The sequence below is a fragment of the Tasmannia lanceolata genome, unplaced genomic scaffold (assembly GCF_043159265.1).
Source record: "Tasmannia lanceolata isolate RefF3 unplaced genomic scaffold, GAP_Taslan_0.1 ptg000037l, whole genome shotgun sequence".
In the NCBI taxonomy this organism is placed as follows: domain Eukaryota; kingdom Viridiplantae; phylum Streptophyta; class Magnoliopsida; order Canellales; family Winteraceae; genus Tasmannia; species Tasmannia lanceolata.
Window position 1 is genome coordinate 27,415,635 of NW_027518714.1, and position 123,808 is coordinate 27,539,442.

General features: G+C 39.0%; 2 protein-coding genes and 1 pseudogene across 3 annotated transcripts; 1 reads left to right on the plus strand and 2 right to left on the minus strand.

The window, feature by feature from the left end:
* Positions 1–14,155: 14,155 nt before the first annotated feature.
* On the minus strand, positions 14,156–16,982 carry LOC143861363 (uncharacterized). Its single transcript, XM_077372290.1, has 7 exons — positions 16,873–16,982; positions 16,479–16,824; positions 15,245–16,378; positions 15,058–15,157; positions 14,392–14,430; positions 14,267–14,320; positions 14,156–14,181 (listed from the first exon to the last, which is right to left on the minus strand). Exons 1-7 carry the CDS (start codon positions 16,980–16,982, stop codon positions 14,156–14,158), a joined length of 1,809 nt encoding a protein of 602 aa, XP_077228405.1.
* A 3,049-nt stretch (positions 16,983–20,031) lies between these two features.
* LOC143861364 (growth-regulating factor 4 pseudogene) lies at positions 20,032–21,058 on the plus strand (annotated as a pseudogene).
* A 493-nt stretch (positions 21,059–21,551) lies between these two features.
* LOC143860646 (FAD-dependent oxidoreductase family protein) lies at positions 21,552–107,428 on the minus strand. Of its 2 annotated transcripts, none has more exons than XM_077371392.1 (9): positions 107,025–107,428; positions 74,371–74,520; positions 62,087–62,301; positions 61,908–61,978; positions 61,634–61,796; positions 32,831–33,023; positions 31,121–31,279; positions 30,884–30,972; positions 21,552–22,076 (listed from the first exon to the last, which is right to left on the minus strand). In XM_077371392.1, the coding sequence occupies exons 1-9, from the start codon at positions 107,386–107,388 to the stop codon at positions 21,978–21,980; spliced, it is 1,503 nt and encodes a 500-aa protein (XP_077227507.1). In that variant the 5' UTR covers positions 107,389–107,428; the 3' UTR covers positions 21,552–21,977. The 2 variants fall into 2 exon arrangements, with proteins under 2 accessions (XP_077227507.1, XP_077227508.1); XM_077371393.1 differs by having other exon boundaries at positions 107,020–107,140.
* Positions 107,429–123,808: the final 16,380 nt, after the last annotated feature.

Genomic DNA, 123,808 nt, shown 5'->3' on the forward strand with positions numbered 1-123,808 from the left:
TCTCTTCTTTTGGAACTTGTCCCTCTCTTTTTTTTTTGAAAGGATTGAATTTCTTTTCCTTTTTGAATCGACCGAACTCGGTTCAACCGAGTTGCCTACGTACCCCAGTATAGGGATCAGGTCTCGCGTAGTTCGGGGGCGAATGCCCCGAGTTTGATGGGTTTTCAAGAAAATTTTACTCAGGCTCGAAGGGTTTGCAATCGGTATTCTTTTGACGTTGGGTTCTGATTTTGGGATTTATTCGGCCAAAGGAGGCCTTCTGATGTTCAAATTGGGAATCGATCCAGGTTACTAGAGTCCCTCTGGTACTGATTATTTATTTATTATTATTTTTCTCTTTTGTTTTTTTTTTTTTTTCGCGGAGTTTGACGGCATTTCCAGGTAAGAGATAATGGATCTTCTTCTTTCAAGATTCTAATACGTGCTTTTGACTTTCATAGAGCGAAACTTGTTCTTTGACATCCTCCATCTATGGATTCGTACTCTCGATATCTGATGATCACTTTTCATTGTTTGCTCTTGAACTTTTCATCTTGAATTTGTTGGCTTTATGTTATGAATTTGAGAACCAAGGTCATTGATTAGAAATATGAAAGTTGTTTCCACTCTATGCCCCTTGTATAGCATATATCTTCTCACTTTCTTCATTTTCTTTGAGCTTTCCATCTATGTCTTGCCCCTGGTATCGGTTGTAGCTTTTCTAGACAATCTTCTTATTCTTGAAATAATTTTATCAATTCTTCACACTCTTTAGAGGGTAATGTATTTTCAATCGGCATTCACTGAATCAAAGTTTCAGTGCCAGTGTTTATCATTTCAATTTCATCTTTGAAAGGTTGGGATTGGCGCTCCTCCTCTCGTTCAAGTAATTGCTGTGACTCAAGTGGAGTTTCGTCAATTTTGTCCTCATTTGAGGAGGGAGTCTTATTTTAAGATCAGAAGCACACTTAAGAAACAGACACAAGTGAACTTTTTGGAACTGACTGAAATTTTATTTAAAGAAAAGCTATTACATCAGACGACCTATCCTGAACATGCTCAGGATTCACAACTCTAAATAAGAAAGGGAAACAGAAGATAACTTGCCTGGACTAGGCATTGACCTTTAACTGTAAGACCGGACTCAACAATTATACTGACCATGATGACTGACTCAACATAAAATAGTAAGTGACTAAAACTTTAACTGCTGCAACTGTTTGGCGTTGAAGGCTCGGCGAAGGCTGGTTCGTTCTGAACATCATCATGGCTGATACTTTCAATTTTGGACAATGATGACTGATTCGCATAGGGGAATGCCCCTAGCTCAAGGATTCTGAGAGTGAACTCTGAAGGACTTAGCAAAATAATCTTGAAAAGGTAGCCCCTAGAGGAGGAAGAGACCAGGGGTACAAGCAAGATTGGATTATCTGGACCAGGCATGATCAGATCATGAGAATGCATAATAGAAAGATTGTGAGATTCTGCATCTGCCAGTTAGGGGATGGCATGAAGATACGATCGAATCGTATGACAGAAGAACGAAAGACGCACGATCAAAAGATTAGATGAGATAGCATAAGATTGCTTTCAACGGATAGATCATGAATGACTAATCCTATGAGATCTTTGGAAATGATGGGATTTATATCCTAACTCAAAGGGAATTTTTTTTTTTTCACATTTTATCAGTGTTACCTGAAGGCATCAACCTTAATCCTAATCTATCGGAGTGGAGAGAGAATCTCGACTCATGACTTTGTTCGTGTATATAAGGACCGATCGTGACCATTGGAAGATGGACCACGGCCTAATCTAAACACCAATGGGTAGGATATCCTAAACTAGGCTCACACACGTGATGCACATGTGTTCGTATACTACATGCATGTGTGGGTTAATCTAGGGGTAAGGCCAAGAGTTCCCTTAGCGCGAATCCCTGCTCGATATACTGTACCAGTGTCCGGCGTATCAGTACGTGAACAAGAGATCCGTTTACGTACCATAAAGGTACCAGGCTAAGGGTGGAATGCTTCTCTAGCACAGAGGCACCAGGTGATGAAATCCCAGTCAACCATGCTAGATAACACTCCGGGTTCCTAAAATAGGACGTGTGTGCACGTGAGATGCAAGGGTTTAGATGCAAGTGATGTAATTGTGTGCAATAAGTTCGCGCGATCTATGATGCCTTCAGGTTTTGTTAGATTAAGTTTGAGTAAAATGTGATGAGAAAATAAAACAAGACAAACTAATCTGACAAGTATACAAGAGATAGAGTTCTTATGAGCCAGTTAAATTAAATTCAAATGAATTATCTTTTGGAATTTTAATGAAGTTAGGTGATCCCCAGCAGAGTCGCCAGACTGTGGGACCCGATCCCGCGAGAGGGGTGGGGCGCGAGCCGCCGCGCTCTCTCTCTTGGTCTCTCGTACCCACGCGATTGGCGTGTGCCTTTTAATGTTGATTTGAATTAATCTTTCCTGTGAACTTGGGATCACTAAGGCAATCCGAATTCCACACGAAAGAGACGGACAGAGTCGCCACCTAGATGTGGGATCTAGGACCCATAATTAACCAGAAATCTAGACTCGCTACCTGGTTACGAGAATGGAAGGTATGGGGAGTTATCCACCACATGCACCATTCTTGTCCGATAATCGGTCTTCGATTCCAAAAGCTAACTCTTTTAAATTTATTTTAAATGGCTCATTCAACTCTATGTTAATGTGCGAACTAAGTGACATGCATCCTAGAATCTAATTTCAATGTGAATCCTAGATGTGTATCTTGATTTATTAATTTGTCTGGATTCATTCTAAGTGAAAGTTCTCCTAGAATTCTAATTTCATGGAAAATCCTAAGTGATTTGATTAAGCATTTACAAGAAAATTAATATACAAAACACCACAATTTGTTTGTGGTGCCGACTCGCGGGTGGTATGCCATCAGACATCCAAGCTGCCTACGTACCCAAGCCTCACTGGGATCAGAGTCGACGTAGTTCGGTGCATTTAAGCTAAGCTACATATGCCTAACTCAACTAGGACACCGATCTAGACGGGATTGACTGTTTCAACAGTTTTAAGAGAAGTTATTTAATTCAAGTTGAGGATTTTATTATCTTAGGATTTCATCGAAGATGCTATATGATCCTATCTAAATGCAAGTTGTCCCTTAGACTAATGCAGGTTAGCCTACATCCTAGTTTACTAGGCTTGTCCTAGGGAAAAACTGGATGACTAGTGTAACTTGACCTATGGCACGGTTGCTATACATAGCAAGCGTCCGTGATGAGGCTGGACTCCTAACTCTAGGACTCCCTAAAACTTAGGACACAACACGACACGACACCATTGTTCCTAAATTGGGCTCTAAGGGTTCTTACGACGGAAACCATAATCCAATGGTTCCGAGAGACACGAGATGAATCGAGATGATGAATAGTGTGAGGGAATGGGAAAGATAGAGAAAGGTGCGACTGAACTTGGGAGTGCCAAATTGCCTACGTACCCCGTGATGGGGATCAAGCCACACGTAGTTCCACTGGGGAGGTTGCTTGGATTTTGGAAGACAGAATTGGTATTTGGATCTGGAATCAGGTTTGTATTTGAGCATAGGACTTGAGATTCAGAAACATTGATCTAGCAATGGGATTTTGGAATTGGGAATTTGCATCAAAGAATTGAGCATATAGGAATCATCAAGGGTTTGAATTTTCGGAATTCAAAGTGGGCGGGCTTATGAGATTCGGCCAAATGGATTCAGACATGCGACTCGGATTGTGTTGGGATATGACTTGGTTGGATTGGGTTAATGGTTAGGGTCAAGTGAGTCAGGTCTAAGTTAGGAGCAAACCCGAGACTAGCCATGGTCTAACTAGGAGGAAGCAGGGTACAAACCAGGGTGCGGACCAGGGTGCACCAGGGTGCGAACCAGCAGGGAACCAGGGTGCGAACCAGCAGGGGAACCAGGGTGCAACCAGCAGGGAACCTGGGTGCAACCAGCAGCGAACCTGGGTGCGAACCAGCAGGGAACCAGGGTGCGAACCAGCAGGGGAACCAGGGTGCAACCAGGAGGGAACCTGGGTGCAACCAGCAGCGAACCTGGGTGCAACCAGGGTCTAACCAGAGTGCGAACCAGCAGGGAACCAGGGTGCGAACCAATATCGAACCAGGGTGCGAACCAGTAGGGAACCAGGGTGCAACCAGCAGGGAACCAGGGTGCAACCAGTAGGGAACCAGGGTGCAACCAGCAGGGGAACCAGGGTGCGAATCAGTAGGGAACCAGGGTGCAACCAGCATCGAACCTGGGTGCAACCAGCAGCGAACCTGGGTGCAACCAGGGTCTAACCAGAGGCTAACCAGGGAGAAAACGGACCCTACATGCTTTCTAACATGGTTTTTCTTTTAAAGTAAAAGATATGCATGAAAACAGACCCTACATAGAATTGAAATAAATGCCTACCTCTTTGGAAACCCACTTTGTGTTTGATTTTTCTTTGATGTTAATTCCTTGAAGATGATTCCTTGCTTGATAATGACTGCTTTTGATATATATCACCCAACGTATAAAATCACCCGATCCGGCAAGGATGGCCGAACCCTTGAAGAGATGAGGGAGAGGGATGAATTTTCTAAGAGAGGGGTTCTTTTTTCTTCTCCTTTTTTTCCTTTTTCTCTTTGGTGAGATGAGAGGGTATTTATAAGAGAATGGGATAGGAGGTTAGGTGAGGTTAGGTGAGGTTAGGTAAGGTTAGGTGAGGTTAGGTGATGTTAGGTGAGGTTAGGTGAGGTTAGGTGAGGTTTGGATGGTTATGATGGGAGGAGAGGTTAGGTGAGGTTAGGTGAGGTTTGAATGGTTAGGATGAGAGGAGAGGTTAGGTGGTTTTGGATGGTTAGACCCAGGTCATGATCTGCCATTGATCTAACGATTTACGGAAATCGGGTCTCGGAATGGAATCAGGGTCCGGGCTATGAAGTGACCCTAGCTTATTTTGTCCCGATTGATGATCCGTAAAGTCAGATCAAGATATTAATGACCTAAAACATATAAATCAATGATAGAGGGGGTTCTCACATGGATTTAACACACTAATTTATTTGTTGATTAAAACAAAACAAAATGGGGTGTCTACAGTATAATAATTTTATCATGGATGAGAAAAAAAGGGTTGGGATAATATGTTGGATTTTGTATCCAATTAAGTTTAAAATATTAAATTTGGGCTGAGGTTTCAAATTCCTTGAAACTCCAAAGGTCATTACTTGGATAAGTGAATGAGTTAGACTAATGAATCCATTTAATTGTTTACATTAATAGATTCATAATAAGCTTTGACTCTTTGTGAGACTCTTCATGTTCCATTTAATGTGACTCTTTGGTTTTCTCATTTAGTGGTGTGCCTTTAGTGCTCTCATTAAGGGTGATTCCAAAAAAATGAAGGTTCTTGGCTAGCTTCTATTAAGAGAGAAAAAGTTCAGCTTTTCTAATAGTGAGAAAAGAGAGAAGAGAAAGGTTATCTACCATTGTTGTGGTGTGAAAAAGGAAAAGCCAACCAAGGGAGTGTCCCATAATTTTAGTGTGATTTGTTCCACTATTTATGTATGAGATTAAGGTCCATACAAGAAGCCTCAAAGTACTGTGTGATATTGGTCCACAGTTGATCTTGTGAGATTACATTCCACAAGAGGATTGTAGAGCCTGATTTGCTTGACAGAGAGACTCGAAGCTTTGCCTTCAAAGTGTTTTGGTAGGTGCACACCAACACTTAGTTGATGTTCCTAGAGATGGTTCGGTAGTCAGATCCTTGCACCGGAATAGGGCCGAATAACGTCTTAAGCGAAGCATTCGAGGATGTACAACAACTCTATAGATATTGAGGATTATCTATTCTCGATTTAGTTTTTTCACTTTTATGAAATTCCATAATATTGTAGTTTCATTTTATAGTTTTTCCCTATTTGCACCAACATAATATTGCTGCCTATCAAATCCGGCCCCTTCTACCGTATCAATTTCTCATGGATTTGATTGATTTGAACTGTCCATTTGATAGGCCTCGTGTCATGACCCAATCCGGCAGCACGAGCTAAGGACGTGGCAGTGAGTATGCCCATGGCCTTAACCTCATAAGCAAGCAAGCTCTCAATTTATATTTAAAACTTCATAGTATGGTCACCCTCTTTACATCTATATTGATCGAATAAACTTAGTTTCATAAATTGGTTTGTTGGGAAAGTTGCCTTGTTCACACCGCACTTTGGGATGCCGGTGGAAGGCAAAAATAGAAACACTTGAGTATAAAACCCTTTATTCTTGCAAACGTGAAGGATGCCGGCTGCAAGGGTTCCTCAGGTTTTTCTCTCAGTTACATCTTTCGGATTTTCTCGAGTTTCTCTTTTGTACGATCTTGGTTGAGAAGCAACGAAAGGATAACGGGTTTCTGAATTTTGGGTTTAATCCGTTGTAATCATTGTATATTGTTTTCTCATAGTGGAAGATCGTGTTTCACGTACTTTGTGTGGCTCTTCTCATAGTGGAAGATTACAGAAGAGAAACCCGTACAGGTGTGGCTATTTGGCTTAAAGTCTTGGGTATGTGATGTAGGACACTGGTTACTAATTCTTTGAATTTTATCATTTTAAAAAGTAGGTCATTAGTTTCTTGATTTATTACGATTTTATTTCCTAAGTGTATTAGGATTACCCTTCTAATTATAAGTGTTTTAATTTAGTTCTTTCTTTATAAGTTAGGATTCTAGGATTTTCTTTTAATAGAAGTTTACTTCTTTACAGATTGCTTTTCTATTATATAAAGGTTGTAATATGTAAGTTTCAATCAATCAATGAATTAATATCAAAGACTTTTGTCTCTCTATCTCTCTCTTCTCCTTCTTCCCTAGTGGATTCTAGGGCCTATTTCAGATCGTACGCTTTGGCTGCGATTTTCCTTCGGATCTTATGCTTCAGGTATGATTCCACATTTGATCCGCTGCGTTAGTTGGTATCAAAGCGAGGTCTCTCCTCGGATCGGACCGTCTTGCTTCAACGGCAAACACCACCATGAAGGAGGCTTGTATTTAGGATGCGGAGTTCCCGCACAAGCGAGTTTTCCTGATATTTATCCAGATTTTTTTCTTCAATCTCATCTTCCATCTCTTCGACCATCCACCACAAAAAAATGGAATTAAGTGTACAAAGGCAATTAAGTGTACGAAGGCGACCATTGGCCTTCATGCAAAATCTTTCTTGAAAAAAATGGAACGAGAACAATATAGATTGGGACAGTCACCGTTCAATTGTTGGTATGAATTACGTGATCTGTTTATAAAAGAATTCGTGCCAGTTGCCTATCAAGAGTCTTTGATGATCCAGGCTAAAATCAGGCGAGAGAAAGCCCAAAAGGCCAGGGACAGTGCCAAGAAGAAAGATGTGTGTCTTCTAATCCAAAGACTTGGCGTATGTACAGGGCCAGAAGCGAAAATAAGAGGTACGTGGGCTTTGCAATCAAGATTTAAAGCTGGTGGCGTCAAAAGATTGCCCGAGTTGATTACTCGTGCACAAAATATGCCGCCAACATCATTCAGAAAGCCTGGAGAGCCAAGATCACTCGATGGAGAATCGTGATCAAATTCTTAGTTGCAGCGTGCGAGTTAGAAATGGCAGACAAACTCTCTCTCTTTGACTACGACGTTGATACCGAACAAAGTGAAGGATATGTTCTACCACAATTACCCAAGATCAAGGAGTTTATCGTGGCCTTGATTTGCGTCAAATAAAGTCCAACCTTCTTCGAGGCAGATGGAAGTACCTAGTTCGATGGAAAAGATTTCAATTCCAAGTCGAAGCAAGCAGTTCATTCGTAAAGATCTATTCCACTAAGGGTCTAAATTTAAGCTTGTTCTCATCCTTTTGTCTAAACTCGAGGTCGAGTTTCTTTCAAGTGGGAGGGTCTGATGTAGGACACTGGTTACTAATCAAATGGCTGAAAATCAGGGTGAAAATCTGTAGCATTTTGGGATTGGAAGGCTACTTTGATACTAACTAACGCAGCGGATCAAACGTGGAATCACACCCGAAGTGTGCGATCCGAAATAGGCCCTAGAATCCACTAGGGAAGAAGAAGAATCCTAGAATCCACTAGGAAAGGGGAGAAGAAGAAGAGAGAGATAGAGAGACAAAATGTCTTTGATATTACTCCATTGATTGATTTAAAACTCACATATTACAATCTCTTAAATAAAAGAAATGCCTAGAATCCTACCACATTAAGAAACAACTATAATTAGAAAAGTAATCCTAGCTACTAACAAAATAAAAATCTCTACCAAAACAAAGAAAGAAAGTTACTAATCCTAGCAGGAAAGAAAGAAAGGAAAATACTAATTCTTTTGTCCTCCGTCAGTCCCTCCCACTTGAAAGATACTCGACCTTGAGTTTAGACAAAATGAAGAGAACAAGCTTAAATTTAGGCCCAATGCAGAATCGATCTGTACAAATGAACTGTTCGCTTTGACCTCGAATTGAAATCCTTTCCATCTGACCAGGTACTTCCATCTGCCTCGTAAAAGGTTGGACTTGATTCGACTAGAAATTAAGGTCTCAATAAACTCTTTGATCCTGGGTAATTGGGGTAGAACGTATACTTCACTTTGCTCGGTATGGACGACGTTGTCATAGAGAGAGAGAGAGAGAGAGAGTGTCTAGGATTTCTGACTCGTGCGCTACAACTAAGGATTTGATCACGATTCTCCGTCGAGTGATCTTGGCTCTCCAGGCTTGCTGATGATGTTGGCGGCATATTTTGTGCACGAGTAATCAACTCGGGTGATCTTTTGACACCACCAACTTTGAATCTTGATTGCAGAGCTGATGCACATCTTAAATGAGCTTCTGGCCCGATACATGTGCCAAGTCTTTTAGATTAGGAGACACGCGGCTTTCTTCTTGGCACGGTCCTTGGCCTTTTGGGCTTTCTCTATCCTGATTTTAGCCTGGATCATCAATTGGTGCAAATTTTCTAATAAAAGGATCACGAATTTCATACAAATAGCTGAAGGGTGGATATCCCAATCTATATTGCTCACTTTACATCCTTTTCAACATAGATTTAGCATGAAGGGCTACTGTCGTTCTGGCACACTTAATTGTATCCATTTTGCTCAGCCCATATTCCTCTCTATAGTTCTCAATTGCATCAATCCATTCCAAGCACTCAACTTTGTAATTTCCACCTCGAAAGAAGGGCGGGACAAAAAGTAGATCCATGGGAGGTTAAGTTGGTTAACGAAAAAAAAGGAAGTGGTTTAAAGGACTAGGGTCATTGGCTATCTTCAAGAATTGGGTAATTTATGTCAAGATGGATTAAAGAAGGTGAATCGATTTTGGGTAATCAAATGGCTGAAAATCAGGGTGAAAATCTGTAGCGTTTTGGGATTGGAAGGCTGCTATTAAGTCCTAGGAATTTGCTAGGCTGATAAACGGCAAATAGGGAAGGGAAAAAAACAACAAGATTATATGGTTTAGGAAAATAAATCGTGGATTGTTTAGTTACTCAAGATAGGAATGTTTCTTGGCTGAGAAGTTTTAAATTTTTGGATGTACAAAGATTTGCAAAAATTACATTCCTTATGCAGCTACAAACTAGGAACATTTTTCTTTTTGATAGTTGCAGGCTTGCAAGGATATGAAACAACATAGTTTCTCCCTGATGAAAGAAGGAACGAAACATATTTGTGATTTGCAAAAAAGCTGCGACTCAGGTATGGGGGTTGAGAAAGAGCTTGGTTATATGTGGCTAAAGATAGGGCAACTCAGTACCTACAGGTGGACAGCAGAAAAAGGATTGACTGGCTGAATTTCTGGGTTAGGATCAAAGGTCAGAGAAGGTAAGACAAGGAGATGGGATCTTGGGTAGTTTAGTGCATTGCGAATCGGATGAAGATGATGATTGTAGGTTTCAAGTAGTAGTTGTTAAAACGAACCAGGGAAAAGGCTCGATTAAGAGGTTAATGAACGAGGCACTATAAGGGATGATGTGTGATTAAGATGGAATGAATGAAAAGGACTTGGGGTTAAGGAAGAGAGTAGTTGGGTGATTAAAGAATGGCTAGAAAAGTTGGGTCTATTAAACAATAAGGGTTAGGTGGTATTAGAGTGAGGTCTCCCCTCAGACCAAACCATCTTGCTTCAACCGCAAACACCACCAATCAAGAGGCTTGGATTTATGATGTGGATTTACCGCACAAGCAAGTTTTCCTGATATTTATCCAGGTTTTGTCTCATCTTCCATCTCTACCACCATCCACCAAAAAAAAAATCAGCTTATTTATCCTCATGCCTAAACCTTCAGCCTTTTAGCCTTTACTAACCATTGACTGCAACATCCAAGATCATCCCCAAATCAGCCCCACCTGATTTGGGGATGATCTGATCAGAAATGGCAGACAAACTCTCTCTCTATGACAACGATGTTGATACCGAGCAAAGTGAAGGATATGTTCTACCACAATTACCCGGGATCAAAGAGTTTATTGAGGCCTTGATTTGCAGTCGAATCAAGTTCAACCTTCTTCGAGGCAAATGGAAGTACCTAGTTCGATGTAAAGGATTTCAATTCCAAGTCGAAGCAAGCAGTTCATCCGTAAAGATCTATTCCACTAAGGGTCTAAATTTAAGCTTGTTCTCATCCTTTTGTCTAAACTCGAGGTAGAGTTTCTTTCAAGTGGGAGGGTCTGATGTAGGACACTGGTTACTAATTCTTTGAATTTTATCATTTTAGAAAGTAGGTCATTAGTTTCTTGATTTATTAGGATTTTATTTCCTAAGTGTATTAGGATTACCCTTCTAATTATAAGTGTTTTAGTTTAGTTCTTTCTTTATGAGTTAGGATTCTAGATTTTTCTTTCAATATAAGTTTACTTCTTTAGAGATTGCTTTTCTATTATATAAAGGTTGTAATATGTAAGTTTCAATCAATCAATGAATTAATATCAAAGACTTTTGTCTCTCTATCTCTCTCTTCTCCTTCTTCCCTAGTGGATTCTAGGGCCTATTTCAGATCGTATGCTTCGGCTTCGATTTTCTATCAGATTGTACGCTTCGGGTATGATTCCACGTTTGATCCGCTGTGTTGGTATGCTCCCCCTGGGCTTGCCTGATGCGCGTGGCTTACAGGTGATTGCACGCATCCAGAGGGAATTAGTCCCACTCTACAATGTGGGGTGGGGACACCCTACGTCATAAAAAAAAAGAAAAAAAATCGCGTTTCACGCTTGTGGATGTAGGCTTGGCCAAACCACGTAAAATCTCGGCGTTCATCATGTGGTTTGATTTATTATTTTTACATTTACATTAATTTGTGCATGATCGGATCGGATTTGCCCGGCAGATTTTCTCAACAAGTGGCATCAGAGCTGTGGTTGGAGCGATCGTCGCGGTCGAATAGAGCGATCATGGGTGTTCTGATTGGATCGCATTTACAGTGATTGTCGGAGGGTAGAAAGATTGTCTGAAAGATCTTATTTGAGGTGGAACGCTACACCAAGAAGTGATGTGGACCCCGATCCGAGAGGACGAGTGTGATGAGGGACGCAAGATCCCCCTGCAATCCTCAAAGATCTCCACATGTGAAGGAGAGCTCTACCAAGGAACTTTCGAAATAGGTGTTACTCTCACAGCGTAGCATGAGTGGCGATACATAACGAATGACATACATCTTGATCCGGAGCGAAGGTGTGGGACCGGATCCAGCGAGAGGGGTGGGGCGCGAGCCGCCACACTCTCTCTTGGTCTCTCGTACCCACGCGAATGGCGTGTGCATTTTTAATATTGACTTTAGTTCATCTTTTATGTGAACTTGGGATCACTAAGGCAATCCGAATTCCACACAAAAGAGACTGACAGAGTCGCCACCTAGATGTGAGATCTAGGACTCGTAATTAACCAGAAATCTAGACTCGCTACCTGGTTACGAGAATGGAAGGTATGGGGATTTATCCACCACATGCACCATTCATGTCCGATAATCGGTCTTCGATTCGTAGATCTAATGGTTTGGAGAAGAGAAATCTGTATGGATTGAAGTGTTTGCTTACCATGATCGTGTAGATTGTTCCGATATAGTATACCATTTCATTTAATGCATGCATGTAAATCTTTGCAACAAATGATTGCAGGTATTGCCACTAGAGGTCTCATCTCTGGTTTATGTATGTAGATATGCATGTGCATGTGTTCAACTTGTATGTTCCTTTTTAGGATGAATCATGCATTTGATTGATGCTAAGTGCAGCTCGAGCCTCAGCTCAGCCCCAAACAAATTGTGCGATGACCAACCCTTACCAGAATAGGTCGAATGAACTTCAAAATTCGGTTTCTAATGAAGACACAATTTTGGAAAGGGAAAAGATTTCAGCACAACTATGTTTTGATACAAGACGCTCATGTTTCTTGTCTTTTATATTTAAAGAGCTGTAAAAGGGTTTTTACGGTCCCCAAAAATCACTTACCTGACAATTAAATGATAAAGGACAAGATACACAAGCGCAAGTATCAAAACATAGTTGTGCTGAAATCATTTCCCTTTTGGAAATTGGTTCCTAGTGGGTAACAAAGTACAAGCAGGTGATTAATGTGTAGTTGCTGTTTATTTTCATAGTTCTCTGTGAATAATAGGGGCATGGAGAAGTCGAGTGACTATGACCAAATGATCTTGGCAACCTTCCTCGAACCATATGCCATGTGAGTTATCTCTAATAATTCTATTCCTTTTTGTTTTGGGATAAATACATTTACACCCCCTCTAGTTTCTGACACATCCACTTCAACCCATATAGTTTAAAAAGTGACAAAGACATCCCCTCTAGTTTCGTTTTGTTATAAGTATACCCCTTCCGTCAACTGGCCGTTATGTTAACCCGACGGAACCGTAGAAAGCAACTAGGGTTAATATTTTATGGACCAAAATACCCCCGTATCTGTGTTCTCTTTGTATAAGGTATTTACAGACCGTTTTTTTAAAATATCTGAAACAGAGCTTCGTTGTGGAAGAGGGAACTTCGAAGGGTTAGGGTTCTTGTCTGGACACACCTCCCACGTGGTTACAAGTATGTTTTGTGATTTTATACTACATCTATGTATTTCATAATTTCCCCTTGTGCAAACGAAGTAATATACTGTTAATCACGTCTGTGTGGTGAAATTTGTTACTATTTGTGGCAGAAAAGTTTGTCATTTCATCCAATGTATTTTTTGTTGTTCTGTAAACCTAATGTTACTTTTTAAAAAACCCTAATGTTTGTTGTTTACTTGGCTGTGATTTTGGGGGTTTTCTTGTGTTTGATTTGTGGGGTTTTTTTGTATTTGAGTTCTGGGGTTTTCTTGTATTTGATTTGTGCCTGTGATTTATTTGTCAGAAACCCTTGTAAGTTAGGGTTTGGAATGAGTTTTATTAATAGAAACCCTACCAGTTAATGTTGGTTAATTTACAAGTAAGAAACCCTTATAAGTGCATTATAAGGGTTTGCCTAATTTGGAAAAAATAACAGTTGGGTAATATTTTGGCCTAGGTAGATGGCATCAGCTGGTTCCTCTTCGAGTGGTAAACATTCACAAGGTTCTGCCTTCACACCATGCCACTGTGGACAACGAGCGCCACTAAGGACATCATGGACTAGCACTAACTTCGGGCGAAGGTTTTTGGGGTGTTCTGGGTATGAGGTGAGCAATCTTTTGTGAATATTCATACTTTGGATATGAATTATGGGGTAACTCTAAATGAGCTTGTATGATTTCAGATGGATGCTTCTTGTGGTTTTTTCGAATGGGTGGATCCACCGATATGTGTTCGAGGAAGTGCTATCGTACCGAAGCTTATGCAGAAGTTCTCAAAGGTGCTGGCGGAGCTTGAAAGGTTGGACGCTGAAGTCGACAAGTATCATCGCAGGGAAAAGATTTTGCGGACCTTACTTGCCATGTCATGGGGTGCTGCTCTTCTATGTGCTATTTTCTTAGTGGGTGTAGTTTATTGGAATGTGATTGTGAGTGGGAAGAAAATATAGTACCCATGGATTGTGTTGAAGAAATGAAAGTGGATTTCAATCTATTTCTTACCATGTTGACTTACTAACCATGAAAGGAATTCAACCAATAATAATAATGATTGAATGCAATCAACATCAATTGCCAGCACCTTCAATAACCACTGTGAATTACCATGTTCAATTATCAGGTTGAATGAGCTGGTTGAATTACCATTTTGAATTACCATGTTCATAAGAAGCAGATACCATTCAATAGAAGCATAGAGCACATGTTCATTGAATACAACCCATTTGAAGCACCTGTCCATTGAATACAAGCATGAAGCACATGTTCATTGAATATAAACATGAAGCACCTGTTCATTCAATACAAGCATGAAGCACCTGTTCATTCAATGATTCTGCTGCACCTGTTCATTCAATACAAGCATGTAGCACATGTTCATTGAATACAAGCATGTAGAACCTGTTCATTGAATACAAGCATGAAGCAGATTCCATTCATTACAAGCATAGAGCACCTATTGATTGAATATAAGCATGAAGCAAATTCCATTCAATACAAGTATAGAGCACCTGTTCATTTAATACAACCCATGGACAAATATCCATTCAATACAAGCATAGATCACTTGTTCATTCAATACAAGCATAGACCACCTGTTCATTTAATACAACCCATGGAGAAATACATGTCTGTCATTTGCATTACAAAGACATGTATGCCATCTGAAACCAATGTCAAATTACACCTGTTCATTACAAAAACCCAAAACCCTCCACATGCAAAAAGAAGACAACCAGTAGGCCCACAAACAGTCATGAACAAGCAACATTCTGTATTTGACCCCCCAAGTATTCATGAAGAACATAGAAAAAACAGTGTTTACATAACATTGTTAACATAACATAATTAATCCCTGCAATAAACTTCCAAAACATTGGCCATCTTCAACTTGAAAGTAAGCATGCCCATCAAAAACCCTCCACCTGGAGCTGAAGACATCTATGAAGAGAATCCAAACATCACTTCCCACCTGGAGCTGAAGACTGTTGGGTCCCAAAATAAGGTACAAAAGTACTTCCAACAACAGAAGTACTGGCAGTAGCACCAAGTGCACTTAATTTGCGAGGTGACTGCAAAGTTGCCAACAAGAAGAAGTTAAGTCATAGTGATATGTACTAACTCATATGGAGAGATAAGGAACTATGAAGGTTACTTACTTTTCTTGTCGGATAAGAGAAAAAATGGCCTCTTCTCCCACCTCTACTACCTCTCCCACCTCTCTCACTTCTTCCTCCAGGTGTGTGCAAGCCCCTGGTGACTGGTTCTTTTCCCCTACGATACCCAACAATAGATGTACTAGCACCAGCTGCATCACTAGTAGTAGATGGTGTTCTTCTCCCTTGAGAAGCCCACTTCCTTTTTTCCTTGATAGGCCCTTTGCAAGTGCGACTGTTGTGTCCAAACAGACCACACTTACTACATTTTAGTGACCCATGCTTTCTTACTAACTTGAATGGATTTGTAGGTCTTCTGGGTTCATCTGCATCCCCCCTCCTCAGCTTCTTTGGCCTTCCTGGGGGCCTTCTTATTGGAGGAGGGAGGACCGGGTCCATGTCTAAAGATGGCCACTGCTCCATACTAGGCATGGGGTGAATCAGTTCTTTATAACTCCTCTGGAAGGCATCTTTCTGGTAGCAGGGGTCGACATATTTCTCTACAGTCTCATGCTGGTAGAAGATGGTTGCAATAGCATGCATGCATGGGATACCACTCAAGTCCCAACTCCTACATCCACAAGTCTTTTGCCCTAAGTTAACAACATATTGCTTCCCATACCTTTCGACTTCATACTCCTCCCCACCAGACCATTCGACATGGCAATCACAAGCCGCAACCTTTGCCTTCTCCAACTTCTCTTGTATTTTGAGGCAGATAGGTCCCCCATAACTCTCCATAACTGATCTCTGCTTCTGGAATCTCCTCATAAGAAGCCTTCTTATGGTTTCCAAAATCGTTAAAATGGGCTTGTCCCTAGCAGGTAGAATAAAGGCATTGAATGTATCCGACGGATTGTTCACTAGAAGATTGCATTTTGGCCTAGGGCTAAATGCTGATCTTGACCACAATGTAGGATTAATTTTCGTAAGATATGCATGAGCTTGCTTATCAAGCTTCTCCATCTCTGCCATGTGCCTATGAAATTCAATCGGAGTGCTAGCATATGCTGCTGCCCACATAGTATCCTTCAAAATCTTACCCTTGAACTCTGCCTTAAAGTTGCTATACATATGCCTGACACAAAACCTGTGGTCTGCATTTGGCAAGATATCTTCAAAAGTTTCAACCAATCCCTGCAATAACAAGGTGATAGGTACAATTATAGAATTCTAGAATTAAAAGACAACTACATTACCATATAAACACTTGAAACTGTAAGTAAATGATGTATACCTTCTGTCTGTCATAAATGAAGGTCCAACCATGAGTCTCAATTTGACCAATGTCATTGAGGAGTGTTGTCAGAAACCAAGTCCATGACTCTTTCAATTCAGCCTCCACTATTGCATAGGCTATTGGGAACATCTGATCATTTGCACCATTCCCAACTACACTTAGAATTTGGCCTCCCCATCGACCTTTTAAATGGCAGCCATCCAAGCCTATAAAAGGCATACAACCGGCCAAGAATCCCGACCTCATAGCATGGAGACTGATATATAGCCTCTGAAAGGTTGGAAACACATCCAAAGTAGGCCTCTCGACCTTCAACTTCAAACAACTACCTGGGTTTTTAACCCTGACAAGATCACAGTAGTCTCAAATTCTAGCATATTGCTCAACATACCCTCCCTCAATGCATTCTAAAGCCTTTCTCTTGGCCCTATAAATCTTTGACTTAGGTACATCAACCTTGAAATCTCTCTTAATACTCTTCCGTATTGCATGAACATCCATTTGGGATCATCCCTGATCTTCTCAACATATTTTGACGACAACCAAGTAGAAGAAACATGGTGGTTGTTATATGATCTAGGGCACTTATGAATGGAATTGAAAGTTTTTATTTGAAATCCTTCTCCCTGTTGCATATGAGATGCATGTATTCTCCAACCACATTTGCTCTTGCATTCTGCAGTAACTCTGGAAGGCTCATTCTTGACATACATGTACTAAAACCCATGCTGAATTGCATACTCTTTCAATGCAGCTCTAAACACTTTGTGGGAGCTGAAAATCATCCCCACGGCCAACAGTAGCTTCTCCATGTCCACATGCTCATTGAACTCTATCTTGGGTTCTCTTTCATCTGAAGAAGATATTGGACTTCTACGGTAATACTCATCTTCCTCATCTTCACATGCATTTGACCTCAGAGGATCATCAAGTATAACCTCCTCTGCACATGCCCCAACCACATCTTCCTCTTCATGTACATCATCTCCCACAAATTCACCTCCTCCCAAAATATCAGCAGATTCATTGACATAATCAGACTCACTGCCTAGTCCACAACTACTCCCACTGTAATCTGACATTCTAGAGGCAACAAAATCTTCATCCTCTGAATCAGAGTCTTCAAAATCTTCATCACTACTATCTGATGGAATGGGGGTGTGCTCTTCATCATCGACAGCTTCACCATGCCTCTCACTACCACCTGTTGGAATGGAGGAGCTACCACCTATTGGAATGGAGGTGCTACCACCTATTGGAATGGGGGTGTGCTCTTCATCATCGACAGCTTCACCATGCCTCTTACTACGACCTGTTGGAATTGAGGAGCTACCACCTATTGGAATGGAGGTGCTACCACCTGTTGGAATGGAGGGGTGCTCTTCATCATCGACAACTTCACAATGCCTCTCACTACCATCTGTTGGAATGGAGGAGCTACCACCTATTGGAATGGAGGTGCTACCACCTGTTGGAATGGGGGTGTGCTCTTCATCATCGACAGCTTCACCATGCCTCTCACTACCACATGTTGGAATGGAGGTGCTACCACCTGTTGGAATGGAGGCCACAACTTGCCCATGCAAACCTCCATCACCTCCCACAACATGCCCTTGTGATGTCCCTCCCAAGACATCAGCTACACTTGCTGGCAATGGGGGAGTGTCAAGATATATCTGAATTGTAGACTTCCCTTTATGAAGGTCTATCATTTCTAGGACATCTCTGTCTGAATCAATCATTCGAAAACCACAATGCTTACCTCTCCCTGGGACCCTATGGTACATAAACAAATGGATAGGAACACCAACTATCTCTCCCACCATGTCTTGCATTTCAAACAATGATAACAAATCTGGGTCGATGTCATCGATGTGCGTCATAGTTCCCCCTTTATACCCCCTCTTTTTACTGTCAAATTTTCCACCATGATGCACCTCGAAAGTGAGATACCCAGGGGCCATCACTGCCATATAAAGGTAAAGAACAAAGTTAAAATACACTGAAAGGGACAACATATACGCATTGCATTTGACTCAACAGTGATAGAAGGGGACCATTTCAAAGCATCATATAATCATTTCAAATCAACATATAATCATTTCCAGTAGGGGACCACTACATATACTAATTTGCACAGGAACAACCCTAATTTTAAAGCAAAAGCATTGACTTTGCAAAGGGAGAGCACAATATATACCCAATTGCACTGATTAGAAAGCAAAAAACATTAACTTTGCAAAGGGGGGACTACAACATTCACTCATTGCGCAGAGGGAGACCCTACTTTCAAAGCATAAATCATAGAATTTCCAGTGGGGGGACCACAACATTTGCACATCTGCAGTGGCAGACCCCTATTTTCAATCCAAAATACATGGATTCTCCAGGGGGACCACAACATATGCACCCTAATTTCAAAGCAAAAAAAACACTGAATCTCCAGTGGGGGAACACAACATGCTTAATGTGAAAGACAGATAGCACAAAAAGCCCTAAAAAGGAGGATCACAGTAACACCATATGCAAGACAGATAGCACAAAAAGCCCTAAAAAGGGGGCAAAATGACATCTTTCTCACAAATTGGGACCACAACATAGTGTTTCTCCACAAAAAATTCGACATTCCACAAAAACCAATAAAATACTCATAAACCCTAACTAATATTACAGTTTACATCGAAAGAACACCTAACCCGACAATTTTCCATTAAAAAATCACAGAAACTTTGTTTTAAGTGGGACTTTGGAATCAAGCCTTTAAAACTTCCTAAAATATTTAGAGACAAAAGGGTTTGTAAACTATTTTAACACCTACCAATCATTTTCTACAATATTCCCACAACACGACATTAAAAGACAGAAATCTTCCAAACCTGAAACGCTTGGAGAAGACGAATGTTTTAGAAACCCTCGAATCGATGGTTCAAAGGTTGAAGATGACAGGAAATCGTCGTTCGTCTTCCACACAGTGAAAACCCTAGTTCCGTCGAGTAAAAACCCAAAGATAAAAAACCCAACTGTTGTTTTCTTCATTTGTAGTCGACTTAAAACATAGGGCAAATGGGTCATTTCACGCGCGCCGTTTGCACCGTCCAGTGAAAAAAAACCCAACGAAACTAGAGGGGATGTCTTTGTCACTTTTTAAACTATAGGGGTTGAAGTGAGATTGGAGGTAAATGTAATTATCCCTTTTGTTTTCTTGAAGGGGTATAACAATTCTGTTCCTAGCATTTTAAGAGGACTAAAACTATCAAAATTCCTGCGCCAGAGGTACTCTTTCATTTGGTTTTATAGTCAACTTCTTTAATTGATAATGAGTGCTCGAAGTCCAACATTTCTCAAGGTGTATCCTCTGTCCTTGGAATCCCTTTTTGCCATGAAAAATGTCTATTAATATAGTTTTAAACATGCGTCAGTGTGTAGGGATGTTAGGGACCCGCTTGAATGGGTGTCTTCCTAGCTGCTCTCTTCTTCCAAGGAGTGTTCCGACTGCATGTACATGTCGTCCCCGCAGTCATTATTCTCATTTTCTTTTATTGAAACATAGATGATGAATGGAAGAAACACGCCTCATTTTATTGCATCACAATGGCAAGAGCTGGAACATCAACCTTATATACATGATATCTGGAATGCCTATTCCACCTGAACTTTTATACCCTATCAGGAGAAACATGGAACCCATCACTCCAAGGTTCTTGCCTCACCAACCTTGTAAGATATCAGTGACATGGGTTTTTGAGCTTTTTTTATTTAGTTCATTCTCTTCTTTTTATTTGGTAAATATGGGATCTGGTAAATATGGGATCTGGGTTCTGTTTTTTGCAGTTGGGCGGGGATGTTTTCAAATGGATTTTAGTAGGAAAGCATGTGTAAATGCAGAAGAACAGATGGGAAGAAATAGAGGTGCTCAAAAGAAGCATTCCAAAAATCAAAGTACTGAGAGAGACATGCACAGAGGCAGGAATCGTTCCCGAAAGCCAGTTGAAATGACAAACAAACCCCCACCTCAATAACTCCTTCCCTCTCTTCTAACCCTTCTTTTCCTTCTTCTAGCTGAAACCCACAATGGGTATTACATTAACCCCCTCAATCCATTCCTCTTTCCCCATTCCTCTTCCAGACATCCTGGTCTTGGTTTTTCATCACACAACTGTACCCATTTCCATTTAGACCCTCAAACCTTTATGCAAACATCGCAAAAGTTACAAATCCAGTGGCGAAAAATAAAAGGCTACCGATATTAGCACTACCCCGTTTTGATAAATGCACTAACCTCATCTTGTCGTTTATTAATTTAAACATTTGTCAGAGGTTATTACAGTTCCCAGAAGGCTCTAAGAAGCCAAATAAAATAGAAAAACAAGCTAAGTTTGTGCACTTATCAAAACATGGTACTGCCAATATCAGTGGCTAAAGAAAAACCTCCTGCTTTACTGTTCATGTCTTTTTGAGGTACTGATATTGCTTTCTCCTGTGACAAAAAAAAAACAAATAGGCATTTGCATGGACTAAAGAGGGTTGTGGATGAACATTTTTTCTTCTCAGAGGCTTCAGGGACATTGGGACAATGAGAATGAATTCTTTGGCTAAAATGAAACAGAGGTACTTCTCTGTTTTACCAAGCAATTACCCTCAGTTGTAGAACCTCATTATTCTGTCCAAACAGCACTGTTTTGTTCTTGGGACTGATTTTAAACTGTGGATGATATGGGAAGTATGCCAAAAGTGGTTATAACTGTCTTTTTTCTTTCCTTGTAATTGCATTTGAACAATTATTGGGATTAAAGTTGTAACCTTACATCAAAGGGTATTTTGGTCATTATAAGTTGTGTAAATAATCACTTCATCTATGATGAAGCAGAACACAATTATATCATAATAGATTATTTTCATAATAGGTGATTATCATAACCGGTTGCTATCATTGAAATCGGTTGGTCCATAATCCCAAACGAACAGGGCCTAAAGCTGTTATTTAATCATTTATACTTCAACAAGAATCCCGTAATTTAAAGTTAAACAAACGTACAATCAAACACATGTATGCACATCTGAGACTACACATGCAGGAACTAAAACCATAACCAGAATATTGCGAAATAGATAACATGCTCTGGGCTACAAATTAGTGAGCCAATCAAGTACATGAAATACAATGGATGTATGTACATTCACAGTATCAAATCAAACATGACAGAAACTACTATGCATATAGAGTAACTGTATATGTACTTCATTTCTCCCTCCAATCGTGCACGTTCTTAGCTACATGAGTAACTGAACTCCTGGTGTTATTTCAAGAATGCCAAAAATGGCAAACATAGCTTGATGGTACAATTCGTGTGCAGATTTGTGTGTGCTTCCAGCATTATTGTGTGATCTCAAAGTTGATCCGTTAAGCACTATCTAATTGAATCAATGCTCACATCCATGGTCTAAAGATTGTAGATTGTATTTTATTTCCATGGTCTGAAATAATGCAGTAACAAATTAACTGCAACATCTGCCCTGGATAGAGAAGGGTGTGCAATCAACTTTCCCAGTGTTGCCTAACACCATATCAGCAACCATTTCAGCAGTCCCCAGAGCCTGTAGTTGGAAAAATTAATAAAAAAATCATTAGATCTTTCATTTCCATAAAATTTGAGGACACCCCAATATCAGCCCTCTCCTTTAAATATATAACTGAAGTAAATGAGGCCTCATTAGAGTAACATAACTGGAGTGACCTTACTATAAATACCATAGTTACCAAGGTGGGAAACGAATTCGGGAAACAAAACGTGAAATGGAAATGGGAAACACATGAAAAAAATATAGGAAATGAGAAATGAGAAAACGCTAGAAAATCATAGAAAAAACACGCATGAAACATAAGGAAAATACGAAATATGTGGTTTTGTAGATTTCAATTTTGTTAATTTCAAATTTCTATTTGAATTTTTCTTATTTTTATTTTTATTACAATATATGCTATTGTTTTCTTTTTTAATATCTATTCCACAATTTTTATATGTTTTTTCCAAAATGATTTTCGTAAGTTCCATACATGTTCCCTACATGTTTCACATGCATTTTCTACGAGCGTTGCATACGTTTATCACGAGTTTCACACATGATTTACACAAGTTTCTCATATGTTTCCCATGCGTTTCAGAAACATTTGTCCAAATTTTTTTCTATCATGTTTCGGAAACGTAGAAAACGTGTTTTAGGGGAAACGAGTTTCCCACCCGCGAGTAACGCATTTTAGGGGAAACGTGTTTCCCACCCACCCAAGGAGTTTCCAGCATCTACCATAGTCCATATTCTGTCGTAGATAGATTTTGAAAGGGCATTTAGACCATTTCATCCTTAGGGAAGGTGTGGGTGTAAAAAACTATAAATGTAATGAAAATGAAAAAACCAAAAGTCTGGACTGCAAGATATGTTGGAAAACCCTAAAAATCTACCTTGTTCTCGAAGACGAAATGGGAAAAAAGGGAATTTTTTTTATTCAATTACCTCTCAAAAACTACTAAAAAGCATTGTCCCTCTGGATTCAATTACTACAAACAAAAAGTCTTGATCGCAAGATATGTTATAAAACCCTAAAAACCTACATTTTTTTGGAAGATGAAATTGGAGAAAAGTGGTATTTTTTTATTCAATTACCTCTCAAAACCTACTCAAAACATTTACCTTTCAAAAGGGATGCAAAAATCCAAAGAAAAACCCATGAAAATGCGATCCACCAATAATAGTTTCATCACATGCACCAAATTAAAAAGGAAAAAAAATGCATTCAGGCTCATAGAGACAAAGCCCATAAAAACCTAACAAATCCCTATAAAAACATGAACATTAACTAGACTAAAAATATGTGGATGGGGTCCGAAAGACCAGTAGCATCAATAATCCTCATCCAGTCACAATAATGAAGTTTTGTGTGTCCCTTTCTTATATTTGTGTGAATAAATTTTGCCACAAAACTTGTTTGCAACCTGCTTTGCATCAGTCCCCCCCTGGTTGAGAAGGACTCGCCCTCGAATCTAAGAGGTTGTTGGTTGAATCATCACCATGATGAGGAACTAGATAATTCACGTTAAAAACATTGGAAGTCTTCAAGTAGCTTGTCAGCTTTATGTGAGATGTGTTATCATTGATCTTCTCAATCACCTCACAAGGACCAATCTTCCTGCTGCGCAGCTTCTTTTTTTTTCTGAATGGCTTCTGCTGCGTAGCTTGTTATAATCAACAACTGAGAAACGATTTGGAGTCAAAACAGTCGACACATAGTTGATCTTTATACTTGGAGTTTACCATCTTTAACCTCTCTGTTACCTGTTCATGGATAGACTTCAAGTTCCCAATCACATCTTCCACCCTTTCATTCACTCGGCTAGTCGTTGATAAAGGAGATAAGTCTAGAGCAATGCGAAGATTGTACCCATATACAATTTAAAATGGTGAAAATCCAGTACTCCTTGCCAATGAGTACTTTGTGTTCATTAGGACTCATGCGGTGGTGTGCCTATTTTGCAAGCTAGCACTCAAGATGAGATTGATGTAATGCTAATATCTCGCAACAATGGTAACCCCGGCGGTAAATCATCCATAAAAACATAAAAAATTCCTCTATCTACCAAGGGCTACACCATACTAGGAATCTCTAGTCCTGTTGATTCATCTATCCTGATTAGCACATATACAGTTCCACTTTCGTTAATTTCTTCTTGGAATTGGCTCAGAGAAAGGAGATTAGTTCCCTCCCTTACTTGAGGCTTGGGGTAGATCAAAACCAAAATAATTTTCAAAACCTTCCAGACCATACGTTTTTTTTCTTCCTGTTATGGATCACATGTCTACCATATTGCCAGGCGTCCAAATAAAATATGGCATGGATGCATCTGGATCACATCACACCGTACTTAATCAAAATACCATTTACCAACTAAAACGGAAAGCAATTTTTGGTTGAGCTTACCCCAACGTCAGGTTTCAGCCATGACAGTTTGAATGTGTGAGGATGTACCTTTGTGGGTAACCATAACTTTGTGACAGCCTCTTCAGATACCACATTTTCACAACTACCGACGTCAATAATCACCTTGCAGACTTTCCCGGCTACAATGAATGTCGTGTGAAAAATACCACTCTTCATGGCCAATATTCCTACTCATCCCAAAGAGTGAGGATGACCTTCCGCATGACTAACAGCTCACTCCTGTCATCATGCACAATTGCATCATTGTCATCCTCGGTGTCATACACTGGATCTTCCTGTAAGCTTTCACCTTCGTTGTCAATCAATAAACCCTTGCTTTCCCAGCCTGTAGACACCCCCATTTTGCTCCGCTTTAATCAATAAGGAAGTTAGTATTTTTCTATCGGTTCTCTAGTGTTTTTCATTTCCGTGTCCGTCTCTTACATGTTTTGAATTTTGCCGCTAAGTGTTGAGAAGGGTTATTCACAAGAATCAAAACAAGAGAGAATTTGAACCAACTTGGCGGGCCAGCTTTGAACATTTTTGATCAAGCAAGTGTACCCCACATTTTTTTTAGTAAACATTGTTCTAAACTTATTTGGATCCAATGGATAAGACCGATTTCCTGGGCAGGCATAGTTATTTCGGCCAATCTAGCAACTGTTGTTGTTCAAAGATAAAGAAAAAAAAAAGGGGGGGGGGGGGGGGGGGGGGGGGCTAATTAGCTTTGTTGTGTTGACTTGTAAAAAGCGAGAGCATGTCCGTCCATATTGATAACTTTAGATGGCTTAACATGGTAACTTGCCACATGCGCCAAAGTAAGAAAAAAAGGATGCTCCTAATTTCGTCCAAGACTACCAATCTCTTCCTTTTTACATGCTCTCTCTCTCTCTCTCTCTCATCCTTTGGAAAAGAGGGCAAAGGACCTCTCATCTCTATATACATACACCAAGCTTCGGAATAGCGGCTCATCTCCGACGATCTTTGCTTTTTTTTATAGCATTTATAAGGGTGTGTCAAAGCGAATATCCCAGATTTACACACCCTAGAGACAAGGATTCGCGATCAACGTTAGGTGTTTTCTATCTCTTTTCAATCTTTGATTTAGAAGTGCATGTTTAGGTTGTTTTAGGGTTTGATTTTAGAATATGGTCTAAACGGATGAATTTTTCGATGAAATTTTAGTATGTTGTAATACGAATCATAATATCATTAATTCCAGAATTTCACTGGAAAATTAATTTTTCTTCATTAAATATTAATTTTCTTTTGTTTTTTTTTTCAACATGGATTTAAATTGGGTTTTCAAAGTACGTGTTTGAAAACATGGTGTCTTTCTAAAATTCATATTTTCAGAGGTTAAAGTAAATTCTAAAACCACTGGAAAACATAATTTTCACCCATGGTTGGCTTGTTTTATTTTTAGTTATATTTTTCAAACGGTAACCCAGAAAAGAGTTATTTCTCGACGAATAAAAGCAAAAATGCATCAAATCAAGTCCAAACTTAATGAAATTTTGCTTCCAGTCCGATTTTGATATTTCAAGATTACCCAAAAAATTTCAGAATTTTTGGTACTTATTTGACTCGAATTTAAATTATTCTGAAATTGGCTTATTTTTCATAAATATCAAATGGTTTTGAAAACTCATGAAACTTTCTAGATCTTAAGTTTAGACATATTTTGAATCTTTCATGAAATAAAATTTTGAAAAATCTGTTTTCTTTATTGTTTTCTAATCAAAGTTTCGTTTTGCGTGCCGTAATTCTTTTTCATATTAAATTTGATAATTTTCGGAAATTTTCTTTACAAACCAGTAATATATGTTACTGGTATGTCATAGAAAAATTTTCATGGATTTTTGTAAAGTTTTGATATGGTTATTAAATTTTTTATGATAAAACATGTTTGGATTTCAAGAAAACGATTGACCTCTTTCCTTAAAAATTGAGTTTCTAGAGAAATATTAACTTTCGAGTTCTGAAATTTGGATAGAAAATATTATGATTCATATTCAGTATACCTTAATTTTTATCATGATTTTAGGATTCCACTATGCATGCTTTTTTATTTATTCTTCCGAAATAGCCATTATTTGTTAAATCTGGAATACATAGCAAATCATAATATTATCTGATGAAATTTTTACAATATACCTTATTCATAATCACCATGTCACTTTAAAATTTTGGTTCGAATTGAAATTCATTTGATATAAGTTGCTTTGTAATGTTATGAATCTGGTCCGATTTTGAAAAAATTACTAAAAATCGAATTTAATCTCTAAAATCATGAAAAATTCAAGAAAGTCATAATTTTACAGAACACATTATATCCCAAAGTTTCTGAAACAGAGAACTTAGTTTGCTATAGGATGCTTTGTAAAATCATGATTCTGGTCCGATTCTAATAAATTCACTTAAAAATCAAATTAATTCAAAACCTCATGAAAATTTCCAGAAAACTCTAATTTTCCAGCATGTATTAAATCCTTAAGCCAATTAAACAGAAATCCAAAAAGTCACATACTTCCTTTGTAAAATTGCTATCTTAGATTAGTTTACATGCAAGGCTTGAATTCATGATTATTTACTTTTTGCGATCAATCCTTGATAGTTTAGCGTCTAAATTATAATATGTTATTTTTTCAAGCATGAGATTGGTCAACCCCTTAGAGCCTTATGTTTTAGATGTTAAGAACTTTTAAAATAACTGAAAATAATTCACTTAATGAATTTAGGATGGGCAAACCCAAGTTCAAGTTTATCGGAACCGTTGGATTGCGGTCCCACTTCGTAGGAACCCTTAGATCCTCTTTAGGAACACTTACGTTACGTTCTAGGTTTTTAGGGTGTCCTAGAGTTAGGAATCCAGCCTCATCATGGTCAATTACTATTACTAGCAATTGACCCTTAGATTAGTTTCACTAGTCAATCCCTTTCCCCTATAGGACAAACCTAGTTAACGTAAGATGTAGGGCCCACCTGCATTAGTCTAAGGGTTGTCTTGCACTTAGATAGGATCATATAACATCTTAGATGAAGTCCTAGGATAATAAAACTTATTCGACTTGAACTAAATAATCTCTCTAAAACTGTTGAAACAGTCTATCGAGTCTAGATCAGTGTCCTAGATGTCTTAGGCATGTAGCTTAGTTTAGGCCACCGAACTACGCCGACTCTGATCCCAGTGAGGCTTGGGTACGTAGGCAGCTTGGATGTTTGGATGACATTCCCCGCACGAGTCGACCCCACACACAATCAGTGGGGTTTTTTGTAGGGTAGTTTTTTTTATTTCTTCTCTCATTTAAAACCCTAAATTAAATTTATTAAATCACTTAGGATTTTCCCCAAATTAGAATTTTAGGAAAATTTTCACATAGATTGAATTCCAACAAATCAAGAAAATCAAGATACACATTTAGGAATTACATTGAAATTATATTTTAAGATGCATGTCACATAGTTCACACATCAAAAGAGTTCAAATAAGCCATTTAAAAGAAATTCAAGAGAGTTAACTTTGGAATTGCAGACCGGTTTATCAGGCAAGAATGGTGCATGTGGTGGTAATTCTCATACCTTTCATTCTCATAATCAGGTAACGAATCTAGATTTCTGGTCATTTATGGGTCCTAGGTCTCTTACCTAGGTGGCGACTCTGATTATTCTCTTTTGTGTGAAATTCGGATTGCTTTAGTGATCACAAGTTCATAGAAAAGATGATTCATATCAATAATAAAAAGGCACACGTCATTCGCATGGGTACGAGAGACCAAAAGAGGGAGGCAGGTCACGCCCCTCTCGCAGGATCGGGTCCCACACAGCCATCCGTCAGGAAATTACTAGAAATATGCCGGGCCTCTCCATAGTTGAAGTAATCCAACAGTTAGTTTGCTGGCCAAGATTTGCAGCAGGTGCGGATGCACACAATATGGGGGTGCGATCGTGGAGGAGACCCACCCTACAGCTTGGAACCGATTGGGAGTTTTGTTACTGATGTCCAGCACCTCTGTTGGATCCATAGTAACTTGTTTATGGAATGTGAGGGCTCTCTGATGAGCTCATATGATCATCCAAATTGTGTGAAAATTTAGGATATCCTGATGAAGGATTTGAGTGTAATTGAAGGGTAGAAATGCCTCTTGCATCTTCTTTTTTGTTTTCTCCCAACTCCGAATCTTTTGCTTACCCCATCATACCCTAGTTTGTTCTATCTACATCCAAAGAGAGGATGTACACCCCCGTAATTTAAGAGTCACAAGTTGGGCTTCCTTGTGGTTTGGAAGCTCTTTGAACTCCAATATTCTTTCCATTATGCAAACACAATCCATAAATTCTTCTGCATAAAAGCTCCCGTAGAAATTAGGAAGGTCGATCTTCAACCCGGTCTCCTAATGGTTATTTTCTCTTTATCTTCAACACATTGAATCTCTCTATAGAACTCGATCATGGAAAGGATTCAGGAACTTCAGAATCAACCATTTGGGATTGATTCTCTAATTGGGCTATCCAATTGGTCAGGATCTCCACCTGACTGTGCGAGTATGTTAGTTCTTCTTGTTGTCCGTCTCTTCGAGACCAGAGCCAAGTGTTCTTGTCAGAGGCATGTTGAAGAACAACCTCTACTCAGATACCAACCTGGCGTAGATGCAAGTACAGGAAGCCACAAACACAATAAAAAACAATCAAAAGTCTTGATCTCAAGATAGTTTGCAAAAAAATCTTAAAAATCCACCTTTCCATGAAGAAGGGAGAGAAAAGGGGTCTCCTTAATTATCTCTCAAAAACTACTCAAAACACCCTCCCCATTTTGGTTAAAGGAAGCGTAGAAAATTCCAAGAAAGACCTATGAAAATGGAGCCTACCACTAATAGTTTCATCACATGCATCAACTCAACTAGACTAAGCCTCTGTCCCAAACTAGTTAGGGTCGGCTAATAAATCCTTTAGAAAATTTTCATGAAGAAGGTGAAAGGATCTACCCGGATCAAATTGACTAAGTCTACTCCTGACACTAGTTGGGTTCGTCTACATGGATCATTTTCTTCCATTCAATCCTATCCAAGGCCATGTTCTCTGTTATGTTCCAAGCCGGCAAGTCTTTCCTCACTGCTTCTACCCAAGTTGTTTTCGGTCTGCCCCTACCTCTTTTTACTCCATCAACTTGGCACGAATCACTTCTTCTCACTGGAGCATCCAAAGGCCTATGTTGGATATGCCCAAACCATCTTAAGCGGTGCTCTCTCATCACATGCATCAAATAAAAGAAAAAATAAATAATGCAATTAGGGACCACAGAGACAGAGCCAATAAAAACATAGCAAATCCCTATGAAAGCATGAACATAAACTAGACTAGCAACATGTGGATAGTCCCAAAGACCACTAGCACTGACAATCCTCCTGTAGTCACAGTAAGAGAGTTTTGCATGTCCCTTTCTGGCATTTTCGTGAATACGTTTTGTTATATAAAAAAAATTTGCAACTTGCTTTGCATCAAGTTGATTCCTTAGAACGGGTTTAATTCCTCAAATGATGTTAGTTATCCTCAAGAATTTGAAAATCCATATTTGAAGACATATTGGCTGGGCTCCAAATGATATCGGCCAATATGTCTAAAATACATTTTTTTTTTCTTTTTGTCAATTCAAAGAAAATGAGTAATGTACTAAGTTTCCACCATAGACCCGCGTCTACATTTATTTTTAATGATTTTTATAAAAATTTGATCAACATATATGTATGTTTTAATAATATTCTTGTGAATAATAATGTCTCTAGTGTGTTAATGAGGTTGTCACAACATGTCCCGCCTGCTTGTCAATCAATTTTTTCCACTACTTGAGCTATAAGTATAGAAACAAACAAGCAAACAAAAAAAAAAAAGAAACAATTTAAGCAGGCAATGCAGTAACACAGCTATATATATATATAAACACTTTCTTCATATATATATATATATATATGAGGAAAGTGTTAAGCTCACCAAACTTATGGTGAGCTTAAGCGCCCCAATCACATGGGTCCCACATTTTCTGTGGTGATCCAAACCATTCATTTGCAAGGCCCTATCATAGATAGGGTGTGTACCAAAAATCAGCTCCATAGGATCATCCTAACCCCTCCATTTGTGGAGGACAAAAATGGGCAGATTTGTGGACAAATAATGTCTGTCCATTTTGACCTCCACAAATGGATGGGTTAGGATGATCCTATGGAGCTGATTTTTGGTACACACCCCATCTATGTAAGGGCCTTTCAAATGAATGCTTTGGATCATCCTAACAAAGTAGGCCCCAATGTGTGTGTGTGTGTGTGTGTGTGTGTGTGTGTGTGAGAGAGAGAGAGAGAGAGAGAGAGAGAGAGAGAGAGAGAGAGAGAGAGAGAGAGATTTGAAACATTCAATGGGGATGTAATAGGAAAATTACCATGCAGAGTCCCCCTCCTTCGTGTCCAGTGGCAAGGAATAGTTTTGGTAAACCAGGGACAGGTCCAATGAGTGGCTTTCCATCAGGCACTGAAATTAGGAAGGTCATACCTTTATCATATAATTGCACATTCTTTAAATTGCCAAAAGTGAAACCAGAAGTATCAAAACGAAATAATGCTACCCAAGTAAAATGAAAATTACACAATACTAATATTAAAAAAGCTTGTGAGCTTACTATAAGGACGCAGTCCTATTCTAACTTTTTTGCCCCTACTGAAATTCAGAAGAGACTGTTCTTTTATAGAAGGGAAGAACTCCCCTGCACGTTCCCATATACGATTTACGATGGCATCTTCTGTTTCTGTATTGAACCCGGTGAACTGGCGGCTGCTCCCTGAAAGCACAGATGAGAAGTGGCACAAGCACGTAATAGTTTATAAACATATGAAATAAACACTTGCAGAGGGGGGCTTCTCTAGAAGCAATGACAAAATTTATTCTAAATAGTGGCATCACAAATAAATGTCACAAACCATTGCCACTACAATCAAAGAAACAAGTGCTTAGAACTAAACTAGAGAGCTTTTTGCTTGACCGCGAATTAATGTTCAAAAAATCCTTTCAAACTAGAATTCATCCATCTAAACCCACCAGTACTGACTACAGATTCCATTTTTATAAAGAATAATAAATCAAGGGAGATGATATTTTCACACACCCCCCCCCCCTCTCGTGCAGTACGCATGCGCCCCCCTTATAATGTGACTTCACGTCAAATCACGTTATAAGGGGGCGCATACGTACTGCAGGGGGGGTGAAAATATCATCGCCCTGAATCAATTATCTATTCATCAACTTGGCAGAGTTAGGAGTTGCCAGGTCGGGAAACGGATACGGGAAGCGGAACGTGAAACGTGTGAAAAAAATTATAGGGGAAACGAGAAACAAGAAATGATAGAAAAACACATGTGAAACATGTTGGGAAACGTGAGGGCAACGTTTGGGAAACACGAGGGGAACATACATGAAACCTAAGGGATTTTAGCTTATAGGATCTCAAAGTGTCATACTAAAACACATTTGTGCCGTTTGGATAAATGGATTTTACAACCTAAAACCTGGATTTTATAAGGTTTAGCTTATAAAATCCAAGTTTGGGTCTAAAATCCAGGTTTAGCTTGCAAAATCCAGGATTTTACAATCGTGATTATAAAATCCATGTATCCAAACAGCCTCATGGAGCATTGAATTCTAGGAACAACCACCCTCTAGAGTATTTGTCACTTCTCTTTTACATTGGAGGGGGCTGTCTCGTGTGTACAGTGGGGCAATATATCATTGCCTTTATAAAGCAGAAATCATTTTCCTGGAAAATTAAAAAATTCCGGAAATCGTGTTTCCAAGAGAGAAATGCGTTTCCGCTTTCTTGGAAACGCGTTTCCCCAACGTATCCCCCATGTTTCCCAAGCGTTCCCCAAGTTTCCTCCATGTTTCCCCCACGTCTCCCAAGAGTTTCACCCATTTTTCAAAATGTTTCGTTTCCGTTTCGGAGCATTTCTGTGGAACATGTTTCCCACCTTCACCATACGTTTCCGGTAACTATGGTTAGACCTGAAAAAAGCAGATGACCAATAGCCAACACTGGTCCAAGTTTCTGAACATCGACACAAACTAAAAAGCAATACTTGAAACTACAGACCAATACTTGAGTGCAATTCTAAGAGCATCCCTCACTCTCCAAAATACAGAACAGTAAAAGAATAATACGACAACAGTCTAATAAGGCAACTGCGGAGCTCGTATGGTGTACAACACCATGCTTTGAATCATGAGAAACATCAAATGGAAAAAATGCAAGAAAGTCTAGCAACCCATTTTTTAATTACTAAAATTAAACAAGCAAATCAGTAACTAGTGGGAAAATAAACAGAGGTTAGACTGTTACCTAGGACAAGATTACCCATCACATCGGTCATGGCTGTCATTGAAATGGATGATGCACTATTTTCATGTTCAATCGCTCCTGAAGCAGAAGAGGAAGGAACTGGAGCAGAAATTTCATGGTTAACATACCCAAGCTCCATCAGACCATGGTTCAGCCGAAATTGGCTAAAATTTTCTAGCACAAGAAGATGGCCCTGTGTTGCAAGACAGAAACGATCAAGCAAAGAAAGCCTCTTAGATTGACAAAACTTATAGACAAAATTGAAAGCAGAAGAGAAAATGGTCACAAAAGTTCAGAGTACTAAAGAATTGAATTCTGTGCTCCAAGAGATAGCAGGCCAAAGAGACATTAGAAAATTCCAAGATGCAAATATTTAACACCAAATAGAGATCTACAGCTTACAACAAAACACTTACATCCAATAAGAAACACCCCAATAGTTTACAGATTCAATCAAACAACAGAATACATTGACTGCAAAAACAGTCTCTGAAATGCAATTTTTCCCATTATAACAGAACAATGAAGTGGTATTGTGAACAGTCCAAGAAGAGGACATTGCCTCATGTGAAGTGACATTTTCTAAAAGAACTTTTGCTATTGCTGTGGTTTCTCTAGAGAAGTAAGCTTAGCCTATTTCCATGCAAGAACATGTCAATAATAGTTAAATTTAGGTTTAACTCTATTCCAGTGTTTTAAAACTTGGACTTGGACGTGGACTCGGCCACCATAAAAGACAGTCGACTCGGGTGGGCATAGTTATAGATTCCGTTTCGTTCGGTGTTTTATTTTGGTAAGTGGAATGGAACATTTTAAAAAAAGTTAAAAATTTTAAAAAACTTTATAAAAAATAAAATAAAACTGTTAGAAACATAAATAATAGCATTATATCAACCAAATTTAACATAAAAACAAATTTTATTACTTCAGAATGTTACAAATTGCATCTCATCACTCAAACATAGGTCATCTCCTTCCAGGAACTGTCATAAGCGAGTGGTACCTCTCACCATGACCAATTCACCACTCAACTCAACTCAACTCAATTTTGTTTTTGAAAAATGACAGATATATTCATACTAGCAAAAGAAAAAAAAACAATAGGGACCAGTTGTTCCACTGGATATACATAGTATGAAAGACCCAGGAGACCCATCCTCTTTCCTCCTGGGATTCAACAAACATTTTTACATTTGACTTTACAGATTACAGAAGCAATAAACAAAGTTAACCAGCATTTGAGCTGCCCATGAGACTCGGGTGCTTTATGCCTCAGCGTCTGCAGATCCTACATCCTAGATTATCTTCCTTAGGAGCTCCAAAAAACAACAAGCAGAAAGGCCAACTAACTCTACTGATTATCTTTCATCTGAATCCAAAACGATTCTAGGGTCTTTAGCTTTTGAGAGCATTGAGTTCCCTTTTACCTCTATCCGGGGTCTTTCCTTCCTTTTTTTTTGAATCCCTTTTTTTCTATATCTATGAACATCTTCTTTGTTTCTTCTATATTATCCCGATATCCTATTCCCAAATCATTACCCAATTGAGCCAACTTTTCGAACTCGTCAGAGTATAGTTTTTCCTCCGAATCAGATGAAATTTATCTTTCCACTTCTGAAGACTCATCCCCAGTAGAATCCGACCCCCTTTCTACTGACATGAGCTCCCCCCTCTCCAAACAGGACTTAATTTTACCCCTAATCTCCATCTCCATTGAATCTTTTACTCATAGTTACCAGGTGGGAAACGAAATGTGAAACACTTGAAAAAAATATTAGGGGAAACGAGAAACGAGAAAACAATAGAAAATTGTACGAGAAACGTCTTAGGAAACACATTAGAAGCGTTTCAGAAAAAACACACATGAAACACAATGAAAACACGAAATATGTAGTTTTGCAGATTTAAATTTTGTTAATTTCAAATTTCTATTTGAATTTTTCTGATTTTTATTTTTCTTACAATATATGCTATTGCTTTCTTTTTTAACATCTATTCCACAATTTTTTATGTGTATTTTCCAAAATGATTTTCGTAAGTTCCACATATGTTTCCTACACATTTCACATGCGTTTCCTACGAGTGTTGCATACGTTTATCGTGCGTTTCACGCATGATTTACATAAGTTTCTCATATGTTCCTATGCATTTCAGAAACATTTCTCCAATTTTTTATCATATTTCGGAAACGTTTCCGAAATGTGTTTCCCACGTTTTAGGGGAAACGAGTTTTCCAACCACGAGAAATGCGTTTTAATGGAAACGGGTTTCCCCCTCGCCCAAGGAGTTTCCGGCAACTATGCTTTTACTGTCTTGGAACCTTCATCCGGTGGGGTTATACCTTCTCCTTTCCCTTTCTTGTGCCCCTCATATGTGGCTTGCTCAACCTAAGAGTTATCTCGTTTTCTTGTTTTGGTTGACTCTGGCACTATCCGGAAAATAATAATAATAATAATAATAATAATAATATATAGGGGGAAATTTTGAAGAGTGTTAAGACTCGCCAAATCCTTGAAACAGTAAGGGCTGTCCTTGGTGTGGGAAGTCAAAAAGCTTTTTGTGTCTTGGGTTTAGGCGGTTACGATAGTGTATCCACTCATTGGCAATGGGGCTTGCACGTCGAGAAACGTGAAGGAATTTGATATTCACCTGATATGGCTCAAGTATAGTAGGGGTAACCTTTGTTCTGAAGGAATAATTAATGATGAAATTGGGAAACGCCACTTCAGTGCATTTAATGCCTTTTCATGATGGTGGGAGTCTATTCATAGACTTGGGGTATTGGCTTTTGTTTTGTTTCTATTCTGTGTTAAGACGTACTTTTGGTGATTCTTGTCTTCTCTTCTTTGGAATTGGGATTTTGAGTTTTAATGGAAGATCAGAGAGTCTCGGTATCTCCTCCCTCCTCCTTCTCTCATCGACGGGGTAAAAAGAGAAAGCTGCCGGTAGACTTGTTTGAATTGGAAACTGCCTTAAAAGTTCTGAAAAGGTTGGCTTACAGGGAGGAATACGTAGCCAATCACTACCCAACACAAAAGGAAATTGCTAAGGACCTCTCTAAGCAGCAGTGGAAGATTCTAAAAGAAGAAGCTAGCAATACCCCGGAAGCAATCTTTAGATTGACTGGTAAATGGTCCATTAAGGAATCCCACACCCCGTTGCATAAACAGCCCTTTTTCATTAAAAAGTTGGAGGAACAGAATATTAGGCATCTCTATTGGGAGGACCAAAAGAAAGGAATTCAGAAATTAGAAGATATGATTTGTAGGAAGAAAGCATCAGAAGGACACATTCCTACGAATGAGGAACTCTCCTTTTTGAATCCTGATGAGGAGGTATACGTATATGAGGTGGTCGGACTTATTTTGGAATTAAAGAAGTCCTCAGTCTAGCTCGTTCCCTCGGGGCTCCTTAGTGAAATAAATGCTTTAAAGACTTTTTGAGGATGTTACAATGGATTCAGTGATAAGGGTTTTGGGTTGGATGCTTCTGAAGTAATATGCCTCTGATTTTAGAGGCTTTTGTTAGGAGATCAAAGTCTTGCAGGTTTAGCAAGATGTAAGAACATCGGGGGCTTTGTATAGAACTTGGCTGTGACTTGTTGAAAGGACAACTTTAACTATATGTAGCTGATTTTTGGGATAGATCATTAGGGGATTTGGATAGGAGAATTCTACGGAATAGCGGAAAGAAATGTTGGGTATGCCCATGCAAAAACATGTTAATATCTTGTATTGCAGGATGGGACTTCTGGTCCTGAATGCTTTCTAAATATTAATGAAAATTGTCAACTTTCAAAAAAAAAATATAGGTTTGATTTGAGTTCTTAGATATATCAATTGAATATTTAGTTATTCTATACTTGTGAGTTGTATCCTATTTCTTCTAGGTAGTGATCCGGGTTTATGAAAACAAGAAAAAATAATTGTCCAAAAATCCGAGTCATTACAATTGGTATCAGAGCGTTTCTCCTACAATACGATGTCCCAACGTGGACGTTGGGTCCCAGGGGGTGGATTGTAAGATCCCACATCGGAAAGGGAAATGATTCGTTGTGAGATGGGTACGTCATAGGAAGGGTAGTTAGGTTGACTAAATTGAATAAAGTATTGTTGATAAACCCTCATAAGACACAGAACCAATGAATTATTTAATGCATCACTGGTCTAGATACTTAAATCTCTCTTAAATATATAAGAAATTCCCGAAATTATTTGGAGGTACACTCTTATTTTATTTTGATTGTTAGACTGTTCTTTAAGGATTTCAAGTCGTGTTAGTTTAGTAGCATATTATCTTAGAAACTACCCTAACCTAGGAAAATTTGGTATTTGAATTTCGGGGACAAATTCTTTTCAAGGGGGGTGGAATGTAAAGACCGACCCCACTAGGGTCTTTACTATGTTAATTTTTAGTAAAGATTGTTCATATATTTCTTTTGATCGACAGCCCTGCAAGTCCGATTAAAATTTGGGCCTTTAGGACCGTCGGATTCACGCTTACTATAAATAGTAAGACTGCTATTACTAATAAATAGTAAGTACGAACTTACTATTTATAGTAAGTGGCCCACAAGCTTAATTAAAATCCCTAGTTTGAATAGAACTAGTGTCTTTTCTTTTGAGAAATCCTAGTCACATCAAACTCTCCTTATTAACCAATAAGAGCATGACAAAAAAAGGAACTAAATCAAAAAAATAAAAAGTAAGAAGGAAACGAATACACCATATAGAAGAGGCTCACCTTTTCCCACAAAGGGAAAAACGTGCGCACACTTTCCAACCCAAAACGTGAGTAAAGGGACAAAAAGAAAGAAAGAAAAAGAAAAAAGAGACTGAGAGAAGAAAAGGAAGGAGGATTTGACTTGGAGTCTGAGTTCTTCTATACCAAAGTAAGTACCCTAAAAATCCCATCCTTTTGAAATAAATCATCCTTGTAGAAATCTATTCTTTTCTTTTGGGTTTAAGGTTTCAATTCGAGACTTTTATAATAAAAATACGTATATATAGATGTATAGGGGAATAAAGATTCAAGATCTTGCCATATTAATATAAATCCATGATTTTTAGTATTAAACATGTTTAAATATATATATTTATGATCTTTGACAATTATATGAAAAAATAGATGTATTTAAAATCATGGTTTACTTATTTATTATAACCCTAAAAATTCAACAGTTATAATATGCATTAAAAGTCAAGATTTTCAAATTTATTTTAACCCAAGAAAATTAACTATTGAATATAGTTATTGTTAGAATATGGAAGCTAGGGTAGAGAGAGGAAGAAGAAGAGTGACAGATGGAGAATCTCCACTAGGGAGCTCCTCATGTAAATGATGTATATACATGCCAAACTAGGGCAACAATGTACAATGACTACAATACCCCTAACTACTACAACTAATGTCTAGACTACCCTAAGACATTATTCAACACTCCCCGTCAAGCTGGAGTGTCTATGCTATGGAACTCCAGCTTTGTACAAAGAAAACTACAACAAACATCTAAAAATAACAAAAAGTACATAACCTCATACACACATCCAGCTTGGTATAACACTCCTCAAGCTGGTGTTGTGAATACATAAGAAAAGCATAACAAAAGATAACGGCCACAATGAAAGTACGGTCGTCGAGATCAGCAGCCACCAAAAAGGAACAACTCCGAGCACTACGGCGAGAGCACCCACAACCGGGTCTCCCCCTGAATGAGAACAAGGCAAATAAGTCTAGAATCACGAAGGATCGAACAGTGCACCTCAGCAGGGGAATAACAACAATCCATCGAGCAAAAAAGGCACACCAAAGGTGCGCACGTGAGCAATGATGAAGAACCACGAGCAGGAACACCAGGCAAGCAGCACCACTCTAATAGAAGATAACCATCGATGGAGAAAAGAGGAGATAGAGAAGATAACCAACCAACGATGGGGAAACCATCGTCTGGTGACAAGGTCAACGGCATGAACATCGTCGCCTGAAGACAAGAAGAAACCATTGCCCGGAAAAGAGAGGTCGACGTGAAAAGATAGTCGCCTGTAAGAGAGCCAACCAACGATGGATATGAAAGCCATCGCCCGGAAAAGGAGGGATAAGATAACCAACCAACGATGAGGAAACCATCGTCTAGAGACAAGGTCGACGGCATGAACATCGTCACCTGAAAAGGAGCCGACCAACGATGGGACACCATCGCACGGAAAAGAGAGGTCGACGGGAAAAGACTATCGCCTGTAAGAGAGCCGAAGATAGAGACTAACTAGGGAGCACAATATTGGGGAATATCTTGGTTTTAAAACCAGGATCAAGGACGATAAACAACAGACTGCTAAAGCTCCTAAAATCTTATTCCAAGTCTGGTAGGATAGGCCCTTTCTAGCTAACTTAGTAGCCGTGGATCCTAGGGTTGAAGGAGATTATAGCAATTACAACATTTATGGATGCATTGATTAGGGGGTTGGATCCAGCTCTGGTCCCTTCCTCTAGTCTTGGGTCTATACCCTGAACGGTTAGGAGGTTGGATCTAGGGTTGGGTAAGTGATAAATTTTCTTTAGTTAATTTTTAGGTAAAGGTGGGATGGGCAAGGGCCTCATCTTGGGAAGACGAGAAGGCTCCCAAAGGATGGGATGGCCCGTCAAAAGCAAAAATTAATTATCACTGCAAAAGGATTTCGGGATGGGACACCTGGGTTCAGGCCAGTGGTCGTATGGCGGTGACATAATCTATTATATGAATCGACTGGAATTTGCAACGTTTTATGTGTATCCTTCATATCTAAGTAAGATGGAAGAACATGATCCCTTGCAGCAGGAATCATCTTCATGCTCAGGGGGGCACAAGAGCAAGCTGTTCATGGAGATCATGGTACTGGAAAAAATCCTTCACAGGATGAGAAGGATGTCTTATGACGAAAGGATAGCCTCCACCAACGAACACATACATCAAGAGACCTCTGGAGAATTACTAGAGGATAGGAGAAGGTGGAAGAGAGTATGGGATCTTTCGAGGGAGGTGGCTATTTCTCATCTGGAGGACGAAATTGAAACTCGAAGAAGTCCTGGTTTTATGGAAAGAAATCCGGATGCGGCTGTCATAAGTCTGTCGATTTCCCAACTTCAAAGTCTTCTGGAGGAACTTGGTAAATGCTCCTCTTAGTTGAGCTTCGCGGGGTTGGGCTGCCAATGAAGTTTGGATGAATCAAGCCACCCTATGACCTGATGGATGGGAGGGATGATGAATGTTAGCCCAAGGGTTCTCATGGGTTCATTCAATCACCTTGTTTTGATGATTAACAAACTCAAATTGATTAGTCGTTTATGTACTGATCGTTTGCCTTGAGTGTTGTGCTATAGACAGGTAATTCACAGGTCAATCCATGCTAGCACACACCATTGATGGCCTATGCTTGAAGATGGATTAAACACAATGCAAAGGAGCTAAAGCATACTTGGATCAAATCATTCAATCTCGAGATGAGATCAAAGACATGGAGAAGGCATCATCAACACAATGGCAAATCAAAGCAAGAGGAGACCAATACAAAGGCAAGACAAGGTCATTCAAGAACAAGGTTGAATTCAAGCCCAACAAGGATGGAAATCAACTCAAAGGCCCAAGCTAGGCTCAAGCATCAAAGGAGTTGATTGAAGACAAGGCAAAGCCTCTACAAAGTGTTAACAAGATTGAAGACCAAGCTATTTTAGAATGTATATGATCTATCATGTATAGTCTAGGTCAAACGCATAAAAGGGAGTTACAACCAACCTAAAATCAAACTTAAATGGCTAGAGAATGATCATGGTGGTGTCCTCACATAGTTAGACCCACATGACATTCCATTTAACATGCTTAGATTGAGTTCCAAAAGCCCAAAGAAAATCAGCACTGAAAACAGGAAATCCTGCTGGTTATATAGGCTTCTAGGAACTCCGAGAATAATTCTCAGGGCTCCGAAAAATGGTCCAGGTTCAAAAAATAAACCTGTAACGGTCCACTCAGAACTCCGTAAACGGACTCCGAGAAGACCGTTGCGGAGCCTAAAAAAGGCATATCTTGACCTCCCCTATATATATGAACCTTGGGGCCTTTGGGAACTTGGAGAATGATATAACCTAACATTCCTTGAGCATTTAAAGGCATATTTACTACATTCTACCAAGATTTTCACTCTCTTCTTCTCTCTTATGCCTTGACTTTAGATTGTTCTTGAGACCTTAGAGCTTTTATTTGTTCATCTTTTTCTTGAGTGAGAGTGAGGGATATTTACTTGTAATCAGCCTACTAAGAGGCAAGTGTGCTACATCCTTTCTTCTCTACATTGTACTTGGCAACGAAGGACGCCGTATTTAAGACCCTTGGAGCTTGGACGCTCGGATTGTACTTGGCGGAAGGAACGCCGTATTTAAGTTCCTTGGAAGAAGATAGTGGATTCCTCAAGGAGACAAAACTTGAGAAGAGTGGAGTAGGTCTTGGGATTAAGACCGAGCCACTATAAATCTTCGTGTCTCTTGTGTGGTACTTATCTTTCTCTCACCCTCACTCTTATTTGTGCATGCATTTATACACTTAGAATTGAGTGAGTAGTTAGCATTGGTAATTAACTTGCTTATCTAATACCTTGCTAATAAGCCCCTTTAATCTAGTTAATTAAGTTTGCATGAACCATCCACAAAGTGTCTGTCAAAAAAACTAAAGAGAGTAGATCAACTAGGGTTCCACCAAGTGTTTGATAAAAGACCTAAAAGAAACCATTCATCTTATTACTTTATCTTGTTGTGGGATTTACATTATACTTGTAATCTTTAATCATCCACCAAGTATTTTGATAAAAAGATTAAAAAGGAAATAATCAACTAGGGTTTTCAAAAGTCACCTAACAAGTGTTTGTCAAAAGGTCTAAGAGAGAATATTCACTTAAGCTTTTGAAAACTAACTAATCTTGCAAAAGTTTTTAAAAGGGTAAAATCTTTTATAACACAACCAATTCACCCCCCCCCCCTCTTTCTTATTTACTTTTGCTTGGCCTCTAAGAAATCTTCCCTATTTTTTTATAAATAAATAAAATAAAGATTTGATTCATCCACTGGGCCCACTAAGTGACGCTCAAAGGAGAATGGAAGATGGGAAGTCGTGCGCACGCCTCTCTTTTTGGGAGTTGCACACGATGGGAAAAATTAGAGTTTTCCTAAATTTTTGTAGTTTTACTTATTCACTTCCTATTTTCCCTCCTTAATTACTATCTTATTGCTTTAAATTCTAACTTCTCATGTTTCTACATGTGTGTACCTATTTACAAGTGATTCTATCAAATCTCTTAGGTTAGTATCTTTCTTTTCTTTTTAAGAATCCCAACATTACACTCCCCAAGTGGGCCCACTTAATGGGGCGGAAAAAGGGAGGAGAAAGAATTTGTCATACCCACTCCAAATTTGGAATGGGAAGCTATTTTTTTTTGGGTTATTGGGAGTACGGCAATTTTTTAGGCGTTTGGGGGATACGGGTAATATTTTGAGGTTTCTAACAAAAGTTACATTCTCCGTTGACTTTTACAAGTGCTCATAATACCCCTTAAGTCTTTTTTTGAATAATATAACAATTAGGGTTAATTTAGACATACACTTTTCATAATTTTTGGGGTGTTAATAATAAGATTTTTATAGAATATTAATCAAAGTTTCGGGTGTTACATTCTACCCCCCTTAAATGAATTTAATCCCTGAAATTCCTCTCCCCATACCCTTGATTTGCTACTTACTCTAACAATATAGTAGCCTGGAAAGTCTGAAATTGATTGAACCAACTAAAAAGGACATAAAACTAAGCAGAAATTTACTACGCACCTCAGATTCACTTGAAAGATTATCCCCAACAGACTCTTCTTCTACAACTTCAATTTTCTTTCTTTTTCTCAACGCACTGGACACCTCATCTGAGTAAAGAGGTGTCTGATCTCCTACACTCAAGGGATCAGAAGAGTCAGAGTTAACAGTGATTGTCTTTCTCTTTGAAGTTACTTCTTTTTCTGACTCAATAGGCTCTTCCTCGGGATCAGATCAATTTCTATGGATACAGAGTCACTAATCTTAATAATTTCTCTTTTTGCTCTTCCCTCCGTTCTTGATCTTTTTGCTTATCCCATAACCTTGGTTTGATCATACTTTTCCTTGCAGTAACCTTCATTCGCGTCATCCTAATTATCACAAGATCCATGACAAGGCTTATAAGAATTAGCAATGCATAAATCCAAAATTTCAAGTTCATGGTAAGGCATCACCGAAATACCAGCATATACCAAAGTCAATAATCACATCCATATTTGTTTTTGTCATTAGCATCATTCGTCTTTATAGTTTTCGTCATGAAACTTCAAAATTATACATCAAAAGCAATCACAACATCTCCATACCTGTCAATGAATCGGGGTTCTCAAACTTCAAAGGAACCGGTTCGCCAATTTATTTAACATTATTTTTTTCTATTAAACTGATTTCTCCGTCATTTAATGCCACTAAAATAAATTTCTTGATTCCACAATCTACCTAGGGCCCTTAAAGATACCGATCTATATTAACTCCCTCACTTGAGAAATTCTAAATCACATCCTATCAATGATCAATCCTTTTCTAACTCCTCCTAGATATCTCCGACTCGATACCTTGATATGCTTAGGTGTGCCAAGCAAAAGTAACTTCAAAGAGAAAAAAAAGAGAAATTATTGAGCTTAGTGACTCTGTATCCACAGAAATTGAATCTGATCCCGAGGAAGAGCCTATTGAGTCAGAAAAAGAAGTAACTTCAAAGAGAGACAATCAGTGTTAACTCTGACTCTTCTGATCCCTTGAGTATAGGAGATTAGACACCTCTTTACTCGGATGAGGAGGTGTCCAGTGCGTTGAGAAAAAGAAAGAAAATTGAAGTCGTAGAAGAAGAGTCTATTGGAGATAATCTTTAAAGTGAATCCAAGGTACGTAGTAAATTTCTGCTTAGTTTTATGTCCATTTTAGTTGGTTCAATCAATTTCAGACTTTCCAGGCTAGTACAATGTTTTTTTTTTTTAGAGAGAAACATGATAGTATATTGTTAGAGTCAGTAACAAATCAATGGTATATGGAGAAGAATTTCGGGGACGAAATTCATTTAAGAGGGGTAGAATGTAACACCTGAAACCTTGATTAATTTTGTTTTAATAAAAACTTTGTTATTTGTACCCCAAAAGTTATGAAAATTGTATGTCTAAACTAACCCTAATTGTTATATTATTCAAAAAGAGACTTAAGGGGTACTATAGGCACTTATAAAAGTCAGCGGAGAATATAACTTTTGTTAGAAGCGACCAAATATTACTCGTATCCCCCAAACCCCTAAAAATTTGCCGTATTCCCAAATTTTCCCAAAAAAATAGCCTCGGCAAATTCTCTCTCCCTTTTTCTGCCCCATTAAGTGGGCCTACTTGGGTGGGGAGTAATATTGGGATTCTTAAAAAGAAAAGAAAGATACTAACCCAAGAGATTTGATAGAATCACTTGTAAATAGGTATACACATGTAAAAACATGGGAAGTTAGAATTTAAAGCAGTAAAATATAATTAAGGAGGGAAAATAGGAGGTAGATAAGCAAACTACAAAAAATTAGGAAAATTTTAACTTTTTCAATCTTGCGCAACTCCCAAAATGGGAGGCGTGCTCACGATTTATCTCCTTTCCCCCTTCTCTTGGGCGTCATCTAGTGGGCCCCATTGAATGAAATAAATCTTTATTTTACTTCCATATAAAAAAAAAAAGAAGATTACTTATAGGCCAAGCAATACTATTGAAGCATGAGAGACATGATTTGAATAAGAGAGAGATTTTAGGGGTTTTAAAGTTAGCAAGATTGGGGAAAGCAATCACCTAAAAAAATTATATAATTGGGATCTCTCTCTCCCACGTACAAATTTTTGGATGCCCAAGATAGGAAGAGAGAGAGTTAAAAAAAAGGGGAAAGAAAAAAAAAGAAGAAGGGAAGGGGAGAAAGAGTGTGTATTCGTACCTTGTTCGGGCTCTTCGATCGTTCTTCGGGTTTCCACCGTTCGCAAGTAAGTAACCATCGCTTTCTTGTTCTTCCGACTTTAAGATAGAAATTCGAGCCACGATTTGTAGACTTTGTTTCTTTATTCGTAGTCTGTATTAAGACATTAATATACCACCTCTTTGAAATGATTAAATATATGTGACTCACGGTTTTTCATAAGTGTTTTGTGAATAATTGTATTTTATTTTATCATGGTTATGCTAGATCTCATTATATAATCTTATTTTTTTTCCAAAGTTTTCGTCAGTTATTTCGAATAAGATTATTTCAATGAATTTTTTTGTAGCGTATATTTAGCCCTATGAACTCATTTTTGAATTTTTAAGTTTTCTTTGAGTTGGATATGGTTAATTATTTTGGGACATTTGATAGACAAGTTATTTTGGGTTATTTTAGTTAAATTAATTGTAGTGGAACTATTAATGTTATTGGAATAAGAATCGTGGTTGATTTATTATTCAAGTAATGGATTCTTAAAAAAAAATCCTTGTGGTTTTAGCAGGTTCTTTGCTGTAGCGACTCAGTTACGGAATTGGGTCGTTACAGTTGAGGTATCAGAGCCAGGTTTCGATCCTAGGACCTGTGGGTTATGGGCCCACCATGTAAGTAAAAAGTAACTTGAAAGAGAAAGACAACCAGTGTTAACTCTGACTCTTCTAATCCCTTGAGTATAGGAGATCAGACACCTCTTGTGCGTTGAGAAAAAGAAAGAAAATTTAAGTCGTAGAAGAAGAGTCTGTTGGGGATAATCTTTCAAGTGATTCCGAGGTGCGTAGTAAATTTCTGCTTAGTTTTCTGTCCTTTTTAGTTGGTATCAAAGCATAGGTTTAGTGATTTTAGGTGCGCCTGTGAGTTTGGGTACATCATAGGAAGGGCAGATGCAGGCAAGGAGCAATTAGAAAATGACAACAGATTTGTGTGTACCGGGCACATCAGTTAATTGTGTTGTAAGAAACTACTTAACGGACTCACGTGCATCGGGACGCCTTGTTGACGTGTGAGTGAGTTGTGGTGGAAAATAAAAAGTTTAGGTGAGAGCTCCATGGGGGATTTAGGCGAACCAGGAACACTCAGTAGGTGAGGGTTGGCTATGCTGGCATGGGACAATATAGTGAACTCAAACATATTGAGAGCATGGTTACGTGAGGGTTGACTATGCTGGTATGGGACGGTATAGTGGACTTAAACGCGTTGACAGTGCTTGGCTCGTTTAGAAAAAAAATAAATTATTATGTTATTCTCTCACATAGACTGGGATAATCTGGTATAACATGCGGGTTAGCTATGTTGGTATGAGACAATATACCGAATTTGGGTGCACCAGAAGTTCATGGTCTAGCAGGTGAGTTAATTGTGTGAGGAAGTGAGATAGGCTCATGTGGACTAAGGGCAATCTAGTTAGTATGTGAGTTAACTATACTGATATGGGAACGCCATAGGAAAGGGATAGTTAGACAGGACTTAATTAAAAACTATAAACCCCCCATGATTCTCATAATACACTTTAAAGAAAACACATCACCAATATACGTTACTTAATAACATTTGACAACACGAATAATGAACCAAGCCATGTCATCAGACGTTGTTTGTTCATAACTAAATTCTATGATACACTATTCGTTAAAGACACACATAGAACTAATGAAAACCGTAATATATCATTTGGTTCAGACACACACTAATAAAATCCTTGATACGTTGTCTGTTAATTATTAAATTTTTCCTTCAAATTCATAAACCGTATCTAGCTTAGAAATTTTCAAAGATTGTTTGGAGAGGTAGTCTCCTTTGGTTGTGTTGTTTGCATATCGCCTTAGTCTTTTAACTTTAATATATGAAAATTTTTAAGTTAAACGAAACTAGGGAGTCGAATTTCAGGGACGAAACCCCGAAATTCCTTTGAGGGGGGTAAAATGTAAAGACCCGGTCCCAAACGGGCCTAGAAAGTTAATAACCATAATTAAATCTGGACCGTAGATCCCCAGACAAAAAATCACAGTGTATTTTCGTTTTTTTTAGTATAACCAATTTTTGGGGCATCAAATCTTGTTAGTTCGACATAATTTTGGTCCCAGTAGATGAGTATTTCGAATACCTATCCAACAAACCCAAGATTTAGCGATTCGGACTTGATTTGAGTAAGTTATGACCTTTTTTATGTTAGGGTTAGGCATAGTTACGAGTTTTCTCTTATTAGGCAATTTTTAGGAGTGCCAATATTAAAATTTAGTATTTTCCTTTTTAGTTAACTTAAGTAATACGATAAGAATAAAAGAGACCTAATAGAGCAAGGAAATACACCATGTAATTGAAAGAAATTAGAAAAGTGACTAAACTTATCAAGATTTAGTTTGTAACTAACGAAATCATAAATAAATATAACTAATGAAATTATAGTTCTCATATGTGTAAGTAACTGACGAAATCTTAGAATTATATCCTATATATGGTATTACAAACCTAATGAGAATCACGAGTTTTCATTCTCATATTCTCGCATATATGAAATTAATATAAATCATGGATTTTATACACAAACCCTTTGTACATGAGCATACTAACAATTTCATAGATTTTTATTTATACAATTCCTGCCCTAAAATTATGAATCTTTTATATATGAGGATATGCATTCGAAAATTTATATACGTACGAATATATATTAAAAATCAAGATTTAGGTAATTAAAACATGCACATAAACAAAAACTAATCGAATTATGATTTGATTACAAATATGTGTACGAATAGGTGTTAAAAACATCAAAATATATGTATCATTTATTTATATGCCCATGAATAACAGTCAAATCTTAGAGTTATATATATTAAATGAAATTTCAGATCTAACAATATAATTTAGGGAAAATCATTAAAAAAATGCAAAGTTTATGCGAAATTGTGAACAAAGGGTATTGATTTGAAATTTATAAAAAGGTGTTGTCAGGTGAGAGAAGATGGCTTTTAGGACAAATATACCCCTCCTACCTCTTTTTTCTCTCCACCTTTTTGCACCTATCCCTATGCACTTATTACCTTCTCACCTACCACCTTCTTCTTCCTCAAGACTTTTCTAACGTGGAAAACTCCATGGAAGGGTTTTGAAGGTTGCCATTTACAACAGGGTTTGGTAATCATGAGGGTTTATTCATGATAAACTTATCGAAGGAGTGTTACAAAATGCAAAGAAAATGAATTTTGAGCTTAAAACTGAATTTTGTTGTTTTCCCCATTTTCAAGATAAATCCATTTTCTTTGCATTTTTTTATTCTAAAACATCAAAATCAAGCTTCAATTTATGGTTGCCTGCATGACACTAAGATCACAATATATATTCCTATTATCCTTCGAATTTTTACTCAATTTGAAAATAAAAATCTTTGGAATTATCCCTATTCTACTGGCTTCCGTCGGAAGTCCGAACAAAACTTCGAACTTCCGAATGGAAGCCAGTATACATAACCAAAATATTGGTTCCATTCGGAAGTCCGAAGGTTTGTTCGGACTTCCGAACAAACGTTCGGACTTCCGACGGAAGACAGTCAAACTTTGTAGTTCGATAATTGTCATATGTTAGTGCATCCTTTTGGTATTTTTTTCGTAATTTTAATACTTTGCTTCCATTTTTTCGTAATTTTTCATTTAAAACTTAGCACTTCAGCCACAAATCCGTAATGATTACTATTTTTTGCAAGTAATGATTACTATTTTTTGCAATTATGCTTTTGCTAGCCACCTTTGCACCCATATTACTTCTGCCAATCTTTGCATCAAAGGATGGGCCACAAGCCGAGAAGTTGCCTCGGCAAAGGTGGCTAGCAAATTCCCATACAAAAAAGGGAAATGTTATCCACACTACTGTATTTTGATGAGGGCACTCCTCATTTAATTAAAAGTACGGTATGGCCCCCCATAGGATGATCCAAAGCGTCAATTAGACGGGCCACAGCCTAAATTGGTTGTGTCCCAAAAATCATTTCCATAGGTTGATCCTAACCCTCCGATCTATAGAGGGTTAGGACCAACCCTCTAACAATCTGATCAGAGGGTTAGGATAAACCTACAGAAATGCTTTTTGGGGCACAACCTATTTAGGTTGTGGCCCATCTAATGGACGGTTTGGATCATCCTATGGTGCGGGCCATACCGTACTTTTAATAAACTGAGGAGTGTCCTCATCAAAATACGGTAGTGCGGATAACATTTCCCAAAAACATCTTAAAAAATACAGCAAAAATCCGGGTGACACGCGGGTCGACCCGGCCCGCACGGGCCCGGCGTGGGAACCACATTTTCTACCCCGGAACCATTAGGGAACCAAATTTTATACATCGGAACCACTAGGGAACCACATTTTATACCTCAGAACCAATAGGAAACCACATTTTCTACCCCGGAACTACTAGAGAACCACATTTTATACGTCGGAACCACTAGGGAACCACATTATATATCTCGGAACCGCTACGGAACCACATTTTATACCCCAGAACCATTACGGAACCACATTTTATACCTCGGACCCACTATGGAACCACATTTTATACCTCGGAATCACTAGGGAACCACATTTTCTACCCCGGAACCACTAGGGAAACACATTTTATACCTCGGAACCACTAAGGAACCACATTTTCTACTCCGGAACCACTAGGGAACCACATTTTCTACTCCAGGACCACTAGGGAACCACATTTTCTACCCCGGAACCACTAGGGAACCACATTTTATATGCCGGAACCACTAGGGACCCACATTTTATACCTCGGAACCACATTCTATACTCCGAAACCACTACGGAACCACATTTTATACCCCGGAACCACTACGGAATCACATTTTATACCCCGAAACCACTAGGGAACCACATTTTCTACTCTGGAACCACTAGGGAACCACATTATATACCCCGGAACCACTAGGGAACCACATTTTCTACCCCGGAACCACTACGGAACCACATTTTATACCTTGGAACCACTAGGGAACCACATTTTATACCTCGGAACCATTAGGGAACCACATTTTATACCCGGGACCCATTAGGAGGGGTATATTTGTCCTAAAAGCCATTTTCTCTCACATGACAACAGATTTTTTATAATTTTCAAATCACTACCCTTCATTCACAATTTCGCATAAACTTTGCATTTTTTTGATGATTTTCCTTATAATTTAACATAAAATTTTCAGATTTAAGCCTACATATTTATACGCATATTTCGATATAAACATTTCATATTTAATTAAATAATATTTTCAGATTTAATAAAAGTAAGAAATTCACAGCTTTTAATAAATTGATTAACTGCATAATTTTTCAGATTTATTTCATATCTGAAAATCACTTTTTAAAAATTAATTAACTATTATATTTCATTTAATATAAAATTTGAAAATCATGTTTTTAATATATGTTTATGACTATTAAAAAAATAAAAGATTTTTATATACACATACAACTGTTAGGTTTGGAAATTAATTTTCATTTACAAAATCTTTATATATATAATTATATATATATATATGTATATATATTATTCAGCTGTTGATTTTGGTAATTATTATACATACACAAAAATCATAGTTTTATTTACATAGATCAATTGTTGAATTTTTAGGGATATATATCAATACGAAAATCATGATTTCTCACACATGTTGAATTCTTAGGGATATATATATATATATATATATATATATAAGAAAATCATGATTTCTTACACAAATTCAACCGTGAAATTTAGAAATTAATTTAATTACGAAAATCATGTTTATAAAAAGAAAAACATAGATTAAAACCCTAAGGGGCCGTTTGGATACGCGGATTTTAGAAACCAGGATTTTAGTTTGAAAACAGTGTAAAAGAAGGTTAGAAAAGAGGGTTAGAGACAAGAGAAGAAGCGGTCCAGCCGTCGTTTTTGACTCATTTTGACTTCTTTCCCTTCTTTCCATTAGCAAGAGAGTAGAAGATCCTCCCATTTTCCTGGTTTTACAAATCTCAGGTTGTAGGAGAAACCTAATTTTCTTGCTTAAAATCAAAGAAACACTGCCAAGACAGCACACAGTAGCCTGATCATGAACCCTCTTTTACACTGATTTCAAACTAAAAACTAGTTTTCTAAAATCCGCGTATCCAAACGGCCCCTAAATATTTTGGGAAATACACTTGAGAAAGAAAAGGAAACGATTAGGGCACTTACCCGGACAAGACTAAGGCCACGAAACTATTCTTCTTCTTCTCTTTTTTTTTTCTTTCTACTCTCTCTCTCTCTCTCTACGATTTGGGCGTGAACAAAAAGAGTGGGAATAAAGTCACGTTTCGGGTTTTCATAAGAAAAGTCCTATTTTCTATGTTTCCTACTAAATCTTGATAAGTTTAGTCATTTTCCTAATTTGTTTCAATTACAAGGTGAGTTTCCTAACTCTATTAGGTCTCTTTTATTCTTATCTTATTACTTAAGTTAACTAAAAAGGAAAATACTAAATTTTAATATCAGCACTCCTAAAAAATTGCCTAATAAGAGAAAACTTGAAACTATGCCTAACCCTAACAGAAAAAGGTCATAACTTACACAAATCACGTCTGAATCGCTAAATCTTGGATCCGTTGGACAGGTATTCGAAATACCCATCTACCGGGACCAAGATCATGTCGAACGGACAAGATTTGATGCCCCAAAGATTGGTTATACTAAAAAAACAAAAATACAGTGATTTTTGGTTTGGGGGATCTACGGTCCAGATTTAATTAAGGTTATTAAGTTTCTAGGCCCGTTTGGGGCCGGGGTCTTTACGGAGGACGATTGGATCGAGACGTGAGGTGGATGGGATGCATCGTCTGGACTGTCGACCGCCTACTGTCCTGCATAGTTCCGTGGATGCCTATCAGTGGCACTGCGGTCTTGGTCATCTATCGCTTCAGCGGCTTCAGCAGACACATCTTGTTCAAGGCCCTCTATCATCTTTTCAGTGCGAGTCGCGTGAACTCGGGAAGCACCATCGTGTGTCCTTTCCTTCCCAAGTCATTAGTAGTCTGTAGTCCATTTCAGTTAGTTCATTCTGATGTATGGGGACCCTTTAGGGCCGCGTCTGCAATTGGGTTCAAGTAATTCATTGTCTTTATTGATCACTATTCTCGCATGACATGGTTGTATTTACTTAAAGATCGTTCTGAGGTCTTCTTCGCCTTTCGCCCGTTTCATGCTGAAATTCAAAACCAATATAATTGCAATATCAAATGTCTACGCACTGATAATGCTAGAGAATTTTTATCTGGTTCACATGGTTTTCAAGATTATTTAACAACCCATGGCATCCTTCATCAGACCTCCTGTGCTTACACCTCTCAGCAGAATGGTGTTGTTGAGAGGAAGCTCTGTTACTTACTCGAGGACGCTCGCACCCTACACTTTCAAATGCGGGTACCTACGCAGTATTGGAGTGAGGCTGTCTGTACTGCCTGTTATTTGGCTAATCGCCTTCCTTCTTCCCTCCTTCGTGGGGAATCGCCCTTCATGGTGTTACATCATGGCAAAGAGCCATTTCCACTTACCCCTCATGTTTTTGGATGTTTGTTTTGTACACCACCTAGGTCTGGGTCATGACAAACTGAATCCTTGTTCCGAGCGATGTGTTTTCATGAGGTACTAGCGTACGCAAAAGGGGTATCGTTGTTACAGTCCTCGTCTTCGTCGATGGCTTGGGTCTGCTGACGTTACATTTTTTAAGTCTAATCCATTCTTCACTCAAAGCTCTGAGCATCATACCTCTCTTTCAGATTCAGAGCTCGCTCTTCCTCTACCGGTCCTGCCGGATTCACTCGTGATTTCGTCTATTCCTCCTATTCCTGTAGCTCCTTCGCCAGCTCCTGACACTATGCCCACTCCTGTGGCACCGCCATCGCCTGCAGTTACTACGAATCACCATCAACGATGCCGGCAAAAGACTGATCCCACGCCACCTCCAGCCAATCTGTCATCCTCTCGGGCGACAATCCCAACGTTTTCTTCTCAGGTATCCACTCAGCCCACCTCTATTGAGATTTCTAATTCCCCTATTCCTTCCCGCACTCTTTCTCATTCTACTGCACATCCTATCTTTAATTTTGTTTCATATGATAATCTCTCACCCTCCTTCAAAAGCTTTGTATCTTCTTTGTCTTCTGTCTCCTTACCGCAGAATGTGGCTGAAGCTCTCGCCCATCCTGGCTAGCGTGAGGCCATGGCCTGGAAATGGGTGCGCTTCGCACCAATGAGACTTGGGATCTGGTTCCTTTACCGTCTGGTGCTCGGCCCGTTGGTTGTCAATGGGTGTTCTCCATTAAATACTTGTCAGATGACACTATTGAACGTTTGAAAGCGCGTCTGGTTGGAAAAGGGTATACTCAGACATTTGGTATTGACTACACTGAGACGTTTTCTCCAGTTGCAAAGATTCCATCTGTTCGTGTTCTTCTTTCTCTGGCAGTAAATGGTGGTTGGGCCCTCCATCAGTTAGATGTGAAGAATGCGTTTCTTCATGGGGATCTCACAACGGAGGTGTATATAAGCAACCACCAGGGTATGTTGCTCAAGGGGAGATGTCCTCCTCTGTGTGTTGTCTACGGAAATCTCTCTATGGACTCAAACAATCCCCTCGTGCGTGGTTTGGAAGGTTCAGCGAGGCAGTCATGCGCTTTGGCATGAAACAATGTGCAGTAGACCACTCAGTGTTTAGTCATCACTCTTCAGAAGGTTGCATTTTGCTGATCGTGTATGTTGACGACATCATCATCACAGGAAGTAACTCAAGAGGGATGCAGAAATTGAAAACCTTCTTACAGAAAGAATTTCCCACTTAGGATCTGGTTGTCTTAGATACTTCCTTCGAATAGAGGTAGCACGCTATTCTAAAGGGCTTTCTCTATCACAAAGGAAGTATGTCTTGGACCGACTGGAAGAGAGGCAATCTTGGGGTCAAGCCAGCGTCTGTACCATTGGATCCTAATGTGAAACTGGTTTCAGATGAAGGTGATATATTGGAGGACCCTAGTAGATATAGAAAACTAGTGGGTAAACTCATACATATCTTACAGTTACCCGACCAAACATATCACATGCTGTAGGGGTAGTCAGCCAGTACATGAGCTCCCCTCGTACCACTCACTGGGTTGCAATTGTTCAAATCCTTAAGTACCTAAAGGGCGCTCCAGAAAAGGGTTTACTGTTTAAAAGACATGGCCATATGAAAATTGAAGGGTTCTCTGATGCAGATTGGGCTGGATCTTCTGCAGATAGGAGGTCAACTACGGGTTATTGTACCTTTTTAGGCGGTAACCTAGTGTCATGGAGACGCAAGAAGCAAGCCAAATCCAGTGCAGAAGCATAATACAAAGCAATGGAACATACGAGCATTGAACTCATTTGGTTGTGCTCACTTCTATCTGAGATTGGCTTTGGTCCCTCTTCTCCTTCGCAGTTGTATTGTGATAACAAAGCTACGATACACATTGCTACCAATCCAGTGTTCCATGAGCGCACAAAACACAATGAAGTGGACTGCCATTTTATTCATCAAAGAATTCAGAAAGGGGAGATAAGAACTGAGTTTACTCGTTCAGTGGATCAGTTCGCTGACATGGTCATTGAGCAAGTCTAAATTGAGTGATATTTGTAACAAGCTAGGAATGTATGATATATACATTCCAGCTTGAGGGGGAGTGTTAGAGTGTGTGATATGCCTAAGGGCATAATGGACTTTGTACATGTAATTCTAATATAAATATAATAGAGTGGGGGAGATCCTCTCAACTCATTGTTTTCACTCTAACTCTTTTCTCTCAACAGGATTCATTAGCCGACCCCAACTAGTTTCGGACAAAGGCTTAGTTGAGTCGAGTTAAGGAGGAAGAAGAGTCCCTCTATATCTCTATCCAGTTTGGGGCAAAGGCTTAGTTGAGTTGAGTTGAGTTGAGTTAAGGAGGAAGAAGAGTCTCTCTCTCTCTCTCTCTCTCTCTCTCTCTCTCTCTCTCTCTCTCTCGTCTCTATGTTGATGCGCCCCCCCATTTCTCCATCCCCATAACCACTATTCCAGTGACCCCTTCCCTTCCGTAATCTCCCAAACCCTAATCCCTCTTTCCATTTCCCTTACGTAAATACCCTTTTATAAATCCATCCCATCTTTCCCCAAAATCCACATTTCCTTTTCTCCATCCATAAATCCCTAAGCCTCGGACCCTTGTTGGGTTTTTTCCCGTTCCCCATTATCCCTTTCTTTATGGTTTGAGCCTCCCCTCCTCTCCACTACATTCTAATCTCTGTAATCTCTTTCTCCATAATAGTTGTGTTTTTATGGAGTTTGTGCTTGTTAACTTACCAACTTCTTCAAAAGCTTAAGCTGTTGGAGAAAGGCGTTATTTATCTTTATACTTTAACACTCCCCTGTACGTCTAGCCCACTTGGCAAACACGTGGCACATGTGGTCCCACTTTGGGCCAACCATCGCATGTGGATTTTTGCTATCCGGGAGGTTTGAACTCGAGACCTTCGGCTCTGATACCATGTTAACTTACCAACTTCTCCAAAAGCTTAAGCTGTTGGAGAAAGGCGTTATTTATCTTTATACTTTAACAGTGTTGCTATGAAAACTGCACGCCAATTGTTTGATGAAATGTTTGAGAAAGTTGTGGTGCCCTGAAATTATACTCTATGATGCAAGTTGAAGGCATTACGCCAAGTGAAGTTCCAAGGATGGAGTGTTGGGTTGTTGGATGCTCCGGCCTGATGTAGTCGCACCCTCTTTGTTGGTGACTCGTTTGTGGTTGGTTGCTTCTACGCTTGGTGTTTGTTGGTGCTTCGGAGCCGCATAGTGTTTGTTGGTGCTTTAACATGATTTTGCGTTGCTATACGCCTTGTTGTCTGCAGCTTGCTATACGCCTCGTGGCTAGGATGGAAACTTCATTACCTTTTATTATGATCTTCACCCTGAGTTGGACACCCATCAGTCAGCAGGGGAGGTTTCTGTTGCGGCATCTATTGGCCATGTTCCTTCCTACACTACCCACTCTGCGTATACTGATAGTGCCACTTTCGCTCCGGATGATAGCCATTCCTCTTGCTCTGTCTCTTCCTCTCATTTGTAGCTTATTGATTCCGGTGCCTCCCATCATATGACTGGTGACTCTAGTATTCTTTCTGATTTTCGCTCCTTTTCATATGTTACTTCTTTTACTTTAGCTGATGGGATTGTCTCTCCTGTCTCTGGAATTGGGGTCGCCTCTCTTCCCCCCTAGCCTCTCTTTTCCATTTGCCATATGTGCTCACCGTTTCCCAATTAACTTACTTTCTGTTAGTCAGTTGATTAAGGATCTTCATTGTTATGTCATGTTTTCTCCTTCTTCATGTGTTTTTCATGATCTGATGATTGGGAGGATGATTTCTTAGGGCCATGGTGTGAACGGAGTATATTATCTGGATCAACGGGATCGGCCAATGCACATTGTTGCTTTTTGTGCCTCAATTAATGCCTCTCAGTGGCACTGCAGTTTAGGGCATCCCTCTATTGATACGTTGCGCCGGCCTTCTCTCGGGTCATGTTACATCCGTCCGTTGTGAGTCCTGTGAGTTAAGTAAACACCATCATGTGTCGTTCCCACCCCGATGTGTTCTTAGAGCTTCTCGTCCCTTTGAATTGGTTCACTCTGATATTTGGGGTACTTATCGAACCTCCTCCACATCTGATCACAGATATTTTGGCGTATTCATTGATGATCATTCGCAACTGACTTGGTTGTTTTTGTTGAACGATCGTAATGAGGTCTTCTCTGCTTTCGCAACTTTTACCATGAGGTGTGTGTGCTCAGTATAGTTGTTTTGTTCGCTGCTAGAGGACTCACAATGCCAAGGAGTATTTTTTCTCGGCTTCTGGTTTGTGTGCCTTCCTTGACTCTCATGGTATCCTTCATCAGTCTTCTTGTGTGTATACCCCTAGCAGAACAAGGTGGCTGAGCGGAAGATGAGGACTTTATTAGACATCTCTTGCATTCTTCATTTTCAGATGAAGGTTCCCAAGACTTATTGGAGTGATGTCGTTCTTATGGCCTGCTTCCTTGGGAACCGTCTTCCATCTTCTGTATTGGGTGGTCGTTCTCCGTTTTCCATCCTTAACCCATCGGGTGATCCATTTCCTTGACACCTTGTGTTTTTTGTTGTCTGTGCTTCGTTCGTCAGTTGTCTCCTAGGTTGGATAAGCTCGACCCTCGTTCTAAGCAGTGCATCTTTCTTGGCCTCACACACAGAAAGGATACAAGTGTTGCAGTCCTACCTTTCGGCGGGCCTTCGTCTATGTTGACGTTACCTTCTTTGAGGATACCCCCTATTTCTTGCCCACTGCTACTAGCTATGTTCTTACGTCTGGGGTGCCTCTTCCCTTACGTATTACTGTCTTCACTGAGTCTGGTGTACCTCCTTACCCACCTTACCTGGTCCTGTCGTCATTGAGACCGGTGTACCTCCTATCTCACCTAGTCCTGTCGTCACTGCTCCGTCCAACAGGTGAAGGTTTATACTCGTCTCCCTCACGAGTTGGTGTCCACTGATATGGCTGCCCCGTCCTCTCTGCCACCTAACTCCGATCCACCTCCTCAATCTGGCGGATCTTCCACAGCTATGGATCTTCCGTCTACTTCTAAGTCCTCTATTGCTTCTCGGACTCATTCACGGTCTACTACTCATCCTATTTCTCATTTTGTTTCATATAATCGTTTTTCCCCTTCTTATATGAGCTTTCTATCATCTTTATCCTCTCACGCTATACCTAAGTCTGTTGCAGAGGCCTTATCTCATCTAGGTTGGCGCTTTGCTATGAAGGCTGAGATGGAGGCTCTTACCTCTTATTGTACATGAGAGCCGATTCCACTACCTTGGGGTGCCCAAGTCGTTTGTTGTCGTTGGGTGTTTAGTGTTAAATATCTCTCTGATGGTACTGTTGATCGGTTGAAAGCCCGTTTGGTGGCTAAGGGCTATACTCAAACCTATGGTGGATTATATGGAGACCTTTTCTCCACTGGCCAAGATACCATCGATTCGTGTGTTCCTTTCTTTGGCGGTTAACCATGGTTGGCCTCTCTATCAGTTACATATTAAAAACACCTTCCTACATGGTGACCTCTCTGAAGAGGTGTATATGGAGCAACCTCCTAGGTTTGTTGGTTAGGGGGAGATAGATTTTGTTTGTCGACTTCGGAAGGCATTATATGGGCTGAAACAATCTCCACGAGCTTGGTTTGGCAGATTCAATGACATTGTTAGGCGGTTTGGTTTGAGACAATGTGTTGTTGATCACTTGACATTCAGTGCTCGTTCTGGTGATGGCTATATCTTGTTGATTGTGTATGTTGATGATATTGTGATTACTGGGAATGATGAGATAGGTATCCAGAGACCTAAGAAGTTCCTTCAAACATAGTTTTGTACCAAAGACCTAGGACGTCTTCAGTATTTTTTGGGTATCAACGTGGCATACTCTAGAGGAGGTCTTTTCTTATCACAGAGGAAATATGTTTTGAATAAATTAGAGGAGATGGGATCCTTAGGAGTAAGGATGGCACAGGTTCCTATGGATCCCAATGTAAAGCTCTTTCCAGTTCAAGGGGGAGTTGTTGGATGACCCTGGCAGTTACAGAAGATTGGTTACTATGTTGATATACTTGACTGTGAGTCATCCTGATATATCCTATGCAGTGGGAGTGGTCAGCCAGTTTATGAATTCTCCTCGTACTTCACATTGGGCAGTTGTCCTTCAAATAGCACATACTTGAGAGTGCTCCTGGAAAAGGTTTATTTTTCAGGAAGCACGATCATATGAGACTGGAGGGGTTCACAGATGCCGATTGGGCAGGATCTCCAGCAAAAGGAGATCGACTACTGGTTATTGGAGCTTTGTTGGAGGAAATCTTGTGTCCTGGAGGAGTAAGAAGCAAGAGGTTGTATCTCGTTCTAGTGCAGAGGCAGAGTATCGAGCCAAGGCCCATACATGTGGGGAGTTGACCTGGTTGAGGTCTCAACTATTACAGATCGGTTTTCCTCCTTCATCACCAACATCACTCTATTGTGATAACATAGCAGCACGTCACATTGCTTCCAATCCAGTGTTCCATGAGAGGACAAAGCATATTGAAGTACATTGCCATTTGTTCGTGAGAAACATCATAAAGGAGAGATTAGCACCTCCTTCACTCGTTCTCCAGATCAACTAGCAGATGTGTTCACCAAAACATTGGCAAAGTTTAAGTTAACAGATAGTTGTATGTATTATATACACTCCAGCTTGAGGGGGCGCGTTGAAGGGTATTATAGTCTTTGTACATGTAACTCATTTGGAAATATATCTATATATCATATTAGATGGGAGCTCTCTAAGGGTACTCCATCTTCTCCCTCACTCTTCTTTTTCTCCTCTCTTTTATTCTCACTTTAACATAACAAAATAATAAATCTTAGGATTAAGCAACTATAAGTCTCAAAAAAATGAGATAATCAAATAACAACCCATATGTCAATCTAAACTATTTATCTACAATCTCCAATATGCGTCGAGAAAGAGAGACTAATAGGATGCAATGAATATCTTGGAAGAGTATCTGTTTAATGTTTGTTTTTTGTTTTTTTTTTTTGGTAGGTAAGCTGGGATTGAACCTGCGACCTCAAGGTTGATATACAAAGCCTCGACCATTGAGCTACAGGGGTTGCCTCAACCATTGAGCTATAGGCCTAACCCCTTAGTACTTGTTTAGTGTTAATCAAATAAGAGTGCATTCATCAAGAAAGAGAGACCAATAGGGTACAATGAATATAATATTGGAAAGTATTTGTCTAGTGTTTTAGGTATAAGAGAGGAGAATAACAGCTAATATTAGTTAAGAGATAATAATAAAATACAAGTTAATGATAAAAAAAAGAAGTAAACACAATACTTGATAATAAATAGTTTTCACTTGACATAGTAATATAACATGTCGATGCGCCCACATGAAATCTGACAGTCGATACATCTCGACATGTGTGTCCGCTGAAAATTCAAGTGCCAACTAAATCATAGCCTACACCTAATTCTTGATCTGCTGCCCCCCAAACAGACCCTCAATCCCTGCTACCCAATCAGTTCCAGATTTATTCTCACCCTCCTTTCACAACCAATCGTCTTTCCCTTACCTGGCCGACAACCCTAACCCTTTTTTAACTGTTCACAGGCAAGAAACAGTCTCTAAATATTTCCCCATCATCTTTACAACTGTGAAACAACCAGTAACTCCAAAAGCTTAAGCTCTTGTAGAAGGCATTATTTTATCTTTTATAATTTAACACTCCCCCTCACGTGTGGCCCCTCTTTCTTTGGGTAGGCCTACACATGGCACATGTGGCCCCTCTGTTGGGTTTGTTCATTGCATGTGGATTTTTGCTATCGAGGAGGTTTGAACCCAGGTATTTGCTCTGATACCATGTGAAATGACCAGTTACTCCAAAAGCTTAAGTTTTTGGAGAAGTTGGGAAGTTAACATGTGAAACGACCAGTTACTCCAAAAGCTTAAGCTGTTGGAGAAAGGCGTTATTTATCTTTTATACTTTAATACTTCCCCGCACGTGTGGCCCACTTGGCAAACACATGGCACATGTGGTCTCACTTTGGGCCGACCATCGCATGTGGATTTTTGCTATCCGGGAGGTTTGAACTCGAGACCTTTGGCTCTGATACCATGTGAAACAACCAGTTACTCCAAAAGCTTAAGCTGTTGGAGGTGTTATTTAATCTTTTATAATTTAACAACTACCAACCTAAAGCCTAAAGTTCACCTCCCCATCATTTTTTACAGTTGAATCTTTATCACTCATTCAGTCCTAAATGACGACCCAAGAACCCCTATACCTGTGTTTATTTTGACCTGTCATAAACAGTAGGATTTTCTTATTACCTAAAAGTTCGAACAACATGACACCACAAGTTCTTAGGATACCAATAGAATGCATCAACTTAAATGGACAATGTTAAACCAGATATTACCAGTCCCACTTTAGTGATCCAAATAGCATGACATCATGTGGTTCTTCGGATATTATGAAAACAATCAATTCCTCCAAAACAAGGTTTTAAATTTCGACGAAATCCGAGATTTCGAATTTCGGTCAACCCTGAAACCGAAATTGTATATACTCGAAACGTTAACATATTTTGTACGAAATTTCAAAATTTCGAACAAAATTCCGTTTCCCCCGAAATTTAACGAATTTCACCGAAAAATCTAGGCCGGCAATTTCGGCCGAAATTTTCTATGAAATAAAATATTACTTTATTTGGTTTGGTGGATTTAAAACCTTGTTCCAAAAGCTTAAGCCATTGGAGAAGGCGTTAGTTAATCTTTTATACTTTAACAACCCCCCCTCACGTGTGGCCCTCTTTTTAGGGTTGGCCTACACGTGGCACATGTGGCCCCTCTTTTCGGTTGGCCATTACATGTGGATTTTTAATACCAAGGAGTTTTGAACCAAGGGCAATTGCTCTGATACCATGTGAAAACAACCAATTATTCCAAAAGGTTAAGCCGTAGTGAAGGCATTATTTAAACTTTTATACTTTAACAGATGAACAAAATGCATCGAATTATATGCACAACATTGAACCAGTTCACAATATGATGTATGCTGCTTATTCAAATCCCTACAAATTCAAACCAGTTCAAGTTTAGAATCAAACCTTTCGAGGCTGGACAGGGACATCCAATTCAATATCTGATTCCATAACAAGGTTTCGCATCAAAGAACCGCTCCAGGCACCTGCGGCAATTATTACAGCCTTTCTACTGTACAAAAAATTGTTAGAAGTCCGAATAGCTTCAACCTCTCCACTTCGATCAGATCTGGATATTGTCAAAATCAGAAAAATTAATAAGACTATTTTTCAAGGTGAGAAAATTATCGTATGGTTCCAATTTTAGAAAACTTTTTGTCACAAAACCATAAAATCACACCTTAACAAAGAAATTGCTGGGTTATGATAGAATTCTGCATATCTGCCTTCCGAAGCAAAAGATCTATTACCCTACATGTTAAATAGTGTCCACAAATAGGCAAACAGTTTAAATAGATAATCAATACTAAAATCAACGACCTCAATCTTTTAAACACAAAGCAGGAAGTAATGTTAGACCTTCTCAAGGAATGCAACAGTATGATGGGCATCCAATTGGCAGTCGTCGGGTACAAAGGCAGCACCCCCTTCCTTCCCAACCTCAAGTGCAGGTTCCTTTAAATGCAAAGTCGTGGCAGACAGGTATTCTGCCCTCAACCCAGCGTCAGATAGCATCTTAACCCTCTCTTCCAACATATCTAGATCTTCCAAAGTTCTACCAATTAACAAGCTTCCTATTAATAAGAATTTAAGACCAGAATTTTCAACTTTTGTCAGCATTAGATAATTCCAAAAAAATAATTTACTGAAGAATGAAAATTATGATGGAAAATTGATTATTCAGCCAACTTGATACCAAGCAACTTCAATGGGTATTCCTCTAAAGCCCAACCATATTAATCAGAGCGGGAGATGATATTGACATATGTGAAATTCTTAGCATTCCAACTAAAACCCCTAGCATCCCATAGAACTTGAACATAAGGTTTCAATAGTTACAAAAGGCTTCTTTAATTTCAGAAAAAAATAGATATTAAAGATGAAGATACCTTGAAAGATGAAATGGAGAAGTAGATATAGAAAACAGGCCTCACATCACTGAGCCAAAGGCATCACACCCATAGGCGTTTGAGAAATCACTTCAAGAACCAAGGAGAAGAAAAACACTTCAAGCAAGCAAAGCTCTATATTTTATAAACATATGATGGCCTTAAGGCCTACATATATAGGAAACCAAGCAATTCTAGATAATTTCAAAACCCCTACAAAAATCCAAGTAAAAGTTAAAGAAAATTCCTACTCAACTCTTATGAATTAAAACATATAATATTAAATTCTATTTAATCATTTAACTAGGAGATGGGACCCATCCCTTTTGTAAAACTCCAAACCAAACCTTGGGGTTGATTACTTTCACTCAAGATGTGATAGAAATGACCATTTTGCCTTTTCTTGCTCCTATGACTATAAACCTTGAATTGATCTCTATCATCTCCCCACGTTGAATGAATTTGACCTTGTAGAATAAATGGAATGGTCGTACTGGTAGAGAACTAAGAGATCGAGATTGACCTGCTGGAATTCTCCAGTTGTAATCCATGTGCAATCGGACAACAATCCTTGTTTCCATCAAACAAAGAACTTCTGGTAGCCAAACCACCCCTCCCCTCTCTCATATGTCTTAATAGGTATAATCTGATCATTGATCATATTTCTAATATTTCTTTGAGCTTTGGATCCGGTAGTAAACGAATATCTTGTTCTGTATCGGCAACATCTATCTTTGTGCCATTTTAAAGCCAAGTCCACATTGAAAACGAGACTAGTACCCGTCATAGGCAATTCCTGTACATAAGCATTCACATTGTTTTTTTTTTTTTTGAATGGTAACAGAATTCATTAAAAGAAGACTGAGAAGGTCCCCCTTCAATTACAAAGACGCACATATAAGCCAAGAAAGACGGATACAACCCCGCAATATATTAGGGCGGTAAAAAATCAAAAAGCTCTAAAACCTGCTTAGAAACTCCATCTTTTGCTAACTTATCTGCCATAGCGTTAGCAGATCTTCTCACATGCTGATATATAACCGAAAGCCCTTCCGATAGGTCTTTTATCTCATCAAAGAAATGAAGAAATCTCCACGGAGGAATCAAAGAGCCCCTGAGCCATCTTATTACGTTAACCGAATCACCCTCTACAATACAACTGCCTAATCTATTCCTTTCTATGCTCAGAACGCCTTGGTGAACTGCTCTTACCTCTGCTTCACTCGAATCTGTTGATCCGATTGGACCAGAAAAAGCCTGAACGACCTCTCCGGCACTGTCTCTCAGGACACCACCGATCCCAGCAGGGCCAGGATTACCCAAACTAGAGCCATCGAAATTTAACTTTATTAGCCCCTCAGGGGGAGGACGCCAGACCTGAGTAGTAACCATAATATTTTCCTTACTATTGCAGACTACACTCCATCCCTCCCACAGATCGAAAGCCTAAACAAATTGGAAAAGCGGAAGAGCCCGAGCCCAAGAGATAGTTAACGCAATGGCCTTGATAAATAAAAAATAAGAAGATTTAGCTTTACCTTCAAATACTCTATTATTCCTTTCGATCCACAGAACCCACAATATGGCCATCAATGAAAGCCACCATAAAACCTTTCCTTTTTTCCTCCATGGATTACATGGTCAGCCTTTAAATAATTCTTTAAGAGAGGAGGGAAAAACCCAATTCATTCCAAACCTTGCTAGAATCCTTCCCCATACCTCTCGAACAACTTTGCAATGGATGAATAAGTGATCTACCGACTCTCCTGATTCGATACACAAAGCACAATGATCAATAATTATCATATTCCTCTTTCTCAGAAAGTCTACCATTTGGATCCTATTGCCTATCGTTGACCAGCCAAAGAAACAAACTCTTGGAGGAGCCTTGATTTTCCACACCCTTGCTGCCAATGGATTTTCCTGGTAAGGAATCAGGCTCTTATAAAAAGACTTAACTGAAAAGAAACCGGATGAATCTAAAACCCAAAGCCTTTTATCCACCCCTGATAAACTGATGTAATTCTGTTCAAGGACTTGGAAGAAATTGAGCACCGAAGGCATTTCTCTATCAAAGAAATTCCTCCTAAAAAGAGGTTTCCAAATAACTTTACCAGCAATTCTCTCATAACAATCTTTCACTAACGCTGACTTATCATCTGCAACTAAGAAGAGGTCAGGGAATAACACTTTCAAGGGGGAACTAGAGCACCATCGCATGGACCAAAAGGAAATCCTGTCGCCAGAATACACTCTATATCTAACACCTCGATCAAAAACGGAATTTAGGCAGAGAATATCGCTCCAAATTGTCACACCAGGTTTGCAAAAGCAGTTTAAAGAAACCCAGTTACCTGGTGCAACACCATATTTTCCTGATATCACTTTAGCCTAGAGTCTCACTTTCTCTTCCCCGAACCTCCACAGCCATTTTCCCATTAATGCTTGATTAACCTGCTTAATCTTTCTAATACCAAGGCCTCCTCCTTGGACTGGCTGGCAGATCTTTTCCCAACTTACTAAAGCCATAGACCTCTTCGTCTCCGATCCCCCCCACAAAAATCTTCTCTGGATCTGTTCAATTCGCTTAACGACACTCATAGGACATTTAAATAAAGATAACTGATAAATGGGAATATTAAACAAAACTGCCTTAATCAATGTTAATCTTCCTCCTTTAGAGACCAAATTCCTTTTCCAAGTATCAAGTCTTCTTTCGATTCTTTCCACAATGGGATCCCATGCACATTTGAGAGGTCGACCCACCCCAAAGGCAGTCCCAAATAAGACGAAGGCAGCCTTTCCAGTGGACAACCCATGAGATTGGCTAGTCTAGAGGCTTCTGCCTCTTTGATATTTACAGCATACAACCTTGATTTTGAGAAGTTTGATCTTAGACCTGTTACTATTTCATAACATCGTAGGATCGCCTTGAGGTTGAGAATCTTCGAGGCCTGGGGGGAGCTAAAGAGTAAAGTATCGTCCGCAAATTGTAAATGCGACACCTCGATCCCATTCTGGCTGCATTTAACCCCTGAGACCAGACCCTCCAATCTTCCTTTCGACAACAGCAAACTCAAAGCTTCAGCTACAATCACAAATAGAAAGGGAGATAAAGGATCCGCTTGGCGTAAGCCTCGTGAAGATTTGAAAAAACCTTTTGGAGAGCCGTTAATAAGAATGGAGAACCAGGCCGAAGATAAACAACTTCTAATCCAACCCCGCCACTTAACACCAAAGCCCATCCTTTGAAGAAAATAATCTAAACAGTGCCAATCCACTCTGTCATAAGCTTTTTCCATGTCCAGCTTACAAATAACGCCTTCCTCACCTGATTTTGCCATCCAATCCACCATTTCATTTGCCACCAACGAGCAGTCCAAAATTTGTCTTTGGCTAACAAAAGCACACTGATTCTCGGAGATAATAAGGGGAAGGACCACCTTTATTCGATCCGCCAATACTTTTGACAACACCTTATAAAGACAACCCACTAGACTAATAGGCCTGAAGTCACCAACTTTCACCGCACCTTTTAATTTTGGCACAAGAGCAATAAAAGTGGCGCCAGTTCCTCTGTCCAACTCCATGCCATCATAAAATTCTCGAAAAAATGACATTAAATCTCCCTTCACACTCTCCCAACAAACCTGAAAGAAAGCGAGGCAGAAACCATCCGGCCCCGGAGCTTTGTCACGTTTCATCGAAAAAACCCCTCTCTCCACCTCCTCCGAAAAAGGCATTTCCAACACCGACTGATAATTCTCATCCGTAGATTTAAAAACCACCTCATCTAGCCTAGGCCTGACTAGATCTTCCGAAGAATATAACGATCTGTAATAGTCCACAATTTCCTTGGTAATCTCATCTTTACTAAAAGATAGAGATCCCTTCACCTCGAATGCCTCGACTCTATTGTTCCGCCTCCTAGCACTTGCCATGCTATGAAAGTAAGTAGTATTTTTATCACCTTCCCAATTTACTCTGGACTTCTGCCTCCAAGATATCTCTTCCTGTAGTAGAAGAACTTTGTGTTCCTCCTTGACTTTTCCCAGATCATTCAAATCCTCCACTGAAGCTAACCTTTCCTCGTCAGCCAAAGAAATGTCCCTAATTCGATTTTGTAACCATAATTTTCTCTCAGAGATTGCCCCTAACCTGTGGAAATTCCACTCTTTGAGCCTCTTTTTTACAAATCTGAGTTTCTCCCCTATAATGAAGTCCGCCGCGCCTTCAACCTTGTATGATGCCCACCATCCCCCCATCATCTCGCCCACTGACAGTATTTCTAACCACGCTAAATCGAATCTGAATGGAGAGGGCCCCCACGAATCCAATCTTGGATCCAATAAAAGCGGGCAATGATCAGAGACTGAGTGAACGAGCACCTTCTGACATACTTCCGGGAAAGGGAAATCCAGCCAAGGCAGAACAAAAAACGATCTAATCGACTTTTACTGGAATTTCTGGACCAAGAGTATTTAGCCCCTTTCATCGGAATATCAATCAATTCATTCTCAGCAATGAAATCTGAGAAATCAATCATATTCTGAGAAGTTCTTCTACACCCCAATCTTTCTTCGACACTTCTGATTTCATTAAAATCTCCCCCTAAACACCAAGGATTAACCCATTTACTTCTAATCATAGTAAGTTCCTCCCACAGCTTACGCTTCTCCACCCTAACTGTAGGACCATAAATACCAGAGAAAGTAACCACAACCGCTTCTCCCACCTTTTTGAGAACTATTGAAACGGAAAACTTGCCTAACCACGAATCTTGGATCTCCCATTTTGATTGATCCCACATAACTAATATGCCTCCTGCAGCTCCAACTGCTTCCAACGATAAGCAATCCCAATTCGCGTTTCCACCTAAACTCTTAACTATAGCTCTGTTAACCGCCTCCATCTTTGTTTCTTGGATACAGACTAAGACCGGCTTATTAATTTTTACTATTTCTTTAACCTGAGCCTTTTTTCCTAAAGACCCCAAACCGTTTACATTCCATGATATTATCTTCATGATAAACCAGACAACCGCAGTGCACTTCCCCTAGGGCAATTTCTTCTATGACCCCTCGTATTAGGAACATCCTTCTTTTTGTTGGTAAAGTCTCCATAATTCACATCCGATTTTAGTTTTGCTAACTCCCGTAACAACTTCCTGACGCCTTCAACACTTGAAGGGTCAGACAAAAACCGTTGATCCATTTCTCTTACCTCCGTAACTCTGAACATAGACCTCAGCTGATCTTCCGGACCTGAGTATGATAAACCTAAAACTCTGCTAGTGGAAATTATATGGTTCCCGAAAATCTCTAAGATTTTCCTCCACACCTATAACTAGAGCTAAGCTATCCTTCTCTGAAGCGCTCGGGAGGGAGACTCACCACCAGTATATTCTTCCTCATCCATATTCTCCCAAGTTTCAATCTGAGTAATATCACCGGATGGCTTAAACATAGAGAGTTTAGGCCTTTCTCTGCTGAGTTCACCCATAATTGACCATGACATACTCCCTTTACTGAGTCAAACCCCCTGCTGGCCTCCCCGGAGTTTTGAATCGGTTCACTTGGACCAAGAGAAAAATTGCCCTGATCTGTAGATTCCAAATAATATTGACCCTGGTACCCCCCCTGTAATGGAACAAAACCCTCTTGATCATCTCCTAAACTTGGCCTCTCTTGGGACACATCAGTAAAATCGTCGAGAAGGTTGACAGATAGACGAGAGTTTCCACCAGAGGCCTTATCTCCAAGCAAAACAACACTCGATTTGGGAATCTTAAAAAGATGCTCGACAGATACCGACAACCGTATCAACGGTGAAGATGGACTACTCTCACCAACTTTTAAAAACCCATGATGGACTTCACCCCTTTTCGATGACCAAGTCATCTGAAAAGGCGAAAGCCCATAAATAACATTTTCAGGAAGGCCCATTACATTTTGCGGGCATCATGGGACCCACGATTCAAGAATACACGAATCAGACGGAGGGGGACTCTCCATACGAATCAACGGAGATGCAACATCATAGGGAATTGAAATTTTAAAAGCTGATTTCCGCCGAATTGAAGAGCATTTACCGCTCGGCACGTCACCTATCCTCTGTAGCCCAGATGCTACGTGCATCTCTCTTGTCCCATCTTTCAATTGTCTCACGCTATCGCTGTCTGAAGGATACACGTCGCCGGGTTGGTGAAAAGAGGAAGAGGCGCTTGTTAGTCCCACTGCACCTTGTTTGCTACCGAGCACCACCATCTTCTCCGACGGACCCTTTCCATAGTTACAGAGAGAACCCGACCATGTTTGCTGAAATAAAGCTGATGTTTCCTCCGATTGTCGAACGTTGTATACAGAAGGGCGAGTGACATTTCTTGCCACCGGCACCCAATATACTGTTTCATCAATGCAAACTGGGAGCTTAATAAGAGCTGGAGCAGATAATGAGGTCATAAGCAGGATCAGCACTTTCTCGTAGCCACCACCTTCATTACAGGAACCGTCTGTTGCTAAGACTCTTCCAATTCGACATCCTATTTTTCTGAAATTTTCAACTATCTATGCATGGGGAGGAAGACCTTCAATCGACCACCACGAAGAAGTGAAAGTCCCTGAGAATTTATCCTTCCATTCACATAACTCTTCAAAAGGGTTATCCTCTGCAGTAGACCATCGTTGCCTGCAATCAATATATGAAGCATCCGGAGAGTAAGTTATAGCGAACTCCCCTTTAGCAATCTGCAAAGCCTCGAATTCTACTGAAATCCCCGAGGATTTCTCTAGCCACCTCTTCAACTCCGTAGAGTTTTTTCCTGCTCCTTTTTTAGTTTTACCCCAAACGGTTCTTTGGATGCCAAATCTAGAGCCCAACTCTATGGATTCAGCCCATATTTCTTCAGGGCACATAGAAAGAGTGTCGATCAGTTCCGGAGCTAATGTGACAGATTCCTCCATCGGCTGACTACCAACTTCCGCTACTGGACTCTTTGATACCTCCTCCACCGTTCTTTTATTCAAAATATTGTTGGGTAGCTGCTTCCTTAGGGTTCTTATTGAGCTTGTCGGAAAAATTTTGTGGAATCCGACAGGGAAATTGAGATCAAAACCAGACCACACCTTCCTGCATCTGTAGCATTCTGCTCTTCTTCTGAAATTTAAGAAATTGCACTTTGAGCACCTCCAGTCCCCCAGGTTACTTTCTTTTCTTCTGATAGTTACCCTTTGCAGACGCTCCTCCCTCCGACTACGTTTCACTTTCCATCTGTCGCCTAAACTTTCCCCTCCATTGTAGATTTTTTTTCCCCCGGCCTTCGATATTTTGTTTTCCAACACCGGGCTGGAAGGCAATTCGATTCTTCCCCAAACCAGACGATCGCATATTCTACGTATAATCCTCCATTCGAGCTGGAGAGCCATAACAATCTTAACTGACTCACAATGTGCAGACCAATCTCACCTCACACCTCTGAAGATGAGACGGAAGCAGAAGGAGATAACGAGATTGACATCGATTCAGAGACTGATAATGAATATGATGAACCAGAAGTGTATACAGTAGGGGAATCAAACTCAGAACCAGAGAGTACTTCCACAATTACAGACGAGGAAGAGGAAGGCGAAAATGAAGAGGACGACGAGAATGAGGAAGAAGAAGAAGAAACAAGCAGAGAAACCGAGACAACAGGAACAGCCGAAGAAGCAGAGACAGCAGAAATGGGAGGAAATATTCCGATACCAACCAGGAAACCCTACACCAGAACGGCAGGGACACGCCGGAGGAGGCGCTCAGCATTCACATTGTTCTTCTTAATGATCTTATGAGGAAAGAACTTCTGTAGTATAAATTTTTGAATACGCCTTTAGCAAATTGCTCTGACTTGATGTGTACCATAATCGTATCACCCTCCTGAATTTCAACAAATCTGCAGTGTAGATCAACTCTTGCTATGTAAGATTCATTGCTCACTTTAGCAAAAACTTGCATAAGGAACACAGAAACAAGGACGGAATTGATCCAGACAACAATCAATTGGTCTTAAGCAAGTTAGGTCTCATAATTTGGATTAGTCTCCCATTGTATTTTTGTGGAAACCTTGTTGCCAAACTTTTCTATCTTCATGTACACATCAGCATGTATGACGTGTACCTACTTCTGGAAAAGAGATATAGTCTGGATTAGTCTCCCTTTCTGCTTCCAAGAAGGATATAACTCTGTTTAATTGAATGGAGATTCACTTGAATCTTGATCAACTTGGAGCTAATACCAGATCAAATCGGCCTCAAACTTATGTAGGTTTTTTTTTTTAAAGATGATAAATTTCATTAATATTGGAATAGCATTCGGGACCACTAGTCCCAGCCTGCTGTTACAAATATTAGATGTTTCCCGGATAGGTCCGAGATATTACAGAAAAGGGAGGGCATGTCTAACAATATCCTACTTTAATAGACTTCACTAATCACATATATGAAATTACATCAAAATCCTCCCGATTTGCTCCCTCCTTAGCCAGAGTGTCCGCCATCTCATTTGCTGATCGCCTACGGTGTTCGCGGGGTGGGTTTAGTACCCGCATCAAGTCCAATATTTCTGCGACAATCTCCTGCAGTCTTCAAGGTCCCTTTGCTGCTTCAGTAGCCCAGGCCACTACATTGGAGGAGTCTCCTTCCACAATAAGTGGACGTTGATCGTGTTCACACGCCCATCGCAAGCCAAAGAGTAGGGCCTTAACCTCGGCTTCATTAGAATCGCATGTCCCACATGGTCCTGAGAAAGTCATGATAATTGACCCAGAGGAATTCCTAAGTATGCCTCCAACTCAAAATTCTGTAGTTGAAAAGAGAGAAAAAAAAGGAGAAAGAAAACGGGGACAAATTTCTTGGAACTTGGTTGTTCTCTCATAATGATGTAAATCACTAATACAGTGACCTATATATGATTGGATCTAAATAATTACCTAACTACCATTAATTGCATACACCATAACTCTGTTATTTCTCGCACCACATTCTTATAAACTAGAAAGAATTTCTACTTTTTAGTCAAAAGTTGCAATAATAGCCACTCCCTCTTATAAAGTATCAATGAAAATAATTACCAACCTACCACTAATGGCATACAACATAACTCTGTTATTTCTAGCACCACGTTCTTATAAACCAGGAAGAATTTCTACTTTTTTAGTTAAAAGTTGCAACAATAGTCATTCCCTCTTATAAAGCATAAATGAACTTATATAAGACAACAGACTGAAGGAATATTAGTTATAAAGTTGGATACTTTCATGCTGTATCTTTTTTCCGGGGGCGCACAACATATACCATGGGCTAATAGCATATTTTCAAAATGTATACAACACCTACCATTGTGAAATTTTGGTGTTCTCAAATAGGTAGCGCACGAGACAGTATCATACCTAGTAATGATGGTATAAAACCACAATGGTAAGAGTGAACTCCAAACCTATCCAACTAACTTGTTGAAACCTTCACTAAACCCCTTAATGGAAATTTCTTTGCTTATGGAAAACAATTTTTCTTTAGCCAATGATATAATATGTAAATATCTCTATAAAATAAGGGAAATGATATCACCACTACCGTATTTTAATAATCACACTCCTCACATTTTTAAAAAGTAAGGTATGGCCAGCACCATAGGATGATCCAAACCGCCCATTAGATGGGCCACAGCCTAGATAGGTTGTGCCCCAAGAATCATTTCCATAGGTTGATCCTAACCCTCCGATTTATAGAGGGACTGAATATTAGAGGGTTGATCCTAACCCTCTATAGATCGGAGGGTTAGGATCAACCTATGGAAATGATTTTTGGGGCACATCCTATCTAGGCTGTGGCCCATCTAATGGACGGTCTGGATCATCCTATGGTGCGGGTCATACCTTAGTTTTTAATAAAGTGAGGAGTGCGATCATCAAAATTACGGTAGTGGTGATATCATTTCCCTAAAATAATTCACCATATTTGCAATCAAACGTTTGCTGATGTATGAGCTGATGAGTGAAACAAGTGTATTTGAAAAATCACCTAAATGTAATCAGACAAACCAAGTAGAATATGCTCGTGATTATTTAAATATCAAGATTTTATTGAACATACAATATTTGGATTTGTCTCAGTAACTTTCCCATCGGTCCATGGTACTTAATGGAATCATAGAAACTTCTGACGCTGCACGCCAAAGTAAAGATCCCCAAATAATATCTCCTTGTAATCTAATGAAAATCATTAGTAGGGTACTTGAGTCACCTATGGAGAGTAGACAGCAAAAAATGAAACGAAGAATGATCAACCATCATATACATAGTAAGCAATTGTCCATAGCATGTGCATTATAAATAAAAAATGTTATTATGCAACAAGATGATGCACACCTAAACTAGGAATATATTCCACACTTTGGGAGTAATCATGGCTTTTGTTAAAGTATAAAAGATAAATAACGCCTTTCACCAACAGCTTAAGCTTTTGGAGTAAACTGGTAGTTAACAGCTTTAAATATTGGAATATAATATTCCGGCTGATACATCGGTATTGGAACCCAACCGATATGCTGACATACGGCAACATTCCCGATATATCGAAGGGGGTCCACAATATGGCCGATATATCAGGACCTTCAAACCTTGGGAGTAATCCTACCAACTAAATATTTCAATCGAGAGATCCCTACCTAGTTCACATTCGAACCAATAATCATAAGTTGCATCAGACCTCATCATGAAAGTCTCATCCTAAACAGTAAGGTGACCTTTATAGAGCCAACATGTCAATATAAAATAATGTACACAATGCAAACTCAAAAGTCACATACATTTATGTGTACACGTGCATCTCTCTCTCTCTCTCTCTCTCTCTCTCTCTCTCTCTCTCTCTCTCTCTCTCTCTCTCTCTCTCTCTCTCTCTCTCTCTCTCTCGCCATATATATATATACATATATATATATAAGGGGAAAATGTTTCTACTCTGTCGGAGTAGATAAATTTTCTACTACGACGGCCAGAAATAGGGTGGGCCCATGTTGTTTGGCTGATGCAAACCATTCATTTGATGGGCCCTGACATAGGGTGTGCCCAAAAAATCATCATCATAGGATCATCCAAACCCTTCGATTTGTGGAGGTTAAAATGGACGGGTTTAAACCTCCACAAGGTTTAAACCTCCACAAATCTGTCCATTTTTAACCTCCACTAATCGAAGGGTTAGGATGATCCTATGGAGAAGATTTTTTGGGCACACCCTATCTATGTCAAGACCCATCAGATGAATGGTTTGGATCACCCAAACAATGTGGGCCCACCAGCCGGGCCTCAAAATGCCTTCTGTGATGGTTCCTAGCAAATCCCTAAATATATACATATATGCATACATAATATATGTGTATGTATATGCACAAGTAGGCAATATTCCACATGAATATATTGCACATACAGTCATAATAATCAAATTGAATAAAAAAATTAATAAATAGATCTGCATGAATAAAAATAAATAAATCTATGTAAAATGATAGAAGGGCCACAACAACATTCTAGTAGCAATACCCTAAAAGTAAAAACACAAACAAGTTCAGCATTGACCCAAAAGAATCTGCAATTCAAAACAACAAATTTTCAAATTTTCAATAACTCCTCAGACAGTAAGGTCGAAGAAAAATAAGAACATTTCAAATTTCATTTTGCAGCCCTTAGAAACAAGCAAATTTCACAATTAAGAACCAAATTACCTGTTTTCTTCCAACCCAATACTTTGAGTGGATCCATGCCCAACAGGTGTATCCTCTCTACCAAAATTTCCCACAATTGTTTGCTTCTCCTTGAAAGCTCCCATATATCTTTTCCAGGTATTTTATGTGACATCCATATATACCCCTGACCTATGATCATTAAGAGGGCCAAACAAATGCTCAACAAATTGAATAGCTGAATAGAGTTCAAGAAAAATGTATAAGTGAAACAAAAGAAACAAAAAAAAAAAATTTGAAAACTTGTCGAAGATGCATTTTACCCAGGTATAAAGTAGGTACATAATGTATACTACATTTACACTTACAAAACCGAAGTGCCAAACACCAGTATGATGCCCATTTCGAAGAGGCAAGATAACCTTGCATCAAATTGCCAAGCTATGCTAAAGACCAAACTATCATTGATAAAACACAAGCAATAAAATCAAATAGCACAATAACTAACCAATGCGTCTCAAAAGTTCCTTGATTATCATTAACGAACAAGGGAAATGTTAAATTATGTATTCATTAATTTCCGCATTACAATCTTTTTTTTAATGATTATTTATGTATGGCTATCAATGACCATTTCAGACAGTCTCAAAAGATCTCTGAGTTTGACTAATTAAAAGATCTAAGCAACCATCAAGTTTTATGATACTTGTAGTTGTTCAAATTTGCATGCTTATCAGGTAACTCTTTTTGGGTTCCCTTGGTGACAAAACAACAGTACTCACCACATCAACTTCTAAAACCAAAATTAGAATTTATGATTGTATATTTTAATCAATTTTTCTTTTTGAATGGCAACAGATTTCATTACGAAAAAAGGAACAGACTGAGACGGTCAATACAAAGATAAGAAACCCAAAAGAGAGGGCAATACAAACAAGAGATAAGAAAAAAAACAACTTAGGGAGGGAGGGAATCAAACAATGCCATATCTTACTTAGAAACCCCTTCTCTGTCAAGGCTATCAGCCACCCCATTACCAGATCTGAGGATATGCTGAAAGACAATAGAAAGGGATCCACCCAATCAAGCATTTCATCGAAGAGGCGATCAAATCTCCAAGTGTAACGACCCCTTATTTCCTATATAATCTATTTTTTTTTTTGGTTAAGTGGGACCACTTAAATACATCTTTTAATCCCTAGACCAAAATTAAAACCCAATTTAGAGATAAAAATAGGGGTGTATAAGTAAAGATGTAAAGGAGATTAAATAGGGATTTCTTTGCAAGATTTTTTTTTAGATTTAAAATCTCCCCATATTTTCAGGGCCGTACGCATCTCCCAATAGGGGAGTGTACGTTTGCTATGGTGGACCACAGTTGGCGGTGCCTTTATCAAAAAAAAAAAAGGGGGAAGGATTTATATTGTGTTTCTTTTATTAACTAAGATAGAATAAAAAAGAGACCAAACTAAATTGGAAGCTTGCAATCTATTAGAATTTAACTAGGAGGCAACTAACTAAAAATATACATACATATAATCTAGGGCATAAAAATCCAACCGTGTGACTTTCGCCCAAAAAAATTCTCACGGCAGCAGTAGCTTAAAAAAAAATAAAAAAATAAGAGGGAGTAAAGATTAGAGGAAAGAGACCATCAGCCCTTCTTTTCTTCAACCTTCATCATTCTTCTACAGCAAGTAAGTAGTCTTGTTTTAAATTCCTGGATTTCCACATCTCATGTATCACAAATACCATGCCCAGATTTATGCTTAATAAAATTCGTTTTACACATACACCACCCCAAATCAAATAAGAAAATACCCAAAACCCCACATCATCATGAATCAGACCTATTCGAACCTCTTCCATATCTTCACATCTAAATCGGCTGTAATCCCAAAACCTGTAAATCAAGGAAATATTTGAGATGGAAGACAAATAGAATGAACATACAGGGAAAAAGATAATGGAATATACTTAGGGAAAGTGATATATCCAGCCCTTTTTCCTCCTTGGGCAGCCCTGTAAAGGAATAACAAGTTTATCTCTTTTGCTACAAGGGGGCTGCCTCGGGTAACTTATAGGGGGGAGTAATATATCTTCTCAAAAAAAAAAAAAAAGACAGGGAGGCTGCTGATGTGGGCGTTCCCATGTTTGGCAGCATATCTTTCTTATTTTATGCAGCAGATTTAACACTCAATATTTTGATAACCGCACATCATCAACCTGTCTTTTCCTAATTCTATCGCACAAACCTGCCGGTTTTGAACACACCCATGTTTTGATAAATACACACCAACAATTTGTTTTTTTCTGGTATAACAGGTGGTTGATTTTAAATACTACATGTTTTGATAACCACACAAAAATAACTTGTCTTTTCTTAGGATAGTGTAGCAAACGGCTGATTTTATACTCCAAAATCTTGTAAAATACACAGACTCAGTTTGCCTTTCTTGATTGATGAACAGTTGCTGATTTTCAGCCCAATAACATTTTGATAACTGCACAAATTAAGATTGTCTTGTCCTATTTTCATGCGAAAACCTTCACAAGCAAGGTAATCACAATTGTGTTTTGACATATTTCACTTCACGAACAGACCTTCACTTGAGAAATAAATGTATTTAGGCATGTTCTTCACAAAAAGGTCTATTCGTACACTTAACACTCTTAAAATGACCATTTTATAGAAGTAAGGAAAATAAAGAAAGGCTTCACAAAGCAATCTTAAGATAAAATGGTATGCTTATGAGGAACTCAGAATAATGGTATGTGTGTGGCCTTACTTCCAGGTTGATCATTCCCTATTCTTGTTGGGACTTTTCGGTTTCTATCTTCACTCAGAATTTGAAAAGGCAGGTGACAGCTAGACCTTGTGTTGTAATGGTTTCAATATAACTTGTTTCATGCAAAGTAATCTTACGTATACTATTTTCTTTGTGATAACTGTATAGCTCATTATACTTGTTTACTTGAAATGAAATAAATAATAAACTGTTTCTAACATTTATGTGAAATGATGCAGGATAAGAAGGCAAAGGTAACGTACCTTAAAATCCCTAATTGCATATCCTACATGGGGGAGAGTGAAGGTGAAATTAAGGGTGTGGTGGTATCATCCTGGGACCTAAGGTCCAAAGGCCAACGCGAGAAGCGTGTACAGCCTTTCGTTGGCAAACCATCCAAAGGGATAGTATCCCCGAAACGGCTCGGTATTAAATGCGAGACCGAAATCCGAGTCCATAAGGCCACTACCTTTGGACAGGGGTGGTGGGTAGTCGTGCGGTAAGGACACTGGCAAAAAGGAGAAAGTCAGAAAAGAACTGACAGAAAAGTAAACTGGGGAAAAGTCGGATGTACCTGGGGAAAGTGTTGTCTCATTTTACATATTCGATGCACACATAACATATCATTCATTATTGTCATTCATTCATGTTTATACTGATATAGATGGCGTAGTTTTATTCTCCAGTTATTTATTATTGCTACTAGATGATTGCTAAGGATCTGAATTATTATTACATGCCCTTTTATATTGTTCCTTTTACTCCGCTCGGTCTCTGGAGGACCCTGCTCTAACGTTGTTTTCTCCACCACAGGGGTTGAGGCGTTAGATGGCGGAGCGTTTGCAAACGAAGAAACCATGGGTAAGGGATCGTGTGATCGGAGAGTTCGCTTCATGGATTATTGCGCTATGACGTCTTGCGTCATTTTCTATTTTTATTTTGTCGGGACTTTCTTTAGTTTGAACTTTAGTGATTAAAACTTTACTTTTCATTTGGAGTATGAGTATTGAAAGGACCTCTTGTTATGGTAGACTTATTTAATTTGGAATAAGATTTTTGTCGTGGTTGTTGATTATCTTAAAAAAAAAAAAAAATCCCATGATTTTTGCGTTGTTCTTTTGCTTGTAGCGACTTGACGGAATCGAGTCGTTACACCAAGGGACTTATGGGAGCCCCTAAGCCAGCGAATAACGTTAAGGGAGTCTGTGTTTTGAAACATTGGGTGTGTTCTCGCTTAGTAATGACTTAGTTATTGGACCGAATGCGTTTTGCTTAGAATTCTTTCAGTATTATTGGGACACATCAAAAGATGACATTTGTGGCTTTTTTTAGGTGTTATATGAGGGCCATTTGCTTTTATTGATTTGGTCCCTAAAGTGGATGGGGCAGTCTACATATGGGATTCCCAACAGATCGGTCTAGTGGAATGCCTTTACAAGACCGGAGATTTGGCGTGCGGAATGGGTTTTTGGATCTAGGTGGCAAGCTTGGATGATGAGATGCGTCTTCTGCTTGGTTCTCTATCATAGTGAACGGCTCTCTTAAAGGGTTTTTTAAATCCACCTGAGGCCTGAGGGAGGGAGATCTGCTATCCACTTTCCTGTTCATGGTATAACCCTCACTAGAATGCCAGATAAAAGATGTTATGACCTCGTTGAAGGCTTCCACATTGGGCCTTAGGGGATGGAAGTCTCACATCTACAGTTTGTGGACGACACCATAGTTTTAGTAAGGCTGATGCTTACAAAGTATTGAAGTTAAAAGCAGTGCTCCAATGCTATAAAGTAATGACAGGGCAAAGGTCTAATTTTCAAAAGTCTAAACTTCTCGGTATTCATCTCATAGAGGTCGAGGGAAATAGCCTGAAAAGCTTACTTGGTTACTCCATGGAACCGTTCCCGACCATTTACTCGGGTCGTCTCCTATGTGAGCGGAGATCTAAGAAGAGGATGTGGAATCTGATCCAATCTTATAAATTATGTTTCATTTTGGCGACCGAAACGAAACGTTTCGACGTTTCATCCGTTCTTCGAAAATTTTCATTCCGCTACAGCGATTGAAATTTTTTAAAAAGTTAAAAATATGAAAAAATCCAAAAATAAAAATAAAAAATTGTTCAAAATATATAAGAAACAATTAAATGAACCAAATATGTAAAAAATGCATCTTTATTATTTAAAAATTAAATTTAATATAAATAATACATAAAAAATAAGAAAACACAAAAAATACAAAATGCATCTCAGTCGTCTCCCGAATCCTCCTAGGGGCTCTCATAAGTAAGATCATCATACTCAGTCGAGTGGTAGCCATCGTCGTTGTCACCATCAGCATCTGCTAGAGGGGTATACATAGAGCTGTAAGGACTTGTAGACACCAAAAGATGAGAGATACCCTTCCAACGGCTATAAAACGGCCAAAAAGGTCAAAAATGAGGGTAAAGGGTAAAAAATGCTTTCCAACGGCTACAATGGCATTTTGATATTTTTGGGGGGAATTTTGTCAAATTCCGGACCAAACAGGGCATTTCACCCCGTTTAGACCGGAATTCCGGATTCCCACCGAATTTTGTCCGGAATGGACGAAATCCTGGACGAAGAAAATACATACTCATTTCGTACCTGATTTACCTCCGGAACGAAGCGTTTCGTCCATTCCTGACAAACAGAACAAAACTCATAACTTGGGATCTAATTGAAAGCGGACAAAAAGAAAATTATCTACTTGGAAGCGAAACATGGTATCGTTTTGGGGTAGATCACTTTCATTAAAGCGGTGCTAGCTAATATCTATATTTACTTCATCTCTCTTTTTGTTTGCTCGGTTGGTGCAATTAAACGGATTGGGCATATTTAAAGGAACTTCTTTTGGGGCGATTCAGAGTTTCATCATGTTAGCTGGGAGATCTACGGACCTAATAAAGCTGAAGGGCTAAGAATTCTAAGTTTTAGAGGGGTTAACAAAGCCCATATGGTAAGTGGTTATGGGGGTTTGGGTAGGAGAATCCTTAACTTTGGACCAGAGTTACGTCAGGCACCTGCATTGGTAACTAGATTTCTGATGATAAATACAGATGGTATGGTTTGACAGTGCGAAGGGATATTGTCACGCCCCAAACCACCACCATGGCTTGGAACATAACAGCGCCACACCTGTAAAGTAAACTCTACAAGCATGCAAGGCTACAGTATACAGAACCATGCTCAAAACTATAATAAATTAGGTCCATGATCCATTCATCAACCATTTAACTAAATAATTCTGAGTAATCAATCTCTCACTCCCAAACCCAAACACTGAATAAATGAATAAAAATCATGTCCAACTACTACTCACTCAACAAACTAAAAACAAAGTAAAATCTTTCTCCACATAGTAATCTTCCCTCGTCGCTCCAACTTCAAGCTGAAATCACGCCTCAGGATCTGAAATTTGTAAACCACGAGTGAGCCAAAGCTCATGTAAAGCAATAAGAACTACACTAACAGATAAAATATCAATAATGGAGATAATCTAAAGCAAATGGTCAAAATCAGATTTCAGATGGTATTTCGATACACATCAATGTCAAAAATCAAAACATCTTGTGTTCAGAAAGAGCTTAGTCTATTATTATTCAGAAATTCAACTGTCGACAGTTCGTCAGTGTATTATGCATTCCCCACTGACACAGGTCCAAAATTGGCCAATAGTTCAGAATTCGTTCAATCTGCCAATGAATTATGCATTCCCCATTGGCATGGGTCCATAATAAACTTAAGCTTCCAAAGAATTGCCACTATTCAATGACTCAATATTCAATAGTGGGTTTCAATAAATGAGAATAGTGAGTTTATTACAATACTAGGTCAGAAGAGTCAATAGGTGGGTTGTGCCCTCAAACATTCAGAATTGATAATATACTGGGCTCAGAATTCAATTTGAGATATGAATATCAATATTCTAATATAGGTGGAAATCAAAAGAATCAATAAACATCCAAAAAGGGTTTGCGAATACCTATTAGAGTAATATCTATTACTCACCTCGATCACGGTTTTGGAGTTGAGTCAGTCTCGAAGTCGTTCTTCAATTCCCTAAGGTTAACAGTAAGGGAGTTTCACAATCAATCTCTATTGGATCTTCCTTGTATTAACTGAATGTTCTTAGTCGATTCAATCATGATTGGGTCCCAGAAATAAGTCAAAATAATTGACCCGATATTCAGAATTAAATAAGTAAATTCTCATATTCAAGTGGGTTCGAGCGCCCACACAGGGTCTTCGGACGTCCGAACATATCCTTCGGAAGACCCTTCGGACGTCTGAGAATTTCCAAAAAAAATCGGCCCTTGGATTTTTCGAACTCTTCACCTTCAAGCGCCCGGATTGGACCTCCTTACATCTCGAATTAAATAAGTAAATTCTCATATTCAAGTGGGTTCGAGTGCCCGCACAGGGTCTTCGGACGTCCGAACACATCCTTCGTAAGACCCTTCGGACGTCTGAGAATTTCCAAAAAAATTCGGCCCTCGGATTTTTCGAACTCCACCTTCAAGCACCCGGATTGGACCTCCTTACATCTCTCTTTGGGCGGCCGAGATTCGCTGGCTTGGGATTTCTTCCCGAGGTCGCGAATCGCACATTTTCTACCCGATTTCCCACAAAGTTCAAAGGGTCATAACTTATTCGATTGAACTCTGTTTCACGTGAGGTTGGATCCGACGGACTCTGTTTGACGAGGAGATTCCATTAAACCTAATTTCATGCATCAATACCCAATAAACGGAGATCACATCGAAGCCCTAAGGTCTAGGTCAAAAGCTACAAAATCTTAATTTCCAAACCCAAGATGACTTGATCTTGAATTCGTTGGGGATTAAGAAACTATATGATCCTCAAGAAATCCAAGAACCAGCGTATAAATTATTTCTATCATGGTTCAATCATCAAAGTCTCCCTTGTAATTTCACTATTCCTCTTTTAGGATTCGATTAACCTTCAAAGATCGATTTGGAGTGCAGATCTTACCTCGATTCGTGTTTTCCAATCCTAGATCTCGATTCTCTTCTCCTTCCACGCGAGTTTCTCCCTCTAGGGCTGAACAAAACATTTTAGGGTTTGATTAGTCTCCCAAAACTCTTAAGGTTGTATTTATAGACTTCTTAAAAGAGCCCTAATCAAAGTAATGCTATAGGACAAAACCGCCCATCTTTAAAGGGGGAACGAATTTAGTAGAGGGAGTATTCTGGGGTATTTCAGATATCCTAAGACAAAACTATCTATTTGTAGAAGGCGTCAAATTTAAAATGTCCAAATGGGACAGTGTTATGTTTGACCAAGACAGATGGTCCAAAGAGGCAGTGTTAATGGAGCTTTTACCTAGGGAGATGATCCCCCCCCCCCTCTTGTCCTGTAGGATAATGCGCCCCCCTTTTAACGTGAATTGTGGGCAGACTTTTTAACACTTTTTGACATGTCAAATCACAATAAAAGGGGGGGCGCATTATCCTAAGGGGGGTGAAAAATCATCTCCCTTTATTTGATGTGACTTCTAAAAAAGAAGCCTTAGTTCAGGATTACTTCAAGAAGGATGGGGAGCGGATCTCTTGGAAGCTTAATTTCCGGCGATTTTTTTCGACATAAAGGTTGACAGGATCGCCCGCTTCTAGACATCCTCGACTCTAATAAAAATAATTGAAGCTAGAACTCATCCGGGGATTTTTGTATCAAGTCCTACCACCATATTGCTCTCGGTATGCTTTCCTTGCATCTAAGAAAAGTATGGGGCTTCACAGCACCTCCTAGAGTCTACTCATTCAAATGGACTGCCTTTCAGGATAAGATTTTGATGGTTGATCATCAGCATAACTTGAAGATACTTATCGTTGATTATTGTGCTTTATGAGTCACCATATTTTTATTCATTACAACATTGCCAGATATGTGTGGAGCCGCATCCTCAAAAGATCCGAGCTGTCAATGGGTTTTCCATTATCGTTTGATCAACTCCTAGACAGCTGGTCCTATGCTCCTTGTCCTAGGAAAGAGAGGATCCTTTAGAAAGTTGCACTTTTAGCTACCATATGGACCCTTTGGAAGGAAAGGAATGCTCAGATATTAAAAAGATGAAGCTAAAGGACCGCTCTTTATCTATACAAAGGGACTTTTTCGCTCATTATATCTTGGGTAAGGATATTATCTTGCTTCAAGTTTTTCTCCAACATAAACCTTAGTCGGTGTTGGAGGGAGATTTGTTTAAGTAAAGAGAGAGTTGAGACGATTTCCCCAGATGGATTCCTCCAGATCCATGATTAGTGAAGCTGAATTTTGACGGATCAAGTATTAGAAATCCTGGCCTGGAATGAGTAGGAGGAGTCCTTAGAGATGAGGCTGGCTATATCAAGTGGACTTTTTCGAGCCCCATCGGGGTTAAGAATTCCAATGAGACAGAAGTGAGGGCGCATTTCTAGGGCATCATGATCATGGACAATAGTGATATGGGTATACTTATCATGAAGGGAGACTACCTCAACAATATCAGGTGGATGGATGGGAGTCAATCACAACCACGGAGATTCCCAGATATGATCGAGGTGATTCTTGATCAAGTACCCAGTTCGTTTGCAACAAGTTAGGAGAATGGCTAACTATGAGGTGAACTGCATCGGCCAATTAGGAGTTCACAAGACAAGATTGGAGATTTTTGAATTGCTTCCTCCATGATAGTTCTCTTTTGATTTGTTCTGCTTTGTGGCTTCTTTGCTCTTATGTAGTGACCATCTTGTATGTGATTTCCTTTCCTAATAAAATTATCTAACATTTTCATTAAAAAATCAAAGAAACTTCAAGTATCACCAATTTTTATACTGCTTTCAGCAGTTACAAGTTTATTTTTCTTTTTTTCCTTAGACAACTCTATCCCGATTCCTAGCTGACAAATCACCCCTTGCACACATGGTTTTAAATTTCCATCGAAACCAACATGAAATGACCGAAATGTGGTCATTTCCATCCCACCGAAATGAAATCTCAATGGTTTCGTTCCACTTCATTATTTCCATAATTCTCGAAATTCAACCGAAATGGTCGAAATGACAAAAAAATGGAAAGATATTATAAATTACAACGTAGAAAGCGATATTTTCTCAAAACAAAAAAAAATCCTGCCATAATTTAGAGTAAATCGAAAAACTACTGCAAATCAAAGAAACAAAATTTTTCCTGCTTTTCGATGAATTTTTCTAGAAAGACCCTAAAAAGTTTGGAATATTTTCTGAAATATCCTGTTTTGGAAAACCGTAAAAAGTTAGAATTTTTTTCCTTAAAGTATTTGTTTGATTGGTTTTTACTAAGGCCATGTTCTGCTTGGAACATTTTCAGTTTTTACTAAGGCTCTATTTTCAGCCTTTGATTGGTTGCATTTATAAATATATTTCCATTTGAATGTAAATGACGCAAATAGTGGTGCTCATAACAATTGCAAAGGCAGAAAAACATTTAAGATTTGTAATCTTTGTAAACATGCTTTATGGGCCAATCTTGGTAGAATCGAAGTTAGGCTTACTTTTTATTCAATGTTAAGAGACGTGGGAATTTCAAATTTCAAAACCTTAGTAACATACAAATGATGAGTCCCTGACTAAGCACGGAAAGGAGAAATGTTTTTTTGCAAGTCATTTTACATTGCATTTCATTTCACTAATGTAGAAAATGATACTTGGCAGGCAGAATGCAAAGCAAAGTATCGGATGTGAGATCAGTATGGGACTAATAATACCTACTAACTCCAAGTCGTATTGACAGAGAGTTGGGGTCCATGGAGGGGAGATTGGTCAGTGTACTTTCTTCATTATATTCTACTTCTTTATTGACTTTACTATTCTCGACATGTGTGACACACATGTCACTAGGTGTTCGATGTGATTAAGCCATTATGAATAACTTTCTTGCTTAAGTGATGGTTTCCATGGTTTAAATTTCCACCGAAACACACCCGAAATGACTGAAATATTTATGTTTCCATCCGCACATAAACTGAAACCGAAATGACCAAAATGCATAAACCAAAATTGTAAGCGTAATAGTCGTATACTATATTCGTATTAAAAAAAGGGCGGCCCAGTGCACGAGGCTCCGCCATTGCGGGGTCTGGGGAGGGCTCGATGTATGCAGCCTTACCCCTGCTTTGCAGAGAGGCTATTTCCAGGACTCGAACCCGTGACCCTGTGTTGCATGGATTCTTTGCCCTCCTATGCCGAATCCGTGTCGACACGTCCCCGCACCCGAATCAGACTTGGATTCGAGTGGGACACACCCGGATTCTTGTCTTAGCCGTGTCCCGAACAAATCCTCCTTTTTCAGGCGAATCCGACTCATTATTGTCTCTTTTAAAATATGAATCCTAAATATTTTCCCTTCAAGTGTGTTTTCTTCTTAACTTTTTTTATATGAAAGCACAAGCCATACTCTTTTAATAAAGACCATAGTGCCTCGACCCCCTTCCTCCTTCGACTCTCTTAATAAAAACTCTTAACGCCTCGACCCTCCAACCTCAATTTTTTCATGAATATATATACTAACATAGATATATATAAATTTAGGGAAATGATTTCAGTGCTACCATGTTTTGATAATGATGCACGAAGGATCTTGACGTTTTGTATTTAAAGTGCTGTCAGAAGAATATGACAGTTCTCAAAAAGCTCTTACAAGCTTTTAAACACTAAACGACAAGTTGTGTCGCGCATCATTATCAAAACAGGGTAGCGCTGAAATCATTTCCCTAAATTTATTATTTTTAATTTTTAAGATTTTCTTTAGAAATTATTGAATCCGAATCCAAATTTTAATTTTTAAGATGTTATTTTATTTAGATATTACCGAATCTAAATCCTACTTTTGGGGGTTTGCCGAATCTGACACCTCGAATCAGTGTAGGATCCTACACACAAATCTGAATCCTTGCAACACAACTGGACCACCAGGTCACAATGGAGCAGCCTTACCGTTGTTTATACGAAGTGAATGCAAAATGTGGTGCATGTTAATTACAAGTGAAATTTGGGAGGCACTAAATTGTTTGGCATGAGCGATACTGCATGTCAGTACGTGTTTGATGTTTTGAAACCATCATAAATGGTTGGCTAATTATATGATGATTTTTAAGTGCGTAGTTTTGCTTATTCTAGCCTTTAGTGAAGTTTCATCTTTAAATATTATCATTTGCATATGTTTTCATACGTTCCATGATTTTACAAGATTTCCTCATAAATTTCCACCGAAACCAAAACGTTTTCATTTCCATGGTGACCGAAACTGAAACCAAAAATTAAAACCTTGAAGGTTTCGATGTATGTATTTGTGCTTATTTTACCATTTCCCATAGTTTCATCTTAAAATTTCATCATTTGCATATGTTTTCATAGGTTTCCGTGATTTTACAAGATTTCCACTGAAACCCGAAATGTCTTTGTATCCATGCCGACCGAAACCAAAACCAAAACTGAAATTTAAAACCTAACTTGCACCTAACTGTCTTTCTCCATCATAACACTTGGAGAAAGGACTCTTAAATGATGAATTACCCGGGAGTATTTAATTTGAGTAATTGTATATCACTTAAGATAGGAATGTAAAATTCAAAATGTCCAAATTTATATAATTTCTACACTAATTTGGCTCTTCTCTTCTGACAACAGCAACATGAAATCACTTTCCAATAGATTTTGTCCTGCCCATTTAATTCATCTGAGTTGGTTGTTCTCCCTTGCAAAATCCATCTGCAAAATTGCTTTCTGCAAAATTATCTAGCAAATCTCTTATTTTTATCATGGCAACTGAAGGGTGTAATTATCAAAACACAGTAGGATGTGTTTTACTTCTTTTCAATTATAAATTGACTAATGCATTCATCATCAGTCAACACAACATATCAGTTGTTCTTCTCCATCCAACATCACCAAAATGGCCCTCAAATGTTTTATGATATTATTTATCTTCCCATTATTCTGCCAAAAATACGCCCGAACCTGATTTGATTGTTGCCAAAGATGACACGAGGAACTTCAACACCGTTTCAAAAGCCATCGCCAAGGTATTGAGCTTCAATGGCCAGAGATACACTTTATACATCAAGGGTAGAGTCTACCATGAGAATGTCTTAGTCGGCAAAGATAAAATCAATGTAACTTTTATGGGTGATGGGATTGGAAAAATGATTAAAAACGACTATCTCGGGCAACCAAAGCAATGGAACCCATTTCAAGACCTTCGAATCAGCGATGGTAGGCAAGTTTTAATTTTCTGTGCATTTTGTTTTAGCACAAAATGGACGCCCTTGATGGTGAAAACTTGCAAGGGCGCTCTTCAATTTATCATTCTTTGCCAGTTTCAAAATATGGTTTTGGTGTATTGTTTAGGCAGTTTTAGTTTCTGTCTAAAAAACTTTACAGTACTAATCAACAATTTCGTAATATTAAGCCAGAAAAGGCTTTGTTTTTCAAATTTTCGCGTCTTTTTTTTGAATGGTTAGTAAAATAGAGGTCCCACTGAGTTTAGCTTCCACAGCTGAGTCAGGCACCGAGTTGCATCATCTCATTATCATTCCATCATCGGCGGTAGGAAGTGGTCGACATCCCATTATCATTCCATCATCGGGAGTGGGAAGTGGTCGCTGCTCTATGAAACAATCGTGATGCGGTTTCCTCCGCTCTAAGACAACACATCACTCAAGCCTTCGCCCAAGTCAACATGAGTCAAATTTGCCTTATCTTAAAAATCAGTATCTTGTCTTTCAAAAATAATTTCCTTTTAATATGACCATTGATATTAGCACTGTCATACACTAACTCATCTTGTCTTTTCCATTTTAATTAGCTTTTGAGGGCTTTTGGGAAGTGCAATAACCTTGACAACTATTTACATAATAAAAGACAATCTGAGTTTGTGCAATTATCAATACATTGAAGTGTCAACATCAATAGTTAGTACAATTATCAAAACATGGTCGTGTTGATATCATTTCCCTATAGAAAATAACATATTTCCAATGACTAATTCAAATATATTTTATTAGTTAGAGACTGTTTGGCAAAAATACTTATTCTAAAAAAACATTACACTTTACTGTTTACTCATTTTGGTAAATTTAAGCACAAACAATGCTAAAAAAAATGTCACTTTAATGTATTTCATAGAAGACACCTAGTGGGCCCCACTGTTGCCTCGTTTATGTGACCAAATCAATTGATCTGAACGTTAACCATTTGCTGCCAATAGCCATTAAGAATACAATTGATCGGATGATTTTAAGCCCTTGATCCATTGAGCCCTATAAAGAGCTCCTCAAACAAAATCTAAGCCTTTGAATTTAGTATCCTTTTAACTTACACATGTTATGTTCGATTGAGATGTGGTCATGTCATGAGGTTCTACAAAATCAATGGTCTTGATTTCATATACAAGCCCACAGAACCAAAAAATTGCATTTGCACTATTTATGAAAAAATTACTTTCTACATAGCCATTCTCTCTAAGCAAATAAGAGAAAGTATATCATATATGTTCCATAACAGCTCATGGGCTTAAAATCTCATCACCTGCACTACACAAGACAAAACATGATAGGAAATTTCAACCATTGAATATCACCATCCGCGATCAACGATGAGATTCACACCTGCCTGTGGAAAGTGGACCTGGGAGATTATTAGATCACATGATAACAATTTACCTCGTATTATCATGTACTAACACTGTGTTTTATACTTTTGTTAGGCATAACAGGATAATGGTTTATGACACGAGATATAACATTCGATAATACAATTGTGCCGGCAAACGGGCAAGCAGTTGCATGGATGTGCAAGGCCAACTATTCAGTATTTTATAAGTGTAGTTTTATAGGTTACAAGGATACCCTCTATGTTAGAGATATATATCAGTTTTACAGAGTGACATTTACGGGACCATAGACTTTATCTTTGGAGATCCCACAGTGGTTTTTCAAAGGCGCAATATTTATTTTAGGATGCTCCTTCCTGGTAGTGTAAATATTATAATTCCTAAGGAAGAATGTACACCCAAAAAATAGTGGGATATCAATCCAAAACTATACAACAACGAGAGCGACCGATTTTACACCAACCCTTAGTTAGAGACTATGAGCCAGAGGTAACCACAGAGGTGTTGAGACTAATGAAAACCTACTCGTCATTAATGTGCGGGTGAAGACCTATTATGCCAATGCCAGTGTTCCCATTGCTTCTCCAACTGATTCAGCACAAAAGCCCGAATTCCTAATCTACCTATTAAGTTCAGTCTTCTTTTTGCTGACTTGAGTCCAGAAGGGAAGCGGCTGATTTCTAATCCTTCTTTGCTAGTGCTCGACTCTAAATCGCTTGCCCCCGTTATTGTACAGTTTTGGATTGATATCCCACTATTTTTTAGGGGTACATTCTTTCTTGGGTAGTTATAGTATTTACACTACCAGGAAGGGGCATCCTAACATAAATATTGCACCTTTGAAAAACTATTGTTGCATCTCCAAAGATAAAGTTTATGGTCCCGTAAATGTCACTCTCTCTGTAAAACTGATATATATCTCTAACATAGAGGGTATCCTTGTAACCTTATAAACTACACCTATAAAATACTGAATAGTTGGCCTCACACATCAATGCAATTGCTTCCTCATTTGGTGACCCGGCTGTATTCTCGAATGTTATATCTCGTGTCAGAAACCATCTTCTTGTTATGCTTAACAAAAATATAAAACAGTGTTAGTACATGATAATAGGTGGTAATTTATTATCATGTGATCTAATGATCTCCCGGGGCCACTTTCCACTGGCATGTGTGAATCTTATCGTTGATCTCATATGGTGATATCTAACGGTTGACATTTCTGATCACGTTCTGTCTGTGTAGTGCAGGTGACGAGATTTTAAGCCCATGTGCTATTATGGAACATAGATGAGATCATTTATCTAAATTGCTTAAAGAGAACCATATGCATAGTCATTTTTATGATAAATAGTGCAAGGCAATTTTTGGATATTGTGGGCACGTATCTGAAATCAAGACCATTGATTTTGTAGAACCTCATGACATGACTCACATGATGTCGGTTTCATCTCAATCGAACATGACATGGATAAGATAAAAGGCTACCAAACCCTTGACAGGGCTCGATGGATCTAGGGCTTAAAATCATCTGATTATATGTATTCTTAATGGCTATTGGGCAGACAAATGGTTATTGTTCGGTTACCGTTCATATCAATCGATCTGGTCCAAAAAACGAAGCAGGAGTTGGGCCCATTAGGTGTCTTCTATGAAGTGCATAAAAGTGACATTTTTAGCATTGTTCATGCTTAAAATTACCGAAATGAGTAAACAATAAAGTGTACTGTTCTTTTAGAAAAAGTATTTTTGCCAAAAGTCTTTAATTAATAAAATATCTCCCAATTAGTTATTAGAAATCTATTATTTTCTATAGCAAAATGATTTCAGCACAATGTATTGATAATTGCACTAAAGGAAAAGACAAGATGAGTTTGTGCAATTATTAAAACACACCAGTGCCAATATCAATGGTCATACTCAACTCAACTCAACTGAGCCTTTGTCCCAAATTAGTTGGGGACGGCTAATTAATCCTTTAGAAAATTTTCATGAAGAAGGTGAAAGAATCTACTCGGCTCAAATTGACTAAGTCTAATCCTGACACTAGTTGGGTTCGTCTGCATAGATCATGTTCTTCCATTCTCTCCTATCCAAGGTCATATTCTTTGTTATGTTCCCAGCCATTAAGTCTTTCCTCACTGTTTCTACCCAAGTTGTTTTCGGTCTGCCCCAACCTCTTTTTACTCCATCAACTTGGCACGAGTCACTTCTTCTCACTGGAGCATCCAAAGGCCTACGTTGGATATGCCCAAACCATCTTAAGCGGTGCTCTCTCAACTTCTTAATTGGTGCCACCCCCACCTTTTTACGGATGTCTTCATTTTTAATTCTATCAAACCTTGTGTGGCCACACATCCATCTAAGCATTCGCATCTCTGCTACACTCATCTTATGCACATGCTGCTTCTTGGTGGCCCAGCATTCTGAGCCGTACAGCATGGCTGGCCTTACAGCTGTCCTATAAAACTTCCCCTTCAACTTGGTAGGTATTTTACGGTCGCACAAAACTCCTGAAGCATGCTTCCACTTCAACCAACCAGCTCTTATTATGTGGTTAACATCCTCTTCAGTCTCTCCTTTCTTATGTAGGATCAATGGTCATATTAAAAGGAAATTATTTTTGAAAGACAAGATATTGATTTTTAAGACAAGAAAAATTTGACCTATGTTGACTCGCACGAAGGCTTGAGTCGTGTTGTCTTAGAGAGGAGGAAACCTGAAATAAACAAGAGGGGGGGTGAATTGGTTTAAACACTAATTTATACCATTTTTTATGATAATTATTAAACCTAATTTAATTTTTCTTCACTTGATTAGATTTTGGTTAGTGCAATTAAGATTAAAACAAAATGAATTGCCAAACCAAAAACAAGAATGAAAGTGCAAGACAAAGAAAGAACACACCGATGTATAGTGGTTCGGGCAAAGCCCTACTCCACTCTTCTTAAGATCGTCCTTAAGGATTTCCACTATTGTGAGACCTCCACGATGTCCGGCTCCGAGGCGATTACACTTCCAAGGGATATTAAATGAGGATGCCCTTGACACCTTTACACCGACTCTCCTTCTTCGCCGAGTTCTAAGTGATACTCCCTAGGGTATTAAGATAGGATACCCTAGCCACCTTTACAAGATAAGAAGATGAAATGCTTGGCTTCTCTTGAAAGCTTGATGCACGATGTAGTCCCCTTGAATGCTCTCCAAAGTAGGTTGCAAGTGAAAGCCTAAACCAAACTCAATTGATTTGCAAGTGCAAGGCAAGTTTGGGGAGAAAACAAATTCTTAAGCTCAAATGGGTTGCAAGTTTGTTTGAATGCTTAAGGAGGTTTTTCCAAATATTCAAGAGGGGAAAATAATCCTCTTGAATGTGTATATATAGCTTCTCAAGAAAATATGACCGTTTGGGGGTGTTGATATCAAAAACCAAATTTTAATTTAAATCCCAACGGCTCTTTTCTAAGCTATCGCGACGTTCTCGGAGTTCCGAGAACCATTCTCGAAGCTCCGAGAAATTGTCGGAGTTCCGAGACAAATTCTCGGAATTCCGAGAGAACGGCCAGAAGAAGAAAAATTCTACTGGACCATTTCTAGGAGTTCCGAGAAAATGGCCAGAAGTTGAAAAATACTACTGGACCATTTCTCGGAGTTCCGAGCTCGGAGCTCCGAGAAGCCTAAAATAAACAGATTTTTGTGTTTTTATTGCTTATCTGATTTTGGGCTTTTGGAACTCAATTCCTATGATAATTTGGAATGTTTATGAGGGTCTCAGCATGTTGGTCCACCACATAACCATTCACTTAACCATTTTAGTTCTTAAGTGTTTTTTGAAAACTATTTTAAAAAAACTTTGCCTTGACTTAGAAATCTAAAGAGAAAAGATGTACATTGAATTCTAGTAGTCCTCAACTTCTCTTTAGCCTTGGTCTTCAATTGGTCTTCCATTTTGTGTATGCTTGCTTGAGAGATAGTGTGAGCTCCACTTAGCTCATTTGACTCTTGTTTGGTACATCTTCAAGCATGACCATGTGGAGTGTTGGTTTCTTCAATGATCAACCTATCTTAACACAACACTTCAAGGCAAATTGATTAGTATTCAAGAGCATAATCAATTATGTTTAGAATCATCAAAACAAGATCGGAGAGTAAACCCTTAGGCTTACAATCTCCCCCTTTTTTATTATGACAAACAAAATTGATTATGAGGTGTGTATGGAGTGACATGATAGGCAAGTGAATGCAGGAACTCCCCCTCAATATATGCACAGTAATAAATGATAACAATTAAAAGCATATGGTGCATATAGGCAATTGAATAGATAATCAATTTCAAACTTCTCCCCATTTTGCCATCGACAGAAAGGGCGAACTAAAAATGTATAGCAGTTTAGGAGTGAAAGAAGATTAAGTTAGGTACTCCCCCTAAATCAATGCTTATGGTATTAAATATATAGCCAAGTAATGCACATATACTGTTCATGATCGAGATGTTGACATATTGTCAAATTGTTAAGTATTTTAATTAAGGTGAAGGTACCTCTCCATCTTAGAGAACTAAGAAGGCTAAGAGTACCAATTGAGTGATTTTTAAGATTAACGTTTGACATCTCATTCATGCAGATACTACCAAACAAGGATGATATGTATATACTTTATAGATAAGCTGGTGAAAGACACAAAGTATTTATTTGGCAATTTCCTTTGACTCTTGTTTGGTACATCTTCAAACATGACCATGTGAAGTGTTAGTTTCTTCAATGATCAACCTATCTTAACACAACACTTCAAGGCAAATTGATTAGTATTCAAGAGCATAATCAATTATGTTTAGAATCATCAAAACAAGATAGGAGAGTAGACCCTTGGGCTTACAAAACCACGCCAGGCTAGTTTCACAAAGCAGCAACCACTTCCCACTCCCGATGATGGAAGGATAACGGGATGGTGCAAGTCAGTGTCCAACTAAGCCGTGGAAGTTAAACTCAGTGGGAACCATTCAAAAAAAGAAAAGAAAAAATTGAAAAGTGAAACCTTTTTCTGGCTTAATATTATTAAATTGTCGATTAGTAGTATAGAGTTTTTTTAGATAGAAACTAAAACTACTTAAATAATACACCAAAGCCATATTTTGAAACTGGCAAAAAATGATAAACTGAAGGGCGCCCTTGCAAGTTTTAACCGTCAAGGGGTCCCATTCGTGCTAAAAAAATATACAGAAAATTAGAACTTACCTACAATCGATGATTCGAAAGTCCTGAAACGGGTTGTGTTACTTTGGTTGTCTGATATAATCATTTTTCCAATCCCATCGCCCGTAAAAGTTACATTGATTTTATCTTCGCCGACTAAGACATTCTCATGGTAGACTCTAGCCTTGATGTATATGGTGTGTCTCGGACCAATGGAGCACGATACCTTAGCATGACTTCTGAAACAATAGTGATGTTCCCCAGTGCCATCTTTGGCAACAATCAAATTAGGTTCAGGTGTGATTTTCGGTAGAATAATGGGAAGATAAATAATATCATAAAACACTTGAGGGTCATTTTGGTGATGTTGGATGGGGAAGAAGAACTTATATGTTGTGATAATGAATGTATCAGTCAATTATAATTGAAAAGAATGTGATACAAATCCTACTATATTTTGAAAATGGCACCACTCAATTGCCATGATAAAAATAAGCGATTTGCTAGGCAATTTCACGGAAAGCCATTTTGCAGCTGGCTTTTGCAAGGGAGAACAGCCAACTCGGATGAATTAAATGAGTAAGACAAAATCTGTTGAAATGTGAGTCCATGTTGCTGTTCTCGGAAGAGAAAAGCCAAATTGGTACAAAAATTATGTAAATTTGGACATTCCCATAGTGTAGTTTTGTGTAGTGGTTTTGCATATAAAAATCATCGTGTAACATAAAAAACACATCTTTTGAAACCGACAAGAACAGGTTTCCAAATGTGAGTATCGAGCAAAACGTGTATGGTGTATCCGTCATAAAAATCTCTCTATTTTAAAAAGAAAAGGATCGGATACCCAACTAAGAACAACATATTCTAATAGATCAATGCATCTTGATTATTCAACAAACATCAACTACAAATTCGTGTGGAATGTTGGGTTTCAAGTGTCGTGTTTCCCACTCAAGTGGAGTGGGCCTATCCTAAACAATGATACATGGAACGTGGTTCATTCTGATATGCGATATATGAACGATAACGGGTACAATGGTAGCTCAGTACACGGTACAATGAGGGTAGGCTAAGTTGGTTCATTATTTTGGGTCGCAGATAGGTTTGGTGTGCTAATTCGGGTCACTCCGGGACACTCTGTGTGTGTGTGTGTGTGTATATATATATATATGCATAATTTCATATATTTTTAAAAGAATATCATTCCATAGTCCATATTGCATACATTTAATAAACAAAAAAAAACCTCATATATGCCATAAATATTTTTTCGAAAAGAAAGAAGAGAGAAGTTGCCACTAAAAAACCCGTGTTATTCGTAACCTCCATACAAGTATTAAAAAAACCCATATAAATAAAAGAGGAAGACAAAGTTGCCATTAAAAACCATAAGAAAAAGAGGAAGAGAAGATTAAGAAAACCAACTAGTACCAAAAAATGCAACAATCAATGAAATCGGCGATGCAAGGAACATGAAGAGAAGGGAAATCTGTCCAAACTAGTGATGTCTTGCCAACGTAAACCCCTTCCCCTCTAAGAACAATACAAAAGGTATGCCCATATAAACTTATGCTCTCCTTTAGCTCTCTATCTCTCTCTCAGTGTATGCAGATCTCTCTCTTTCTCTCCCGCGGGTCGTCATTTATTGCGATCCAGATCACCAATGAACCATATTTGGGATCGTGAGACCACGGATCGCGGGTTGGAAGGCAGGATGGCGACCCCGGTAACATTGATCCTAAATTGACTAGGATTTGGGCGCTTTTCTCCTTTCCTTTTATAAATACGAAACAAGAGGAGTTCGATGGGGGTTGTCTTGTGCATACTAGTTAGACTAGGAGAGAGAGGCTTAACTCTTTGACCTAGGTATATATAAGGTATTATTATACCTTTTGTGAAGAGAGATGAAAACATGACCAAGAGTGTTGAGAGAGGGTTTCTCTTGGCTTTCTCTTGTGGCAAGAAATTGAGAAGTGTTTATCTTGTTTTGTGTATGATCTCTTTCTTTTTAAGATTGACAATTATATTCATACTAGCAAAATTTACAGTGGGGACCAGTAGTCCCACCAGATTTACATAGTCTGAACTAAATTGCCCAGGAGCATTCTCCTTGGCCCAAAAGAAAAGCCCATTACCCCTCATACTACCCCTTACATTACCCAACAGCCTCCATCGTAACGAATCCAACAGAAATGCCATATTATGGGGCCCACCAAGTCAAGACCGTGACCTGCCACGTCACACAGACTTCTCCACCACATTCCGAATTCGATTTTCAAAAATCCAACTCGAAGGCCAAGAGCTATTGTGCGCCCCTAACCGTGCACGATAGCCGACCACCCAACAACACCGTTGGATCTCCGGCGGCCTCCACCTCGTACCACCACCAAGGTTTTAAATCTCAGTTTCGGTTTCGGTTTCGGTCATCACCGAAACCGAAACGTTTCGGTTTCAGTTTCGGTACGAAATTTCGGACGAAATCTTGTAAAAATTTCACCGAAATTTCACCGAAATTTTGTACTTCACCGAAACGTTTCACCGAAATTTCCGAAACGTTTCACCGAAATTTCCGAAACTTCACCAAAATTTTTGAAATTTCACCGAAACGTTTCGGAGAAGTTTGGTACTTTTCCGACTCACTGTGAATTTCGTTTCGTTTTTCACCGAAACCGAAATATTTCGGCCGAAACGAAACGTTTCGGCCGAAATTTAAAACCATGACCACCACCAAATCTGGCGGGTCATCCTCCAATCCCTTCTACATCTCCTCCACAAAAATCAACTCCGTCGGGGGAGTCTTAGCCACCACCATCGTCATCAAGCTATAGCTGGCCTTCCATGGCTCCAGGTCCAGCACCCCACGGCCTTTCACAGCCTCGAGCAACCTCCACGGTTTTCCTCGGCTCCAGATCCAGCTTCACGGCCTCCATGGCTACAGATCCGGCCTCCACGGCTCCCAATCCCACCTCCACGACCCCAGATCCTGCCTCCACAACCCTAGATCTAGCCAAAACAGAAGAGCCATACTCCAGACCTGGCCTCCACGGTTCCTGAGTCGGCCTCCACTGGCCATCACACCCGTCCTCAGGCCACCCTTGATCTTGATTCCGAAGACCACAGCCTCCATCTGTCAAAACCAGCAACCCCATTGCTAAATCCGTCGATCCGCAGCCGCCCAGATCCCACATGGCCTCCGGATCCGATAATCCACGGCCTCTACGACCTCGCACCGCCTATAGCTGGCCTTCCACGGCTCCAGGTCCAGCACTCCACGGCCTTTCACGGTCTTCGGCAACCTCCACAGTTTTCCCCGGCTCCAGATCTAGCTTCACAGCCTCCATGGCTTCAAATCTGGCTTCCATGGCTCCAGATTCGGCCTCCACGACTCCCAAGCCAGCCTCCACAGCCCCAAATCCTGCCTCCACAGCGCTAGATCTAGCCACCACGTAAGGGCCATGCTCCAGATCTAGCCTCCACGGTTCCCAATTCGGCCTCCACGGCTCATGTTTTGCCAACAATGGGAGAGACGGGAAAAAGAGGGCGGGACTAAAAAAGCAGCAATGGGGAGAGACGAGAAGGCGAGATTCCAAAGAGAGAGAGAGACGGAAAGAGGGGGACGAGCGAGAGAGGGAGAGGGAGACGAACGAGAGAGAGAGAGAGAGAGAGAGAGAGAGAGAGACGAGAGAGAGAGGGCGGGAGACGAGAGAGAGAGGGGGGATGAGAGAGAGGGAGACGAAAGGGAGAAACTGCCTCCCTCCCTAGGCGGAAGCCCTAGGGAGGGAGCTTTTTTTTGTCGCCTTTTTTTTCGCCCGGACCTGACGATGTGTACGATCTCTTTGAGAAGATAAAGAAAAAGGTTACATTTTATAACTTTCAGGTCAATTCTGTTTTAATCCTACTTTATAGCTCTCATAGTGGAAGATTGTATATCACTCATAGATGTAAGCATCTTGGCTGAACCATGATAAATTTTGTATTCTTATTTTCTTGGTGCATTCTTGTTTGTCTACTTTACTGCTTCTAGTTTGGGCTCACAGCTCACTACATAATAAAGTGGTAACAAAGCTCGATTGTAGTTTGAGGGAGAAGGAATCGAGTGGTAGATCACAAGCTGTGAGAAAAGGTTTCTTTTTTTACATGTGGAGGAGTTTTTCCTTTTATTCTCAATTCCTATATCATTATCGTGATAAAGTCAAGTTCTACTAAGTCCAGCATCGATAAGTTTGACAGAAAGGCTAGTTTTAGCCTGTAGCAAATGAGAGTAAAAAAAATCCATGTTCAACAACGCCTTTGTAAGGTTGGGAAGTTAGAGACGATGACAGATGCAGAGTGAGGAGATAGAGAGTCAAAGGCAGTTAGCACAATTCAACTATGCCTGGCAGATAGCATTATGTTCAACGTTATGGAAGAAGAATCAGTGCTTAAATTATGAAAGAGGTTGGATAAGCTTTAAATACCGAAAAGCTTTGCCAACTAATTATATTTGAAGCTGCAGTTGTCAAGTTAAAGATGCAATGAGGTGAGAATCTTCCAGAACACATGACTGCGATCAACAGGCTTGTGGATCAGCTCCTTAAAGTTGATGAAAAGTTGAAGGAAGAAGACAAGTCCCTTATGCTTCTTAAATAGCTTTTGGATTCACCTAGTGACTACTCTATTGTATAGTAGGAATATTTTGAAGTTAGAAGTTACAGCATCACTCCTATCTATTGAGATGATAAAGAAACATATTCTTGATGAAAGTCAGTAGCATGGGCTAGTTGTTCGTGGTGGGAACTAACCTGATAGCAAATACATTGCGCAAGCCCAAAGAGTATTTGTTAGAAAATGGCTACCATTAATTTCATGTGGCAGACATATATGCACAATCAAGACCGTTGATCTTGTAGAACATCGTGAGGGAGCTGACAAGGCTTTATTCACAATTTTCTCATGCGATAAAGAACTACAAAATCAGTGGCTAATCTTTTATTGATAAAACCCTAAAAGGGGCTCATTAATCAAAGGCCTACGATCATTCGCGAAGGTAATCTCAATAGCTCATTACAATACTTAAAGTCGTCATTCGACAGAGGGATCTGATCACGTACCCTCACGCAAGTGGGTCCAAAAGTTACCATTGGATCATGGCCATACTTGTGGCCGCCATTGGGATCAACGGATCGGATCACATATACATGATGCAAGCGGGCCTTCAACTAAATCAATGGACATTCATTTCATATGATAAAAAATCACAAAATTAACAGCGTATCTTTTATCGGGCGGAATCCTAAAAAGAGGCTTATCGATCAAGGGCCTAGGACCATCGGATGAAGGAGATCTCAATAGTTTATGGCCGTACTTGTGGTCACCAATTGGACCAGTGAGTCTGATTATATATACGCTGCACAAGTGAATCTTGCCGAAATTAACGAGCATACAAGTGTGAACAACACCGTTGATATTTCGATCAAGGGCTTAAGATCATCCAATGAGGGTAATGGCTTATGATCATAATCAAGATAGTTACTTTGACCAACGCATCTGGATTGTAAATGCATGGCGCAAGCAAGCACCTAAGGTGATCGTTGAAAACGAGCGACCGTCAATTTCAAGGACATGACATACATTGCATGTGACAAAGAATTACAAAAATCAACGATTTATCTACAATGGGTGTTACCAAAGAGAGGATAATTAATCGAGGGCTTAAAATCACCTGATAAAAGTGATTTCTGTGGTTTAGGATCGTGCTTATGGTTGCAATTTGAATCGACAGATCTGATTGCGTATATGAGGCATAAGCATGCCCAAAAAGTGATTAGATTCGGTTCCTTTGAAGCAAAGCAGATATAAAAGTTAATTTGAAAGTCATTTCAAAGTACAATATTTAGTTCAAATAAAATCTCACTAATACAAAATACCTCAGTATTCACTTAATAATTTCAGATAGAATCAACCATTATGCACACACGAATACTTTTGATATTAAGAGAGCCAAATGGGTGGTTTCTTCTATAACCACTAAGGCTAAAACGTGTCTTCATTGAAGACATCTCAATGCTACACGTCATTGCTATCTACCAATGACGAGTGGTTTCTCAAGTTAAAGAAATTTAAGAAAGTGGTGGAAGGCCATTACAAGTGCCTGATCTGTATTAAAGGGAGGTAGAGATAAGGCTGAGGGAAGAAAGTGGTCAAAGCTGTTAAATTAAAGAAAAAAAAAAGACAAGGTGAAAAAGACAGTGGGTTATTAAAAAACTAACCACACTAGACTCTCATACTTTTATATAAGAGAGAGGCTTGCAACACAAGAGGCATGAGGAGGGGATCACAACCAAGACTACGGAAAATGCAGAAAGGGTTTCTTCAAAAGCCATCAACACTGCTACATATGCTAATGGAGGGGGGAGAAAACTATGAGAAGGAGACAGGCACAAGGATCTCTCTCTCTCTCTCTCTCTCTCTCTCTCTCTCTCTCTCTCTCTCTCTCTCTCTCAAAACTGTTGTGTCCGGATTTCTGTGATGGAGAATCTGTCCATACATCCCCTCCCATTGTTCCTCTCCTCACCCTCAAAATCCTTTGCTATTCTCCCCAAATAAACCTATTTTGTAGCCTACCTCCTTCCTTTTTTGCAATAACAGAACATCAGCTGCTAGAGTTATGGGTTTCCCCTTTGTTGCTGGTCATGAATCGAAGGCACGGTTTAGTCTCAAGGAGAAGAGATCGCAGATCAATCTGGTTACTTCCTTGTTGAAGAAATCAAGAGGAAACCCCATTCCCAATTTCTGGTTTAGAACCATAAAAGAGAAGCGTATATTCAGAGATGGAAGAGCTAAAAGGACCAAGGAAGCAGGATTTGTTCCAAGCAGTGGGGAATCGCGATTCCAAAACGCCGGAAACGCGATTCCACATGTAGGGAATCGGGGTTTTATTCACGCCGGAAACGCGAACCCAAAATCGATAAAATGCGATTTTAATTTTGTGGGAAACGCAATTTGCTTAAACTGGAACTGCGATTCGCTTTTTGAGAAAACGCGAATCATAAATTCTTGGAATCGTTTTTCTAATGTAGGGAATCGTGATTCTCCTTCTTTTCCAGTTTTAGATCTAAATTTTTTTAGAATTACAATTTTTACCAACTAATTCTCAAAATCGAGTTATTTCTGTCTTTTCAAATATAAACCCTAATGGCGCATATAAAGAAGAGATTAGGTTTTTTTTTCATTTTCCAAAATCGACTCCATCTGCGTTGTTCCGAGTCTCCAAGTCTCCAACTTCCGCCTTCCGACGTACTTCGACAGGTTTTTTATAATTTTAAACCCTAACCCGCCGTACTTCGACGGAGACAGAGAAGAAGAAGAGGAAGAAGAAGAGAAGAAGAAGAGGGAGAAGAGATGAACTTGTAAGTATTTTCTCAGGAACCCTAAGTCTCTCTCTACCTTCTTTCTTCTAATTTCTAAACTTTGTTTAATGATCCGTTTTTTTCTTTGTTGTAAAAATCAGAGCGCTTCGGGTTTGCAGTACTTTTCGGGTAGAAGAAAAGAAGAAACAAGGAAGAAGAAAGGTATGGATTTCTTCAAAAAATGGGATTTGCTAGGGACAATCGCATAAGGAATTTCTGAGAATGGCTATTGCAAGTTGCAAGTTGCAACCAATTTGGATGAGCCGATGAGTTAAATGAATAATCCAAAATCTGTTTTTTTTTTTTTTTTGTATTTTCTCTGTTTTTTTGTGACTTGTTTTTTACTTTTTTTTTTATTCTTTTTCAGTTTTCAAACTTTAGCAATGTTTTCATTTTGATTTTACTTTCTTGAAAGATACGGATACAGATGCAGTTGTATATTTCTTATTTTCAATTTTTTCTTTTAATCTCTGTATTTTCTCAGGAAAAGATTTCGTATTCATTTAATTTATCTTCATCCTATGTGGCTGATCTCTCATGCTACCGCCGATCCTCAAAATGCCTTATGCTTTTCATTTTCCCTAAGTTGCAAATTTCGGGTAGAACCGTAGAAGACAATATAACTGATTTTGTTTTTATTTTCTTTTTCGTTGTAAGTTGCAGATTTCGTTGTAAGTTGCAGATTTGTCCTGGATTTTCTATTTGGTATTTAGGGCCTTTAGGCCGTCTTCGTTTTAGTATTTAATGGGTTGTCTATCTGGCCGTCTTCGTTTTGGTATTTAGGGCCTTTAGGCCGTCTTCATTTTGAAATTATTAGTATTTTTCTAATTTTATTTGATTATCCTAGCTTGTCTTTTTAGTATTTTATTTTATTTTAATGCTGTACAGCTGAATGCTTAGATTTTCAGGTATTTTTCCTTAAATTTGATCATTTTTTAATTCTTAATCGCGTGTTCTAGCCATGCTTGCTCCAAGTGTGATTATTTTGATAAGTTCCAACATAGTAGTGGAGATGTTGTGTCGTTAGGTGGTGGATCTACTGAAAGTAGGTGGTGGAATCGATACGCGTGGCGGAGGCAAGATTGCGCTAAAAACAAAAACTTTTCGTTCCACCAACCGAACCAAGAACATAGTTACTAGATTAACAAAGGTGATGCATTAAAATACCAGGACAGTAAAAACTTTACTGATGATTGTCTGGTAGTGACAACCTCTACATGATCTACTTCCCGCTAAGTGCCCCTCGTTTCTCATACCCGAGCCGCTCAGGAAATCGAATTAGTGATTCCTCTCGTTGCGCGCATGAAGGACGAAGAGGAGAGAACTTGGGATCCAATCCTAAAATCAGAAATCCTTTTGGCTTAATTTTGTTCTTCCAAAGAACTTGAAGTTGAAAATGAAATTGGGAAAGAGCGAGAGTTGGCCTTTTTTGGACAATGAAAATTTTCCAAAATTTTGTGATTAGCAAAATTGTCCACCCGCTACCCCTTTTATAGAATTCCACGTAGAGAATTTGTTTCCTCTTTTGTTTTGGAAACTACAATAAATAATACTCTTTTATTTACTTTGTTTCTAAATACACAGACACCCATAAAGTGAAAATGATTTTTGCAACTTCAATAGTTTCCAAATCCAAGTAGGAATCCAACAAATTAGAAACTCTTTTCAATTCAATCTCTCTCTCTCTCTCTCTCTCTCTCTCTCTCTCTCTCTCTCTCTCTCTCTCACCTTTTAATTCCAACCAATAGGAATTGAACCCGCCAATAGGATTCCACTTAACTCCTATCTAATAGGATTTAAGCGTCAATTAAGCACATGTTAAGTCAAACAAGCACACACCATAAAATGGTGTATCTCCTCTTTAAACAAAAGTGTATGCACCCTATGTATGGTGCACATCCTCCATGTATCACATATAATTGATCCAATCCATACCACGTGTACGATTAAATCCAAAACCCAGACTGTCCAACAATCCATAAGGGTCTAGCGAGCTGTGAGTATGATCATTGCATGGATCCAATGGTCGATCCTGCAGAACCCACAATGGCCCCACTGCGATCTCACGCAATGTAGTTCAACTACGATCACATTAGGTAAGTGGCCCCCACCAAGACATTCCCCTAAAGAAAACCATTAAATCAAAATACCCTAACCACATCCAATGTGTATGTCCTTCCTCCAATCCTTCATTTACCTAGTTTAGTCCTACGGAGGGTCGACATCAATTATTCCCTGGACCCACTCAATGGTATACCTTTCGATCTATCAGCTTGGACTCGCAAATGCATTTGCAAATACTTTTTGAAAACAGTCAATGCTTTTCAGAAAACCTTTGATACACAATTTATCAAACCGACTGGATAGTCATTATTTAAAGGGCCCAGCTGAGATTGAAACTATAAAGGATTCTCCTCTACGAGAGAGAGAGAGAGAGAGGCAGAGGATTCCTTGTTGGGCATCAATATTGATCCCATGAGTTTACCTGATGACCCAGCACTGCCCTCAAGCAATCCCGAACAAGGGACCATTATTAGATAGGCCAAAGCCATAAGGCACGCCCATAGACCAAAACGACCCCTCGGGTCTAAGGACATATCCAAGGGTGCTGTATGACAGAATAATCTTATCCAAATCCTTGTTCACACACTATTTTGTAAAGTGATCCGTTTAGTGCGTGATCCAATTATCGCACCCATTCCACCTGCTTAGAGTCAACTATCCCAGTGACCGGGATAGGCCACCCCAATGCGTGTATGGAAGCAGAATCGATGTTGGTTGTGTGCAGGTACGAGATGTCCAATCTCAATCCCAACAAGGAACATTCTAAGTCTGCAAAGAACTGTTTATGGTCATATCTCCTTGCCACATAATCTATATGCGCATGACCCATCATACGATGCTATCTAAGGACAATGTGTGTCAAGAAGCACATCACACACTCCAATAAGTACCCAATGGATGTCACAAAACATTAAATAACAGTTTCAATATGACAACAAATGGCTTTTAGGGCATACACTCTAATATCTACTTGTGACGTTATAGGATTTGGGACTTTTAAATAAAAATGTTTGGTGGAGTGGCATGCAGTATGGGTTGATGAAAAAATTCAAAAAATATATAGAAATAATGTAAAAATCAGTGTTTAAAAACACAGATATGATTCGGAATGCGGCCAAGAAAAATCCTTGTCGACTCAATGTGAACGTGGCTAAGAACGCGGTTCATGCGGTCATAACTCGGTAGAGTCAAAGAAGTTTTTATTGACTCTGTAGGGAAAAACGTGGAATGCGGATGTGGTGCAACGTGGAACACGGCCAAGGTACAAGGGAGTCGACTCGGGCGAGTTCTGAGTCGAGTCAACGAGTTTTTAAACACTGATTTCAAAAGCCAATGGTGGTGGCGACGATAGCAGACCGAAGGAGACATCGATGAAGGTCTTCGGCTCTATTCGGTTGCAGGTATTTACCTCGTAGAGTAGTGGTGTAAGCAGTCAATAGGGAGGAGACAAGCATTGGATTTACCTAGAACTTACCTCGTAGAATAGTGGTAAGTAGTGTTTGGTTGTCAACCTCGTAGAGTAGTGGTAGGGAGTGTCATTACCAATAGAGAGAGAAGAGAGAGGGGGAAGAGAGAGAGAGAGAAGAAGCATCATTCCCAAACAAATCCATGCAAAATTCCACGTGTTTGTGGTTTTTGTCTTGTATTTTAAAGGGAGGAGACAAGGGTGACACATCAACAAACATGCAATGATTCCGCATCCCGGAAGTCTCCAAGGATTTCAATGCTCTATTAGCAACCAAACATGGGATTTTGCTGACGTGGCACCCATATGCCAAGCAAAATCCCTAAGCCATCCTGGATTTTATGCAACCAAAGACACCCTTCAAGTGGTTGGAAAACAAGTCAAGGTGGATATTGTTGGGTTTCTTGTGTCTTGTTTACCACTCAAGTAGAGTCGGCCCATGCCAAATTGACAAGGAGTGGGACTCTCTTCTTTTTTCCTTGTTTACATACGAAGCAAGAGAGAAGGATGTGAGTTGTGTCTTGTGTATCTTGGTTGGACTAGGAGAGACACACCATGGTCTTTGACCTAAGTCTAGATGAGATATTACTAAAAAAATTATGAAGAGATGAAAAAACATGACCGAGAGTGGTGAGAGGAGGAAAAAAGGTGAAAGAGAGGGTGGGTCTCTTGGTTCTCTCTTGTGGTGAGAAATTGGGAGTTCTTTCTCTTATTTTGTGTATGGTCTTGCTAAGAAGACAAAGGGAAGATAATCACATTGTAATCGTGTTTTATTGTTTCTCATAGTGGAAGATAGTATCTCATCTCATCCATGGACATAGGCATTGTAAGATCCCACATCGGAAAGGGTAAGTGGACTCCCCCTCTCCCTGTGTAGACGTGTTTTCAGCATCTCCAAGGGGCGGGCCCCGCAAAGTGGGTCAGGCACGGTTAGTACTGCTGGAAAACAAAACTGGGTAGGGTTGAGACCTAGAACCGAACAATATTTACACAGTGGGGTCGGGGCGTGACATAATGGTATCAGAGCGGGACCTCCCACAGTACGGTGTGACAGCGAGGACGCTGGGCCGCAAGGGGGAGGATTGAAAGATCTCACATCGGAAAGGGAGGAAAAGTTACTGGGCTATATATGTGGATTTCTCCTCTCCCTGTGTAGACGCGTTTTCAGCATCTCCAAGGAGCGGGCCCCGCGGAGTAGGTTGGGCACGGTTAGTGCTGCTGGAAAACAGAACCAGGTAGGGTAGATGACCCAGAACCGGACAATATCTACACAGTGAGTCGGGGCGTGGCAGGCATCCATTAGCAGAACCACATTAAATAGGGTGTTCTTATTTTCTTGGTGCAAGCTGTTTTATCTTTCTTCTTTTTTTTTTGAATAGTATGTTTGTTTTTTATCTTTCTTCACTAGATCTGGTTTGGGCTCACCGGATAACACGGAAGACCACAAAAGCCTTACATCATCTTCGACGACAACTACAACTTCCAACTAGTTTCCCAAAACTAACAAAATCATTCGTGAATACATAAAAATTACTATATAGTCAGATCAACATTGCACAAATCCACGGCATAATCCAGTATACTATTGTCATTCCAACATGGAATTACACCAATTCAATTCTCCACAGACTAGATAGGTTTATATATATATATATATATATGAGGAAAGTGTAGGTGAGCTTAAGCTCACCAAACTTATGGTGAGCTTAAGCGCCCAATCACATTGGGGCCTACTTTGTTAGGATGATCCAAAGCATTCATTTGAAAGGCCCTTACATAGATGGGGTGTGTACCAAAATCAGCTCCATAGGATCATCCTAACCCATCCATTTGTGGAGGTCAAAATGGACAGACATTATTTGTCCACAAATCTGCCCATTTTTGTCCTCCACAAATGGAGGGGTTAGGATGATCCTATGGAGCTGATTTTTGGTACACACCCTATCTATGATAAGGCCTTGCAAATGAATGGTTTGGATCACCACAGAAAATGTGGGACCCATGTGATTGGGCGCTTAAGCTCAACATAAGTTTGGTGAGCTTAACATTTTCCTCTATATATATATATATATATATATATAGAGAGAGAGAGAGAGAGAGAAATAAATCTAAATTTGAAATGAGAAAAGCTACCTTACCGGCACCAGTAGCACCAGAACAGGGCACCCCAGCATCAACAAGGGCGACTGAGAGATTCGATCCGAGCAGAAACTGCCTTGCGATCGTCAAACCGATTATTCCAGCACCAACTATCACTACATCAAATTCCGATTTTTCAATTCCGATCGGATTAAGCGACGTAGTTTCCGAGTGAATGCAAAAACAACGCCCAGACTCCAGCTTTCTAACCTTCAAAGATGAAATCTCAGAAGACCTATAAGCGGGGAATCCTATCCAAACCCCAGATACGAAGGAAGGACGAGAAAATATGGTTTTTGAAGTAGGAAAATTTTCATTTCTATTTTTTGTACGGTTTGGAGAACAGAGCGAAATCGCCTCCATTTTTTTTAGGGAAGATGCGAGCGATGATTTGGTAAGAAGCTAAATATAATGCGCAAGTGTTTATATTGGAATGTTTATTAAAAGCCACTGTTGGAGAATTTAAATTACGGAAATGCCTTTTGGACTTGAGAGTTGAGACAGCAGACAAGGAAGGAAGCGGGAAATTAGGGCGAGGGCGCGACCGCCGCTCTATTACGTGGGCCCCACCTTTCGGCAGGCCCACCTGATATTCACACCAATCTGACAACATGGATGGGGCCTTTTTCATCACCCTTGAATGAAGGGTTAGGATCATCGGATAAGGGGGGGATTGACGACTTGTGAAGGAAAGACAAGATAAATGGACCTTATCATAATTCAATTTCAAAGCTACCAGTGGCACCATAATTAGATGATACTTGTCTTCAATCAAGCATTGGGAAAGAAAAAGATTCAGCAATTTTAATGTTTTGACCATTGATCTTTTGAGGCCTTGATCTAGGGAATAGTTAGAATCGAATGGGTTTTTTCACTTGATCCAGTTAGTGGGGACTGCCTAGCCCCATCACGGATTGGTGCCTACCTATATATCAAACTTATTGGCCCATCCTATCCGTACGAATCGATTGATCCTAAATTGGTTGTATGTGTGCATTCTTGTCTTGCAGGCTTCCAAGAAAGTTAAATACTCCTTTCACTCATCAAAAAAAAAAAGTTAAATACTCCAGTAATGCAAGTGACTTGAAAACAAATTAGCACTTAAAGTAATGACGATTATGACATAAAATTCTTATATATAATACAACACCTCAAAACAACACATTAGTCCATAAATGCTAATCAATTTGGTTTGCCAGCATCAAAACAAGAAGGTAAGGTTAATGATTAACCCATGGGAACCCTTGGGCTTACATTCTTCCCCTTTTTTATGATGACAAACAAATTGATTAGGGAGGTAGGAGATATCTAGATAATAAGGCATTAAGCATGAATAAGATATAAACAATGGAGTAATGCTCTCCCTCACTATATGCACAAGTAAAATAAATTAATGTAAAGCATAGGTGCATATAACCATGGACTACCTAATCAATTCTCAAAACTCTCCCCCTTTTGGCAGCAGCAAAAAGGTAGGGATATGCAAGTGAAAGTGCAAGTGGGGTGTGTCAAGATGAATGATAGCTTATATAGGCTATGGCATGTTCAACTCCAAGGTCTTTCTTGACACTTGCTAGGAACTTGTGGAATCTTCATCTTCAAGCTTCTTGACTTGAACATCTTCAAATGATGATGTCTCCAATGTAGGTGCAAGGTCTTGGTTCCTTTGATCCTTGATCCACAAGCCATGTGTTGACAAGAGTAGTGTAATGGCAATTATGACATGAAATTCCTGTATACAATACAACACCTCAAAGCAACACATTAGTCCATAAATGCTAATCAATTTGGTTTGATAGCATCAAAACAAGAAGGTGAGGTGAATGATTAACCCATGGGAACCCTTGGGCTTACACAACGCTAAATCGACGGCATGTGTATAAAATAAGAAGACTTCGATGATGATACACCAACCAGATCTACAGCCCAATCGAGTACCTGGTCCTGCTCAAGCAGCGAGGCCTGTGTTCTCAGTCGGCAAAGCCTCACAACTGGAGTAGAAGCTTCATTATTGGTTACATTTGTTCGTTAAAAGCGGTCGACAAAGCCTCCCTTACGCTCGCACGCAAGCCAACACTTAGATTTGGCTCTACCCGGATTTTTCTAATTCACTCCAACATTACCCACTTGTCTGACTATTGTTAAGCAGTTTTTGTATATCAAACGGACCTCCCCAGATGGTAATCTTCATTCTGAAAAATATGAGTGGGGCCTACAATTGGGCCTTAATGTCTTCGATCATCCTATGGTGTGGGCCATAAAATATCATTAAGGCCCAATTGTAGGCCCCACTCATATTTTTCAAAATGAAGTGTATGGTCCACACCATAGGATTATCCAAGCTCCAATGATGAATTATGTGCCACCAGTGGAGTCACCCCCAACGTCAAGCAAATGGAAAGATAAAATTGCCTACGACAAGCTATACTTTGTCAAGTAAAGAGACTAAGGATATATGTTCATGGCTGACGGACTTAAAGGTCCCAGATGGCTACTCTTCAAATATATCCCACTGTGTCAGCGAGGGGAAGATTTCTAGCCTGAAGACTCATGATTACCATGTTTTATTGGAGCAAATACTTCCGCTTGCAATTTGTGAGTTCTTGGGGCGAAATTTGTCTAAGGCGCTGATAGAATATAACACATTCTTCAGAGATTTATGCTCCGAAACATTGCAAGTTCAATAGTTGGAGCGACTTGAGAATAAGATTGTGCTAACCCTATGCAAACTAGAAAGAATCTTCCCGCTGTCTTTTTTTATGGTATAGTGCACTTGCCCATTCACTTAGCTTGGGAAGTCAAAGTCCGCGGGCCGGTGCAGTTTCAGTGGATGTATCCTATCGAGAGGTAATATAACATTGTCTTTTCAATTATATATAAATTAAAATTGTTAGCATTTCTTTAATTGATGCAAATTGTTTCTTAATTAGGTATTTGCGGACCCTTAAAAACTATGTTCGAAATAAAGCTTGTCCAGAGGGTTCCATTGCAAAAGGATACCTCTCATATGAATGTCTATTGTTTTGCTCAAGGTATGGGCACCGAGTAGAAACAAGGTTCAACTGAGAGGAGCGAATTTACGATGGAAGTGTGTGGTAAACTCTAGAGGATGGTTGTAAGCCCAAGGGTTCTCCCAAGGGCTCCTCATACTTTCACCCATATTTTGATGATTAATAAATACAAATTGATTAGGTTAATAAGACTAATAGGTTGCCTTGAGTGTTGTGTTGAAACAGGAAAATGACAGTACATTACATTACACAACACATTGCATGACATGGAGATCCATGTGGACACTATACAGAGCAACTCAATCATGATGGGAGCAAGTTCAAAATATCATTTGATGAATGATCCCACAAGATGGAGTGAAGATTCGAAGATCTCAATCAAGTCAAGCATCAAACGGAGTACATTGAAGATCATGTTCAAAGAGAAGACTCAAGAGTTGAAAATTCGATCATAGGTTGTATCTCTAACACTCTTGATGTTTTCTCTATCAAGGCACACTCTCTTGGACTTCCCAAAATTATATTTTTTATGTCCAATAGAGAACCTAAAAGGATTGCAAAAGAAACTCTGAAAAAAGATTTGCAAAACATAATTTTTGCAATCGGCGGTCGACCGACCCTAGCACCTCGGTCGACCTGCTCTTTAAAAGGTGAAATATAAAACTGGTCAGAAATCATTCGGCGGGCGACCGTGACAGCCCCGATCGACTGTGGTGATGAAAAATAAAATTTAAACATCTGACTAGAACATGGCCCGCGGGCGACCGCGATCGACTCAGTCGGCCGCGACGGTAAAGAATTTGAATTTAACATATAGTGCCCGATGAGGCGCGGGTGACCGCGACACCTCGGTCGACCGATTCTCTCTAAAAAAATAGCCGTTGGGTTTCCTGCACAGCTTTAATTTCCACCCAGTTTTTACAGTTTTACCCTCCAACGGCTATATCCATTCAAAGGCTATAAAAGTGAGTTCCAAGCCTCATTTTAATTTGGTGAAAATATTTTAAAATAGCCTAACACCCACAAGTCTACTTTGCTACCATTTTTGGGTTTCAAACCTCTCTCCAAAAACACTTGTGCCTTGATATTGATTTCATCCAAAGTGTTAGACTTAGGAATTTCTTGCTTATCGTTGAGAGAGAGTTTGTAGTAAGCTTTATTGTGTTATTTGCCTACTTAGAGGCTTTTGTGAGCTTAAACTTTCTTCCATCATTCATTGTATTCGCGAAGAGAAGCGGTACCCTTTGAGACGGTTTGTGAAAAGGGTTCTTCTTCTTGGAGGCAGTTTTGCTAAGAGGAGAAATCACCTGGGAGGCGGTTTGCAAAGAGGTGGTGATCCTTGGAGGCGGTTTGTACAAAGGGGGTTTGTCCTTTGAAGGAGTTCGTTGTAAAAGCCCGGAGATTTGGCGTGCGGAATCTCATTTTAGTGAAGTTAAATCCCAAGGAAAGACCAAGTACTTGGGTAGTGGAGTAGGTCCGTTTATGACCGAACCACTATAAATGATTGCGTCGTCTCCTATCTTCTTCCTCCTTCTTCTTGTGGTGAATGGTATAATATAAACCCTATTTTTCCATTATTATTGTTAATTGAATAAGGGTTAGATTTAGAATTGATATTTGTGAATATTCAACTATTAACTTTAAAAGTACACTTAACTAGGGCAAAAATTTTAATAATACAATTTACCCCACTCTTGTGTTGCCTATTGGGATTTCAACGGTTGTCTGTATTCACACAGTCCAGACATGGTTTTAGGAAATCAACACCGCGAGAGCTAAGCAAGGAGGAGTATAAGGCCGCAAGACTTTACGTGCTAGAAAATTGTGAGGAGGTCGCGAGATTTGTTCAGTAAGACTAATACATTAGATTTAACTCCCTTTACATATTTAACATGTGTGTATCTATCCATACATGTTTGCATTACATTGAATTACAAAATTTAATATGTAGAGGACACAAGGACATATTCCGTTAACAACAACAATGTGGGAGGAAAGTCAAGACATGGAATGCCGATGAGAGACATAAAAACTTGTTCATTAGCTTGTTCGAAGATTGTGTAAGTGTGCATCGTCCTGTAAGTGATAGGCCATGCATGTAGTATTTCTTATTGGTATTAGTCTTTTGTTGTCATGTTTGAATAGGTTACGTTGTTGTACAAAGGTGGGACAGGAGAGGTTGATAATCATATGATTTCACTAGCTTGAGGTCTATATAAGTATGTAACATGTTATAAGGCATGTGACGTTGGCAGTTTTCGATTTCACGACAAGGACTATGAGAGGGTCAAAAGAACCCAAAATAGTGTTGTGGCGGTAAAAGCATAATTTGATAGTCGTGAGGAAATAGTCTATTATGGTCAACTTGTAGATGTGCTTGAACTTCATTATTTAGAAGGGAATTGCGTACTTCTTTTTAAATGTGAATGGTGGAATGCTATTCCAGACCGCGGAGTTAAGATGGATTGACATGGTATCATAATTGTCAATACCTCACAAGCAATGTATGGTCATGAGCCTTTTGTGCTATTATCACAGGTTACCCATGTTTTTTATGCAAAAGGAATAAAAGGCCAGAATTGGAGTGCAATGATTCAGTCAAAACCAAAAAGCGTTTATAATTTGCCTCCAAATGATGTGATGTATTCTCAGGTGGAAGAGGATGAGCCATACCAAGAGGACGAGCCATCTGTGTTGCCTTCAATGGACTTATCTAGAGAAAATGGTAATAATGAGGTCACTTGGAGTAGAAATGATGTGGAGGAACGAGTTGTTGATGATGGCATTAACGTTGTAACACATGAAAATGATGATAGTGAGAGCGAAAATGACTTCGTTAATAATAACAGTGATAGCAAGAATGACTCTATTAATGATGATATTTATGACATGTTATTAGATTAATTGTCAGTATTATACATGTATATATATTCAATTCAATATATGGTGAATTGGTTCTACTTAGCGTACTGTACATATGGGTATTCTGATTTTATTTTCTTGTTTTAGTTTATGAATTATTTAGTTCTTGTTTGTGCATTTAAATTCGAGGTGGCTATGTAGTTTTCATGCTGTGAATTTATCAAACTATTTGAATGAATATAATCCTTGCTCTGTGTAAGTGGGTAACATAGAAATTCTCATATTAGCCACCTCTGAAAAATCATCAACTGCTATTATTAACTTTATACTTCAATATTAATTATTTGCATTATTAATGGAGTTTATTTGTATTTGACAACTATCACCTTTCATTAGTTGTAGACACAATGTTCCAAAGGAATGTTAAGACCCCAGCTACATGGAAGGTGAGAGGTCCGGATGCAGCTACTGTTGCTGCTGCTGCTGCTACTGCTGCTACTACTACTACTACTACTACTACTACTACTACTACATCTAGTACACCCACCCCCTTAACCTTGCCAGAAGGAATTACATCTAATTACACTCGTGATGCTTTTGCTCATGCACGTTTTGAGCCTTCAGAGGCATCTGGTTCTATTCCTGACAGTAAAAAATAGTTGTCCAACGTTACTTATGAAAACATTACTTATAAAAGATAGATTTGTTTTTTTTTCTTTCAGAAAATGGGTTAAATTACATTTAGAGGATAAAAGAAGTAATCTAACGGAGTTGTTAAGCTTACTTGTCTTTTCCCTCTAAATGTAATTTACCTCGTTTGCTAAATTGACAATGAAAACAGGTTATGTGCCATTGCAAAAGAAGAAAGGTAGAGGTGCGGGGAAGGGAAAGGGAAAGGCTCCCGGTTTGGCACCAGAGTTGGTTAAGATCAAAGATAGGAGGTAAATAATTTTGGCTTTTACACATACATGTGTGTATTGCTCTTTTATTTTGTTTGTTAATTGTTACTTATGTAATTAAACTGTTGGAAAAGTTGCCTTATTTCCCACCGTTTGAGGTGGGAAGGCAGAATCCAAAAACGGGAAAGGTTTTTTTGTTTTTTGGTTTGTTAGAAGACCTAGAGTATAAAAGTTCCTTTCACATACAGAAAGATGTGTGGGAGGCTCTTGGGTGTGTCGGCTGCCCAAGAGAGGCTAGACAAAGAGAGAAGGTAAGAGAGAGAGAAAGGGAGAAGAAGAAAAGAAGTGGGTTTCTTGGGTTCTCTTGTGGTTTTCTCTTGGGTCATTCTCTTGTATGGTCTTGGGTTTGAGAATCAAGGAAAGGGTTGCGGGTTTGTGGGTTTGTGATTAATCCATTGTAATCCTTGTATTTTGTTTTTCTCATAATGGAAGATCGTGTTTCTCGCTTGTGGAGTAGGCTTGGGCGAACCACGTAAAATCTCGATGTTTATCTCATGGCTTGTTTGTTTATTTTATTTTTTCCGTTAATTTGTGCTCGATCAAATTAGATTGCCCAGCGAATTTTCTCAATAAGTGGCATCAAAGCTCAGGTGGAGCAATCGTCGAGGCCGGGCGGAGTGATCATGGGTGTTGTGGTTGGATTGCGGTTATAGAGATCTTTGGGAGTGGAAAGATTGTCCAAGGAGATTTTTGTTTGAGGTGGAGCGATACACCGAGAAGTGCGAAGTAATCTGAAATGGCTGTAAAATCAGGTTCTACTCAGTTCAACATCGACAGATTTGATGGAAAGGGCAGTTTCACCCTATGGCAGATGAGGGTGAAGGACATCTTAGTTCAATAGGGCTTGGCTATGTCTGGTAGATAACGTTATAGAAGAAGAAGATGCGCCTAAATTATGGGACAAGTTGGAAAAGTTTTATATGTCAAAAAGCTTGGCTGACCGGTTGTATATGAAGCGACAATTGTATGGGCTGAAGATGCAGGAAGGCGGGGATCTTCTGGAACACATTACAGTGTTCAACAGGCTTGTGGATCAGCTCCACAAGGTTGACAAAAAGTTGAAGGAAGAAGACAAGTCCCTTTTGCTTCTTACTTCGCTTCCTGATTCGTATGACAACCTGGTGACGACTTTATTGTATGGTAAGAATACAATAAAGTTGGAGGAAGTCACAGTGTCGCTCTTATCGAATGAGATGAGGAAGAAACCCATTCTTGGTGGAACTAAAGAGCATGGGTTGGTTGTTCATAGTGGGAATCAAAGAAGAAGGTTGTCTGACAGGGGATCAAGAAAAGGCAGGTCAAGATCCAGGGTCGGCGGAAAGGGTGTGCAATGTTACCGTTGTAAGGAATATGGCTACATCAATTGGGATTACCCAAAGCGAGCTGACCAAGCGGACAATGGTGCTATGAATACTGTGGCAGCGATAATGGATGAACAGAACGAAGTGTTTGGAGACGTTCTCATAGTCTCCTCTAGTAATTATACTTCTCATGATGAGTGAATTTTAGATTCAGGGTGCTCTGTTCATGTTTGCTCCAGGAGAGAATATTTTGATACGTTCCAGGAGACAAGGGCGGGTGTAGTGTCCTTGGATGACGGGTCTACTTGTGACGTCACGGGAGTTGGAACGATGAAGATCAAAATATTTGATGGAGTGGTTTGTTAGAAAACCTAGAGTATAAAAGTTCCTTTCCCATACGGCAAGATGTGTGGGAGGCTCTTGGGTGTGTCGGCCGCCCAAGAGAGGCTAGACAAAGAGAGAAGGTAAGAGAGAGAGAGAAATGGAGAAGAAGAAAAGAAGTGGGTTTCTTCCTCGGAGTTTCTTCTTGGGTCTTCTCTTGGGTTCTCTTGTGGTTTTCTCTTGGGTCATTCTCTTGTATGGTCTTGGGTTTGAGAAGCAAGGAAAGGGTTGCGGGTTTGTGGGTTTGTGATTAATCCATTGTAATCCTTGTATTTTGTTTTTCACATAGTGGAAGATCATGTTTCTCGCCCGTGGAGTAGGCTTGGCCGATCCATGTACAATCTCGGTGTTTATCTCATGGCTTGTTTGTTTATTTTACTTTTCTGTTAATTTGTGCTTGATCAAATTAGATTGCCTGGCGGATTTTCTCAACATAAATGATATGTTTTGAACCTCATTTATAAAAAAATAAATATTTTAAACCTCTGATGTTGGTTCGATCTCAGGTTCTTAAACAAATCATGTGCACGAGAGATGACATGCATATTTAAGAGGCGCCATAGGGCCCATATATCACATGGAAACAAATACCTGATGAAGACAAAAATGTGATGAGCGTTTCACGGAGAAGTTCATCTTTTTGTCAGAAGAAATAACGAAAAATAATATGCGTGATGCGTAGGATCTAACAATGCATTGTGCACACAATTATTGCTTTGAAAATATGAGTCTTTGGCAGATCGTATAGCCAACTCTCTCGATTGGGCGAAAAGGCAAACCATGAGAATAAGGCAAATATGAGTCTTTGGCCTGCAATGGTTCGCGAATGGATAACTGGCAAGTTCGCGGAGACTAGAGTGACGAATAAGGCAAACCATGAGAAGGGCCCAACTCCACACAGCTAGGATAATGAATTTCTCTTACCATCGAGATTTGGTATCCATACTTAATTATTTAGGTTTCTTTTTCTTTTTTATAAACAATGAACATGTTTTTTGTAAAATAAAATATTATTTTATTTTTATAGGATGAGCAACAAGGAAAGTTTTTTATTGATATGTCGAATGACACGTACTTCAATTCTACAAAAAATCATGGGTTAATGAAGGGAAGCGTACTATGCACGTATGTATACTTCTCATTTTAAAATGAATTATGCATAGTTAATTAATATATACATATGTGTGTGTTTGTGTGTGTGCTAATTTCATAGTTGATGTGACTTGTCTTTAATATAATTTAGGAAGAAATGCAAAGAATTATGGCTAGTGCTGGTTTAGTATATGAGGGTGCTGTCAATGACATTGAGCTTGATATGCAGGCAGTCCTTCAGATAGTAGGACAACCTAAATATGATAAGGTTTTTGAGTTAGGATCGGGCCCTAAGGCTTTATTAGTTTTTGGGTCGCAACGAACTACCTGCGCCCAGAATGAGCGACAAAGATTTGAGTCTTAAATGAAAGCTCTAAAGGACGAGTTGAATGAAGGAATGCAGGCAATGAGGGACGAGATGCAGGCTCAGGTACAAGCTCAGGTGTAGGCCATATTACAATCAATGGGAATTGTACTGGTAGTTGTTCAAAAATATAGATATATGTTTGTTTATTTTCTTGATGACTTGTGATTTTCATATATGTGGCTCTCATTTTCAATTGAACTCTCTCTAAAAATACTTCATTCCTCGCATTTTTTGGAGCTAATTACTCAACAAGGAGAAAATCTTAATGATAGAGAAGATGGTGACAGAGAAGATGATGATGGAGAAGATGATAATGGAGATGCTGACGGAGGAGATGAGGAGTACTAAGAATCATAATATATATACATGAATAGTGATTTTATTTTTATTTTTTTAGAGTTTTAAAGGGTGTTGGGTGTATAGACATGGCTACAATTAATTTTTTACTTTAATATTGAACATATGTAATTAGTATGGTATTTTCGTAAGTTTTAATTTGTGTCATTTCAATTTTAATATTGAATGTGTTATGACTATGGATATTTATGTAAGTTTTGATATATATTGTATAGGTGCAGGTGCGACAGGATAATAAAATAAATTTTTTTTAAAAAATCTTAAAATTAAGTATTAGCTACCCAATTAATTTGGTCATTGAAGGAACTTATATATGGTGAAAATAGAATTCTCGGCCTAATTACTTTGGTCGCTAATAGAACATGTATACGTTGAAGATAGTATTCACAACCAAATTAAGTTGGTTGCTAAAAAAACAAATGTTTAGTAGCGACGCAAAATGTTGGTTGCTAACATAGTTTTAGCGTCGTGAATTTATTCTTATCGCTAATAATCACTATTAGCCATCAACATAATTCGTCGCTACAAATATATATTACCGACCGCGCCGACCGTCACTAAGCTTGATTTGGTTGTCTTTTTTTTGTTGCCTACAAACCTTTAGCTACGGTTGCATGATGTCATTAGCAACGATTTGATGGGTCACTAATGGGTAACATTTAGCGACTTTCATGTTAATTTAGGTCGTTAAAGACTATTAGTGACCATCGAATTAGCGACCGCACAGCGACCCGAAAAAAGGTCGTTATTACTATTAGCGATGATAATTTTAGTATTAGCGACCCAATTTAGCGGGTCGCTAATACCAATGTTTCTTGTAGTACTAACACGGTAGACCCATACTACGTATAATCTCCCAATTTAAATTTCATGGACTCACGTGATGGCCAGATTTTATATACCGTGTAGTTTATCTCTTTTTAGAAATGTAATAGTCATGATAGCTTATAAAGTGTTAAGGAAAGATTGTCATTACAAAATTAGAAATTTTAGGCAGCACTTTCTTTTAACAAAATTATTAAAGTAAGTGGAATGATACTGATAATACCACTAGATTGTTTTACATTTTTTTTGTTGAATGTTGATAGCATCTTAAGTGTTTTTGTAAGCACTAATTGATTAAAATTGCATTAGCTACTAAATAGGGGAATTTTAGTAATCTACCATCATCCTAAGCTTTGACCCCAAAATATTGATAACTGGTTAACTATGTTAAAACTCATGATTAAATGAATGATAAGTTATATACACAATGAGGAGTTTATGCATCATGATTAATTAAGAATGATCATACATGATCATTGTACATAACATATGTGCATATTTTTGCAAACTAAGAAAATATTGATTTAAGGACTTGTGCATTGAATAACACTAAAGAATGCCATAAGTCTATGATAAAGGCAGGCTTTCTGTGTATTTAGGGTGGCACCATAGAACCAAGGTTTAAGGTTGCGTAGGGTCCGCCTATGTCATTATGGTTAATCGATTGGACTAGGCACTCATTTCACACACCACTAAATACGATGGAATGGGTTATATAATGATGATAATTATGATATACGATGACCTTTTTGTATCACTACCATGATGAGTTGTAGTGGCAGGTAGTATGAGGGATGATTATTGACATTCATATTTTTTTCGACTAAGCTCATCCAGTCTACGCGAACATTGTTACATTGGGATGGGACATCCATATGATGCGTATTGCACAGTTTTTTATAAGAAAAACCAATTTTATTCCATTAATGAATCGTGGCATACTAAAGTGAAACTTATGAAAGAAGATCCACCGTAAGATGTTAGTAATGTTGTTATGTATTTCAATTTCAATTAATAAGTATTAGTAAATGTTAATATTTACGAAGAAGATGAATTATAATATTATCATTTTTATTCTTTTAAATGATACAAGCATTTCTTTTTGTTAGAGTATATGTCCTGAAAAGCCAGTAGAATGACATTTATTAATTAATAAAGGCTTATTTCATGACATGAATGAGTAATTATATTAATGTATGTGTGTGATGTACTTGTTTATTGACACATGTTCGTCCTTAGGTAGCATAGTAGAAATGCCATGCTCAAAGGATTCACAGATCCAAGGGACCAAGGAGATATGACATCTTTGTTCTATGCAAGCCTTAATATTTTCTAGTTGGGAAAGAGACTGGACATTTCTTTCTGTATACAACTAGCACCAGTCTTGCTTACATGCAAGTGTCGTGAGGTGACTTATCTCGGTCATCTGGGTAGTTGACCTTAAGTACGAAGAGTGGGTGCGACAATTGGATCGCGCAACCGAACCAGATCAAATAAAGAACAACTTGTGGATAAGAAAGTATAAAGTTGTTCTTTTAGATAGGACCCTTCACATGTCCTTAGACCTGAGGGATCTTATTGGTCTGTCGGCCCGTTCTAGGGTCTTAGTCTATCTTATAGTGATTCTATTTTAGAGTCACATTCAGATGGAGCTATATCCTAGAGCAAACCCTCGAGACCAATATTGATACTCAACAAGGGATTCTTCATCCTAAAATTTAGGGATTGACATCTGCAATTTTGTTAGAGCGGTAGGCCTATTAAATAGCCTGGCAAAGCGGATTTGATAAAATGTTTATCGGAAAGTTTTATGAAACATTGAATTGTTTTCAAAGGATTTTACAAATGCATTTGGAGGCCGAACACCGCTTGACCAAAATGGTATACCAAAAGTGGGCTAAGGGGGTAAATGGTGTCCACCTCCCGTATGACTTAACTCAGTAGTTGAAGTTACGAAGAAAGGACTTGCACATACATGATGTGATTAGCGGTAAGATGATCTGATGGTCATCTTCAGGGTTATGTCTCGATGGAGGCCACTGACCTAATGCGAATGTAGTTTAACTACAGAGCGAGATCGCAGTTGGGCCCACCATAGGGTTTTGCAGGATCGACCTTCGGATCCCTGCGATGATCTCACTCACAACTCGAATGACCCGGTAACATCCAAACGGATCAGGGTTCCGCATTTTATGTAATTGCACGGACGGATATGATCCGTTAGATTAATGTGGATATTAATTAAGTAATTATATATATATGTTGATATATGTATATGTATATATATATATATATATATATATATATATATATATATATATATATATATGTCTTTGTTAAGTAAGTAACAAGAGACAATAGGAGAATTTTTCGAAGACAAATTGGAGCCAAAATAACTCTCATTAGATGTGAGTTATTAATTAATTAATTTTTTTATTAATTATTATAAATTATTATGTATTATTAATTTGATTAATAATAAGCATAATAATGTGTAATCCAAATGAGGATAGTTATTCCCAAACCGATTTTGCAAAATTGGGAATTGGGATATGACTACACATTTGGATAATGTTTGTGGGGCGCACCATACTCCCAAATCAGTTGGAGATCTGGGGAAAAGAGTCACAGTAGCTCAAGGACTTTGAGTTGCACTCAAACTCCTTGTTGAATAAGAATTGCTAAATTGTAGGATCTACAAAGCAAGCAATTTGTTTCCAACACCAATTCTTACGAGATCAGAGAACAAGGGCTGGAGAGAGACTTAATACATGTTCTCTCATGTATCTTAGGTGTCCCCGCATAGCCTTGGATGTTTGTGAGAGTCCCAATGGCTCGAGGAGTCTCAATTCAAGTTGGTTTATCAATTGGATAGGACTTGGGAGAGATAGACAAGGATATATGAAATCAAAACTTTATTTTCTATAAATGAGAGAGGGTTGAATGAATTTTGATGTTAGGAATGCTCCAAAATTCATTCTCCCTTGCTTCCCCCCTTGAAAAATTGTTTTCCATATCCCTCTCTCTCTATCTCTCTTCCAATTGAAAAAAATTCAAAGAGAAAGGCTTCCGATCAATTTCTTTATTATCTATAACAAAGGTACTGATTAGATTAGACCTTAAAGAGGTGAAGAGAGTTATTCACATTCACAATAGTCCGAGCAAAGAAAAAGAATCCATCGGTTCAACTTGCGGGGTTCGCGGCGTTCAGAACGATCACAACCGTTTGAGGAGTAGATCAAACAGCGTTGTTCCTTGATTTCTTCTTCAGAGAGGTATTTCTTTATGTTTGATTAACATAATTAACTAATATAGACTCTTGGATCTTAGGCAATTGCAAGATCGAAACGAAAAATTTAAAGTTCTATGCGATTTTTATTCCGCTGAGCATAGTGATCTTGCCGGAAGGGGATAACCTTCCTTCACTTTTCTCTACTAACTTTCTGTGGTTGAAACTCATACTTCACATATTTTCAGTTGTGGTCACTACCTACGTTAAGGACCGGAGGACCATGCCGAGCATGGGAACTAGAGAAGGAGCGGCATCTTAGTGTTTTTAAGATTAGTTTCCTCATTTGTTTTAAATTTCCAGTTCGGTGTTATGTAAGTCTTATGTATTATCTCATCTTATATTTTTCATGAGGAGATATTGAGACAAACTATTTTATTTTATGGTTGAGTTTGCTTAAATATTAAATTTTATTTCCGCAAAATTGTTGTATTTCGGTTAACGGGCCGAGCTTTGGGGCCTTCGAAATCCGGGCTGCCACAAGGCAACACTATTCTTCAATAATTTCTGATTTCTTTGACAATTATAGAAGAGAAAAGTTTACAAATATAACTTACTTTCAATCGTCAGCAACAGAAGTATTTTATGCGGGGCTGGATGTAGAATGGTAGTACATGTGGTGAGGAAGGCAGTGGTGGTCTCTATAGTCGACGGCTCAACAGAAACACTAACAAGAGGAGAGGAAGATGCATTTGACGGAGAGGAGGAAGAAAAAAAATGCAGACAATGGCAAACCTAAAACTATGGTTTTAAATTTCGACCGAAATCCGAAATTTCGGGTTTCGGTTGAGACCGAAACCGAAACCGAAATCGGTAATACCTGAAACAATCATTTATTTCGGTCGAAATTTCAAATTTTCGTTTGAAATTTAAGGGTTTCACCCAAAAATCTCGATTGATGATAATTATTTAACATTATACCGAAATTTTGGCAGAAATTACCAAAATTCCAGCCGAAATTACCGAAATTTAGGTTGAAATTCTGTACGAGAAAAAATATCCGCTAATTTATTTTCGTTAGATTTCGGCGAAATTTTGAAATTTCGGTGAGGATTGAAACGCATTCCGAAACTAAAATTTGAAACCATGCCTAAAACTACTGCAAGGAAAAATAGTATTTTCGACTCTAAACGTCATTCCTCAGCGAAAAGAGTTGAAACTATCGACCAATTCAGCCGCAAAATGGAGTTATTTATGGAAAAGGATGGAATAACCATATAAACGCATTTCGCGGCTAGCTGTTTCATGTGAGAGCAGCCACACATGCTTACTTTTCAGCAGATTTTGTCCTATTCATTTAATTCATCTGAGGTGGCCTCGTGTAATATTGAGCAAAATGCCTTTCTGCAAAAGTCCATAAGCAAATTCCCCCCCCCCCCCCCCCCCCCCCGGAACACACACAGATATGTGAGATATATATGAGATTTTATATGGTGTACTGCTGTATGGTCCAGTATTTTTCAAAAAAGTACTGGAGGTAAATAGGATGATCCAAACTGTTAATTCGTTGAGCCACAACGTAAATAGATTGTGCCTAAAAATGGTTTCCTTAAGATGATCCTAACCAACCGATCTATGGAGGGACTGCACTTATGGAAACCTCTATCAGTAGCCTATATACATGAATTTGCTATGCAATTTCGCATGAAGTCATTTCACCCCTCACTTTTGCAGGAGAGAACATCCACCTCAGATGAATTAAATGAATAAGAAACAGGACAAAAGGTGAGCCCTTCGGCCAAATTGCCTAGCCAATCCTATAGAAATTGGCATTGGTGTTATTAAGCTTGACCGATAACTCTTCTTTGGATATTGAAGGATATTTTTCAAGAAGCTATGGTTGAGTTGGAGATTATACGCTCTCTGTCAAGAAATTCAATAAATTTCTCATTTTCAAAAAAAATCAATAAATTTCTCAATGCCTGCTTATGAAATTATGAAGCACATTCTTATTAAAGCTGTCGAGATTAAATTATTTTCCCCTCTTACCTATGGATTCAAACCTAGAACTTCTTTCTCCTTTGTTCCAGTATATAAGAAATGAGAAGATCTAAAATAGGCAGCCAATCTTGTGGAGAGGAGCGAGATAGAATGTATTATTAAATTTGGGCTCAACTCAAAATTGCTGTCACGGAGAAATAAATTGGTTTCCTTGCCAAATTAGGGCTTATTTCAAGCCATGTAGGTATAAGTTGTCAGCTTAGCATTCTTCTCATTGTGGTTTTTCCTTTATTGAATGTTTGATGGTCCAACAAAATCCAGCCCATTGGCAGCCTTAAAAAGCTCATTTAAGCCATATTTTTTCATGCAAATATATTAAAAGGGGTTGGAATTGCCAT

Coding starts and splice junctions, on each gene's coding strand:
- LOC143861363 (XM_077372290.1), bottom strand. CDS start 16,982: ATGGATGTTCATGCAATACGGAAGAGTATTAAGAGAGATTTCAAGGTT. Junction 16,379..16,478: donor TCATTTATGACAGACAGAAG/GTATACATCATT, acceptor TTGTTATTGCAG/GGATTGGTTGAAACTTTTGA. Junction 14,182..14,266: donor CTCTATGCTTCTATTGAATG/GTATCTGCTTCT, acceptor GGTAATTCACAG/TGGTTATTGAAGGTGCTGGC.
- LOC143860646 (XM_077371392.1), bottom strand. CDS start 107,388: ATGGAGGCGATTTCGCTCTGTTCTCCAAACCGTACAAAAAATAGAAAT. Junction 61,979..62,086: donor CTGTTGCATTCCTTGAGAAG/GTCTAACATTAC, acceptor TTTAACATGTAG/GGTAATAGATCTTTTGCTTC. Junction 31,280..32,830: donor GATGGGTAATCTTGTCCTAG/GTAACAGTCTAA, acceptor CTGTGCTTTCAG/GGAGCAGCCGCCAGTTCACC.